At 43.8% G+C, this 143,583-nt stretch overlaps 5 protein-coding genes across 5 annotated transcripts; 3 read left to right on the top strand and 2 right to left on the bottom strand.

The window, feature by feature from the left end:
* Positions 1–28,741: 28,741 nt before the first annotated feature.
* Positions 28,742–30,141, top strand: LOC128974793 (zinc finger protein 271-like). The gene is made up of 2 exons (XM_054391552.1): positions 28,742–28,817; positions 29,231–30,141. The coding sequence occupies exons 1-2, from the start codon at positions 28,742–28,744 to the stop codon at positions 30,139–30,141; spliced, it is 987 nt and encodes a 328-aa protein (XP_054247527.1).
* A 13,312-nt stretch (positions 30,142–43,453) lies between these two features.
* ILDR2 (immunoglobulin like domain containing receptor 2) lies at positions 43,454–81,306 on the bottom strand. Its single transcript, XM_054384512.1, has 9 exons — positions 81,287–81,306; positions 71,940–72,272; positions 70,800–70,919; positions 54,983–55,129; positions 54,068–54,244; positions 47,890–48,003; positions 45,887–46,097; positions 44,328–45,009; positions 43,454–43,489 (listed from the first exon to the last, which is right to left on the bottom strand). The coding sequence occupies exons 1-9, from the start codon at positions 81,297–81,299 to the stop codon at positions 43,454–43,456; spliced, it is 1,833 nt and encodes a 610-aa protein (XP_054240487.1). The 5' UTR covers positions 81,300–81,306.
* An 8,497-nt stretch (positions 81,307–89,803) lies between these two features.
* Positions 89,804–101,080, top strand: MAEL (maelstrom spermatogenic transposon silencer). Its single transcript, XM_054388070.1, has 11 exons — positions 89,804–89,935; positions 90,639–90,731; positions 92,991–93,063; positions 94,896–95,051; positions 95,512–95,553; positions 96,459–96,586; positions 97,443–97,497; positions 98,057–98,198; positions 99,605–99,667; positions 100,505–100,637; positions 100,916–101,080. Exons 1-11 carry the CDS (start codon positions 89,804–89,806, stop codon positions 101,078–101,080), a joined length of 1,182 nt encoding a protein of 393 aa, XP_054244045.1.
* An 8,764-nt stretch (positions 101,081–109,844) lies between these two features.
* GPA33 (glycoprotein A33) lies at positions 109,845–124,217 on the bottom strand. The gene is made up of 7 exons (XM_054389671.1): positions 124,169–124,217; positions 115,440–115,591; positions 114,322–114,532; positions 113,945–114,103; positions 111,743–111,856; positions 110,596–110,719; positions 109,845–109,931 (listed from the first exon to the last, which is right to left on the bottom strand). The coding sequence occupies exons 1-7, from the start codon at positions 124,215–124,217 to the stop codon at positions 109,850–109,852; spliced, it is 891 nt and encodes a 296-aa protein (XP_054245646.1). The 3' UTR covers positions 109,845–109,849.
* A 6,946-nt stretch (positions 124,218–131,163) lies between these two features.
* Positions 131,164–140,919, top strand: STYXL2 (serine/threonine/tyrosine interacting like 2). Its single transcript, XM_054383954.1, has 5 exons — positions 131,164–131,276; positions 133,765–133,859; positions 134,704–134,935; positions 135,644–135,861; positions 138,047–140,919. The coding sequence occupies exons 1-5, from the start codon at positions 131,164–131,166 to the stop codon at positions 140,878–140,880; spliced, it is 3,492 nt and encodes a 1,163-aa protein (XP_054239929.1). The 3' UTR covers positions 140,881–140,919.
* The last annotated feature ends 2,664 nt before the right edge of the window (positions 140,920–143,583 follow it).

The following is a 143,583-nucleotide window of genomic DNA, read 5'->3' as shown; positions in this document are numbered from 1 at the left end:
GGAGCTCTGGCCAAACACAGAGCCCTAAGCACAGGACAGGTGCTGAGCAGAGCAGCCCTGCATGGACAGTGGCACTTCCCCTGCCCCAGTCTGAACTTTCCAACTCATTGCACAATTCAATGGGAAACTCTGTTAAACTTTTCTTCCTTGTTTGATGTTGCACTCTAGTTCATCTTTTGCTTCTGATTACCTTGAAATCTGGAGACAGAAAAGTACATCATCTCACCAGCTGTTGCTTCTTTAGTTTCTCGGTTGCTTCTCGGCAAGCCTTTACTCCTTTACTCAGTGGAGTTTGTACTACCTAGTTCCTGCACACTAGGATTTTCATCATTTTCTGAAAGGAGAAAAAAAAGAAATTAAATCAAACTCAGTGTGGACAACAACGAAGAGGGAGTTGAGATGTCAACTGTCAATTCCTGGGCTGACTTCTGACTGCTTTCCTTTAGACACTCTTGTTAAGACACTTCTGGGACAGGAATGGAGGGTTTCATTGTATAAAGAACACGCACTCAAGGTTTAGCGTCCAGGCAGGCAACATGGCTTTGGCAAATATGCCAGCACAGACACTTTGTGCCTATGGTTACAGCATTTTCACCTGAACATTCTTACAACTCCCTCTGCCAGGGCTTCCCACAGTAGTTCAGTGTGTCTTTCTCAAGCACCGTTTGGTGAATCCAGTGCTGAAAGTAATCAGTCTGGAGATTCACACGAGTGTAGGGACTAGTTACAGAATGTACCATACGTAATTATGAGGATTTAGGCTGAGTAACACCTTCCATGAGGAAATATCTTTAAAACAGAAAGCAAACAGAAATGTCTGTTTCACAGCTGATGCCAAGTTTCTAAAGTTATTAGATTTTTATATTTACTGAAAACTCAGAAAAAGTGTAAATTGAAACCTAAGTTTCTGCCATGCCTCTCAAGAAGAACATCTGAGTTTCACTTCACTTTACCCACTACCTCCATCACTTCCTGTAACTACAAAACATAGCAGAAAAGGAGCCAAGAAGATACATCTGCTCCCTGAATCACCCAGTGCACACATGATGCCTCTTGGGTTGCAGTGCTCAGCACTCAAATTCAGAAATCACTTTTGTACACAAGAGAAGCCACTGGACTCTTCACACACCCACCTTATGGGTGACTGCAAGGTTTGCTCCCTTTGCTGCCTGCAGATTAGATCTTGGTGTCTGCTGGGGACAGGGTCTGCAGGCTGATGAGCCCCATATGACAAACACAGCCTCGTTCTGAGCTAGGGTGAAAACTCCTATCAAGTGGGAGGAACTGCGCAAGGATCACAAAGGAGCAGGAGGAAGGGAGCATTAGGGAGGGGACAGGACAATACACATGGAAGGCCCTATCACTGCACTTAATACAGGAGAGATACTGCCTGCACTGCAGGGTTTGAACCACCTCCTCTGCCTAGAAAATGGTATGCCTAACAGATGTGCAGGGCAACTGGAAGAAGGGAAAGGACTGTCTCTTCCCAAACAGAGAGAAGCTACCAAGGACTGTAAGTCTCTGCATACACCTGAAGAGGACACAGCCCCCACTATGCTAGAGTAGGAAGAGGCTGCAAAAAAATCATTACCTAGTCCCATGCACATGTGATTACCCTGGTATTAATGGTATCAGCAGATCCAAGTACTTTGAGGAACTTAACATCTTTCAATTTTCAAGTATTTTTGTGCTAGAAAATAATCTCCTTAACTACAATATTCAGTTTAAATAAGACAATCAGGCCTCTTAGCGAGACCTCAGACAAACCACACTCCTGACTCCCTGTCTGTGACTGATAGGAAGCCACACAGTGATGGATACTCATGGGAAAAAGGACTATTTTCATTCCTTTCTTCATGATCCTCAGGATTCTCCCTCTCACAGGATCACAGGATCACAGGATGTAAGGAGTTGGAAGGGACCTCCAGAGATCATTGAGTCCAACCACCCTGCCAGAGCAGGACCATAGAATGTAGTGTAGGTCGCACAGGAATGCAGCCAGATAGGTCATAAAAGTCTCCAGAGAAGGAACCTGTCTGGGGAGCCTGTTCCAGTGCTCTGTGACCCTCACAGTGAAGTTCCTCCTCATGTTGAGGTGAACCTCCTGTGCCGTAGTTTATATCTGTTGCCCCTTGTCCTTTCAGAGGGTGCAACTGAGAAGAGCCTGTCCCCTCCCTCTTGACACCCAACCCTCAGATATTTATAAACATTTATTAAATCCCCTCTAAGTCTTCTCTTCTCCAGACTAAAATGCCTCAGGTCTCTCAGCCTCTCCTCATAGGGCACGTGCTCCAGTCCCTTAATCATTGTGTCCGTCATCAGTAAGTTTGCAGATGACACCAAATTAGGAGCAGGTGACAATCTGTGGAGGGTAGGAGGGCTCTGCAGAGGGACCTTGACAGGCTGCTGGGTGGGCAGAGGCCAATGGGATGAGATTTCACAAGGCTAAGTGCAAGGTTCTACACTGTGGCCACAGCAACCCCACGCAGTGCTACAAGCTGGGGACAGAGTGGCTGGAGAGCAGCCAGACAGAAAGGGACCTGGGAGTGCCAGTTGATAGTAGGCTGAAATGTGCCAGCAGTGTGCCCAGCTGGCCAGGAGAGCCAATGGCATCCTGGCCTGTATCAGGAATAGTGTGGCCAGCAGGACAAGGGAGGTCATTCTGCCCCTGTACTCAGCACTGGTCAGGCCACACCTTGATTAGTGTGTCCAGTTCTGGGACCCTCAATTCAAGAGAGATGTTGAGGTACTGGAATGTGTCCAGAGAAGGGCAATGAAGCTGTTGAGGGGCCTGGAACACAAGCCCTATGAGGAGAAGCTGAGGGAGCTGGGGTTGTTTAGCCTGGAGAAGAGGAGGCTCAGGGGTGACCTCATTGCTGTCTACAACTACCTGAAGGGAGATTGTAGCCAGGTGGGGGTTGGTCTCTTCTCCCAGGCAACCAGCAGCAGAACAAGCGGACACAGTCTCAAGTTGTGCCGGGGGAGGTATAGGCTGGAGATTAGGAGGAAGTTCTTCACAAAGAGAGCGAATGCCCATTGGAAGGGGCTGCCCAGGGAGGTGGTGGAGTCACCATCTCTGGAGATGTTCAAGAGAAGACTGGATGAGGCACTTAGTGCCATGGTCTAATTGATTGGATAGGGCTGGGTGATAGGTTGGACTGGATGATCTTCAAGGTCTCTTCCAACCTGGTTGATTATATGATTCTATGATCATCTTCATAGCTCATCTGCAAGTATTGAGCTTGCATACCAAATTCTTGGTACTGTGATCCAAACTTTGGCCGTGTCAAGTAAAAAACAGACAAAAACACTTGAAATATTTGCAGGAAGATATAGACACATATAGAGGAGCCTGTAACCCATGACACTGGGACGGACCTCAGCCAGCAGCCTGGCTCACTGGCTGTTGTTTCTGCCCCACACACTGAAACACCTGTAAGCTGCACTAAGAACAGCTAGTGAGGTATATTCACACACTATGCATTTTACTATCACTGCATGATACTCCAAGATACTTTTAAGTCTCTCTGTATCACACTGGTTGGGTTTCTGTATGACATTAAAAATCAAACAATTTGTCATCCTTGTTTTCCAAGGAAGCACATGCAGCACTGAGACTGCACTCATGCTATTTCATTGGGCAGCTAAGGTATCACTGCCCAGAGCTGTGCTGGACCACGAAGACAAGACTCTGTCAGCATTAGAAGAAAAGGCAAACAGGAAGTGTGGCTTTTTTTTTTACAGTACTTGTTTTTGTTTCTCAAAAGTGTCCCTTGGCCAGTAAAAAGGCTAATTTTCGTTCAAACCAAAAAGTTGTATCAGTGGAACTACAGTAGTTAAAGCTTTTACATTGTGAAATTTATAACAAAACTAGAACTGTAGGAATCATTTAGTTAAAAGTTTCCCACTTTCCCCATCACAGTAACCCTTGCAGATGTGAAAATGGTATTTTCCCAATTTGGGGGATACTCAAACTCAAATTCAACAGAAAGTTCTTCTGACACATCTAAACCACCAGTCATCTGAACAAAGGATATGGCATTTACAGACTCAAGTAATTTTTCTGCACAGCTCACAGTATTTGCAAAACATATTGGAATAACAAACTAGAAACAAAATTACACTTTCTACAGCCTAATTTTTTGGCTGGAGCAGTCCTGCTGGCAAAAGAACACACAGCTTTACCCAACAAGGCTTACCCTAGCTAGTCTTTGTTTTATCCATCTGTTAATTAGCGAATTGTTACCACATTTGGGGCAGTCTCTTACATAATCCATCTGGGTTTGTGTATTCAATATAGACTGACTAAAAAAGCCCCTGTGCTTGACTGAGAGCCAGCATTTTTAAGTGATACCGATTTTCACATAAGTGATGCTTTCATATACAGTTCTCCCATCTCTGTCATTCGCTTTCATAGAATATCTGCCAGGATCCTGTTCCTGAATCCTGTCTAGTCTGAGACTGTAATTAGACACAACCTCAGACCTGTTCATATATTCCCCATGGGACCAAAACCAAGAACCATTTGTCCAAGCAATTTTTGTGTTTTCTTTTTTCCAGACAACTTGAAGAAGTGTTTCGGCTTTGTCTCTCTTATATTTGAGAACATGGATCCACCAATAAGTGATTTCTCTAAATGTTTCCACTCCTGAGGGAAGAAAACCATATCTGCTAATTATTGGGGCACTTTACATTCCACAGGGAGTGACCACAAGCAGGAATATTCCTTGTATCTCTTGTTAAATGGAAGTGCTCTTCCTTTGCTATAGTTATTCCAAACATCAGCCTGAAACCAATACAGAGATACTCACTACATGAGTTAAAAAGTTAATGTCTTAACTTTTAATAAAATAGATTTTTTTTCCATTTTAATAACGGAAAAATCTATGTGCTTACACAGATTTTTCTTACTACAAGGTAGGCCCAGAGGTGGGTAAGTTATAGGTTAATGAGATTCCATCCAGCCTTAAAATATTCATTGGTGATGTCTGCACAAGCTGTCATGCAAAGGGAGGGCAGCCCCTCCACACTGTATATCCACTACAGTCTTACTGCAGTTCACATACATAGCATCCCCAGAATGTTGCAGCAGCAGCACAGAGCTGCAAAACTCCTTGGGTAGGTGAACACCACCCAGCTCACACTGACCTCTGGGTCTGCATGGGTAAAGGCTCACTGGTATCATCCCGTACCTGTAAGTAAATTGCTTAATGCCAGCCTGAAACTGATCCCCACATCTACCCTCAAACCACCCCCACTCCCACTCTCCTCCCAACAACAGATAAAGATGAAAAATGAAGGAGGGCACTGGGTGTGCTAAAAAGAGTAAAGGGAATTTGAGGACTGGAGCTAGAGCACTCCAAAAAAAAAACTGCTCATGCCTCTCTGTTCAGGGTTTGGTTTTACACCACATCTAAGAGCCAAGTCTTCTTGTATACCACCACACTTCAGAGAAGGCTTGAAATGCAGCAGGACTGCCCAACATTAACTTCTAAAATACTGCTTTAGCAACATGAGAACCACTCTCAAGCACACAATTGCCCCAAACAGCCAATGCAGATATCAATATCGAGTCCCTCTCCCACCCAAGGAAGCTATTACATGACATGAGAGTGACAAGGGTGGATTGAAGCCTGGTTCTTGTTACAAAGAGCAATTTGAGTTGCATTCAAGCATCAGGCGAACCACAGGAGTCTGAACCCTGGTAGGACTCTCTCCCAATTATTCTGAGTTTTCTTGGGTTTTCCCATACTTTTTTTTTTTTAGACTGTGCTGGCAAGTAAACCAGCGGAAGGCGGAAGTGGACAGCTCTCAGCAAACCATCCTGTTGGAATTCAGAAGCCAGAAATCTTCTGAGCACAGGTCCTGGAAAAGGAAACCTTCAAGAGTAGCATACACCATCTAAGTGTTGTTTTCAGGATATGCCATACAAATAAACACATGTCCTTTCTCTGCTACTCCCAACCAAAATCTAATTTATGTCTGTCAACACAGCTACACTCAGAGAATGGAAGAGAAGAAATATGGGCATGTATCTCTGAATATTTCATTCCTCTGTGAAATAAAGCATTTGGGAAAAGACCTCAAAGACAAAAGAAGGCAGGCAAGCAGAGCAAGCCCACCTACTAAAAATACATCATCACACATGCATTGCACTCTCAGACTTACTGTTCAGTTCCAGGTTAAAAGCTTCCTGATGCAGATGCACACCATCCTGACCAAACAGATCTGCCATGTACTCGCTCTCATCCCCCCATTGTGTGGGGCAAAGGCTTAAGCTGCCTTTGGGGAACACATGAGCTCTGCTACAGTACTTCGCCAGGACATTCACTGCCTGCCTTATCTTGGCCACTCGCTGGTCGTCTTTCTTCCACATGACATCAATTTATCTGTCTGACTGAAGGCAGTTCAGACCAAAAGTAACATAGTCTTCTACAAGCCCTCTGACCAGGTGCCCCACTGAAAGACAGCACATGTATATTTACTTAAGGGATGTACAGGACACCATATGCATTTCCTTTCTGAAATCTCTTACTGCCTTGGAAGGTGGCAGATAACGAACTAAGTCCCTGAACACTTTCTTGAGAACCATGAGAAGATCCATTTCCTTACCATGCTGAGGAAGAATTTATTTGGACTTGTGTCCTGAAAGGTGAAACCCCAAAACATGCCCTAGCCCAGATAATAGGCTAAGCACCTGTGAACGTGCAAGCCTGGACACTTCCTGGGGTCCATATAAACACATACCACAGGTAATTAAGTTTGTAACACAGCTGTGAACTGTGCATGCCCCTGGCCATGTTTGCATAAGCCCCATCCTATGAGTCTAGTTATCAGGGTTCCGTGTTACCAAAGGGCATTAAGTGTCATGGGGCAGTATTTAAACCAGCCAAGAAGTCAGGCAACTTGCCTTGTTCTCATCCAGACAGCAACAAGAGCCAAATGCTGCCCAAGTAGCAGCTGAGGACCTGCTAACCACAAAGAGACAAGAGCCAAATTGAACCTATAAATACATTTTGTAAATAAGTTATGGTGGTGGTTGAAGATACCACCACCCACGATATTTAGTAGTAAAATATATAAATATATATTATATATAAATTATATATATTATATATAAAATATATTAAAATATACATTTTTATTACACTTGGCTTAGGAAGGGAAAATCCTCCTGGGAGGTCACAAGATAGCATGAGTGTATTATGAATCAGCATCTCTCATATATATTAATGCCTAGGTACTCATCTAGTATATTGTCTTTGACATTGTCCAAAACCCAGATAGTAAGTTTTAAGTCTCCCTGACAAAACTGGATCCTGCCATTTGCAATAGCTTCTAAGTCAGAAGTGGAAAAAATTCTATGCCTTTTGCCGTAAGTTGGATTTGGCATGCCTGAGTTATAAAATCATTGTAGTCCAAATGAACAGAACTCCCAAACAAATGCTAATTACTTGCTTCTAAAAAGCTGATTGCTTCTGGGCAAAGATCATTTTGCCCTAACAAGCAAAGCTTCTGCCTGCATTGAATCCACCTGCCAGAACACAGTTCTGTTGCCTATCCATCTTAAAACAGGACAGGACACATCTCAAACAGCCTAATTTTGTTTGTTAATTCTTTCTATCCATCCAATGGACAAGAAGAAAAAGACCTCTCTGATTCCTCCCTACAGGAGAGAGAGGAAGGGCACTAACTAAAAGACGGGAAAAGAGAGTCACCTCAAACAGCAGTGTTACAGAACCCATTTTCTATTCCATGTTCTTGCATTGCTGGCTTGAGTCAGAGATGGAAGTTCAAGTCACTGAAGCACAAAATATTAAATTGCCTTCAATATCCAGGCTTTTGGGAGCACAAGGCAGCCAGGGTGCTTCGCTGGGTACTGACAACATCAAGGAAGAGTATAAGGAAGAAACTCATTCTCATCCTCTACTCCTGGCTGTGAAAAGCAGCAACTAGACTGAAAGGCAGCAGGACAGATAGAGGATTATTTTGAAGAGACAGCAAGTATCTATCTCAGGGTATTCAGCCTGAGATAAGGATGGACAGCAGCATCAACTCCCCATAATCCAGGAGGAAGCAGTTAATGACCTGTTATGGCACCTGGACACTCACAAGTCTATGGGGCCAGACAGGATTCGCTGAGGGAGTTGGCGGAGGAGCTTGCCAAGCCACTCTCCATCATCTATCAGCAGTCCTGGTTAACAGGGGAGCTGCCAGATGACTGGAGCCTTGCCAACACAACACCCATCTACAAAAAGGGCCGAAAGGAGGATCCAGGGAACTTCAGGCCTGTCAGCCTGATCTTGGTACTGGGGAAGATTATGGAGTGGTTCATCTTGGGTGTGCTCACATAGCAAGTGCAGGATAATGGAGGGATCAGGCTCAGCCAGCATGGGTTCATGAAAGGCAGGTCCTGCTTGACCAACCTGATCTCTTTCCATGACCAGGCGAGCCACCTAGTGGCAGCCCATGCATAGGCATGGCATAGGTAGGTGGACTCTTTGCTGGATTAAAAACTGGCTGGATGGCCAGGCCCAAGGAGCTGTGATAAATGGAGTTAAATCCAGCTGGCAGCTGGTCAAAAGTGGTGTTCCTCAGGGCTCAGTATTTGGGCCACTTCTGTTTAATATCTTTACTAATGATTTGGATGAGGGGATCAAGTCCACCATCAGCAAGTTTGCAGATGACACAAAATTGAGCAGGAGTGTTGATCTGCTCAAGGGTAGGCAGGCACTGGGGTTGATACTAAATTACCCATGGGACAGCAATTTGCCCTGATGGCCAAGAAGGCCAATAGTATACCTGGGTGCATTAAGAAGAATGTGTCCAGCAGGTTGAAAGAGAATCTCTTCACCCTCTACTCCACCCTAGTTAGACCACATCTGGAATATCATGTACAGTTCTGGGGTTCCCACTTGAAGAGCAACAGGAAACTACTGGAGACAGTTCAACAGAGAGCTACAAAGATGATTAGGGGACTGGAGCTTCTCTCTTATGAGGAAACACTGGGAAACCTGGGGCTGTTTAGTCTGGAGAAGAGAAGGCTGAAAGGGCATCTTATCAGTGTTTAAAAATATCTGTCAGGTGGCTGTCAGGAGGATGGAGCCAGTCTCTTTTCAGTGATACCCAGTGACAAGATGAGGGGCAATGGACATAAACTCAATCACATGAAATTCCATCTCAGCATGAGAAAAAACTTTTTTACTGTGAGGGTGACAGAGCACTGGAACAGGCTGCCCAGAGAGGTTGTGGAGTCTCCTTCTCTAGAGATCTTCAAAACCTGCCTGGATGCATTCCTGTATGACCTGCCCTAAGTGGTCCTGCTTTGCAGGGCAGTTGGACTCAATGATCTCTGCAGGTCCTTTCCAATCCCTAGCATTCTATGATTCTATGACTTGGATAAGCCAGGGTTTAGTGATTCTTTTGAAATCCAGTAACTGGATTTGGAAGTAGTAAATTCAAGCACTGGATAAAGAGATTAAAAAACCCCACATGATCTGAAATAGTCTAAAATTAGCACCCAACAAACAAACAAGGAAGATCAGTAAGAGCTCAACTCATTTAGGTGCTGAAATGGTTGGGTTTAAAAGTCTAGTATAGTATCTATAGATATTAAGTGTAGTATCTTGGGTTTAGACTTGTAGCACAGTGTAGATGCTAATTGCAAGTGTAACAAGCCTTTAATCAAAAATGTAACATGCAAGTGAACTTGGAAACAAAGGCAAAAGCTGATAACTATGAATACATAATCTCTACATCATAACATAATGGAAGTGTCTGATCCAGGCAGCCTGACACATGAACACAAGAACTTTAAAGTAAGAATTGACACCATGCACACATAGATGAATTTCTTTGGTAGAGACAATGACGAGAGTTATTGCACACCATAGCCATGTACCATCCTGCATCCTCTTTCCTGACTACATGGAGCCCCAATGTCCCATTAGGAAAGACATGAATGCTCTGGCCATGCCCAGTGTTGCCATGGGTCCAGCACTGCGAGGATTTATTTCCCTTGTGCCAACTGATCCAAAAAGTCTGCTCCAATTTGGGATAGTAAAGGTCAAAAATAACACAGTCACACACTCTCCCATCTATCATCACATCACTGTAAGCTGAAAACACAGCACACAGGGAAAAAAAAGTCATTACCAAGCTGTTTGAGATAATTACAGCCATCAGGCTGAAACTCTGGCAGTAACACAGGTTTGAGAACTTCATCTGGGAGCTGGGATTTAAAATTGACAACTGGGATTCACTTCCAAGTCCAGTTACTGAAATATATATTTTCAAAAGAATCACTAAACCGCGGCTTATCCGAGTGCCATAGATTATGCGCAGATGGTTTTGTACTAGTCTTCCTTCTTAGCAGTTTCATAACACTCAAGTGAGAATTTTTTTTTCTGTAGGAGATTTTTGATGAAATATAGCCACAATAGCATACTCTGATAAATGTTGAAAAGTATTCCTGGCATCTATTGAATTAACCACTTTTATTCTCTGTACATACAAAGACCCAACTTGCAACTCACACTCAATTCATAATATCTAATAAGCCAACTCTGTCAAATTATATTTGTTTTATTAGCATTATCTTGCTAGAGTTTATTACAGCACTCCTTCAAACATTAAATCTTTAAGAAGAAGCTGTACGCTTAATTAATTAATATTCTGGTTTTAATTGCTTGTTTTTTTCATATTCCAATTATACTGCCGTAATTCCTTTAGCTGAAGTCTTTTATTTCCCAGTGGAATTAATTTCAAGCAGAAGCTACTTACAATATCAAGTGCAGTAGCCAGAACACTTTGGGAACATAATTTTATTTCAACCCAGCACTCGAATGTTGTCCTGGTTCTGCAGATAATAAACCCATCAGCATAAACCTCTAAGAACACATCCACACCAAGCCAGATTTCCTATCCCCATTTAACATAAAAGCATGCTGCTACTAGGAAATTACTAAGAATTAAATAAATTTTCTTACCTTCAAGAATAATAAGCACACATAATGCAACCTGGAAGGTTAAACTGGGTCACTTCAAAAGTGACCTTTTCTTTGCTCTTATGTACACATTTCTTTATGAGCTTGTTCACTAGGAAACCTTTAAATCCCAATAGCTTAGATCCCTAGTGAATGATATGCTTGAAGGGGAGGAGAAGCAGAAGAGAAATAATTAAAAGTATTCTCACATGCCAACAATTTCCTTACTGAGCCTGACCAGAGAATGTTCAGATAGAATAGCTATTTTGCTTTCAAAAGACCATGTGGGCTCGACCACTGTTAGAGCAGCTATGACCCACAATGCCATCAGCCACAAGAACATCTGCTGAGGTGAGCTCTGCCAGACAATTTTTTTTCACAGCAAAAAGAAACCCAGAGAAAAAGCGTAGCTTCAAGTCAGAAGAAGACGACTTCTTGCTGGAGACGGACTTTCATGCGTGAACAACTGTTCCTCCTGACCACTGCAAAAGCTCTTATTCGTGTTTTGTAAGTTGTGTGGCTTTATCAGCAAAAGCAGGAGGATGTTTACAACAGAGAGCTATATTGCAGTTAGCTGCAGGATTGTAGCTTTTCCCAAAGAAACAACACTTATGTAAACCAGTGCAACAACATACAGCAATTCAAAGCAGCACCATGCACCCTGCTCAGCTTCTGGTTTTGCCAGAGTGTGTACGTGACTAACCAAACAAAGCCACTGGAAAGAGCACAAAGCACTTCTCAATCAGCTCCTTAATAAAGTAGCATTCGTGAAGAAGCCAAAATCCTACAAGTCTATAGAGAAGTCCATTGTTCTAAGACATCTCTCCCAGCAGAGCAGCCACCTCAGAAAGTAAATTTATTTCTGAAGTTCACAGAATCTGATTTCTCATCCTGACAGACAGCCCATAAATTAGGATGAAGTTTCCCTTTGCAGTACATGCACCACACCAAGACTGCAACTCGAGCAGCAAATTGTTGATTGAACCTGTCTTTGCTGCCTCCTGGTTTTCCCCAAATCAGTGTCTCTACTTCAGCAAGGACAAGGAAAACTGCATGTAGGGCAGAGCTGATACGCAAGATAAGCAACAAAATGGACAGAACTAGGAAGGAGGATAGGCTGCCTCTCTGCTTGTCAAGCACTGCCTTGGACCCAAATTCAGCGAATACAGGCTTAACAGAAGAGTATGCATCCAAGAGCCTTAACATGAAATGAATGTCAGCTGACTCACAGTGACTATCCAAAATGACTGCTTGCTGTGGTTTGCACTTATATAGAAATGAGAGAGACAACTCAAAGGTAACCATCTGACAGACCTCCACCTGACTTAAAATATATGCTGCCACACAACCAAAAAGTCAAGCACTTCTTGTGTGCAAACTTTACTGGAAAGCCTTCACAACCTTCACTGCTACCCTCACTGGATATGTTTGAAATACACAAAACACAGCATCGTGGGTCATCTAGTTGGAGGGGCCCCTGCTCACTGCAGGGGGGCTAGACAAGACAATCTTTGAGGGTCCCTTCCAACCCAGTGTAATCTGTGAATCTTTACTGCCTTGTTTTAGCAAATATGGAGATTGTGAAAAACTACAGCATTCTAAAAACAAAACCATGGTTACACATTCAAAAGGAGGAAAAACTTCAGACTAGCTTCTCTCAACACAAAAGCATTTAAATAGCAAAATACAAGCTAAAAAGCCAGCCAATATAAGAAGTCTAAACTGTGTATGGTCCTACAGCAATTCAGAAATCTAAGTGAACAGGGCAATTCAATGAAGCCAGACAAACAGCTGGTTGTCTGTCACGGCCACCAGCAGCAAACATTCAGCCTCAAAAGATCTCTGAAGGAAAGCAGCTATACAAAAAATTAATATATTTTGCATAACAAAGATGACAGCATGCTGCCTTAGATGCACCTTCCCCACTGTCAATCCTCAAATGGTAGTCAACATCAGGACTGTTTAAACAAGCTCCACAAGCAGTGCAGGTCCCCAGAAGCAGCCATTTGACTTAATGTAGATTTTTCAGTGTCGGCACAGGTCCTCTTCCTTCCTGCCTGCCACACTGAACTGGTGATATTCCTTGTTAAGTGAAGAAATGGTGGCACTTTTATTAGTACTCAGTAAGAGTCTGAATTTTTGTGAAGTCCAAAACAGCAGCAAGACTTTCTCAACAGCAGCAGTCAGCATTTTCAGCTGTCACTTTATCCTGGGTTCAAAGTGGGAAGATGTTGAATTGCGCCAACAGTCACACTGATCTTGTTAACATCAGTGTGCCCTTCGTAATTCCCACACCACAATGAAGATGTGTGGGTGTGCAGATGTACACGTGTCTGTGTACATATTTACGCACAGCTGTAGCTGAGCTTTTTGTTTGAAGCTTTGCCTTGCTTGTTTGACCCTCAGGCAGTCATTGTAACCAGAGAAGGCTCACAGGAAAACCAGCTGAGTGACTTCAGCCTCCCTTTGATTGGCTTGCTGTGCAAAACCTTCACTGGGTACCAGACTCCAGTATTCTTTTAATTACTTGAACTGTTTAAAAAGTCTCTTTTGTTAATCATTTCTTCTCAACACCTATAGACCACTGAAGCCCAAATAATTTGCATACACCAATACCTTTGGGCAGATATGGCATGTGCCCACCATTTCAGGTACAGTTTCACTTGGAACTTGTCAGAGGATCAGAATTGACATGAAGCTGCACTGGGACCCAAGGCTGCTATATTCTGCTTTACATAACACAATTATCCTGATGAGGTCAAAAAAATAATGTATTTCAATAAATAACCGTATTAATATAAGCTCAGTTCCTGGGGATCAATCTTGACTTAAAATGAAGTAATCCAACACTGCACTGCTCAAGGGAAGAAATGAGGAAAGAGTGACCCCTTCAGTACATAGACATCTTATTCCTCAGATATCCGAGAGTAAGATTGCTTTCGCAGCATACCCTGGGTGGGACATTTATCTAAATGAAAAAAAAAAATTAACAAAGGAGGTTCAGTTAAAGCTGTACAAACAACAAGCTGCAAATTCTATCTGCTGCAAAACAAGCTTTCAAATATAGATAATAAATACCTCATTCATGCTTCTCCTTCTAGTTCTCCCACAATTGGTTCAAAGCATTTGTATTAGGTTTTTGTGGCAAGATTTTGGAAGCAGTGGTGGCTTCTGTGAGAAGCTGCTAGAAGCTTCCCCTATGTCAGAGCCAATGCCAGCACCAAGATAGGCAAGGCCAAGCACATCAGTGGCAGTCATAGATCCTGAGTGTTGATGTATTTAACAAGGAGGGGGCAAAAATACAGCAATTGCAGAAGTGAGAGAGGAGTGAGAATATGTGAAACAAGGTCAGACACCAAGGTCAGTGAAGAGGAGGGGGATGAGGTGTTCCAGGTGGCAGAGCAGAGATTCCCCTGCAACCTGTGGTGAAGACCATGGTGAGGCAGGCTGTCACCCTGCAGCCCGTCAGGGTTAATAGTGCAGCAGATACCCACCTGCAGCCCATAGAGGGCCCCACACCAGAGCAGGCAGACACACTCAAAAGGAGGCTACGACTCTGTGGGAAATCCACACTGGAGCAGGTTTGCTGGTACGAGTTGTGACCTCGCTGGAGCAGTTTGGTTTTGAAGGGCTACACTGAATGGAAGATACCCACACCAGAGCAGTTCCTGAAGAACTGTAGACCATGGGAAGGAACAACATTGGAGAATGTCACACAGAACTGTCTCCCATGGGAGGAACACTGTGCTGAGCAGGGGAAGAGTGTGCATAGTCCTCCTTATGAAGAGGAAGGATTGGCAGAGACAATGTGTCATGGAACTAACCACATGCCCCCATTTCCCAGAACCACTGCAGGGAAAGAGCTAGAGAAAAGTGGGAGTAAAGTTCAATCTGGAAAGAAGACAGGGGTAGGGTAAAGGTGTTTTTAAGACTTGGGTTTACTTCTCACTAGTCTACTCTGGTTTGATTGGTAGCAAATTAAGCTAATTTCCCCAAGTTAAGTCTGTTTTGTCCATGACAGTAATTGCCAAATGATCTCTCCCTTTTCTTATCTTGTCCCATGAACTTTTCATAACGTTTCTCTCAGAGCCCTGTCCAGCTGAGGAGGGTGAGTGATAGAATGGCTTTAGTGGGCACCTGGCATCCAGCCCACCACAACATTTCATTTCACCCATTCTGGTTGGCTTCCCAAAGCTGTTAACTGCCTACTGTCCCTCCACACACAGGCCTGCATCAGCACTACCTTGCTGCTTCCCATCACCATTAGAAAAATGAATGTACACAGGCTGCTCAGTATGCTTTTTGTGTGTGAGTTTTCTAAATACCTAACCAATGCCCTGACTCTATGTCCCCAGTGTCACTGATCTCCTAGTTCACTCTAGTTGACACAAACACAGAAGAATGAGAGTACTGACTCACAAGACACCAAGTACAATGTTGAAATATATCTGTATATACTGGCAGACAATGGTGAGCTTCAGCAATGCCAGATTCAAAGCACTATTGCAGGGCATGATCTGTGACATTTGCCTTCTTCTTGAGTGTTTCATCCATGTGTGGCAGTAGATCCGAAGCCCCTCTGCACCCCACAGTGCCAGGAAGGGGGGAAGCAGAGAAGCTGGGATAGAGGGAGCTGGGAGGAGACACCTCCCCCTACCCAGGGCTGTGGGTCAGTGGACTCACATGAGCCCTACCCCCAAGCCACATGCCCTGCCAGGCGTGGTATGACACAGACCCCATGCTGGGACATGTCTAGGCAGAGGACACACCTTTGTCTGTTATGTGCCTACTTCTTTTGTCTGGGCTTTGGATGTGCTCTCCTGGTGGCATGTGACAAAAATTAAAATTGGCTTTCATAAAATGGGTGAGTTGTGGAGCAAGCAAGCTCTTTCCCTTGGGTCTTATACACACACACACGTGGACTAAGCAGCAGCAGCAGTTCAGGAGAATTCTCTGATAAAAAGGGATAAAAAGAGCAATTCCCACAACAGCATTGTAAGTATCTGATACATTCGTAAGCCCCCAGGAAGTTCCTTTCTTTTGTAAGGGGGTATTACTGCTAATTTTTGATCTAGCTTTTCCAAATACTATTCTCAAACAATCTGTAACCATTCCTATTGTGAAGATAACCCCAACCAAACTACCAATCCGTGGGAGGCGAAGCCAAATAAATAAACAAACAGTAATTTTTTACCTTATTCTCCCTTATCTGTAATGCCATGACACTTAAGGAAGCCTTTCTCCCTCCCACAGACAGAAGTGTCAATTAAGTAAGGGAGACTACATTATATTTTGAGCAGTCTGAAACAACTCAGTGTAAACCTTCTTTACCTCAGTTTTTAGTGGCAAGAGTAACCATCCTCTGGGTACCCAGCCCCCTGAGCCAGCAGACAGGGTAGGGGAGGAGAATGAAAGCCCCATGATCCAAAGAGAAATAGTTTGCAACATGTTACACCATGTAGATGCACACAGGTCTATGGGACCAGATGGGATCCACCCAATGGTGCTAAAGAAGCTGGCAGAAGAGCTCGCCAAACCACTCTCCATCACTTTTTAGCAGTCTTGGCCAACTGGTGAGGTCTAAGTGGACTGGAGGTTAGTAAATGCGATGCCCATCTACAAGAAGGGTTGGAAAAGAGGATCTGGGAAACTACGAACCAGTAAGTCTGACCATAGTGCCAGACAAAGCCATGGAGCAGATCACCATCAGTGACATCATGAGTCATGCAGAGGACAACAAAATGATTAGTCCTAGTCAACATGGGTTTATGAAGGACAAGCCTTCTTTGACCAACCAACCTTCTACAGAGTTTCCCACAACATTCTCCTGGAGAAAGTGACTGCTCATGGCTTGGACAGGCACGCACTACGTGTGAATGGCCAGGCCCAGAGAGTTGTGGTGAATGGAGTTAAATCCAGTTGGCAGCCAGTTACAAGCACTCTTCTCCAGGGCTCAGTACTGAGGCTAGTTCTGTTTAACACCTTGATTTGGATGAGAGAATCGAGTGCACCCTCAGTAAGTTTGCAGATGACACCAAGTTGGGTGGGCACATCAATCCGCTGGAGGGCAGGAAGGCTCTGCAGAGAGACCTGGACAGATTGGATGGCCTGAGGCCAACAGTATGAGATTCAACAAGATCAAATGTCAAGTGCTGCACTTGGGCCACTTACGAAACACTACAGGGGAGGAGAAAAGTGGCTGGAGAGCTGCTTGGCAGAGAAGGACCTGAGGGTGTTGATGGCAAAAAGCATGCTCAGGTGGCCAAGGCAGCCAGTGGCATCCTGACTTGTATCACAAAAAACGTGGCTAGCAGGTCAAGGCCTCTAGAGGTCTAGAGGTCACACCTCACGTATTATGTTCAGTTTTGGGCCCCTCACTACAAGAAGGATATTGAAGCGCTGGAGTGTGTGCAAAGAAGAGCAACTAAGCTGGTGAAAGGCCTTGAACACAAGTCTCACGAGGAACATCCAAGGGAACAGAGGTTTTTGTCCTCAGGATGCTGAGGGGAGACCTCATCGCCCTTTACAACTACCTCCAAGGAGGCTGGAACAAGGTCAGGGTTGGCCTCTTCTCACATGTAACAAGTGACAGGACAAAAGGAAACAGCCTCAAATTGTACTCCGTTCAGATATTAGGAAAACTTTCTTTACAGAAAGGGTTAACAGTCATTTGAACAGGCTGCCCAGGGAGGGGCATCCCTGGAAGCATTTTAATGTCATGCTTAGGGATATGGTTTAGTGGTAGTATTTCAGCAGCAATGGTGGCACTGTGAGCTGCAGGTGAGCAGGCAGATTTGATGATTTCAAACGTCTCTTCCAACCTCAACAGTTCTATGATTCTATGAGGTACAAACTATAGTGCTTTACTGCAAAACTTCCACATTTCAGAGCAACTCTCCATTATGTACGTCAGGCTCTCCACCCAGACCATTGTATTTTCAGCTTAACTAAACCAGATAAATCAACAGGTTTCTGTATCTGCCCACAGATACAGAAAACTCACAGAAGTGAGAATAAGATGCTTTACTAGAGGATCACGTTCAGACATTTGAAAGTAAAACACTATTTAAAAAATAATCTGTAAAACTGTGATGTAAATTATAACGCAAGTTACACTCCTGAGGTAAGCAGGTCAGAGTACTGCAGCTGCATCCACATGAATACAAAATTGCAAAGACAACCTTTGGGCAAGACAGGCCACAAACTGGACTTAGAAGGGTCTCACAGGAAGCATCACTCAGCACTTGTCTTTCATACATGCAGTCTTTTCAGTCTGGAACTTTAGTGCGACTCAGCATGGCAGTCCTCCAGCAGCCATGGAAACCATCGCTAACGAAACAGGCGGCGTAGGCCAAAAGGTAAGAGAGGTTCATGGCTTATGTCCTGCCTTTCCCATCAGTGCCACACGGGTACTCCACCCCTCCTCCCTTGTTGCCGCTTGAAGCCTCACACACGCAGCAAGGCCCAAGCTCATCAGGCAGCAGCCTCTTCCCAGGCCCTCTCTACCTCTCTCAACTGCTTCTCTCACACATCGTTCCCTTTTCCTCCAGATCTCTCCCGCCCTTCTCCACGCCAGCGGGAGCCACAATCCGCCACACCTGCCCCTAACTGCCTCCTACCCACCGCACCTCAGGCGAGGGAACCTCGCCAGGGCCGGCTCCCCCCCGCAGCGCCGGCACAGCACGCCGCGGACGATGCCTGGAGCCCCGCCGCCGAATCCACCAGGGCGAAGATAGAAGAACGAAGAGGCAACATCACCCAACGCCACCCAGCCGCGAGGAGTGGCAGATAAATAGCTGCTGCCACGCCGCCGTCTGCCATGTGCCTACAGCCCATGCGCAACCTCCTGGCTGCCTAGCAGCACCTGCTGACGCTCTCGGGTTGGTAACACAGCTGCCGCCCTCTGGCGGGCTCTAGGTTCTCTCGCTGCTGCGGCGGCAGGACTGCAGTACCTGTGGCGCGCAGCGAGGCGGAGGAGTGGCGGTGCAGGCGGCGTGCGCCCGGCTACCGGTTTGTGTGGCTGCAGCTGCCGTTATGCGGCGCGCCCACGCTTCGCTGTCCGACCGCCAGGAGCGGTCTGGGCTCGGCTTTCGGAACGGGAGCCGGGTGACGACACCGCAACTCAGGGGCTGGCTGTGGGAGTGCCACTCGGGAGTGCCCGAGTACGACTGCTGGTGGGGGGAAATCGCAGAATGACACAGAATGGTAGGGGTTGGAAGGGACCTCTGGAGATCACCTAGTCCAAGCCCCCTGCTAACGCAGGTATGCCTAGAGCAGGTTGCACAGGAATGTCCCCAGGCAGGTTTTGAATCGTTCCAGAGGACATTCCACAAACTCTCTGGGCAGCCTGCTCCCGTGCTGTGTCATCCTCAAAGACCTTTTAACTCATGTTCAGATGGAACTTCCTCTATCCCAGTTTGTGCCCTTTGTCCCTTGTCCTCTTGCTGGGCATCACTGAAAGGGGGATGGTCACGTCCTCTTGACACTTGTCCTTTAGATATTTATAAGCATTTATAGGATCCCCTGATCTCCATCTTCTCCAGGCTAAACAGATACAGAAATGGACATCTAAGTACTCATGTTTATGAGTAGCTAACCATGCTTTTTAAGTCCTTTGTAGCAGCTCCTTGAAAATTCTTGGCTATCCCTAAGTATGGGGGATGGGGGTGGAGGGGGGGGGGGGAAGGGAATAAGGAGGGAAAGGGGAATAAGGCAGGGGGCAGAAGGGTCATTAATTATTACTAACCCCCTCAGTTACAGGTGCATTAAGGAAAGAATAAAGTCAAGAGCACAGAACTGACATGAAATGGGAGGACCCTTTGGGTGCCACTCTACTGGCACAGAAACCCATCTACCTGCCATTATCTCATGAAAGTGAGTATCTTTTCTGCAGTATGGGGAAACAGACTGCATAGGGAAGTAAAAAGATTTAGACTGTTTAACTAACAAACTATTTAAATCATATCCATCTTCTAAACAGTCAATAAAATATAGCATCTTTTGAAAGATTGCTCAATGCATTTTTCCAGTTGTTTTTCAGTCTTTGTGGGTTCTCCAGTTTTTAGCCCTCACTTGATTTTGTAAGAGCACAGCCAAAGCAATAAATCTAGGTAACGGGTAATTAAGCAACCAGCAACTGAGATAAAGGCAGTTACTCCTTCAACTGACACGTTTTATTGAGTACATACATATGTACATAAAAAACAGCCCCAATGAGCAAGCTTGCACCACCAGTCCAATGGTCAGCTGTCTTAGGAGGTGTAGGAGCTTGAGGGTTGTCTCTGACAAATTCAGACAGAGATTTGTGCAGGTGTGCTCGGCTGTTCTTTGTTCTAGTCTTCTCTTTGATTGCTGGGAATGCCTCTGCTTACTCACTGGTTGATTTCCTCCTTACCACTTCCCCCTCTTTCCCCTCTCCCACTCCCAGCTGCTATACTCCTTTATCTTTTTTTCCTTGTGTCTTTCTATTTTATTTAGAGAGTCTTAAAAATCACACAATGACAGCTGCTGTCCATTTTGGGTGAGGGAATGGGTCCATCACAGGTTATTCACAGTAACTTTTATGTGTGCCAGCTACACACTGCTGGTCTACAATCATGTACCAAAGCAAACCCCCAGTGAATGCTGTGTTTTATAGAAAAATTAAACATCAAATTAAGTAAATCTCCTCAGCTACATGTAACTTGCCAAAGTCAGTGGTGATTCAGGTCACAAACATAATTTTGATTTTGCATCTTGTATGTAAGTGGCCAGGTCAATTTCTTCAAAAAGGGAGTATATATCATCAGTTGTAAACAAAACGACACATCAAAAATAGCAGGTCCATGGACATACACCCGTTTAATTTTTATTATTATTATTTTATTTGGAAAAACTGTCATTTGTCCAGTCTGGGTAAGCTTGACTTAAACCTAGCAAGTAGCTCTTAGCAACAAAGGGTTGCTATTATTCCTGGGCTGCCCTGATCATGTTAGCCCCAGCAACTCACAGGCATTCTTGAGTCTCCTGGCAGAAAGCTTTTCTTTCTGCATCCATTTTTAAGGCTGTTAGCAGATTTCATTCAAGGCAAGAAGCTTAAAGCAGCAGTTACTACCAAGGCATAGTATTAATACCTTAAGCTGGAATCCTCCCAGAGTATTGGCACATACTGTAGTCTGAATAATGTGCATCTTTGAAATACAATGAAGTTGCCCTGAACTACTGAAAAACAGAACATGGCACAGTGATGCTGCTAAGCTGTTTGGCAGTTCACTTTTTCATTTTTTTCTGTGAGAACATGCCTAGATTTGGGCTGTTGCGTTTCAGCATCGATACAGGAACTGCTTGCTTTCCAATTTTTCCATCAGTCTGGTCTTAGCTTGCTTCTTGTTATTTTTTTCCCTGAAATGTGATGGAGATGTAGAGATACTCAAAACCCAACTGGGCATGGTCCTAGGCAGTAGCCTACTCTGGCTGACCCTGCTCAAGCAGGGAGTTGTACTAGATGACCTTCAAGGGTCATCCTCACCCACTCCATGATTTTGCAAATCCTGTTTGAGAAATTATTTGGGGAAAAAAACAAGCAAACCAACCAAGCCCCAAAACTTTAGTAAGCCAAGGGATGTTATTATCTTCTTGGAAGTCACTGCACTTAATATTCTGCAGTGTTAACGAGCAACATTCTCTAGGCTATAGAAAACTGCATGTGTTGATGAAGCTGAAATACTTGGAGTAGTGTTTCCTTTTGAATGACACTGGAGAAGTAAGTAAGACAACAAACAACTTGACATTTATGTCTCTTTTAGCAGTTGCACAGAGTGTCAGTGATAGATGAGTGATTAATGTATCACTCCGCACCAAAAGCTCTTTCAGTGCAGGCAAAAATGGTTGATCAATACATAAGTTTAAGAAATACTCTTCAGTGGACAGCCACAATCTTTCAAATGTCTTTAGTGAACTTCCCTCCTTCTATTCAGGTGGCAGTTCTGCTGAATGTAAATGAGTTACTGTAAAAGTTGCTGGGTAGGTATGGCATTCCTTTCAGCACTACAATACCAAAGGGATGACAAAGCTGAAGGTTCGCTAGAGCTTACTGCAATAATAAAAAAGTATTACTCTCATATATAGCACTTCTCTTTATCTACTGTCATTCTCACCAGGGCTATTTCAATGCTTTTCTCCAACAAGCTCTTCATTAGATGTGGGGGTTCATGATTTTAAATATGTGAGCATGATGGGCTTTTTAAAGGCAAAATACTTTAAATTTTAAAGGCAAAGAATCTTTTAAAATTGACCTATTTGCTTTGTCAAAACAAAAGAACCAAAACAAACAAAAAAAAAAAAAAAAAAAGGAAAGATGACTTCCAAATCACTACCTAGTTGAAATTCAAAAAGTTATCAAACACTGACATTGTTCTGAAGTAAAAAAATGGAGCTAAGACTTTGCCATGGTGGTATTTCTGAACTAATACAGCTATTTTGAAATGTAATAACTTCTTTGATAGCATCTGTCTAGTAAATGCTGGCTTACCGTTTGCATCAACCTAGAGACACTTTCCTTTCTTCACTTTTCCTTAAAATGTCAGATTACTCATTTTGTGGACTTTTTTTCTTTGGGCATTTTTAAGACAGCCAAACCCTTTTCTGAAAATTTCTCCCAAATTACCAATGTTTAGTTCTTGGATTGCCTGCAGGATGCTCCATGTATGGTAACCCATAATTGCCCATATCTTGGTCACATAACCACAGAATTGTTGATCTGAAGAGACCTCTGGAGTCCAGTCTCCTGCACAGAGCAGAAATATTTATCACCAGCACCAGATCTGGTCAGCCATGGCTTCAATAACCTGCAAGAACAGCGACCCAGCAACCAGGGTCTCTCTTTCATCCTTTTGCATACATTTGTACCGTGACTGTGAATATATTGGTCTTCAACCCTCCACGTTTTTCAGCAAACATGCTACATGCTATGGGCATGACAAGGATAGATCAATTTGCCTGTCAGTTGAACTGCACTGTAAATTTATGAGGCTATGTTTTCTCTCTCATTCTATTTCAGTATTCCCATCTTATTTTGTTGACATTCATTTCTCCATCTGTCCACAGCCAGTGAAATTAGTCTTTGAGTCTAATGAGCCCATATCAGTCATCACTTCTTCAACAGAAAGAGTCTTTAATGCAAATTGATGCTTAAACCTTTGCAAACAAAGCCTCAGCATGACAACACTGATCCATGTTCATTTCTGTCTTAAGTTTAGGGCACACAATTGCTGACAAATTCAAATCACTTGTGCCCTGCTAACAACAACTTGAAGTGGAAACGGAATCAGGAGACTTTGAGAGTATTTTTCACTTTGTTAGCAGGAAGGATTTCCAGATTCCTGGAAAACCTCTCCTTTCTGTGCACTCCAAAGGGTCCTCATATCATGGCCAGACTGTTTTGTACCACTGCTAAGCACGGACTATCTATCTGGGTGGTTTAGCTCCTAGAAAGGCTGGGTAATTTTCTGTATCACCTTGGAGCGAGTGGTGGCTTGAAAAATCACCACGCAAAAAGGCAGTATATTTATCTGTTGGGATACAGGGGCCAAGGTGAAAAGCTGCTTGTTATTCATGGCCTACTGGCATGAAGTGCATCTGCTGTCTCCTGCCTATGGCCACAGGGTGGCTCTCTCTGTGTTCAAACCCACTCACGATTACCTGGTAAGGTGGCAGAGAAACCCACTTTACCGTGGCAAGAACACAGCAAGCATTCAGGTCACCACAAGGAAAGTTGTGGTCCCACAGATGGCTGGTCCCAGTCAGGCTTGAGGTGCAGCCCCCACAGAATCCGACTTCTGACTGTGCAAGGCCAAGGGACGAAACACACCCACACTGCACAAGAAAGCAGCCAGCTGGGCTAGTGCTGGAGAACTGTGCTGCAGTGGGTGTATCGAAGTGGACAGCCTGGTCTGTACTGGTAAGCAGCAACATTGTAGGGACTGCTCTAAATGCAGAGTCATGCCAGGAACTGCCCAGGGAGGGCTGTCTGGTGTACGCCAATGCAACAGCTCTTCAGCACCACCACTTGTGTTCCAATGCCATGAAGGGAGTCTCCAGGCCATGAACTTAGGTTCAGAATTGCAGAGGCCTATGTTAATCCATTCCTATGTCACCCACTGAATAGGGAGAAGTCTAATATCATTGAGGGAAGAACTGATTTATAAATCTAAGCTCTCAGACTTCCTACCCCATTTCATGAAAACATGTAGCCACCTGCTTTCACCCCTCCAGGTATAAGTTACATGGAGAAGTTAAGGAAAGGAAGCATGTTGTGGTAGAACCATGTGTACACTTCTTTGCCCTGGGGAAACTCCAAATGAAGCAGTAACTGCAGAACAAAAGGACTTTCCCCGACCTTGCATGGCACGGTGTCCTCACCAGGAGGTGCTGTGTGAGAGCTGTTCTGCGTCCTGCCTTCTACCACAGAGAAGTTCTATGGTACTCCCACCTCAGCTGCTTCATTTCTGCCCTAAAGTTAAGCTTGGCAGTTTGATGTCAAAGCACTCGACTGCTTCAAATGAACGCACTTTAGCAAATACAACAATCTGTATATGGGCCATAAAACAACAGTGGTGCTTCAAAACCCTGCAGTGTGTGAGGGCCTGCCGCCAGGCAACAGCCAATGAAGCGGTGCTGGATTCTGAAATCTTATTCTTGAGTCTTAAATAGCAGCGATAAACGCGAATAATCCACCCTTCCTCCCACCTCACCCCGGCGCATGTCCCCAGGGGAAGGACGTCAAGCCGAGACACCCTGGGCGGTGAAGCTCGCCCTGCAAGGAGCGCAGAGACCGAATCTCTATTCCGGGCGGCTCTCCTGAGTACCAGGAACATCCCCCCCACACGCGGCCGACTCCGAGTCGGACGCCGCCTGCCCCGCCCAGGAAGCGCTCTTTGCCCGCGGAGCAGGAAGCGGCTGCGGGCAGTGCGCGGCGGGGGGGGGGGTGCCGGGCGCTCTGGAGGTAGGCAGGGCGCTGCACGGCGGGGCGAGGCCTCGTCTCCCGCACTCGCTCGGCTGCGGGACGGGGCGAGCAGCGAGGGGCAGGGCCGGGGGTGCCCCCGCGTCTTCTGCGCTGGCACTCGGGGAAGGCCAGCCGCACCCAGAGCCGTTGTCTGTCGGCCCTGTGTTGGAAGGAGCTGCCCGCAGAAGAAAAAATGCAGCTTGGAGAAGGGGAAGGTCAACTTGCCCCTTTAAAGACCCCACTCTGGTGTAGCTGCCAGCCTTGTCCGCTTGCATCCCTTACCTGTTGCCATTTCTCCCTGACATCCCCTTTCACCTGCCGCAGAGCCAGTATGTATCTTCCCCCCGTACCACTAAGTGCGTTTGATCGCTGTTACAGGCAGCTTTGCATTCCTGCTCCTGCTCTGTGGAAAATCTTTGTTACAAAAAACTACACCGTACTTACTCCTTCCTGCACACACCCTGCCTTTGGGTTCTCTGACCCTGCTCTCCACAGTAGCCTCCTGTGTCTTTTTCTCAGCACCCCCTGCCAGCATTCACAGAGCTAGGCAGGAAGGCAGTCCCTGACAAGCTCCATCCGTTGTCAGCGAATCTGACGATAAAGAGAAGTGGGCTCTCAGAAGCATGTACAGCTGCATAATTAACTGTTTTCTGTGACCAAAAAAAAATGCCTTCACCTTTTGATTTTAAGGCAAGCATTACCTGTCCCAGGTAATAGTTAAGGAAAAGAAGATTTGAATACCTTCTAAATTGCAGGCTCATGCTGTCAGGCTTGGTTTGACCATGCAGAGAGTACTTCACCACTGACAGCACATCAGGAGCACAAGAAGCTGAAAGCATGCAGCTCTACAATAGGATGAGCTATAACCTCCACAGCTTGGTACAGCTGTGGGAGGAATACAGACCTGAATGGTTGGAACAGAAATAGCCAAGGTAAAGACATAAATTGTAGGATGCAGCTACAAAATCTGTATATGCTTTCACAATACGAAAGCCAAGGCCCCAGGAACAGTATGGCATGATTGCAAAGACCCTGCTGGAAGTCCAGATTAGATACCCTTCATACCTTGTTTTATCAAAGCAGCGAATGTTGCCTACGGTGACCCCATACACCCACCAACACAGGCATTCTTCCTGGTTTGGTTTCCATATAACACAGCAGTAGCATGATTAAACTCAAGGATATGCTTCTGGTAGTTACAGAGGCAATCCCTGAAGAAGGTTGCCTGCCTTCTGCTGAGTTGCCATAGCAAACCTGAGCATTTCAACGATGTGTCAGTGGCAAACCCAGATAGGAAATTTTTGCAGAATGGTTTGCTTCCAAAGGGACCTTAAGGATTATCAACCTCCCTGCCATGGGCAGGGAATCTTCCACTAGAACAAGTTGCTCAAAGACCCACCCAAACTTTGCCTTGAACACTTACAGGGATGAGGCATCGACAACTTCTCTGGGCAACTTGTTCCAATGCCTCACCAGATTCACAGTTTAGAGTTTCTTCCTTACATCTAATCTAAATTTACCCTCTTTCAGTTTAAAGTCATTACTTCTTATCACCATATTCACTGATAAGGAGTCAGGCCCCATCTTTCCTGTAGGCCCCTTTTAGGCACCAAAAGGCTGCAAGAAGGTTTCCCTGGAGACTTACCTTCTCCAGGCTGAACAAACCCAACTTTCTCAGACCTTCCTTGTAGGGGAGATGCTCCAGCCCTCTGATCACCTTCGTGGCCCTCCTCTGGATCTGCTTAAGCAGGTCCATGTCTTTCTTACACTGGGGGCTCCAGAGCTGGACACAGTACTCCAGATAGGGTCTCACTACAGCAGAGAAGAGGGGCAGAATCACCTCCCTTCACCTGCAGGTCACACTTCAATGTAGCCCACAACGTGATTTGCTTTCTGGGCTGCAAGTGCACGTCGCTCTCAATTTTTCATTCGCCAACACTCCAATGTCCTTCTCTTCAGGGCTGCTCTCAATAGAGAAGGAATTCTGCTTGCTTAGATGTTTCCCCAGGTGGTGATTGTTGGACTTTTGTTAGATGCTGTACCACCTCCGAAATGCTGAGGGATTTGCTCCTACAAAGTTCCTGTTAGACCGTTTTAGAGAGAAACCCTGCTGTTCGTGGTTAGCTGCCTGGGATAAAAGGTCTCTATGCATACATCGTTTTGACTCCACCGGCTCTCAAGTGGGGGTGGGCCATCTGATACATAATTGCCACATGCAAATACCATGGTCAGCCTGTACTGCCAAACTTGGCAGCGGAAGTTCTCCTTAGTGGCAAAATCCTGAAGGCTGTAGGGCTGCAGAAAGCAACCTCCCTTTGTATATCAGTTTTGAACTGCTGGAAATGATCCATTTGCAGGGGTGGTCCACATTCAGCAAATAACTGAAGTAGGGACTCAGATTATTAAGTTTTAAGGCTTCTTTTTTTCTCTATTTTTTTTCCCTAAGCTCCTTTTCTATGATGTTTTTTCCTTCATGGTTCTGCAGTTCAAGATTGCAGTCTTTCTCCTTTGCTTGCTTCCTTTATTTCTGTCTGACTTTACCATAGAATAAGAGACTTCAAGACTGGTGGGTTTGTAATCACTTCCCTTCATGTGAGTTGTGTCTTTGATTCTGACGCTATCTAATCCTGATACCAATTGCCACGTATCTGTTAGTGATGGATGAAGTGGTCCAGGACCAGGCACCCATCAGTTTACAGTGTTTGTTTGCACCAAAGCTTGTATGTCCAGTTAGTCAATTCCATTTGGAGCTTGAGTAGTTACCCAGAGGTATTGGTTGTCCAGAGAGATTGATAGCTTGAAGCAGAGTTCGGGGAGTATATTTTTGAAGTGATACAAACTAGTATTAAGTAACTATAAAGATTAAGGTGGGGGGAGGAGAGGAAAATTGTCTTAAGTGCCTTACACATATTCCCACAAGTGATCTCAGCTTTAGCTGTGATGCCCATGACTCTCTGGTCATAGGTTCATCCTTGTAGTACCCCTTCCCTGTCATCTTTGATTCTTACTTTTAAAAATAAAGTGGAACTTCTACCACTTCATTTTCTTTGTTGTTCCACATTTTTTCTGCAGCAACTGCTAATGCTTTCCCTCTTGATGCTGACTGGTCTTGCTTACTGTTTGTCTGGTTTGGTCCTTAAAATAGTAAATGCTAAGTAAAAGTTCTTGGTTTTGGTGTTGATTGTATTTGTAGGAGTACCCTACCCAAGAGCTGCATTCACAGTGATTGTTGGAGCTCAGTAGGGATGCCCAGCTGGGAGCTAAGAGAATCTAGCTGGAGCACACAAGACATCAAATTGCCTTTTCTGTTGGGTTCTGCTACCTTAGCCTGAGAGTCTTGGACAAGAAAGACAAGATGAAGTAGCAAGTAAGAAAATCAGGTTCTGTTTACTAAAGAGCCATTTTTCATTTTAAACAATCTTAGGAAAGTAATTAGTCTTGACTATCATTATTAAAGAAATTTAAGTACATCTGAATTTTGCTTTTTCCTTCCACCTATGATTGCAAGCCCAGCACATCTGGTGTATGTCATATTATATAACACATGTCAGAAGAGGGGCAACCCTGAATTAAGGGCAATGTCTGACACCAGATACCTCAGTAGTGCACAAGATGTCCATAAATGTTTGTTGCTCAGTTGACTTCACTCTTTCATGCAGCATCTCTGTTTGTTCCTGATATTCAGCAGGGGCAGTAGATTTTAAGACATATGACAAGATCTTGCTGAATATTAAACTAAGATTACTTTCATTTGCTTTTGTAAGAGGGACTCCTGATGGCTGAACCTGACATAGCTGCCCAGATGGACCAAGAAGAAGAAGATCATGAGCCTGTGGAGGAGATGCACACAGGTAAGGAACAAGTTAGGTAAGTTTATAAACGTAGAGCAAGGAAAATACTCTTTGAGCTGCCTCAGTGTTATTTAAGCCACTTCATGTCATGCAGCTCACACTGAGACCTGCTCTTTGTTTGCCTGCTGTTAAGAGTATGTATAAGAAGACAGAATATTAAGACAAAATGTGATGATTTCTTAGGGGCAGGAAGACACATGTAACATTGTCCTTGGCTCTGCTGTTCGCGGCATGTCTGCTCTGGGCCACATGACAAAGCCATGCAGTCTCTCCTGCAGCTAGGTTTCCATTTGCTACCAGTCTTCCTTTTACATGCACTTACATGATGCAGACCATGTTCTCTAGGATAACACCTTGCCACTCTGTTGTGCCACTTCCCAGCAACAATCACAATTAGTCAAACATTTTTCCAGGTGGTGATCTAGGTCACCTTCCAGATCACCTTGCAAGCACAGATCTGCAGGACATGTTGGCAGTGGGGTCCAGCGGAGATGAACAGTTTGGGGTCAGCCATGGAAGTCAGTACAGTTCCTCAGAAGCTCAGCAAGGTGAGGAGGAAGAAGAGACTAAGCTGCCTTGCTCTGGTATCAGCCTGGTGAAAAGACAGGAGAGAAAGATGGCAGCAGCTTTACGGCAAGCTCCTCGTATAGAGCGGCCCACCATTTGCTCTGAGTGTGGCAAGGGCTTCAGTCGGAGCATCCATCTCATCCAGCACCAGCGAATGCACACTGGAGAGCGCCCATTCCTGTGTGGGGAGTGTGGCAAGGGCTTCAGCCAGAGCTCCCATCTCATCCAGCACCAGCGGGTCCACACGGGCCAGAAACCCTACACCTGTGCTGAGTGTGGGAAGAGGTTCAGCCAGAGCTCAAATCTCCTTAAGCACCAGCTTACTCACACTGGGCTCAAACCCTATGTGTGCAGTGAGTGTGGGAAGATCTTCAGCGACAGCTCCACTTGCATCAAACACCAGCGTATGCACACAGGCGAGCGGCCCTACAAGTGCCTGGCTTGTGGGAAAAGCTTCAGCCAACACTCCCACCTCATTCAGCGCCAGCGAGCCCATGCCGGTGTCCGGCCTTATGCCTGTGGTCAGTGTGGCAAATGTTTTGGGCAGAGCTCTGACCTTATTAACCACTCTCGTACCCACACAGGTGAGAAGCCTTACAAATGCAGCCAGTGTGGCCGTGGCTTCAGTGGCAATTACAACCTCATCAAGCATACCCGCATCCACACCGGGGAGCAGCCATACCACTGCACCCAGTGTGGGGAAAGCTTTCGATTCCAGCCCCAGCTGGTACGCCACCAGAAGCACCACACACAGTAGCTGGTGGAGAGAAGGCCACATACACCATAGACAGCTTCTCCCTGGAGAGGGAGCTCTCAGTGCCCATCCCCTTTTATTCTGGGTACATCTGTTTGTGAGCACTGCCCAGACACTTGAGCAAAGAGGGAGGCCACTGCCAAATGAGATAGTGTGTGTTCACTGTGGTGCAATGGTTGTTCTGAGCCCCTCTTTTGGAGACAGGGAAAAGGAAGGTGCTTATCCATATGGTATGTTCAAGGCCAGAGAGAAGAACATAGAGATGTTCCAAGGATCAGTGCCTTTTGCTGTCATTTCTAGTGGGTAATTATTTTTATCCCAATAAAAACAGGTAAATCTGTATAAGCTGCCAGGGCTTTGCCTTGTGGTAAGGACACAGCCTGGGATGATCACTTTCCTTAGAATCCACATATCCCCCTTGCCAGTGTTTTTCTTTCAAGGTGGCGTTAGCATCTATTTATTTTAAAACCCCACAACGCTGCTGGCTGCCTCTGCATTGACATTGTGGGCCCTGATGCACTGCTGGGGCCACGTCTCCAGAACGGTGTTTTTCCTGGGTTGTATGGTTGCTAAGTTGACAGTTCCACAAATCATGCTGCTGTCTTACAGCTTAGTCTTCAGCAGCAATTAAGTAAATTAATATTCTAATAGGTATTTCTCTCAGATTCTTGTTTAGGTGCTTTTATGAGTAGCACTTTACGAATGTTTTTATAAGGCTTTTTAACATATTTAGGATGACATTTTAAATTGTGATCTTCTAATTGTCATTTGATGAATAGGAAAAGGATGACATTTGAAAAATAAGCTGTGTCAAACTTTGATTTTATATTAAATGTTAAACATTTTTTCTTGTATAAAACTTTTTAACTCAAATGTGGTTTTAAGTTGGTGATTACAAAGAAGTAATTATGACATTGATTTCTAGAATTTCTGTGATATTTTTGTGAGTGGTTTTGACATCTTTAATAATGACTTTCTAAGGAATATGAAGGTGACAGGATTCTAAGAAAGCAGAAGGAACTGTCCTCTGAAGAGGTCACTTTGAGGAGGAGAATACTACTACTGGGAGTGGGTCCTTAAAAGGAAATCCAGCTCAGGCAACCACTTGGTACAGGGGAGGAGAGAACTGGCAGTATTAACAAAGATGTTAATATCTCTAGCATAGAACTCCCTGTAATGAATGTAGCAGTGTATACCAAAATGCCTGTTCCACCCACAGAGCCAAATGGGAAGAAATCATAGTGTACTTCAGGCAAGAAAATCGAGTGATCAAATCTGCGGTGCTGTAGAATTTTTCTTTTCAGCACAGCAGATAGGCCTAACGCTAGCAATGAGCTTTCACATGGAGGTGCATTTCTAAATGGGGGCTTATCACTAATGGCAAAGAGAACACCCACCTTGAAGAGAACTGGATCTTGAGGCAAGAAGCAAGCTGTGAACAGAAGGAATGTGACTGGAATTACTGGTTGAGTAATGCAGATACACTCATATCTCCCTCCTTAATCACCAACTGCTGAGGGCACAGAGAGCACAGCTTCACACTCTATTGGCATGAAATCTGATTTAAGTCACCGGGACTCACTGTACTCCTGCCTCTGTCCATAGAGCCTGAATTAATACAGCTGTGCTGAGTAACCATTCACAGGGCTGTGCCCCAAGTCAAATCTATAAGATGATCCACACTTTTTAAATTACAGTCTTTGGAGAGTTCATTTTAAACTGCATTAGTCCAATCTAGACCACAGCCTCATGAGCAACAAGGTATCACAGTATCACAGTCTCACAGTATATCAGAGGTTGGAAGGGACTTCAAGAGATCATCAGGTCCTTTCCAACCTGCCAGAGCAGGATCACTTAGGGTAGTCTGCACAGGAATGCATCCAGGTGGGTTTTGAAAGTCTCCAGAGAAGGAGACTCCACAACCCCCCTGGGGAGCCTGTTCCAGTGCTCTGCCACCCTCACTGTAAAGAAGTTTCTCCTCAGGTTGAGGTGAAATCTTCTATGTTCTAGTTTAAAGCCATTGTTCCTTGTCTTACCACTGTGAACCACCGAAAAGAGCCTGGCCCCCTCCACTTGACACCCACCCCTCAGATATTTATACACATTGATCAGATCCCCTCTCAGTCTCCTCTTCTCAAGACTAAACAGCCCCAGGGCTCTCAGTCTCTCTTCACAGGGGAGATGGGCAAGTCCCCTATTCATCCTCATGGAACAGGTCTCTGTTGGACAGACCAAAAAGGAAATAAGTAGTGTGGCCAGCATTGCTGTTAGTTCCCAAGAAACACATAATTTAAGATGTTACTTTTGTCGCTTTGTTTTTTAATGTTTCTTAATGTTTCTTTATTGTTTCCCCATTCTCCCAGCCCACATTGCCACAATATGATGTAAACTACGATTTCTGTGGTGCCTTTGCTGCACGTTAACAAAACATGTATTTATTCTGAATGGTAGTTCTCCCTCAAAACTGGCTGAAAACACATCTTTTGCCTCAGAGCTGGAGTGTCAGCCTGTTGTGTAGATTTGTGGAAGGAGCAAAGCAAGGCAGTGAATGGGACAGTTAGATCTACACAAGTAAAAGGCGTGAGGGGCACAGAATCCAAAATAGCATTAGCCCCAGTGCACTTGGCACTCTCTTGCTCTAATGCTCCTTATGTTTATTTTTCAAACTAGGCACACAAAGAACCTGCTGATGGCCATTATCTACACTCAATGAGTCTTCATGCAGGCACCGCACACCCCTGTGCCATCACTGTTCACTCTTGCCACAAGCCAGGGCACTTCACACTCTCTCTGTTCAGTTGTTACAAACTTCCTAGATCAACACCCACAGCATACAAAACAGCTTAATATATGGTTGCCTTACCTGGCAGCAGAACTAAGAAACAACATCTGAGGACATTTTCTATCCTACACCTTTCATATTCTCTCTCTTAGTGCAGGAAGAACAGGCAGTGGGCAGTTTTGGGACCAGCCTCTTTCCAGGAAAGGCAACCAAAAATATTCTGAGAACTCACCTGTAACTGCGCTGTATGATTCTGATATTTTGGAGGTCTGACTTTCATGTTTCAAAAATGACAGGTTGATACCTAACTGGACATGGCCAAGGAATGACACGCCTCACGCAGGAACACACAAAACAGAGCTGAGAGCTGAATGCACTTATCCTGCACCCAGCTGTTGATTATGCTTAGCAGATATGGATATAAACATGAAAATGCTGCTCAGATTACATCTACAGTGTGACAGTCCGCATCCATTATTTATAACATAGAGACAGGATCTGAATGAAGTTGTTACATGACATGAAAAACACCAGTCCAGAGTATTGCAGACATAAGGACAAAGGGGTCAGACTGCCAAAAGAAAAGAACATATCTGCAGGGAAAAGATAAACTTCCCTAATAAAATCCTCAGAAAAAAGGTTTCTGGGTCTGCAAAACCAAGAGGGAGTTCATACTTTCTGTGAAGGAGTGTGGGTCCACTGGGGTACTTGTAGGGATTTCTTGTATGAAATTATACTGTGCAGGATCTACTCATGTATGTTACCCTCTGAGCTAGGTATGAAATTTATGAAGGGGTCTGCTGCTTCACAGGAAAATGCTTGGTTTATCATCCATTAATCAAAAAAGGGTTAAAAATCATTTGTGTAAACTGCTGGTTTCTTGGGAAAAAAAGCAGGCAAATTGTTTGCCTGCAGGATAATAAAAAGGCAGATTGGCAGTAGCTTTCCCTGCTTTTATTCTCCGTGGTGACAACTCAAAACAACAAATTTGAAACTGCAAGCATGGCAAGTATATAAATGCTTGTTAACTGGAGATGAGGATGTGTCCCAAAAAGCTATAAAAGTGTTGTATTTTTATTATACAGAGTATTATTATTTCCTTCTCTTCCCCATACAGAAAATAAATTTACTACAGATGAGAGGGACAATCTAACTAAAAAGAAATAAAACAACAAAACCCCCCAAACAAACAAAAAACTCCAGCAAAAATTGAAAAACTAATCAAACAAAAAACAGCCAACTACAGCAAAGCAAGCCACTCGCTCACTACATGTGTGGGAAATCACCTGTTGTGGGTGAGCAGCAGAAAAAAAAACAGTTCATTGATAAACAGCAAGAGGACTATACCCCTGGGCAGAGGCTTTCAGTGGGGTCTATGAAAAGTCAGCAGCAGTGGGCACCTAGCTCCCAGCCCAGACTATCAATTGTGTAGATTCTACAAACAAGTGGGTCTGTTGGCACACATGACAAGGGACAGTGTTGGTGCTCTGCACTCGGTCTGCCTGGGACAGGGATGCACAAGAGGCTCCTTTCACCTCTAAGTTCATTTTGGTGCTTGCAGCACAGAAGGCATGTTGTTCTCAGACCACTAGTAGAGGCTTTGTAGAATTTTTCTGTATAAAGTGAGCAGGTGGAGAGCCAGCACCAGGCATTAGAGAATAAACCCTTGGTATGTCCTTGTACTGAACTTTGCTTTTAAAATTATTTTGTCATACTTTCTTACTTTCAAACTCAAATGTAACTAATAGCATCTTGGAATCCCATTTGCTTTCTATGACGCTGGCCAAAGTGTCAGGGACAAAGCCCTAGAGGGAAGAGGGGCCCAGGACAGCTGGTCAGTATTCAAGGACCACCTCCTCTGTGTCCAGGAGCAATGTATACCAACAAAGAGAAAAGCAGGGAAGAATGCTAGGAAGCCTGCCTGGATGAGCAAAGAGCTGCTGGACACACTATCACTTAAAAGGAAACTCTACAAGGAGTGGAGGAAAGGACAGCTAGAATGGGACAGTATATAAGAAAGCTGCCAAGCAGCAAGAGCCCTGGTTAGGAAAGCCAAAGCACAGTTTGAATTGAATCTAGCCAGGGAGGTTAAAGGAAACATTAAGAATTTCTACAGGTATATTAATGGTAAAAAGAAGTCTAGGGAAGGTGTGGGCCGCCTCAGAAAGGAAACAGGTGAAATGGTCACAAGTGACCTGGAGAAGGCTGAGGTTCTCAATGACTTCTTTACCTCAGTCTTCACTGCAAGGGCCTCCAGCCACACTCCTGGAATAGTCATGGAAGCTAATGGCAAGAACCAGAAGGAAGAACTGCCCTTCATAAGTGAAGATCAGGTTCGTGATCACCTGAAGAACCTGAAAGTGTTCAAGTCCATGGGACCCTACGGGATACACCCAGGGGTACTGAGAGAACTGGCAGATGAGGTTGCTAAACCCCTCTCTATTATATTCCAAAAGTCCTGGCAGTCTGGGGAAGTCCCCACTGACTGGAAAAGGGGAAACATTACTCCCATTTTCAAAAAGGGAAAGAAGGAAGAACCAGGGAACTACAGGCCAGTCAGTCTCACCTCTGTGCCTGCTAAGATTATGGAGCAGATCCTCCTGGAGGCACTACTGAGACAGAAGAATAGTGAAGAGGTGATTGGGTACAGTCAGCATGGCTTCACCAAGGGCAAATCCTGCCTGACAAACTTGGTGGCCTTCTATGACAAGGTCACAACATTAATAGATGAGGGGAGAGCAACTGATGTCATTTACCTGGACCTGAGCAAAGCCTTCGACACTGTCCCACACCACATCCTGGTCTCCAAACTGGTGACACATGGGTTTGATGAGAGGACAACGAGATGGATAAAGAACTGGCTTGATGGCTGCACCCAAAGAGTGGCTGTCAATGGCTCCATGTCCCAGTGGAGGCCAGTGACAAGCGGAGTCCCTTAGAGATCAGTCCTGGGACCAGTCTTGTTCAACATCTTTGTTGGTGACATGGACAGTGGCATTGAGTGCACCCTCAGCAAGTTTGCTGATGACACCAAGCTGTGTGGTGCAGCAGACACGCTGGAGGGAAGGGATGGCATCCAGAGGGACCTTGACAGGCTGGAGAGGTGGGCACAAGCCAACCTCGTGAGGTTCAACAAGACCAAGTGCAGGGTCCTGCATCTGGGGCGAGGCAATCCCAAGCACAAATACAGGCTGGGCAGTGACTGGCTGGAAAGCAGCCCTGAGGAGAGGGACTTGGGGGTGCTGGTGGATGAGAAGCTCAACATGAGCTGTCAATGTGCACTTGCAGCCCAGAAAGCCAACCAGATCCTGGGCTGCATCAAGAGAAGTGTGGCCAGCAGGTCAAGGGAGGTGATTCTCCCCCTCTACTCAGCTCTGGTGAGACCCCACCTGGAGTACTGCGTCCAGTTCTGGAGCCCCTATTACAAGAGGGATATGGACATGCTGGAACGTGTCCAGAGGAGGGCCACCAGGATGATCAGAGGGCTGGAGCACCTCTCCTATGAGGACAGACTGAAAGAGTTGGGGCTGTTCAGTCTGGAGAAGAGAAGGCTCCAAGGTGACCTTTTTGTGGCCTTCCAGTATCTGAAGGGGCCCTACAAGAAAGCTGGGGAGGAACTTTTTAGGCTATCAGGTAGTGATAGGACTAGGGGGAATGGAATAAAGCTGGAAGTGGGGAGATTCAGGCTGGACGTGAGGAAGAAGTTCTTCCCCATGAGAGTGGTGAGAGCCTGGAATGGGTTGTCCAGGGAGGTGGTTGAGGCCCCATCCCTGGAGGTGTTTAAGGCCAGGCTGGATGAGGCTCTGGCCAGCCTGATGTAGTGTGAGGTGTCCCTGCCCATGGCAGGGGGGTTGGAACTAGATGATCCTTGTGGTCCCTTCCAACCCTGACTGATTCTATGATTCTATGACTCATGAAATGCTGCTTCTCTCTGCCACAGCTCTCACCAAGGACAATGAACATTGAATTTGCTTCTGTTTGCTTCAGAGCTCTGACTGCTGCCATGGGGTTGAAAACAATACTTACTCCTTTTGAAATTATGATCAGCTTTAATTTTTAAAATGTTTCCAGTAACATCTGTGCTTGGGGTTGAGAGACTATCTGAAGGACATGGGGGTTGTTTTGTGTATTACATAATTTTCACTTTTATAGGGGGTAAAAATGTCTTTCTACAAAATGCCACTCTGCATCTAGTTGACTGGAACCTATAAGCACAATGCTGACTTGTAACTGGAAATAGCCAAGGGGTCAGAGAAGGATTACAAGCATGACAAAAAATGACCAGCAGAAGAGGAGAGGAGGTGAAGGTGTCTCCTAACAAAGGCCCCATGCAGGCAGGGGTGAATGTCACAAAGCAAATATAAAGGTCACAAGAGACCTTATATGGGACTCATCACAGATTCATTCCTTTAGTACTGGCTAAATTTACTTTTAAGATTTTTCTGTTTCTAATCCAGCTGGCATGTTAAAGATCATATACAAATTATAGCTGTCCCATCACATTATGTAATTGACCTCCTGATATTCCAAGCAATGGGAAAGGGGCTTTGGGAGCCCCAAGTGACAACAAGCGTGGTTGCACAGCTGTTGCAGAAAGTACATATGGCCAGTATAACCCTATGGAGGTGCTCTACCACAGAGATTTCCAGAGTCATGGGGTCAGAACTGCAGCAGCTGGCTTATGCCAAAGGTCTCTGCTCTTGGACCTAGTCAGGAAATGAGCTAAAGCCTCGTTAACTTCTGTTTCCACATGTCCTAAACCCTGTACATAGTAACACAGATCAGATCCTTACCCACATCTTTGTGTGAAAGCTCCCTGGAGAAAAAGGAGGCTAGTTCCAAGCAGTTTCTCACAAAAACAATCACCATGACATTAAAATTATTCTCAGAATAGCCTGGACATGATAAGCATTGTGCTGTGCGCACATGGCAGGGTTTGACTTCTGAAACATTTTGTGATTGCTTCTTCTCGGGGATCTATATTGATACATCCCAGGAAGGAGCTGTCCTGCATCTCTTCAGAGAAGAAGCTTTGGGAGGGACCTTAGTTCAAAAGAGACATAGTTCTTTTCGAATATATGGAGAATTAGCAGTTACTTTGCTCAAGACAACCTGGAACTGTAGGAACAGGCCAGCAACTCAACCAAGCAAAGCTCTTCTGTGCAATCTCACATCGGTGTTATTGGAGGAAGCTGATCACAGCCCAGTGGTGGCATCCATACGTGACTAACTCTTCTGAAACTCCCTGGAAAAATTGCTCTGAAAATGTCCCTTCTTTCCTCCCTGCAAAAAGGTTCCATCTTACAACACTCAATACTTTCTTTGCTACTCCCTCCCACAAATTTCTCTGGCCAGTTTTAGGTGACTGAAGAGGGTTGGCACATAAAAGTCTCTTTGGCAATTGCAAAATCACGTCTCTCATGACAACTGTTTTGCCCACCTAGGGGAGGTTTGTTGGAAAAGGTTAGGAAAACAGCATAACTGCTAATCCAGGGGAAGCAAGTACCCAAAGTCACAAGCCAGAATGAAATCCACAATTAAGTGAGCTACAGAAGGACCCAGAGACATTAGAACAGGAGCTGGGACCTCTTGGGAAAATTCAGCACACACAGCCGCCAATGCTGGGTTCAGGGAAGGTGAGGTAGGCCTCAGGCATGCTGCCGAGGGCCATCTCTGACCTATTAACAGTAGCAAAGGCTGGGATGCTTACAGTTCCAGTCTGCATATGCTAGCACAAAGACTTGAATCAATTCTGGCTGTCTCAAGTGAGGTACATTGGAGTTTCTCATTTTTTTAAGTATTCAAAGCACTAGTTTTTTAATTTTACGTTTCCGTGGAAATGGAATGGTCTGAGGATATTCACACTGAAGCCACCCACTGCAATGTTTACAATGTACTTCAAAGGAATAAGGGGATTATGGAGAAGTCATTACCATTGGTATTTATTTTCCCATTCCATTATGTCAAAACTTTTTTCAGTAGCCCAGATCACATTTTTGACAACACAGCCTGATCGTGCTTGTTGGTCTGAGGGCTCTTTTTAATAATTTTATTTTTCAACATAATTTACTCAGCATCTTGTTGTCTTCTTAGCAAGTCACTGTTGTGATGCTTCATTTTAAAGCCACAAAACCAATGTGTCCTTGACATGACCCAGGCATCCATATCCTGTATGAAAAGGATTTTAATTTTATGCCAGTAACAAAAACTGATTACTAGAAAATTAGAACTTGAGACTCTGTAATAACCAGGCTCATTATTTTCCAGTGCCAGCATCTTCAGGTGTTCTGAGAGATGGCACAGACACAAACCATTACTTCTTTTCTGAAACAGGAGGCTCCTCTCAGCCTCTCCATCAGCTTCTGGCCCTCTCTGCCACGAGTCACACATGACATTAGGGTTGTGTAATTATAGAGATGAAATCTCTACTCTGTCACCCGTCACGTTTTGATTTGGTCCACTTGAAGAAAAACAAAACCATCCTGAAGACAGAGATTATCAGTAACTGAAGTCTTTCAGATTTGAATAGGGAGATAGGGAATCTAAATTTTAGAGTAAGGTGAAGCCAACTGACAGGTGCTGCCCAGATCCAACTTCAGGGATTTAAGTAAGACATGCTCTGTTTTTTGAGTCTGAGCTTTTTATCATCTGGTAGCACTCACAGAATCATCAATCATAAAATTTTCGGTATTTTTCCAGGTACTTGGATTCACAAGGAATGTTGGATGGTTCTTACGAACCGTTTTCTTTCTACAAGTTTTCTTAAGAGAATTAACTCTCACCTACCTATTTATAAGCTAGATACATAAAAGGCAACTTCTTGCGCGTAGCATACAAATGCCCCGAGTGACCAGCATCAAGCAAACAAAACTGATCCCAACAAGTGAGGGGAAGGTTTGTATTTTTGATGCACACAACTCATTCGTGAGGGCTCGACCAAATAAACTACAGTGACTGAGATAAGGGACAGACATAACTTAAATGAGGAAGAGATTGTGACACTCTGGCTTTCAGTATGATTTACAAGTAGCGGTCTTCAGAGACTGTTAAATCACCGGTTTGGCCCCTTTTTGACATAGTCACTGCTGCAGATGCACTTTCACATTTCTACACAAAACATTTGCTGGGTCTGCTGGATGTCTAATGGAAAAGATGGCAGGCCACACTTCCTTGAAATTCATAGCAAAGGGATTCCCAAGGTTTTCAGACGAACAAAACATCAACATTTCTTGCTGCTAATATCATTGTATGTCAGAGAATGAAGTCTTTAATTTAAAATAGCACGTAGCGTATCTCTGTAGACTTCTCAAGGCCACAGAGACCTCAGATGGCAACCACCTGCCTCCCTCTGGTTAACTGTCCTGTGATTTTCCTAGCAATGTACATTAAAGATTCAAAAAAAAAGAAAATACTTAAAATTTAGTCTCTCCAGACATAATACATGTAGTTGGCATGTAGCTGGCAAATGTGGTTGCTCAGCTGCTTTCCCTATTTGAAAAGTCATGGTGGTCAGGCAGTCAGGCCCTCAGTAACTGGGAAAATGGAAACTTCCCATTTTTTTAAAAAGGAGGACCCTGGTAACTGCTGACCAGTCAGCCTCACCTCTGTGTCCAGTTACATCATGGAAGAGATCCTTCTGGAAGCTATGCCAAGGCAGGGAGGTGATTAGAGACAGACAACATAGCTTCACAAAAGACAAATCGTGCCTGACTATCTGGAAGCCTTCTGTGACAGAGTGATTGTATTGGTGGATATGGGGAAGACTAACTGATGTCATCTACCTTGAATTCTGTAAAACCTTTGACACTCCCACACAACACCCTTGTCTCTAAACTGGAGATAGGGGTTTGATAGATGGACTGTTTGATGAAGAAGAAACTGACTGGATGGCTGCATCCAGAGTTGTAGTCAATAGCTCAGTGTCCAAATGGAAAAGTGGTGCCCCTCAAGGGTCTGTATTAAGGCTGATATTTCTTCAGTCTTTATTGACACAAAGTGGGACTGAGTGTACTCTTAGCAAATCGGTGGGTGACACTAAGCTGAACAATGCAGTTGATTTACTGGAGGGATGGAATGCCATCCAGGCCCTGAAAGGCCTGAGGAGTGGGCCTATGTGAACCTCATAAGTTCAACAAAGCCAAGTGCAAGATCCTGCACCTGAGTCAAGGCAAATCCTGTACCAATACAGGCAGGGAGATGAAGGGATTGACAATAGCCCTGTGGAGGACGACTTGAGGATAGAGATAGATGAAAATTAGCCCTGAGACAGTAATGGGCAATTGCAGCCCAGAAGGCCAACCGTATCCTGGGCTGCATCAGAAGCATGGCCAGAAGATTGAGAGAGGCAATTCTTTCCCTCTACTCTGCTGTCGTGAGACCTGACCTGAAGTACTGTGTCCAGCTCTGGAGTCCCCAGTGTCAAGAAAGACATGGACCTGCTCAAGCAGGTTCAGAGGAGGGCCATGAAGATGATCAGTGAGCTGGAGCACTATTAGAAAAGGCTGAGAAAGTTGGGGGTGTTCAGCCTGGAGAAAGCTCCAGGGAAAAATTATAGCCTTCCAGTACTTAGGAGGGAGCCCATAATAAAGATGGGGACAGTCTTTTTAGCAGGGCCTCTTGTGATAGAACAAGGAGTAATGGCTTCAAACTGAAAGAGGGTAGATTTAGATTAGACATAAGGAACAAATTATTTACTACAAGGGTGGTGAGACACTGGCACAGGTTGCCCAGAGAGGCTGTGGATGTCTGATCCCTGGAAGTGTTCACGGTCAGGCTGGCCAGGGATTTGAGTAACCTAATCCGGTACAAGATGTTCAGTGTTGGAACTAGATGACATTTAAAGGTCCCTTCCTGCACAGACTGTTCTGTGAGTCCATGACTGTATGTCTCTGCAGGCTAGCTCTTCTCTGGTCAGGAAGACCCAGGACTGGGATTTCCGTAACTAGTCACTGCTGGGAGAGCATGGAAGGAGAATCAAGACATGCATTTATCAATTCACCTGCTAGCATCAAAACTGCACTGCCATGAAATGTATGGACATTATTCTCCTCTGACCATTCCTGGTGAACTGGCAAAGGGGTGACACAGAAATGAGTCTCCATTTTCACGGAGAACTGCAGTGATGTTAATACATGTTGCGTTCAAAACGATATTGCCAGAGCGAGTACCTGAGGCCAGACAGCTCCCCAGATTTCCAGAGTAATAACAAGATGGCATTTCAGAGGGTACTAAGCTGCTTCTAGGTGCAATAGGGATCAAAATACTGGACCTTAAAATGTTCCCAGTGTCTTCCCTCATATTTAAATTTCAGCAGCTAAAAATTAAATAACTGCCTTATACCCTATGAAAACCACAATGTCAGGCTTTGAAATGGTGTGAAGCACTCACCTCTAAATTCAGCTGTTCCTGAGACAACAGCCACTAAAACCATATCATCACAGAAGTGAATTAAATGGTTTTAAGTGAGAAAGCTGACTTTCAAACCTTATGTTCAACTGCAGTGTTAATTCTTTTTTCCACTGCTGTTACTGTCCAGTGTCTGGGAACAACCACCAGAAAGGACGAACACCAGTAGCACAGAATGAAGTTCTGCAGCTGCCCTCTCACTAAGACTTTCCTCTTTTTTCCTTCTTTAAAACAAAAAGGCCACTCACTATGCAGAGATGGAAGCAGAGTGCCAGAAAGGCTAGAGCACCACTTATGATATGATGGAGTAGATATTGTAGCTTGAAGCTCTGCGGGGTCATAGCTCAGCTGCAAGGAAGTGCAACTGTATCAAAACAAATCATAGTTGGGATGGGGAAAACACATCATGCTCTCATTACAATAAAAGCTACTTGGATCCACTTTCAAAACAATACACCAACCTCACCTGCAACTCTCATCACACTATGAACAAAACTAAATATATTGAACAAACCAGCTCATAATTGTCTCTCTCTCTGTTCAGCCCTTGCCAAAGTAACACTTCATCAGTTCTTTTTGATAGTGTCTGAAAGGATGTAGATTTTCCTTCACAATTTAAGGCCCGATCAGCTGGAGGCAGTCTGCAGCTGTAAGAACAAGGCCTCCTCCCAGCATGGGTATGATACAGACAAGGCTCTAAGTATGAAGACAATTTTGATCCAAAAGAGAACAGAGAGCGAGCAAGCAGTATGCACACAGGCCTCTGCAGATGAGACAAGGCAGGAGGCACAAAGGCAGCCTTGCTTGTAACAGTTCAGGGCTGTAGGGACAGCAGGGACATGGCTGCCTTCCAGTGCAGAATGGAGGGCACTTGAAAACAAGGTGCCAGAGAGAGCCCTGGCCTCATTTTCCTGGCAAACTCCCTGATCCTCTGAGACCAAGTGCTGTTCATGGGAGTCCATCTCTTCTCAAAGCCTCTGCTCCCCTGATGAAACAAACAATTGAAACAGTCCATGGCTGATAGCTGTGAAGGTTCACGGAGGCTTGTCTTGCTTGTTGCTCTGTATCTTTTCCACTGCAGTCACCTCATGGTGTCCAGCCCATCAACATGACATGTCCACAGTAACTTCAAACCACAAGGGACATCCTTGTTGGGAAATCATTCTGAGAGGAAAGAGAGAAGATTTGAATGTCAAAAAAGCCCCCATGGAACAGACAAAGAGATAGACATAGCTTTGATAGAAACACAACCAAACAGCAACAGCTTTGTCTACTCGCACCCATTTCCTCTCACACATGCCATTGGAGCACTGGCCTAACAGCCAAGCTGCTCTAGTGACAAGGTCTGCCTTATGGAGCAGACTTCAGCCAGCTCCCTCTCCCCAACAACCATGAACTCATCAGTTCTCATTAGCCCAGACTGTGGCAGGATGCTTTGCACTTGCAGGTATCCTGTGTGAGGAATGCTTTTGGTGTGCATGGCTTTACACATGCCCATGGGAATGCACCCACTGGAGCCTGTATCTCACCCCTTTCAGAATGACAGTCTCTTACACCATACCTTGCTACTAGCCTTGCCCCAGACCAGAACAAAGCCTCTCAATCCTGCCTTAACAAGTGCCCAGGCTAAAGCAATGCCCTGTCATTTCTGTAAGCCCTGAGAAAGGTCCCTTACCTACCATGATCCTCCTAAACCCTAGATAAACTCCCAATTCCTTGGATCACCAGGCCACAGATACTAAAACCAATCCCCACCACCTCAATTGCAGGCACATCTGGCTCACCCCTCCATCATAAGTCCTCTGGAGGAGCTACTTCCCTTTCTGGTCTAAAACACCTACAGTGACGACCCTCTTCTTACAGTAGCTCCCCTTATCTGGGGTTCCCCACACACATAGCCCCTTCTGGAGAGCCCCCCTTCCCACGAACTCTGATTTGTCACCCCTGCCTGATGGCATCCCACCCAGCCTATTTGGATCAGTGGCACCAGACATGGCCTCACTGTTTTCTTGGGGTCCTTTTTCCTCTTCTTCTCAGAGGCATTGAGGTAGCCCTGCTCCCTGGACCTATACGAAGGGCCTCGGCTCAGCTCCCTTTCACTGTATGGGGGCAGAGTGTCCTCCTCTTCCTCTTGCTGAGGTGCTGGTGGTGGCTTCTGTGGCTGCTGCTGCGACTTCTCGGCTTTGTAGGTAGAGGGTGGTGACCAGGCATAGTATGTTCCCCCTCCTCTCTGTGAGCTCAGCTTTGAGGGGGTTTCACAATGGTCACTGTTCTCATCATAGCTCCGGGATTTCCTCTCCAGGACACTGCTGAGGTAGGAGTGATCATATTTCTGGCTGCCTCCGGGAGTCCGGCTCACCAGCCTGGGCAGGTGCTTCTCCTCATGGGCCCGTCTGCGGGGTGGGCTGTAAGACCAGCCCCGATCTGAGTCTGTCAGCAGCTCTCGGTTCCCTCTGCTACGCTTGGTGTAGTACTCCTCCAAGGAGCTGTCCTGATGGGGCAGCCCTCCACCACGGCCCCCGTGTGACTCTGACCGCTCGAAACGCCGAGTTTCCTGGCTGTCAGCCCGACGCATCCGCTGGCCATAAGACTCTGCAAAGGCTGCCAGTTCATCCATAGAGACGGCCGGCACTCCCACTGAGAAACTCTTACGGGACAGCATCTCAGACTTGGATCTCTCCTGGCTGGAGGAAGCAAGAGATAACATTCAGAGGGCGGGATTCAGCTGCATTCATCCCCTTGGCTGCCTTCACAAACAATGGAGGCACTCCTCAAACATGAATCATCTAACCTGTTTTCATCATCTTCCGTAGGAAGACATCTATCCAGTCCTCTAAATCCTTACTTCTCTTTACTGACTGTAAAGGCAGCTTAGCGTGGAGAGACTCTATATGTCTAATGCTACCTCAGAGTGCCTTGTCCTCCAGTATTTATGGCTGGATTTGCTTTCTCCTTGGCCTCAAAGCTGGTAGGTGTATATTCTGCTGGCAAAACCCAAGAACCTGGCTACAAAAGCTCACAGCAGGGTAATTTGAAGAAGCTTTAATGAGTGAGCTGGCACAACAGCCCTGTACAGAAGGAAGAAAGCTCTTGCCATTGCTTTTGGGAGACTGGGCTGCCGGTACGTGAGGGAATGTGCTCTTCTAGGCACCAAAAGTATGCCTGTAGTACAGGTCTTGCTGCACCAAAGATCAGGGTGTGACTCCTAATAAAGCATACCACTAGTGGGAAGTGCTGGAGAAATAGGGAACAAATCTCAAAAGAGAACTATGGGAAAGGCAGCTTGATTTCCTATTGATCTCACTTTTACAACCCACCGGGAATGGGGCCTAGTACCTAGCTTTGCCCAGTTGGGTAGGCTTCAGCAGGCTTGTGAGAATCAGATTCATTTCAACCTCATCTACAGACATCTCCAGATTTCACTTTTCTTTCTAACCCCTGTGTCCTGCTAAGCAGAATCAGAGCAGCAGAAAATGAAGTAGAGCCAGCAGTCCATCTGTCCTTTCTCCTTTCCTTACTACTCCACCAGATATAGCTGTCTCCCAGCATGGCACTCCTCACCTGTGCCGGAAACTGTCCCGCTCATCCCTGTAATCGGAGACCACCTGCGATCTTGACGTGCTGCCCCCACCAATCACCCCTGCCCAGTATTCAGCATCACCATCCAGGTCCTCTGCAGGAGGCAGAGGTTTCCTTCGTGCCTGGCGGTAGGGCTGCCGAAAATTCAAGTCCTCTTCATGCAAAGAGCTGAGTTCAGAGATGGTGTTGTTATCTGTAGGGGAGGTTGCAGGAAAGAGATGAGACAGGCACCACTAAACAGAATATGTGAAAAGGGAGAAGAGTACAGGAAAGCTGTGCTGAACCTAGCTGCAGCTTTTTCAGAAAGAGGCTGATCTGTCCTCTGCTAGAAATAAATCAAAATGGAATCCAAGGCCCCACTCCAAACCCTTGATTGATCCTGCCCAAGACTCCCTGGGCTTAGTGTGACCATAGAGCTGCTGTTAGACCTACAGGTCTTCTGAACCGCTAGCTGGCAACCAAGTGGGATATTCTAAGGGTATCACAAATGGCATCAGATGCCTGTGTGCCAGGTAACTGACTTCAGCCTTCATGAAGAAATCCCCCTTCAGTCCTGCAACAGTAACACATTTGAGCTGCCTGTCTTCAGGAGGCAGGCATTGAACTTGGTAGAACATCATCACAACAGTTGTGCTACCTCCCCCTTTCTTGGTGTGAGACAGGCTGGCTCTGGATTTGGCCTAAATTGCCCAGCTAAAACTGAACCAACCCCCTACGAAAAAAGAAAAGGTTAGTGAAAAAATAATAGACTGTCTGAATCACTGTCAGTCTCTACCCTGTCAAGCACATTGACATCTGGAGGCCTGATATACCAATGTGGAGAGGTCTTTTTATAGCAAATCTTGTGGGTGGAGAATACAGTGTGCTCAGCAATGACTATTTTAGAAGTATATATGATTTGTTAGTTATGCCTAATCTGAACAGAGCTTTGATGTAGTGTCATTCCCTAAAGCCCTTACTTTCACCCATTTGCAGGATCTCATGCATCTGTTTTAAATGAGCCTCCACCAGTGTCGAATATGGGCTAGCTCTGCATAAGTTGGGTGCTTCCTGGAGGAACTGAGCCCCCAGACCACTGCTGTTCTCGCACAGAGCAGCTAGGGGACAAGGAGCAGCACTGCAAGCCCTCCTCATGCACATACCTTGTCCCATCACTGCACCTCTGCCTCCTAATATGGATCCTCACTTAGGCTTGTATTCTGACACCCATTAAGCTCAGCTTCAGCCTTTATTTAGGGAAGTAAAGCTTGCAAGAGGCTATCTGGAGACAGTGAGGAGTTCCACATGGCAGCTCAGCTTTGAGTTTATTTGCATCATGTCCCTATTCATCACCCTCCTCACCTTCACCTACAGTCGCCTGACTGCCAAGTATTTGCGTACCACCTCTGATCTTACAGTGACCAGCATCACAATATCTCACAATGTCCTGGTTTCTTTAGTCTTTCTCGTAGTCTCCTCTCTTCTGCAGGGCAACAGCTATTCCAAACTATCTTTCTGCATTCTTCAAACCACACCGTGGTCATTGAAGCCCATAAGACACACTTTCAATAAAATCATTCCTGTCCTACTTTACCATGCTGGGAATTTACAGACATCACACTGCAAGACATAGAGAAATTGTGAAGACAAAATGCCAGCTATTATCACACCACAGGCTGTAGAAGGTAGGAGTATAGATTTGGCTTTTCAGATGGTGATGATCCAAAAGTTTAATTATCTGAGTGGACAATTTTCATGAGCATCTGATTAGCCTTCACCTTGTTATCTCTAATTAAGGATGATATAGTAAGAAGCAGGTCTTTGAAATCAGAATATGCCTGTAGATGCCCAGACTCTAGACTTTATCTGCCCCAAGTACCATATCCTGGACACCATATCCTAGCAGCTGTCTCTAAGACAAAGTTGGTGAGTTTTTAACTATGAATTTGCAGTCTTTTTCATGTCACTGTGAAAAAATAATAAATCAAACCATCCTTGTTCCTCACATCGTTCTCGCATCCTCCTGGCTGGGTCAAACTGAGCCAGTTCTTTCTCGACATAGTACAGCACCTTCATGGAGTCCCTTTCCTTGTCCGTCTGGATCCTGTACCCTTTGCGCACTGCTAGGAGGAGAAGAAAAGCATTAAAGGCAAAGTCCAAGGAGTCTTTCCAACAATATTGTTTCTATGGTTGAGCTCACATCTGCGAGCAGGTGGGCTGTGTCTGCCAAAACAGAGTGAGTCAGTCCTTGCTTCAGAAAAAATTTGTCTGTAACGTGGGATGTGAAGTTGTGAGCAGCTGCATCATTTCTAAAGTTCACAGTAGCAGCAAAAAACGGTTCGGAAATGCCCAAGCCATACAAGGGTAGTAAGTGGTGTCATTGCCACAAAGTGATTCCACCTCCCACAGAGGATGGCAGAGAGAAAAGTAGCACTCATTTCCCTTTCCACAGCAATACAGAATGAATTGGCCTGGTGTGGGAGAGGCAGCCCCAGAAGATCAGGCTTCCACTAGGCAGCAGGGTCTGTAAGCTCCCAGTCTGCAGGGGAAGCACGTGGCTGAGCACTTGGGAGCTGTCACTCCACAGGACCACTCTACCCTCCCATCCCTATGAATTCTGCTCACACAGGTTCAAGAGCATGTGGCAGGAGAACCTCCAGAGAATACAGAAGGAAAGACATAAAGTCCTATAAAGCATATCACGTTGCTTTGAGGTTTATGCCAAATCCAATTATGGGGCAAATCAGGTCACTGGGTAACTGTGAAACTGCCTACTCTGGCATTCTTTACATGCTTTACTTTACAGAAAAGATACATAAAGTGCTTGACTCCTAGGACTACTCCTTGTGCAGGCACAGTCTGAACAGCTTTTTTGGTTTGTTTTTCCACTTTCTGTGTGTAGAACAGAAGCACCTGCAGACCTGGAATCACAGCAGCTCTATCTCTGGCAGGCTGTCTCCATGCACACTCCACCTGCTAACCCTACGAACAGCCTGACTATCTCAAGGCAGGTCCACAGTCAGCAAGCACAGATCACCAACTATCAGGACTCCCAAAAAAATGAGGCTTTTATAGCAGAACATTCAAGAAAGACCTCTCCTCTGCCTGGAGTCATTTCAAGATTGACAGAAACACAGGTCTATGTCCAAAAGAGGAGTACAACCTTCAAACTTAGTTTCACTAGAGAATTGTGAGGACAATTCACTTAGTGCTACAAAATGGAACCTCTCTGCCTCATGTGTGGTTAATCTGTTCCCTTGTATGAATACTGCAGTGTTGCATGAGTGCTCCCCTTGTGGCATAATTCAAATACTTGGATGGTGGTTCTGAGCCAACATGTTCTTTCTGTTTTATCCCATACCCCGATACATCAAGCTACTAACATATGGGCTTGGTAGTACATTGCATAGTATGCATTGTGTGGGCTGAACAAGGACTTGGCAGAGGTATTCTTAGGCACCTTCTGTCCTAAACTGCTGTGCATGTGTCTGTGCGCTATTAAATAACCATGCTCTGCCTCAGAAATGGCTGTGCCATAGAAACAGGTAGAATGATTCCTGTAATAATCACACAAATTGCTTCAGGAGAAAAGTGCTTCACTGTGCCTTTGGCCATGTACATGTAAGATAAGTAACTACATCTTGAAATACTACCTTATGCATCTCTCCTTGGGGAAGTAGTAGATGTTAAAACATAGTATGCCTATCAGGCTCCTGCTTTCAACGTGTCTCCAGGTAGCTTAGCTGACAGCAATCTGGAGTTTCACTGTGTTTTCTTATGCCCATGCATGTGTGCACTATGACTACAGATGCGCACAGTGATTTACAGAGCACAAGGAAGCGGAAGGCCATCACGTCTCTTCAAGTGAAGCTGCTGCTGTGAAGAGGGCCTGGACTGACTGGCCTTGGAAGCAATGACTCCTGCTGTACTGTCTGAGCAACAGCAAGGTGAGTTCTCCACCATTGTGGCTGACCCCTATCTGGCTCCTTGTCAGAAATGAGGCCTCTCGCTGTTCTTCTAAGGTATTTACTAGGAACTCAGCTAAACTGCCAACTCATTTATATACAGGCCAGCAAACGACTATCAGCTGGAAATTACTGGGACCTACCAATAACCTTTGGGGAACTTGAACAGCAGCTTCCAGACTGGCTCCCCAGAGCCACTACTCACACAGAGCTTGTACCAAGTACCTATTTGCGCAAGATCTATAGCTCCTGGAACTGATGGAGAATTAGTGAGGCTTCCTGCTAGATTCACGATTGACTTGCTGCTGCAGCTGTGCATCAAAAGGCGAATGAACTTCTTGCTTAATTCTGTAAGCATCTAGAAAATAATTTTGAATTTATGTATGCAAAGATGACAAGTTGGAGAGATGGGGGTTTGATGGGTGGGCTGTTCAGTGGACAAGGAATTGGCTGGATGGTCGCATCCAGAGGGTAGTGGTCAATGGATCCAAGTCCAGATGGAGATCAGTGACAATGCTGTCCCTCAGGTGTCTGTACTGGGACCAGTACTGTTTAGTATTTTTATCAATGATATACAGTGGGATCAAGTGCACCATCAGCAAATTTATAGATGACACCAAGACGAGTGGTGCTGTTGATATGGGATGTCGCACAGAAGGATGTGGACAAGCTGGAGAGGTGGGTCCAGGTGAACCTTATGAGGTTCAACAAAACTAAGTTCAGGGTCCTGCATCTGAGTTGGAACAATCTTCATTATCAACACAGGCTGGGGGACCAGGTGATAGAAAGCAGCCCTGCAGAAAAGGACACGGAAGTTCTGGTGGATGAAAAGCTCAACATGAGCTAACAGTGTGCACTTGCAGCCCAGAAGGCAAATTGCATCCTAGACTGCATCAAAAGATGTGTTGCCAGCAGATCCAGAGAGGTGATTCTGCCACTTTATTCTGCTCTGGTAAGACCTCACCTGCACAACTGTGCCCAGCTCTGTGTCCAGAAAGGACATGGACCTGACAGAGTGGGTCCAGAGGAGGGCCATGAAAATGATCAGGGAACTGGAACACCTCTCCCACAAGGGTAGGCTGAGGGAGCTGAGGTTGTTCAGCCTGGAGAAGGGTATGGGGAGACCTAATAGTGACCTCCCAGTATCTGAAGGGGGCCATGGAAATGATCAGGGCCATGAAAACGATCAGGAAACTGGAACACCTCTCCTACAAGGGCAGGCTGAGGGAGCTGAGGTTGTTCAGCCTGGAGAAGGGTATGGGGAGACCTAATAGTGACCTCCCAGTATCTGAAGGGGGCCTACAAAAAGGCTGCAGAGGAACTGTTTACAAAGGCCTGTAGTGATAGAATGAGTGGCGATGGTTTTAAATTTTAGAAGAGTAGATTCAGATTGGATGCTAGGAACAACTTTACTGTGAAGGCAGTGGAACACTGGAACACATTGCCTGGGGAAGTAATTGAGGTCTCATCCCTGAAGATATTTAACATCAGGCTCAACAAGGCTCTGAGCAACCTAATCTAGCAGGGCACATCCCTGCTCACTGCAGGACTAGATGAGCATTGGAGGTCTCTTCCAATCCAAACCATTCTATGATTGCATGACTGTGAACAGCTCCTAACAAGCATTTTCCACTGCTGATGAAGCATATTTTGTCTCTACATTTATCTATTAAATACTTCTTACAGGGACTTATTAAATCTCTTCATTATTTCTTCATGTGAGAACCAAAGGTATTATTCCTTCTTCCTCATACCCATCTTCATCTGGAAATTGCCATAGCCTTTTATTAATGTCTGAATATTTTTAGGTCCATCTTAACAGGGGGAATTAAGATGAAAAAGACTTTATTCACTTGACCAGAAACATTCACTCAAGTCAAAACAAATGGAACATTCTTTTTTGCTAGACCATATTTTCTTCTCCTGAATAGTTTGTAATTTCCTAATGTTTAATTTGTGTTTAACTAGACACTTTTTGCATTCTACCATGGGTGGAACACAATCAGTCAAAACTGTATGCTGTTTCCCCTCCTCAAAAAGGACAGCACTACTATTTTTTTTCAGATAAGCGTGGTGAAGAAGTAAATGATGCACACTTTTCATATTGAAGGTCTGGAGTCCAGCTCTCAGGTCAAAACCTTCCTTGTGTTCGTGGTTTAAGGCATCTATGCAAGAGCATCCAGGTAACCACTGCCTTTAAAACGAACAGAGCGTTTGTTGGTTTTGTGAGCACATACAGCTCACACCAACACCACCACACTTTTAACTGTGCTGCCACCAATACTCTTCTAAATAAGAGAGCTGAAAGCTTACTTTTTTCCCCTGTTCAGCCCGAAGTTTAGGATGGAGTTCCTTGGCTTCACTGGAGGTTTATCACATGGCTTTTATGTATCCCTAAACAAATCCTCATGCCTGAGTTTGCCCTCTAGATCACCTCACAGCGGTCACTTATAAGCACAGAAACTATCTAGGGCAAAGGCTGTCCTTTTCAGCCTGGCAGCCAGGATTACAGAATTCTCCAGTCTCTGTCACCCAGCACTTCCGTTCCCACTTTTAAAAATTAATTTGACAGAAAGGTTGAAGTCTTAAAGATATCAAGTTTCAGATCAGACCTACTACACTGGATGTGTGGAGGACACAGAGACCATAATTAGTGCTTCTTGTGAGAAAAAAGCCTTTATTATAAACTCAACCGTTACCTGATTTCTTTAGCTCACTGTCTGGCTAACATGCAAGAAAGTAGCTTGGAACAGCAGTCTCTCTACTCTTCTACAATCTGTAATTAGTGAATATTCTAGCATTGCAGAAGAGCTTAGAAGAAAAGGGACACAGTGCAGAGCATCACCTTTTCTTAGGTCCACAATTCAAGGAACACCTTGAATGACAGGTGCATGATCCAGACTAAGGGTTTGTCTATGTTACTGCAAAAACATTATTTCAAAATTATTTGAAAAAAAAAAAAGCTTATGAACTTCTACTGTCTTGCCACACTAGTTGAACCTGTAATAATGGGTTTACTTGCAATATATAGTATTTCCTGTCAAATCCCTAGCTGAGGAAGTCCAGCCAGCTGATTTGGATCACATAATAAATCCACCTTCCTGTGTAATGAACAGGGGATGCTAAGAGCCACGGCATTTGGTTATCAAACACCTCCACAGTTTTTCATTCTGCTTTTGTGCTCTGCTGGTAACAACACAGACAAGACTGGGGCTGTGAACTGACTCTTAAAAAGTCAACACCACACTCCACATGCAGTGACATTTTTCACAGGACAAAAAATAACCCTAAGCACTGGGCTGTCATTCATCATTTTCTGACAAAGGTTTTTGAACTGGATACATTCTGCTGTGGATCTGTGATTGATTGATTGATTTCCTATTTCAAAATGTTCCATTCCAGAGCTCTGTTTGATTTCATTGGGGGGGAAGGGAAATTCAGTTGTTGAAGGAAAATACTTTTTGTAATTCCAAAAAGGTTAATATGCTGACTAGGGCAGCAGCAGGATGTGTAGGGTTGCTTCAAAAGCTTAATTATTTCATTATGGTACCTGATCTTGTCTTTTCAGAAGTGTCTTATTAATACATTGTCATGAGCAAATTTAACAACTGATAATTAGTGTGGTGCTTTAAAATCAGACATGGCTGGATCAATGTGTCTGTGTCACTGTGGTGACTCTACCATTGGTAAGAGTCACTTCTCCTGTGGCATGTTTGATTTTAGACAGCCACACTGATACTGAAATGCTAGCATGTGGCTAAATAGCTACCTGCTTTTCCCTTGATGGCAGCTTCCTGCAGCAAGAAGTGACCCGTACCAACACAGAGTCAACACGCTACTCTATGTCTGACATTGACCCACAACTGCTTTCAAGTCAGAAACCTTTTATCACTCACATTTCAGAAATGCAAAGGCTGAACAAAAAAAAAAAAGTGACCTACTGACTTCTCTAAGGTAGGGAAGAGGATCCAGCCACAAATGCTCTTGGGCAGAAATGCTGAAGGAGCATGCCCCCGTGCCCAAAATGCCATGGGGACAGTAAAACATGCTGCAACAAAAAAAACCTATCAAAGATCAAGCAATGTCACAGCCAGTATTAAAATGCAGTTTCTCTGTGTTTCTTCCATTCATAGCACTCTACCAATGACAATCATTCCTCCCTTTCCCAGCCCTGCTTCCAGTAAGAGGTCTGAATGTTGTGTTTGCCACTGCAAATTACCGTTTTGGCTTCCTCCACTGGCTTCACTTGGGGCCAAGGGAGGTGGGTGAGACTTATCCATCAACACAGCAGGAGATGGGACACCAGTTACAGGAACACTGGGGATGTAGTATGCGCCTGGCATGGAAGAGACTGCAGGAGGGTACCCAGCTTTTGCTGCTTTCCCTGCTATATACACTGAAAAAAAGAAAAGGACAGCAGTCAGCATCACACCAACCTCCTGCAGACCCACATGGCTGAAACCTGCACGTCACCAACACTGGTGACAACTCAAGGGGAGACAACTGGGCAAATGAAATGACAAGGGCCAATCTGAATTTCTCTAAGTCATAGTAGGCAGTGAGGGGAGTTTAAAAAATGTACACAGCAATCAGATGAGCACTGCGAGATGCCCAGCAACAGAAGGACATTCAGCACATTATATCTGGCTTTACCACTGCCATGATTTAGTGGCAGTTCAGCTTTAAAAACAACTGATGACTCAAGTATCAGAGTTGACATTCATGAAACGTGACTGATCTGCCTGAGCCTGACCAGGAATCTTGCTGGGTTGCAAGGATTTTGCAGTGTTGAAGAGGACAGCTGCTTTGCATTGCTTGGAAGAAACTCCCCAGGATGCTCTAGCTTTGACCGACACAATTCACTGACATGACAACTTTGGAAGGGAAGCATGACACTTTGGAGTAGAGGCACAGCTGCCAAGGCAGGGAGGGCTCAGGAAACCACATTTGTAATTAACTTTGAGCACTCAACCATTGAGCAATAGGTCAGAAGCTTTACCCCTAAAGAATTAGTTCTTAAGTGAAGCAAAGTGCTCAGGGCAAAGGAAGCAGTATTAGCAAATTCTCCTCCTGTTTCACCAGGGAGCAGAAGTGCATGACAAGATTTGCAACAGGCTTGGATAGGGTCACTCACATGCCCGGGGACAGCAGCACGACTCAGGACAGCAGGGACAGCGGACGTAACAGCAGCAGCTGTGTGGGCAGCACTGGCACCAGCAGATCCCCACCAGGAGGAAGAACAGGAATGCTCCCAGGATCACCAGGCCCACAAAGACCCATTCTGGAAAATAAGGGAAGAAAGGGAGATACTTGCACCATTGCAATCACTGTGGAAGGAAACCTCAGCAACATCCTCCCAGGGGAGAGAATAGGGCCAAATAATAAGTAGGTGAATAATAGCTATACACTCCCTGCAGATCTAGGACTACATCCTCCTCTGTGTCGAAGCAGAAATGGCCCATGACAGTGAGAAATGGAGCTACAAAGATGTAGTCCCTTCCTGGAAAGTCTCTGGCTGAGAGAGGTGAACAGCACAGAGGCAGGAGCTCTGGACCCTTCCACCCACAGAGGACCTGTATAAATGCCACAGGACATGCTCCATTAGCATTTGGATCTCATGAAAGACTCATTCTGCTGGCCAGGTTCTTGCCCTGCTTGTGTGTTTGTTCCCTCCCCACATTCTAGTTTCAATGGGACAAACGATGGTGAAAAGCAGGCTATAAATAGCATTGTAAATGTGCCAGGCCTGCCCCTTCGCAGCTAAGCCCACGCATGCAATTACTCTTTTGAGTGTGCCAAACCAGCGTCCTATTCAAGCGCTGCAGCCAGCCAGCAAATCTAACGACCGCTTCCCACCCCCACCCCCACCCCCTCCCATCAAGCCTCACATGACCTCTGTCAGGAACCCCAAAGGGAGTGGCAGAAAAACATCCTACAAGTGAACGCACAAAAAGCTGGTCCACAAAAAGTGGGGTGTAGTCTGAGTGGAAAAGGGAGCGGCAAAGTTTCTCCACCTTTGCAGCAGCAGCAGCCGCCATAGCGAGAGCAGGGGCACAGCCTGTGTTGGGGCAGCTCCCAGCTTGGCATCTGGCCACCCTTTGTGGGGGAGATTGCGTTCACAGGGCTGCATCTACTGCAACAACGGAATTTTCTGGATTAAGGGAATGGTCAGTGAACACATCTAGACCAAGAAATTTCAAGACTCTGGCTATACAGGAATCCTGGAGTTGGTTTTATGCCAGAGAGATGCATCAACCTACCCGGAAATCAGATGCCTGGTGGGCAAAGGCTCCAGGTATACCCAGGTGGTTATTCAACAACCTTGGAAAGATGGTAAGAAGACACAAGAAGAGGTGATGGGGCTGCTTTGCAGTGGGCTGGGGTTTACTCCCATCTCAGAGAGAAAAAGCAGCAGACCACTGCTTCTGAACAGAACTCCAGTGCTAAGGGTCCTGGTACGCTACTATTTAGGATGAAAAAGTACCAATACAAGGATTGCAATGTGAGTACAGATTCACACTGGAAAAATAGTGCACCTCTCATATGCATAGCTCTGCTGAAAAGTCAAAGAAAAATGTTCCACTTTGAACAATCAAAACAGAAGGGTTTTTTCTAATTCTTAAAATGCAAAACCAAGAAGTCTCAATTTTTATTATATCACAGCTTTCTGTTTGAACAAAAGTGAAATTCTTTGCTTTGTTGGAGTTTCCTTTAACTCTTTTACAAGCAATTCCCTTTTTTTTAATGCCATTTTTAAGTCAGAACTTCAAATTTAATTTAAAAAATGTCAGTAGTGAAAGATCTGGCATTTACAAATCAAACCATTTCATTTCTGAAGTGTCTAGTGAAATGCTTTCTAATTTTGGAATACTTTATTTCTTTTTTTGGCAAAAACAGATGAATTTCATTTAAATTTTAAGATAATTTTGGTCCTTGTAGATTTTTTTTTTTTTTTACAAAGTTACTATAGGCTGAGAAAAATTCAGCTAATGAATAAGAAAGTGGCTGGCGGGAAGCATTCATGAATGGAAAAGAAAGAGCTCAGAGGAGATTACTTGATACCTGGGCTGGAATAATCCTCACTATCAATACAGACTGGGGGATGAGGTGATAGAAAGCTGTCCTGTGGAAAAGGATTTGTGAGTTCTAATGGATGAGAAGCTGGACATGAGCAGGCAGTGTGCACTTGCAGCCCAGAAGGCAAATCACATCCTGGGCTGCACCAAAAGATGTGTTGCCAGCAGATCCAGAGAGGTGATTCTGCCAATTTACTCTGCTCTGGTGAGACCTCACCTGGAGTACTGTGTCCAGGTCTGGAGCCCTCAATATAGGAAGGACATGAACCTGATGGAGAGGGTCCAGAGGAGGACCATGAGATTTACCAAGGGGTTGGAGCAGCTCTGCTACAAGGACAGGCTGAGGGAGCTGGGGTTGTTCAGCCTGGGGAAGAGAAGGCTCCGGGGAGACCTAATAGCAGCCTTCCAGTACCTGAAGGGGGCCTACAGGAAGGATGAGGAGAGTCTGTTTACAAAGGCCTGCAGTGACAGGACGAGGGGCAATGGCTTTAAGCTGAAGAAGAGCAGATTTAGATTGGATATTAGGAACAAGTTCTTTACTATGAGGGTAGCGGAACACTGGAACAGGTTGCCCAGGGAGGTGGTTGAATCCCCTTCCCTGGAAATATTCAAGGTGAGCCTCAACGAGGCCCTGGGCAGCCTGATCTAGTTGTGGATGTCCCTACTGACTGCAGGGAGGTCAGACTAGATGACCTTTGGAGGTTCCTTCTGGCCTGGACCATTCTGTGATTCTATGATTCCATGATACAGCTCTTCAAGCTCCACTTCTAGGAATTATTGAATATTTTCATGAATGCCCTTGACACAGAAAGTACAAATATGTTAATGTTTCTTGAGGACAAGAGGTAGAGAAGCATTGTCACTAAATATGAAGACTGGGATATGTTATAGAAAGGTTCGGTTGTCCTTGTGCCTACAGTAAGAAAGAAAACACAGCAAAATACTGAATTTCAAGGTATGCAGCAATACTTTCAAGGTCACACATTCAAAGATTAAGAACAACTTCTGTTCTGATCAGGATTTCATTAGTTGAAAAGTACTGAAAACCAAGAGAAATGGTACAGTATACTAGTCCATTGGACATCCACAACTAGTCATAGGACAACTGTAACCATTTACACAATACAGCCACAGAAATGGCAAATGTAATGCTATGTCCAAAAGAGGAGGAATTTCCAGTAGCCATCACACAAGGCCTCCATGTTAACTTCATCAGCTCTGGTCATCTTTGTACAAGGAAAGGTTAATTCAGGTTGGAGCTGATGTGAAGCAGAGACTTGAGGGGATGAAGGGTTTCCATAGCCTTGCCTTGCATCAGGAGAGCCGAAGCTTGCTGCATTTGTCTATTAAAAAGAAGTCTGAGAGCAGACATAGCTGCTGCCTGTATGTTACGAGGAAAAGCAGCTACTGTGGTTAAAGGTCTTACATAAAAGTGCATAAAGAGGCTACAAATAATGGAGATGGAAACTAGAAGCAGCACATCAAAGAAAGTGGTCCAATAGAAGAGAGAAAGCCAAACCCAGGTTACTCTTAAGCTTGTTAAGCTTATGGAAAGGATGAAATTGCATAGTGTTTAGAATAGCAAGCAAGATGATGAGCCAGACAACCCTTTCCAGTCCTGTGCTTCCTAATCTCTGCCAATCCCAGCAAGGCAGTATCTTTTCCTTTTGTAAGGTTCTCATCTTGTTCTCTATGACCATCACTGATACAGAGGAGGTGCTGAAATAGTATCATGTGACAAAAGTGGCCAGCCACAGCTATGCAATGAAGCTCTGATGTCAGATCTCCAGTGAACAGTTCACAACCACTCCATAAAGGACAAAAGAGATGGGAAAAAAATATCAAACAGCAAGTCCATTGTAAGTGTATCTGTGGTCTCTGAAAACTTCCTAGGAGTACAAAAGGTCAGGTTACTATGTACATTGCACACTGCAAGATAATCACTCCGCGCCAGAACCGGATGTTGGAAATCAGTGTCCCAGTCATAGGGACCTATGAATCAGGGAGGATTTTACTCCACAAGAAGTTTGCTTCTCTGATGAGGTTAAGAGAATGGAAAAACAGCCTGCTGGCCCCTCCTTTATGGCCAAAGCTGGGATTGGACTTGTACTAGATACAAAAGTGTAACCCTAAAATTCAAATGACTACCACACTGAAATGCTGTGTCTTCACTGTCTGGAAGCTACTGTTTAGCGCTTGCAGGAGCATCTGCTTTTGCCTGTTCAGGTAACAGGCAATGCAAACAGCTGAAATGTGTTTTGCTGCTGCCTTTTAGACTTTCTTGTTTATATCCGTGCAGTGGGGGTACCAGAAATCTACCCAGCTAACACACAAGTATTTCATACTCATTCAATAAAATTGTAAATAATGGGGGGAAAATAGTGTTAGGCAACAGACAATCAACTTCAGTCTGCTGAAAACACCAATCCTTCTACTTCCATGATGAACTTCCAGGGCACTTTTAGTTATACTGAAGGTGGGGGAGTGTCTGCCTTCTCTCCATTTGCATCTGTGGGACAGACTTGAAAATAGCTTCACACATTTATGTGGAGTTGCATTTTTTCACAAACACGCAGAAGAAACATTCCTTGGGCACCATCAGGGGATGATCAGATGACTCAAGGGCTAAATGTTTCCACAGATTTTCCCTTTCAAGAACAATCTGTTGCACAGTCTCTGTTTCTTCTGCAAGGAGGGCCAGAACTCATGGCTCTCATTCATTTGGTTACTCATGGCTCTCATTCATTTGGTTATCAAGGGATTTATCATGGGCACAGAGCTTCCATGCCTGGTTCAACCACCTGCTGTTACCTAGATAATGCCTTGGCCATATAGCGCTAGAGGTGCTGTGCCACTGATGGATTGCTAATCAGTGCTATTTCTAGCACCTCCTGTGCCACCATCTGTGGTGATAGCTATAATGGTACCCACAAGATAGGGTCTGGGGAGTGGAAGCTACTCCCCCACAAGAGTAGCTGACATACAAAGCCATATAGTCACAAGAGACTGCCGAGGTCACACAGGCTGGAGTGGCATTACTTTTGTGCTAGCAAAGGGAGAGCAAAAAAACCTTGATATGAAACTTCCCCTGAGCAGCACTGGCATTTCTGCTTTCACACTGATTCTGGCATGGCATTGACCATCTCTGTATGTTGGCTGCCCGCATGACCGTTCTGCCACCAAGGCCCAGCATCAGCTGTCTCAGATCTCTACCCAACACACTTTCCCAGTGAGCAGTAGGTTTTTCCATTTTTCATCCCCTGATAAAACACACATTAAGAGTGAAACACACCACATAAAGATGCTGCAGAAGGATAAACAGACATGGTGGCAGAGGACTGGGTGATTGAAGGGTGAAATGACTGAATACCTGGCATAATCTCCACAGCAAAACTGGGCAAGAGATCAGCAAGCAGCCCTGTCCTGCCTAGAAAAGACAGAAGGAGGAGAACAAGGAGAGAGGTTACTGCAAGGAAAACACACTCCCCAGCCCCTGCCTTAGCCTCCAGACCCTTTCCTCATCAGCCCACTTGCACTCTGTTAAGTGAATTCCTATCAACCATAGATGCCATCCCACTCAATGCTTGGTGTTTGCCTCTGATACTTCTGCCATTTCTGTGTCCTTGCATTTTATCTTTATCAGCAGAGCTGGGGGGAAAGAATCTGGAACAGAGCTTCTCCGATCTAGACACAAAATAACAAGAAGAGGGAAGTCCCCTTAGCATGGTTACACAGTAACATCTTTCTGGAGTTATGCTCTACACATGCAATAAACTCCTGTAAATGCATGACAGCACTCCAAGGAAGGATTTAGTTTCAGACGGATGTGAAACGTCTTTAACCAAAGGCCCTCGACAAGCCATATGCAACTGACACCTGCAGGTGGTGCTCGCTGCGTGGGGGGTTCTGCAACTGCAGAGGCAGTTCCAGGAAAAGGACTCCTGAAGTCACTATGTGCTACTTATTTTAAGATGCACAAGCAGCTTGGTGAGACTGTGTAACAGAGGGCCAACTCTCAAGCAAAGCAAACCAACCAGGGAAGAATTTCTGTAAAAATTTTGTGGAATCACTTTGCAAGGGCAGGGGGGAGAGGGGGAGCAGCAAGTCAGCTTCTAATTTATAACTGAATATAAACAAAATCCAAGCCAAAAAGCAGCTTGGTTCTTCCTTGCCTTGGCACTCAGTGTCTGGGACATCTCTAACACACAGCAAACACTGCGCACAGCGTTCAGCTGTAATTGACACACACCTGCGTGTGCATCGGCAGAGCGGCCCTCCGTCCAGCTGCTGCTCTGTACTCTTTATACAGCACCCGGACCGTCCCAGGTTTTTTAAAGGCATTCATAAGGTAAGAGAGCTGCACTCTGAAGAGAGACATATATTGTGGATATAATGGAAACAACTATGGGTAAGCCTGTGCAAAAGTGGTAGAAAGCTACCTTTAACCTCCCCACATGACCTGCAGGTCCTGCACTAAGCAGCACTCAGACACAATGCTGAACTGGATCCCACGTTCCTTGGCCTCTCATCTGTCCTTGAAGTGTTACCATCAAAGTCCCACTGTCCGCTTTTCTCAGTGCTTCAGCAGAGGTTCTGTAGAGATCAAAAATCCACATAGATTCCTGGTGGAGCCATAATAAATATACTCTGAATGCTGGCAGTGTTTTGCAACCAGGTGCAACTCATCAAAGCTGTCTAGTACAAACAGTACTGCCATTATGATGAGGAGCTCCTGAAGACTTAGCAAAAGATACAATGCTGATCCCTCAGATACTTTACTACTTTGAAGGAGGGCTCTTGCCATCAGTCTACTGCAACATTTTCATCTACATATACATAGAGGTTCATGACATTCTTTGCTGTCCATTTTCTGGAAGGATCAGTTGTCTAAACTCCTCACAGCTAGCTTGTTATCAATAAAGTACTCATGTGTGCTTTCTGATGACATAATATAGGTACATACACAACATGGGCAGCTTAAGTCCTGGGTTCCACAAGTGGGCTCCAAACACATGTGCCAAACCACAGAATCCTAGAATGTTAGAGGTTGGAAGCAACCTCAAGAGATCATCAGGTCCAACCCCTGTCTCAAAAGCAGGATCACCTGGAGTAACCAACACAGGAATTCATCCAGGCAGGTTTTGAAAGCCTCCAGAGAAGGAGACTCCACAACCTCCCTGGGCAGCCTGTTCCAGTACTCCGTCACCCTAACTGTAAAGAAGTTTCTCCTCAGATTGAGGTGAAACCTTCTATGTTCAAATTTGTATCCATTGCTCCTTGTCTTATTACTGCACACCACTGAAAAGAGTTTGGGTTCCTCCACTTGACACATTGACACACACCCCTCAGATATTTATAGACATGTATGCCTTGTGTCACAGTATGCCAGATTTATATTACATCCCATGTGCACATTAAATATATTCCTTACATTCCCAGTACACACACAAAATACTCAGTTCTTCCATAGGCCTCTGTGTGCATGTGTTTATCTCTGTAAACAAAATACATGTGAACCACGTGCACACAGAACATATGGGCAGATGCACAAACACAACTTGCCTCCCACGTGTAATCTTCACACAAACTCATGTGCAGCCATAGTCTAAGAACAGACAACAAATAGCTGGAGGTATATAGGTAGTTTAAGGCTAAGATTTGTAGAACCAGAAGTAAAGGAGTGATGCTTATAAAGAGCAGAAGCCCCATCTCAGAAGTCCAAATAAAGCACCTGCTTTATATTTAACCTACCCAAAGAGCCTCAAGTCCCTGCTAGTGCTGGGTCTTACACTGCCTCCTGATTCCTGTTCAAGGTGGAAGAAGAATCCCTCAAAAATAACAGTGATGGAGAACTTGGCAACTTGTTACAAAGTCATCAAAGTAGTTCCCCTGTGCTGCCTATGGGCAGTCAAGAATTTCCCTGCTTCTGCAACCTCACTCAGTTCTGCTGAGATGCAGGGGCCCCACCCATGCCAGCCCAGCTTGCACAGCCCTGGGGGCACCACCTTAGGGGATGCACAAAGCCCAGGAGGGTCCATGGCAGCAGTGAACCCCACCACAGCTCAGCCTGAACTCTGCTGCCTTGACCAGCCCATGGAGAGCCAGCAAGCACAAAGCCCACCTCTGGACTGCTGTACCCCCAGCAGCTCTCAAAACACCACAGCTCTCCCTGTCCTGGGACTAATTAATTCATTGATAACCCTTTCCCACAACATGAGCAAGCCCTTAGCCAGTGAAGACAACAGGGGGAGGCTGCTAGCTGCAATGTCGGCCCCGCAGTTGCCATGGCAACATAAGGCTCCCTTCCACTGCCTCTCACTGAAGGCAACTTCCCTTCTGCTTGGCCAGCAACAAGTGGAGTAAAAGCTCCCAGCCCACCAGCCAAGCTGTGCAGGGACAGGGCAGGGTGGGTACAGGAAGGGGACACAAGGGCCACCACTGGCTCTTGCTCACCTGGCTGCCTTGTGCAAGCCTGGCCTGGGGAGCGGGTAGCCTGGCCCAGTTAGAGGGGAGCCCAAGAAGACACCATTGAGATGACACCATGGTGGGTCATGCAGTGCCCAAAGTTGTGGCAGAGGGCAGGGTCTCCTTCTGAAGCCTGGCTTAAGCGTCAGCCAGGAGGAGGCCACAGCACCCATAGCCTGCACCCTCCTGACCCTCTGTGCTCAGGCTGCTCCTTCCATGGGCATTAAACTCATCTCACTTCTCTCGCAGAGGGCTGAGGGGCTAGATTGCAATTGGTGAGTCCAAAACAATTTAATAAAGTGTCCTGCTGAAAGACCATCTGGCTACACCATCTCTGCCCACCTGAGAAAGAGGGCTGCAGGCACTCCAAGGCATGGCTAGGCACAGCTGCTGAGTCACAGCTCTGTGCCTGCACCTACAAGGGCTACACATCCTCTGTGCAGGTCTCACCACTGAACCCCAGCAGACAGTCCTGAGGGACAGAAGGAATAGATGGCCCCATTTACCAGGGTTCTGGAGAGCTCTGCTGGAGATAGGAGCATGTCCTCATTCCAGCGCACTTTTGGGACACACTCCAATCTCTATTTTTACCAAGATGCTGCAGGATTTTACCTGTCCACAGTGGCCTCTCTCTGGGCATTTTGCATGTCCCAAGCCCTGGCCAGTGTGAGGGAGCCTGTGAGATCTCAGACTGCACTGGCAGACACAGTGGACAAGGATGGGAGAAGGAATGGGAGAGGAAAAGCTCTGAGGAGGTGCAGAGCAGCTCCAGAACATGCAAAGATACAGAACAGGTAAGCAAGGACAGGAGTTAATACACAGGAGGGAGGCAGGTGATAGAGCAAGAGAGACAATAGTAGCACATCAGGGAGGACCTGGAGTCAAGCAGACAATTAGCAGAGAGTCTGCAAAGAAGAGACACAAAAATAATTAGGGTAAGTGGTAAAGCTGAAAAGAAATGATGCCGTGAATAAAGCAGGAGCAAGTGCAGTCAGGAACATGGCAGTTGGGTAAATATGGAAACATGGTAAATACTGGCAATTGCATAAATGTGATAAATACAGGTGAAATATGGGAATAACTGTTGAAGTGGTTGCCCTGTTGAAGGCTGCCTCCTCAGCCCCCCCATCTACCTGCGGCAGTTGACCACATGAGACAGTAGCTACAGAGGGAACTATTTCTTCTTCAGTAGCAGAAAAATTTGCCAAGTTGTGCTGTATCAAAATGCCCCTGGCATGAGACACTGCTGAGGGGAGGCTGGAAAGCACAGGAGAGGAAGTGTGGCCCTTGTAAATCAGATACTTCTCCATAGAAGCTGCTGGGAGATTTATTGGGAGACCATGGCTCTGCAGTGAGTTTCTCCATGCTCCTTCTGCTCAGAATAAACTTTATCCTTTCTTCCTATCCTTCTCTTCAATTGGAGGGAGAAACAGCAGCAGCCCTTCTTCAAGATCAAAGTTTTAACAGGCAACAAAGACCTCCAAGGAGGCTGTTGCCATAGCTACCAGAGTAACAGAGGTCTTTTAATCATGCCAGTCTCCTTTGTGAGCAGCGTGTGGCTGTCGCTGGCAAGTAAGGAGGAAAAGCGGGGTAAAATCCTTGGCAACAAGTAGCACTTCTAAATGGTGTGAAATAAATAACGAGGAGTAGGTTGGGCTAGGATGAGGTAGATTGGACCTAGATTACAGAGGCAGTAGCACAGTAGTCCAAAGCAGGGCAACAGCTGTGCCCAGCAAGGACAGGACAAGCACTTTGGAGGTGGGAGAACACCAGCAGCCTTCCTGGCCTCAAGGCCTTTCCTGGATTTTTAAGCAGAAGGCTCCTGTGCTGATCGCTTCCTTTGCCTGCTGGCACTTCCTGCCTTTGGTCACGAACACACAGGTCAAGGTTGGAGAGCCCTTGCTGCGAAGTTGCTTACAGACACCTCCCTGGCTGAGGTCTGGCCCTCTCATCCCCAACACATGGCCAATAGCACTGACATCTCTGCCAACTGCTGTGACCAAGTACCGGCTCAGATGCTACTGGCAGCTTTTCAGCACAACAGAGCAAAATACTAAAACCATCTTCTATCAAGGGAAAATTTTGCCAAGTACTTTTTTGTCTCCAAAACCACATCAGCTTTTATAATATAGTCTCCCCTGGCACACAAGAGACTCCAAACCTGACTATATTTATGCCAGCTATGAGTCACTTTGCTGAGTAAGAACTGTCTTATTAGCATTGCACACCATACACACACGTCCCACTAGAGATTTATCTTCTCTGAAAGCCAATGTATGTCTCTATTAGCACATTACTGTGCATTCTTACATTCTTTCCTACCTATGGGTGTCAGACTTGATAAATTTGGTGTTTAGCCTGTATCAATATTGGCTGGTAATACAAATTACCTAAGATACCAGTTTGCCAGTGTTGAGTGCTAGCTGACTTTGGAAATCAACAAAATCCTCAAGTACCAATTGTTGTTATTTAAAGCATAACAACAGTAGAAGCTGAAGCTTCTAAAAGATTCATTACAGAATAATATTTCACTAATATATAATTTATTCATGTAATATTAGATGCCAAACCACACGGCAATAGCTGTCTAACTAAGCACATGGATCACTAACCAAAGCATCAAACCAACAGCTGGGATTAGTGGATCATTCTCCTGCCTCTTCCAGGAACTTGACACATCCTTGGGAATGAATCCACTGTTTCATGAAGCATGTCTAAGCTATGAAAAGTCTTGTAACGCAAACATTGCTGCACTTGCACAGAAGCAGGCATTTCAAGGCAGCCAGCTGTGCCTAGCTCTAACTACGGCCATTGCTCTATAGCTGTACCAGCTTGAGAAAGGAGCAGTATAGCTGCTTTCATGGGACCCTGCACTTAATTAGTAAATTCTCACTCTCAGAAAGCCCTACTGGGTTTCATGTAGTCTCATGCAATTAAGCTAGACTGTTTCCTCATGTGAGCTGGGTCACATGAAGCTAGGATGGAGTATCCACTGACACTGCCCTGTACTTCCGATTTGAAGGTTACTCTGGGTGCCCTGCATCCATCACACTGGTACACACACCTGCAATTCTCTTCAACTGAGGCTGCAATGAACCACTTTACTGAAGGCCACTGACGTTCTCATCTAAAAAGTAGTGTGCACAAGGACTACAAATAACAATTTAATAGCACTGTCTGTGTTTCAAGAAGCAGAATACTTAGCTGCTAGAAATGTAGACTTAAATTTAGCATTCAGTCATTTTGATTCAATACACTGGTTCTAAAACAATTTTTAAAAAAATAGTAATATTGCAAATGGATTCACTAACCAGGCTGTGATGTCAATAAAGGGTTCTACATTTCTAGTAACAAACAGGAGAGCAAAGTATTACTTGACTCCTGTTGTGGAACTGTACTAGTCTAGTCCTGCTGCAGCAGAAGCAAAGCTCAAACAGTTTCCATCATGCTAGACCCTGTCTGGAGATGCCAATGCCAGCAAAATACAAATAAAAGTGTAATAGTACTTTTTTGATTTAAATTCTTCCCTTACTCTACACAAGGTTCACTACCAGCCAATCCCCTAAGTTTCTGAGACACAGACATTACTCCCCATCTTCCCTTGCCTGCACTGATTGCACTAGAGAGGATTAAAGTCCTTGATCAAGCAAAACCTGAATGGTCTTTTCAGCAAAGTACATTAAGCACATGCTTAGCACCAGGTACATGTTATAAATTCTATTAGTTTTGCTGAGCACAAATGGATATAAATAAATACTTATATGTACATAAATGCTTATATTTATGGAAATAAATGCTTATTCAGTGGCACCAACTGCACCCTCAACAAGTTTGCTGAGGACACCAAGCTCTGTGGTGTGGTGGACTCATTTGAGGGAAGGGATGCTATCCAGAAGAACCCTGACAGGCTTGAGAAGTGGGCCAGTGCCAGCTGCATGAGCTTCAACAAGTCAAAGTGCAAGGTCCTGCATCTGGGTCAAGCCAATCCCAGGCACAAATACAGGCTGGGTGCAGAGTGGGTTGAGAGTAGCTCTGAAGAAAGAGATTTGGGTGTATTAATTGATGAGAAGCTCCACACAAACCAGCAGTGCACTCATACAGCCCAGGCAAATTGTATCCTGGACTGCATCAAGAGGAACGCAGCACAAGGTCAAGAGGGGTGATTCTTCCCCTTCACTCTGCTCTTGTGAGACCCCACTTCGAATACTGTGACCAGTTCTGGTGTCTCCATCATAAGAAGGAGACACAGAGCTGTCGGAGCAAGTCCAGAGGAAGGCCACGAAGTTGCTCCAAGGGCTGGAACACCTCTGCTATCAGGATAGACTGAGGGAGCTGGGGTTGTAGGGACTGAGGGAAGGCTGGAGAGGGAGTTTTCATAAGGCCATTTAGCGATAGGACATGGGGGCATTGATTTTAATCTGAGGGAGAGTAGGTTTAGATTGGATTTTAGGAGAGGTTCTTCAGTATGAGGTCGGTGAGACTCTGGAATAGGTTGCCCAGAGAGGTAGTGGATGCCTGATCGCTGTGGGTGTTCAAGGTCAGGTTGGATGAGGCCCTGAGCAGCCAAGTCTAGTTGAGAGGCATCCCTACTCCTGGTGGGGAGGTTGGGGTAGATGATCTCTAAGGTCCCTTCCAACCTGACCCATTCTATGATTACATGTTTCCTGAAACAGGCCTGAAATGAGAGAGCAGATGGGATTCTCTGATGCTACCTAGAGTTGTTCAGCTGCTTTGTGTGTCAACACAACACATCCAGGTGACAGAACTCAACATTCAATAGCATCATGACTCAGGATGACTACTTAAGACTTTACTGGATGTCTCTGTGATTGATTCCCTAAGAAGCAATATTCTAAGAATTACAGCCAGGAATACTGTAAGTCGTTCAGGTTTTGGATTTTGCCCCAAGCTGTGATGAAGCAGCTTTTGACTGATTTTTAATGGTGCGATTCACTGTATAAAAGCAGGATTCTCCACTTTTAGCTAAGCACATTTCCATTAATTTATTAATGCTATTAGGTATTTGCCTCCCAGACCTTTCAAGGTTTCTACACAGTAGTAAACTGTCCAGCAGTAACTTTCTCTAACCTAAACATGCCTTTCATCTTTGCATTAATATGAAGCTCCTATTTCCTTTTCTGTTTTGATTTCTGTTTTCCCTACTGATAGCATGAATGGGTGGAACCTCTGCTTTATTCAAAATCTTGTTTATCCTTAAATCATACAATAACCACAAAATAAGCAATGTCAATTGTACCTGAAATGTCCACTGTTAGCAGAGAGCAAACAGCAATGTGATGCAGGAATCGTAGTGTCTCTCACAGACGCTATCCTTCCATTGCTCCCAACAGCTCTAACAGGGGATTTAGGTTCCACCCAAAGAGCAGCAAACAGCAAAACAATAATCAAAACCCTTTTACCCCATGTCTTCTATGAGTGGAATTGCTCTAACCCCTATCTTCCGAATGCAGGATGCTAAAATACTAAGAAGTATCGTTTTCACTGCTGGCTGGTTCCATTAGTGGTAAAAAAAATGAAGCAGGCAGAGGGGAGGTAGTGGGGAGCAAAGGCAGACAGAAAACAAGGGAGGAAGGAAAATGGGTAGGTAACGTGGAACTGCTCCAAAAGCTGGAATGTAATTCATATGCACTACCTAGAAAAAGAAATACACATAAACTGCACCGACAGCATGAGGCAGAACAAAGTATGCCCACGACAAGAATGCTTTCATGATGCTGCCAAACCCAGCAGAGTGCTTCACATAGTGCAAGGTCAGATTCAAAGGCTGTGGTGGACAGAAAAGCAGATGTGGTCAAGGTAATGCAGCCTACGCTATGTGTATCTGCTCAACATAACCACAATGAACTGGATCTGGGGACACCATCAATCCAACTTCAGAGGAGGCGATTTCTTTGTTTTCTCCTCATATATAGTCTTCTGTACACACTGAAAAATAGATTCTTCCTGTTACCATGGCACTGTTTCATCACTGGTGTCTGAGCACAGTTGTAGAGACACATAAGAGGAAGACATCAAATCCTGGACAGGAAGGTGAAGAAGGGACAAAATTCAGCAACCCATAACCACAGAGTCACAGACACATTCTTTGGAGAGGCTACATGACAGCTACAACTGCCACCTGGTAGAGATAACCTCAGCTGAACATGTCAGTCTTGTGCCTGTTAAAACCAACATATAATACATAGTCATACTGTGGATTTAGACAGGGGTATGACACTGTTCTCTGGAGGAACACATCCTCCAGTTGTCCATTGCTTGACTGACACCTGAAGGAGCAAGAGGAGGTGATGGCACTGTTATACTCAGTCAAGCATTCAATCTAGTTTGGTTTGTAACAACAACTACAGATTCAAATATAAATCTCAATTGAAGTCCAACCCTAGCAGGACACTTAACAGACATATTCTTTCACATGCCTCACCAATCACCCTCACTCTATAGACCCAAGCTTTTTTAAATTTCCTTCACAGGATATACAGAATCTGTACACTCAAGAATCATGTCAGTATGCTGAAAGATAAGCACTGGTGTCAGCAGGTCTTAAGGTTAGTTGGGGAAAACTCATCTCCCTCACCTGGGGCATCTAACAGTGAAGTACTACAGCTAGCTCAAGGCAGTGTCAAAAAGATGTCCCTCTTTTCTCCACTAGCTGGGGTAAGAGATTTTTTGACCTTTACAGTGAGCTGGATTATGGAAGCCATTACTGAAAGCTAACTCTGCAAACAGGAAAGAAACTGACCCTGCTCAGCACATTGCTCAAGGAGTTAAGCAGAAGCACAGCCAAGCACATACTGCAGAGAAAACAGGCCCTTTCAGAGGCAGCATGAGCCTAAGCTGATTAGGATCACTGTGAAACTGCACCTCTAACCGGACAAGTACAATCAGACGGAGAGAAAAATATCCCAAACTGACACACTCAAGCAGATAAAACACAGTGCTTCTCAACACCCTCACAGGTCAGAAGAGTAGGATACAAAGGGAGTGATAAAAGACTGCAAACAGCATATGATTTGATGTCTTGTGGGTGTCTATTTTTAAAAGACCGTCTCAAGTGAGCACTTTGCTGCAATTTCATGGTTTTATGCCTTAAGAAACAAGGGTTCTGACTTTCCACAGCCCTGCACTTTCTGTAGTCATTTATGCCTGTGCAATGTGTGAGTGGTGTGGGTGTAAACATTACTATTCTGGTTTTGTAGCATTTGCCACCCACTTTGCCTAGGTGTGAATGACTGCACAAGGTGCAAGGCAATGGTGAAGGTACTGAGGGGACTGTTTTACATAGATCTTACACCATAGTAATATGGTGCACAGAAATGGAGAGAGAGAGAGAGCAGAAGGAAAGACATATCAGCTATATGCTGAAAAAAAGAATCCAACAAAGGAGCTTACCAAGCACAAGCAGCTCCACTGATTCTTCATTCTTGCCCTCCACATCATCTGGTGTAATGATAAGGCAGTAATAGAGCCCACTGTCTCCCCACATCAACTTCCCAATCTGAAGATCTGCATCTAAAAGGCAAAAAAGAAACATCAGGTTTTCCTTCCAACATCTATAGGAGGAGTGAAGTGCTGAAGGAATTGCATCTGTCTGTGTCCCAAATCCATTTTATTTCCCTACAAAGAAGGGGGATTAACTTTATCCAGAATATCACAGTATCGAGGGAAAAGCAACAGGCTCAGGACTCTGTGGCTTTAAGTGGGAAGGCAGGCTAATGCCACAGAGGCAGCTCACTCTGCAAGTGCCACAAGAAGGGGTAACTAATGTTACCTTTCTATCACCCAAGGCCTGGGGTCCCAACAGTATCCATACTGTGTAACAAGGGCTTCAGTCAACCACCAAACACGTTACACAGATACAAAGGAAAATACTCCCCTTTGCTGAGGCTGATCACATGCCTTCCTCACCGAAGAGTCTCCATTTCTGGTGAGGTAGCCTCCAGAGTCAACCAGAAGCCTTGCACTTTTGAGGGACAAAGTTTCTCACACAGGCTTCCAGACCAAATGTTTAAGGACTCTGCCAACCCTCATCTCCACACAACTTGACCTCACCCCATGGAAATCTCTTCCCTTCACAGTGCCTAAGGCTCTGCTGGAAAATTGGTGAATCCCAGAGTTGAGCAAACATGAGATGTAGGATAATTTTAGTATTTTGGAACTAAGAAAAAAATCAGTGGAGGTTTCAAGGAAGAAAAATCTAGCCCACATCTTGCATTCCTCTTGCTGGCATCCCTTTCTTAATGAAAACCCATATGAAGAGCAATATGCAGAAGCCAGGAATAAAAACCTTCCATTTCATGAAAGGGAAAATAATACTGTATCAGAATTGGAGATCTGCATGGATGTGGACAAAGGGAAGTGCCTTTGGGTCTAGGGGATTGTTGGTTGAATCCTAAATGCCTGACACGCAACTCCCTTCCAGCAGTGATTTCTAAGGGAGTTAGCTGAACAATTACTGACAGCCTCCAGTATCCCAAACTGATAAGGGTCCATTCCAACCCCCACCAACGATCACTGGGGTAAGAGAGTTACCGTGGACAATGCTGATATCCCTTTCCTTATAGAAGTCCCCTATAGTGATGGCAGATCCTTGTTTGGAAGCCACAACACGGACTGTCCTCCTGCTGTCCACACAGTCCAAGTAGGGATCCCAGTCCAGGTTTCTCTTGCTCATCGTTTGCAAACCAGAAGTCACCATACCCAAAGCTTCTCCCATCCGGTCCTGGCAGTAAGATTTAAACCTCCACTGTACCACAGCTGGCTGGGTGGAAGAAGTAGAGAAATGGCAGCGAAGCAGAGCAGGCTGAAACAACATTGCCACCTTCTTCTTCTCAGGCACAGTGACTTGCAACCCTTCCACCTCAACTAAAAGACAAAAATATGAGTGTCATATGGCTTGGCATTGCTTAAACAGGAAGCTACTGCATTTTATTGTAGTGTCATTCTCCCCGCATACATAACATTAAAATGTATCTCTGTTTCAGGTGCTACAGTGCAATATTCCTCAACGTATGTAAGCACAGATGTTAGCAGCAGAATTTTGCTTTTTTCATAGCCTACAGCCACAAAGAAATATACAGCATGATGGGGTTGATGGCTCAAATGTAATATCCTTAGGCTCTGTAGAAGACACTAACACAATGGTGTGGCAATTCACAGATAAAGAAGAGATATTTTAGGGTTGGCCATACTCCACTTCAACATCAGGTCAGACAAGGGGACAGATCCCAAGTTCAGTGAGAATCCCAATACAGCCAACCCCCTCCCAATCTAGGTGGCACCACACCTCCACTTTAAAAGTTGGGTAGCACAGTGTCTGGCCCAGCCCATAGCACACCAGTGCCCAGTTAGTACTGACTGCTCTGCCAAACTCTAGAGATGCATGAAGAAGCAGATCCAAATTGCGGAGTTCCTGCCAGGGCTGGCATGTAGCACTGAGAGAAACTGCTCTATGTGGGAGGTGTGGAGAAAAATGGCCCAAACACTCAAGTTATTCACATTTGAGGAAGGAGATGGATCTCTACAAGCAACGATTATCTACCAGCTGACAGCAGACCTGCATCCTGGGGCTGATATATTGAGACCTCAGAGAAGATGCATGAGACTGCTACCACATCCTTATGTGGCTTAGGGAAAAGCTGAGAGTCAGTGAGCAATGCCAGCAGAGAGCCCTCAGGAGAGCAAGATGCTCCATCTACCCAGAGCAGCACGGCTGAAACATCACACACATGCCCTTCATTGCTCCCCTCCTTCTTGCACCACAGGCAGCAATGACTGAGAGCACTTACACAACACTGGAAACACATGCTGACACTTTCCTAAGCAGGGTTGTGCCAGCCTGTGGAGGAACACAATCAACCCAGAAGCAAGGAATTAAGTTTGTAACCACAGGCACACTCTGCAGCTGAGGGGCAGAAGGGCCTGACAGTGGCCAGTGGGTTTGTAAGAGAAACTAGTTCCAGTATGGGAGATGTTGATCATGGCCCTACACCCCATTAGCACACACCCCACAGCCCAGAACACCATATAGTAAAAAACAGGGCAAGACACAACAAAACATGCAAGAGATCAGAGCAGAACAGGAGAATGTTTATATAACATCAGGAGGGACTGGTGGACTAAGGGGAAATTTAGGAAGGAATAAAAGACTGAGAACAAACTAAGGCTTCATAATGTTGGAAAGCGGTAGGACAGAACGGCATATGCCAAGAAGTAACAAAACAGGCAGAGTACAGATAAAGTATAAGGGTATAGGGAGCAGAAGGATAAGCAGGATGACAATCATGGAAGCAGGAAGCTTACATTCAGCTGAAGAAGGTGTCTCAGCCTAGGTCAAAAAAATTTCAAAGGGCTGGAGCCAGGTTGCAGGCGATTAAGAAATAGTGGTGAGATGAGAGGAAATGGAGTCAGAAAAAATAAACCACCTGCTCCAGAAACTAAACATGAAAAGGAGATGGAAGCTGGCAAAACAAAGCAAAATGACAGGAGATATATTTAGGATGGGGAGTGGGGGAAGGCATAGACTAAAGCACTGGAGCTTAAAGCAGATGGAGAGCAATAAATGCAGCAACAGTATGACAACCATAGGCATGAAGGGACAAGGTTAAGTTGGAGACAGCTGCACACCTGAAGAGCAAAAATAAGCAGAGATCTCATAATCAGCAGTCAGAACCAAAAGAAAATGAAGAGGCTGGACCAACACTGAATATTCATCTCAACAAACTATCAATGTCCAAACTATAAATCTCAATGAAGTCTATAAATATCGGTCAGGGGAAAAACATATGGACAGAACCTAGGGGAAAGAGAGGCAAGGCAGCCACTGATACTAATAGAGTTACTGATCTTGGCAGGATTTGATCCTAGGGACTACTATGTGAAGGCTTGCAGTGCACAAGGGTATTATGGCACTTGCAGAGGAATGCTGTATTATGCATAGAATGAATATAGGACACTATGCACACTGTACTTGTGCCACATGGAAATTACACAGGAGATGTCATTAGTTTTGCCAGAAGAACCTGGATCCAAAGCCAAATGCTGCCATGTGGGTGTCCTCTAGAGTAGCAAAAAACACAGCAGTGGTCCCAACAAGATGCTCCCATCAGAGAGGCAGAGGCATAAGGCAGCTCCTCCACTACTCCAAGGCAAAGGCAGAAAGAGAAATCAAGAAGTGTGACATTTCTGCCAGGCCTGTTCCCATGGGGGCCATGCAGCACTGAGGACATCAACACTTGCTTCTCAAGGTGAACCAAGTGGTAACATTGTTTTACTCTCTCCTCCCCAAAGATTCTTGATTCCCCAGCTGCATCAGAATGCAAGAGACATGAGGAACACCTTGAAAAACAAATGGGTGCAGGCCAGACTTCTATCTGGCAACTCTGTATCCCACCCCATGCAGTCCATGGCTAAAGCCAGCATGTGACACAAACTGATCAAGTGACTCATCACGTTACTTTGGCTTCAGGGATAAAACAGTGACACAGTGAGTATTTAAATCTTTCCCTTGTGAACGAAGTACACTGCTTATAAACACAGTGCTTTCAGATAACCATGCACCATAGCCTTCCTTCCCTGTTAATGAGATTAATGAGTTTGGCAAGCCAGGGACTGCTTTAATAAATGATTAGCTGCACTGTAGCAAATTCTCATCTGACTAACTTCCCCCACCCTACCCACATATGAATGTCTATATCAAGAAAAGCAGCTTTTGGGAAAACACAGGAATTCTTTTTCTACTCAAAAGCATTTTGGAGATGTGCTGTAAATTATCTGGCATCTTCTATCCTATCTCAAACTCTTTATTAACTTTTGAAGTATTACTTTAGGATCCTTTCCAGAAATAGCATTTAAGAGCAACACAGTGCCTCAGAGTGAAAGACTGGAGAAGTGAAAACTCTAGATAGATCTATTTAAGTCAAATTATATACAATTATACATGGCTAAACTGGGAAATTATACACCTGTTATTTCCTCTGCCAAAAAAAACCCCAATTGGAACCCATTCATGTCACTGCTGTAACAGCGTCCATCAAAAAGGCCAACAGGATGTTCTACTGCCTGAAGATGATCAGTTACATCCATGCATGTGAATTATAGAGGGCTGCTTAGGATTTCCTCAACTTCAAGAAGAAACTACTGACCTCAAAAATCTTCAAGAAACTAGCCAAGATTATAAAAAAAGCCTCCAATGTATTCCAGGACAGAACTCTGGGCTGTTGATACAGCAGAGTTTAAAACTGAGTGAAAGATGTGAAAAAGGATGACAAGCTTAGTGACAGCACCATGGTAGCTCTTTGTCTAGTTTAATACAAGTAGGACTAAAAAAGAAACTTAATTGTGCTCTGCTGTTTTGACTAATGCAGACAAGCAAGATTAGACCTTATTTCAAAGTCATCATGGAAATATAACTCCAGCACTCCAGAGAAGTAACCTATTCATTGTAAAATTCACAATGTTTGAACTTGCACCAGAAAAATCTGCCGTGTGGGGGTTTCATGATTATGTGACAATTTTCCTCTCCTTTTTTCTTGTTCTCCTGTATCTATAGAAAGAGGTCTGCAAATATTGATCATGTGCATCTTAAAAACACAGATACCCTTACCTTCAGAAAACAAAAAGAATCTTTGGTTTTGTGTGCCTGTGCATGTGTACATATACACTCTGAGAGAGCGAGCTTAAAAACAAACACACTTCACAAACACAATTGTATGGGGATTGTCTGTTTCACATCTGCAATGTCTATTTGTCCCCCTTCTGCAATTATTTTCCTAAACTATCCTTGGATTAAGCATTCAAACTGTGCAATCGACATTACACAGAAACTATCACTAATACATTTTCATGGTGATTAAAGAAAATTCCAGTAAGTGATTATACAAGAGATATTTGTAGGGGAGCACCTGAACCTTCCACAGGTAAAGAGAGAAGGCAACCAAGAGGTGACGACTTAACTTTTCAGTTGCCCTCTGGAGGAGGCTATGCCTCCCTGAGGCTAGATGAATCCCAGGAAGATTTAGCTTCACTACTATTTAGCCTTAAGGTAGACTTTATGAATAGAATCACAGAACAGTTGGGTTGGAAGGGACTTTAAAGACATCTAGTTAGAACAAAGTTGATCTGAAGCACTAATCCCTGTAAACAATGTCAAAGCCAAACACGTAGTTCAGTGTAATAGGTCTCAGATTGCATCCTTCTAGTATGTAAGATTTGAGTCCAAAAGAAGGCAGCAAACATTATTCTTCAGATCAGCATATGTCTCCATACTTGTCTTTCTTTGCAGTTATTTGGATTTTGCTACCACTTGCCTGAGACAGTACAGCTGAAGCTACAAAATTACAAAAATTACATACTCCAGTTTTATGTACCTTTATTGATAGGAGTGGAAGTTATGCACACAGAATGGAAGGCATGTCAGAAAAACTACTCCTAGACCCAAAGGGCTTTGGAAGAAAAGTATACATTGATTGGTAAGAGACAGTGCTCCCAGGGTAGTTTATATCACTTTCCCAAACAAAGTAAACCCCTTTACAAAAGGTAAAAGAGTGCTATATCTTTCTTTTTTGTGCCTTGGCTACTATGCATCAAATAAAGTGTTCTTTCCCCTACTGCTGAATACCAGGAGACCATACACAGTCACACCATCCACACTTCCAAGCATGGATCAAGCCTGAAACAGGAAGTGCAAGACCTGAGCTTCAAGCCTGAAAGGTCAGAGATGATGAGCAGATGTGTAAACAGGTGAATAAAGAGATAGTGGGCTCCCTAAGACTGTGTTCTACAGATTCTTCCCAACTCATGCTGGACTAAATCAAATAATGCAATTTATCAGCAAAAGCCATCACCATCAGATTGTATTGAGTGGCTCATGGGAAATTAATTGGATGTCTTGCTCTGGTTCCTATCACACTTGTGTTCATAGCTCTATAGCCACCAACTGTCAACATTTTTAGACAGTAAGAAACTAGTGCCTAAATAGGTCAGCTGCATCTGAGGTGAAAGCACAGTACTTTTTACAGCTCCATAGCAAAAACGAGAATTTCAGCTTCCTAACTGCTTCATCTGGAAGGGGACAAAACCAAAGCAACTGAAGAAAGGTATGGCCTTGCACACCCATCACTCACAGCATAGAATCTCAGTACAAAAACACTCCATGTAGGACACAGTCCAGACTCTGTAAGCTGACCACAGTACACAGTCAGCTCCTTGCAATTCCCCATTCTCTGTGATGCTGTTTGCTGGACACTCCAGCTCCTAACTTCTCTAGCTAAAGTACAAAGCTCTGAAATGGCAAGGACTGTATAATGGCTTTCCACAAGAGCTCTGGACATTTCATGGGGTTTTCTAGGTATTGTTCTCTCTTCATCAGCTTACCTGTGCTCACTACACTTGTGCAGCCTGGCCCTTTCACACATTCGCAAAATTCACCCTGAATGTTTCCAGAGGAATTATCTGAATTTTGACCACCAGATCAAATCTGCCCTGAGAGCTGTCACAATTGCCAGATGGCTCCTAGTTTACAGTTTTGTTTGCTATCCCAGAAATCAGTCCCAGAACTATCACTAAGGAACTGGTCACCACCAGAAGCCCATGAATGAAGGAAAATGAATGGGAAGAGTCTCTCCAAGCCTTTTAACACTGATACATAACACCAATCCTTGGGATGGCACAGGGTTTTCCACTGGTGCCAGAATCACTCAAGGTCATCTCACAGGAATAAAAAGTGAGAAAAATGTGAGATTTCTTCCCAGTTACAGGGTGCTTACGCTGTGTGCAACCAGACAAGGCAAGTCAGATGCATACTTTAAAATAAGGCAGATAAAACATCCATTTGCCTTCCTTCCCAAGAAGTCTGCTCAGTTGGTCAGGAAACAACCATGCTCCAGCACGCCCCTCTGCCTGTTCTGATAAAGTGGGGCTTGAAAAATAGAGGTTATAAATCTACCTGCCCTTCTTTGTACTGTACCATTGCACTGCCATGACTCTTCTGCATAGGGAGAGTAAACAGGTACCAACTGCTACACTAATGGTGAAAAATTACTTAAGAGGGAGAGAAGATCACAATGCAATGTGCAGTCTTCTAACTGCAATCTTTGTAAGCTTAAGTCATGAGGTGGACAAAAACTTTGCTCTGCTTATTCTGCAGGTAAAACTGCAGTTCAGCTTCCCACACAACACTTCTATCTAGTTTTAAATGTATTAGGAATTACAGCATTAGTACAATAATGGTAACCATGAGGGGAGGATTCATTCCAGAATCAAGCTGCACTTTGAAGTTTACAAGAATCAGCTTTACAATGGGGCTTAAGGATACTTGACTAATTGTACTTTCTTTTTCTACAGTGAGAACACAGTCCCACACATTTACTAAACGGTTTCACTTTACAGGAAGGAAGAAGGATGACCTGCTCTTCATCCTTTTGCTGTTATTAGGCATGTGGGAGAGCAAGGCTGGAGGAAAACAAGACTGACCAAAGCCACTACACATCACACAGAATTTTTTTTTTAAACCACGGTAAGTCACAATGCACATAATCAAACAAAACATATATGCAAGAGCCAAAAATTAAAGACAAACAAAGCATAGACAGGAATTATTGCTGGGAGGAGAGGAACTGCTGGGAGGAAAGTGCTGATTAGAAATTTCTCAGCCCACCTCGAGGCGGGAGTGGAGGGAGAGAAGGGAGAGAAGGGGAAAGCAAAGGGGACGAGAGCCTTTCTCACTCCCGTTTGTCTCTCTATTTCCTCCCCATCTTGCACTCTCTTAACCTGGCCCCTCTACCTCCCAACCCCCACCTCTCTTTCCCAGAGTGGAGTGTACCACTCTGGCTGGATTAGGGTTCCTTACCTTGATGTAGACCTTTCATTCCTTTGCACAGCCACTGGGGACGGGAAAATCTTGAATCCATGTTTGCTAGCCTTTCTCCCTTTTCTGTGCATACACATACACACACCTTTGCTTATTTGCTTTCTCTTGGCCATGAAAAAGGACAGCAGCGCCTGATCTATCGCTAGGAAACAGCGGACGGGAGGCTGGAGAACAAGCTGATACCAGCTGCCTCCATCTCAGCACGCGGCTACAGCTAACCTGTTGCCTGCCGGAAGCCTTTGCCTGCCAGCGGTCGACAGCAGCAACAGCACAGTCCTGTCTCAAAAGCCCAGATCTAGAGGAGACTGGAAGGTTTTCCTAGTGCAGCTGTTACCTCTCTCCCTCTGCGTAGACCTTGCATGCTCCAAACAGCGGTCTCTGCCAGTAATCACGAACTACCTTTAATGGAGCATGAAAGGTGTCAACAAACCATCCTTTCAGCTTGATATTAAAGTCCTGATTTAGCTAGACTTGTCCAGATCATTAAAAAGAGGGAGGAATGCAATGTCATGTTTATCTACACCCCGTACTCCTTTAGCAGTCCCTAGATGCTATTTATCAGCATACTACCATGGCTAGTAGGAAAGGAGTGCTAGTACTTGCAGGTGCACTGGCACTCCAGATCAACTCAGTGAAGCGAGGTATGTTTGGAAGCAGCCAAAGGGCCGGGAGGCACGGAAAAAGGCAAAGAGGGTGGATGAGCTGGAAGCTGATGAAGCCCCAGCTGGGGCCATGAAACCCTGGAAGGGAGCAGTAGGCAGGCAGTAGCAGTGTTGAAGATGACTCAGAATGAAAAAGCAAGGAAAGCGGTGGGTGGGTGGTAGGAGAGAGGTGTTATGACTAAAAGCCGAATTTACTGCTCGTGAATTCTAAATCTGAACAGGAAGAGCCTGAGGTCTTTTTTGTGGGACACATTGGTTATGGTGGGAGATATATGCCACTCAATCCAAGCATGTCTGATGCTTCCTTCAGCTTGTAATCAGCCTGCCTAAGTCTGCCTGCTCCAGCTTTTCCTTAAGCTCCCGCTCCTGCCCGTGCCTGGATGTTGGACTGGCTCAGAGGAAGCAAATCCCTCCGATTCCCGGCCACTCTGCCGCTCCTATTTCGCTGTAAACCCTACCCTCTCCTTTCCTCGCTGTCCGGCCCTCAGGCCCAGATCCTTTTCAGCTTCTTCCCCCTACCCTCTTCTCACCGCGGAGTCCCCTCTACTCTCCCCTCTTCCTTGCTTAGACAGTATGCCCGACCTCTCTGGGAGCCGGCCGGGCAGGAGGACCCAGTGGGGGACCCGCACTGGGGGGCATCAGTCCCGTCCTGCCCTCACAAAGGGCTGGGCACTGCTCCACCATTACAAGGAAGGCCGGATCCTGCCCCCTGGAAGCCGGAGCAGAAGCAGAGCAGCCTTCTCTTCCCGCACTTCTGTTAGACGGCGTACGCGGCTAGGACACCGGGAAAGGTGAAGTTCCTGCAATTGTTCCCGGCGCAGCGTGGGCGGGCGGGAGAGCCGAGACTTATCACCATCCCCCCTGCACCGTGGCCAAGACCACTCAAGCACCCCCGCACTCCTTCTGTCCCCCAGCCCGGCTCTTATCTTCCCCGTCACAAACGCCCCTCTCTTTGGCTCCTCTCTCCCCTGGAGCCGCAATGACCCAAGCGGCCTCGCACCCAGAAGCGCCAAGGATCCCCGGGACGTGCCCCAACCCCGGCCTGCTTCGGCCCCACGGCCGGGCGCGTGCAAGCAGGAGGCGCTGGCCGCCTCCTTCCGTCCCCTGCGGGACTAAACCTCTCCGCGAAGTCTCCGCAAACTGCATCGCGGGACGCCCCAGAAAAGCCCTGCAACCTCACGCTGGCTCCCGCCGAAGCTGCCCTCCCGCATGCTGCCAGGGCAACTCCCCAAACAACGCCTTTTCCCCATGAAGAAAGGCGTAGAGCCCCGCCGAGCACGGCACAGGCACATCGGGGCCGCCGGGACGCCCACGTCCCCTCCGCTCAATGGGCTGCTGCCCGTTGCTACCTGTGAGCCACATGAGGACGATCCAGCCCAGGACGTGCCCATCCATCTTCCCGCTGGCCCCGGCGGGCGGCAGGAGCGAAGAGGGGGCGAGGCGGGGCGGGCGCGACCATGCCGCGGGGCGGCGGGAGGGTCTCCGGGGGGAGGTCTGGAGGCGGTCCCGCCCGGCGTGCCCCGCAGTGCGCTCCGGCAGTCGCCTCCCCGCAGAGCCGGCCGGGCTGGCTAGGAACGGTCGTGCCGTGTGGCTTCACTTCGCTCCGCTCCTCCCCCGCCGCCGGCTGCCGGTTCCCGCGGCAGCTGGGGGTTGTCCAGGCGCGGCGGCAGGCGGGGACAGCGCGGCGGCGGGGCTCGGGTGGGGGGCGCCGCCGCCGGGCGGCAAGCGGAGGACAGCAGGGGGCGGGGGGCGCCGCTTCCTGAAACTGCCTCCCTCCCTCCGATGAAGGCGCATTTCGGTTGCCAGGTGCCGCTGGGGGGTTGCTGGGGCTTTTCTCTGCCTACGGGCGCTCCGGCACGTTTCCTTGCTACTTCTTGAGCCACCGGGCACAGAGCGACGCGCAGTCCCCCATTTACCGCGGAGCGATCAGCGGCCTCCGCCCGTGCTTACAACTTCTCTAGTAATCACTTCAAAACATCCACTCGGATGATCGGTTCTCCCCCATTTAATCAAGCACATACTTCGGGAAATGAGCGTAGACTGCTCCGATTCTGAATTGCCTAGCATGGGCATGGGCACTGTAACTAATAATTTTAGAGGGAGAGGAGACGTGATTTTAGATGATAAGGAGGAGGTGTTCTCGCTGTTAATAATAGCTGCGTTGAGGGGTGGTTTCAGGCCAACATGGGAAGGGGATGAAAGTTCTTTGGGACGAAAGGGACAGCCAACTAGAAATGCAGATAAAGATTACTTTTAAAATACGGATGTTGCTCTGAAATTAGAGAGTCCTGGCCACAGCAGACCCACATGCATGCATACATACTGTACTTAAAACCTACAAACTTTCTGTAAAAGCAGAATAAGTCAGTGGGCTTATCCACAGTCCTGGAGCTAGCTAAATAGCGGCATGTTTTCTTTGGTGGCTCAGCACCAAAGAGAAGCACCTGCCTACATGACACCCACCATTCAGAGCACCCAGCATAGCTTCTGTTTTTTCTTTCACAAGCTTGGCTGGTGTTTGTAACCAAAGTTTGGATTCCACAGACTTCAGTGATCCGCATGGGAGATGGGAGTAGTCTTCAACTACTTTTCATCTGGAATCTGCCAAAGAACATAAACAATTAGGAATTTCAAATGCCAAGTTGGGCCTCAGAAGGGAGCAGTGTGAGGTGTGTCCTGCTGCTAAATACAGGGTGCACAGGGATGCCTGCTGTAAGACTCTACAATCCATTTTCATTCTAGCAGATTTTCCCCAGTTACCTGTTGATTCCTTATAGTTTTGTCTTTCAGGCTGAAGTTCTCTACAGGCAAGATAAGCTTTTTTTCAAAAGCATGAATAAAAATAGGTCAACATTTTTTAAGTGAAAAAGCAAACCAGCATGTTTGTTATAATAAAAGATAAGCTGAAATGTTTTTGTTGGTTTTGAACAGTTGTCATCCTTCTGTCAATATAGTTAAAGTGGAATTAAGCAAGGCTACAATCCCTAGGCAGCCAGTCTAGTTTTAAGCGTTTCATTTGGAGCTATTCAATGTTATTTAAAAATACTTTTCACATAGACGTTTATTTTTGTTCAAAATGTCTTAAAAATAAAATACACACCCACTCCAATCAGTGTCCTGATGTTCCTCTGACCTGATATGTCACAAATTTAACTGTTTTGCAGTACGAGCTAAAAAGCCACTATTAAGAACTAAGATCCTGTTGTGCTAAATAATGTACACATACAACAGCACACGGTGCTCTGACACCCCACTGCCTTTCTGTATATTTGCATGTGGAAGGCAAAGTAAAAACTCTTGTTAGGGCCACAGCTTCAGCCTCCAGAAATACATGTAGTTTCAGAAAACTCAGATGAAGCTACAATACTTTGCATCAGCTGAGGGCCTGACTCACCATTGTTAGGTTTCTATAGGACATAATGCATGAAAGTTTGAAATGTGAGCTGAATCAAGACATCTAAAAGGTGAACATGAAGCTATTTTTTTCTCTCCCTCCCCTAGTGTTTTTTCCTGATTAATCTCTACATTTAAAATGAAATACTAGTGCCTTGCTTTTCTGTAACTTGATTAGCAAGAAGTTTGATCCAGAGTTTCCTGAGACGATGTTGATATTATCTCATACGTTTAGCATTGGGAGCAGTACAATCCCTTATGCGTCACTATTGTTAGTCACTCCTAGCTTTTTTTTTTTTTTCCTTTTTTTTCATGTACTCCAGCTTTTGCAAATAAATTTGGCATATATATGTTTTGCTAAACTTTTGACTCACAACAAAGGAAGGAAAGATTTTCAATACAAGGAAGCACCATTGTTTTTCATTTAACTTTGGATTTATAGCTGCTTTGAAATTTTCATATGCCCAGACTCACTGTACAGATCTTTTTCAGTTAACGTGGTATGTCATTTGTGTATATGCACGTACGATAGATGCCCGAGCCCTGAATAGATGTTCCAGATCTCTGTAGACCTTTGATCCGAGTATTGCAACAGTTGAACTGGCTTAATAGTTAATGTTGGGATGTTGTCTTTCGTTTTAGCTGGTTCTTGGAGACACAAAGCTGCAGGATTGACTGCGTTAGCCCAAATCCACCTTCAAACAGTTGGTAAAATGCAATTAGCCACATCGTTCCGAGCCACAGCCTAGCAGGGATTCTCTGTCCCCTGAAAAACAGCATACTGTTAGACTTCAGCCTTCATCACCTTCAGTCACTTGACAACCTTGATACTGGATGACCAAATTGCCCATGCCTGTCCTGCATAATTTAGCTCTAGACTGAATCTGAAGAATACCGTGCTACAACTCTGTTTAATGTGAAACTGCAACTCTGTCTGGAGCAGTTCTCCTCCACCCAGTGGGATCACGAACAAATTCAGTTGAACAATAGGGAAACAAACAAACTTTTTGTTCATGCTGTAGCAGCTGTGGGCTCTTTTCTTGCCAAATACTTCGTTCCTCTCTCCTTTCACTTTCCAGTATCCTTTTTTTTTGGTGGTCATTTTCTTTGTTTGATAAGTGGAGTCAGCTTTTTTAAGTTACCAGGATCTGGAATGATATACGCCAGCACCTCACTCACGATGACCCATCTCAACAGCATCCCTGAATACCTGCTATGCTGCATGAAAATACATCCATTCAGCGTCCTGGATTTCCCTTGTAGAAATTTCCATAGAAACAGTGATTTCAACAGCTTTTGGGGAATGTCATACTAGATTCAGCCATTAGACACTGTGCTCTTAATTTAGTACTGAGACTAGCACATTACAGAAAGTATTAGGTGACACATCATCAAATCGAAGTGTTTAGTGAGCCTCTTCAGGATAGCTACACACTAAAATTTTTCCTCTATTGCTTTATTACACTGGTATCTTATTAATTGTTGATAGCTGCACAGCAAGACATCCCTGAAATATATGCACTCTCTGTGTATGTTAGGTTTTTTTCTGAGATGTCTCACTACATTTGGTAGCTTTTACTTCCCATTAATGTCAGGAGTGAGTGATATGAATGTATAAACTGCTTCTGTTCTTATCCATGATGTTTGTACCAAAAATGCTTAGACTAATGGAGAAACTGGATTTCTTAGTCAAATGAGCCTTGAGATCTGTGATATAAATTCAGCATCAGGAAAAACCCAAAGAGAACAGCATCTTTCTATAAAATTCACTCACCTGTATAAATTCTCTGTGCTGCTCCTGATTCTTTTTTAGACACCAAACATCATAGTGTACCTTTGCTGCACTTTCACTTGGAACCCAAAATTTTCCTCTAAGTAAAACACTAAGTGCATATCAGCAATTATGTCTTGTGAAGTTATTATATAGGTACATGATCATAAGTGAATCATCCCAGCTCACAATCTTTTGTGTGTCACTGCCTGCAAAAACACACAGAATAGGAGTAAGAGAAACTCTACTTGTATATCTACAGATATCCCAGGAGATAATGAGTTGTTAAACCCTCTATGGTTTTGGCCATAGAGAAGCTGTGGGCAGCACAAATCCCTTCAGGAAGCTGAAGTTCACGAATTAGACTTTGTCTGATCCAGCTTCTTTGATATAATAGGCCACATCACTTTGCCACACTACAACCTATTTGAACTACAGTGTATCTGTTAGGAAAAGAAGCACAGAGTGATATGGGTTGGAAGGGACCTCATCCTGCCCCTAATTTTATCTAACTTCACATTCTAGGATTGACAAACTAGATGGGAGGGGCTTCTTAAGGCATTTCTGAGCAGAGGTAATGACAGACTATGACTAAAGTGCCCATACTGTTATCTCTGGAAGTTCAACAGACTGTTATTTTGTTACATTCTTGAGCTAACACCAAATCTGGAGAGCGTCAACACTCCTGCTTAGTATGTCTTTGTTTATCCTTCCAGGGATCATGCTGTTAGTCCTTTTGACACAGCATCACATGGGAAGCTCCTCTTTGGTGGATATCCCCTTCTATCACCTACATCATTAACAATCCCTTACCCTTTGTATTGTTTGCAAATATCTGAGATACTTACATGTTTCCTTCAAAGGTACCAAAAAATATTTAGCAGTATGCAAGAAATGACCTAAGAAAGATCTTACTGAAAATGTGCAATTATGATTCCTTATTTAAAATTATACTTGTAAATTACGTTTTAGTTGGGGACTGGATGGTCTCTGTATCATTGCATTTCCTTGATTTGGTGTTTTGTGGTCAAGTCACATGCCTCAAGTGTCTAAATTCATTACCTTTAGCAATCACACTTAATATCTTTTTCATGCAATTACAAACCAATGTGACAGAATCTATTTTCTGCAAATCCATACCAACTGGAATTAATTACATTACTTTTCTCTAATTCATTATTGAAGCAACTCCTCTGTCAGTGATTCTATTCTTTTGCCTGTCCGGCGGACGGTTCTGTTATTACCCAGGTCATTCTACTAAGGGCCAAATCCAAAACAAGATTTTGGAAATTTTTTGGTACCTAATATTTAGAACTGCAATCCAAAAATCTCTTGTTCAGCAGCAACTCAAGGCTGAAAGCACACATATACTGTGAAGGTTGACTACATGCTTACAAATTTTCTTCTCTATATCCCAAAATAGTCCTGAGCACTTATCCCTAGATAGTCTAACAAGCACCTAAACTAAGGCTTACATATGTCTGGGTTGTGGCAGCCAGGTCCTTGTTTTCCACCTGAAAACTTAATCTTATCTAAGCATTTCCTGACATTTGCCCAGGGCACTGGAAGAATGTGATGGTTTCTCTGGAATCACAGCATTAAAGATATTTGAAATTTATGGCACAGAGGGGATGCAGATGTACCACACATACACAGCTGGTTGCCACATAACTCATTTAGCGTTTCTGGGATGTGCTGGTCAGCAGCGTTACACTACTTGCCCAGCAAATCCCATACATCCCCCCAAGTCCATGACCTGCTGCACTGCAACCCCAGCACAAATGCTGTTTCTGAATAGCAGAGAGAAGCATGGCAACTCTCACTTGAGTTCCGCCAGAAATCTGGAAGAAAAATGATGATACCACCTGTGAGGCCTGATCCAGAACATTCACAACAGGTTAAACACTCAGCAAAGCTCTGCAAAGACAGGAAAGGGAACAAGGTGGGGGAATATGTTTTATCATTTGTAATAAAGGTCTTCTGAGTCCTAGATGTTCAGTTACATCCTTAAGCACACACAGCTGAGATATAAGGCACCCTGCACTCCTTTTGCAGTTATTTAGAATGAAACCCAAGAGTCATTGGGTCAAAAGGTGTGAGACTAAGAGAAAGATGACTGCTATAGCTTACTGGTTAAATCATTTCTGTAAGAAAAGGGAAGACTGCAAGTGCTTATCCCTGAAATGTTTATGCATTACATAGGAAACGATACTAGTTACTGGACTGGAAAGGCAAGGCTTTCATTTTGTATCACTCTCCAGGAGGACAAGTTTAAAACCTCCATAACCAAGCTGAGAAAGACATCAGCTCTGAGCTGAGCTAAACAGCAAAGAATTGAAGAGTTAAAACATTACTTCCTTCAGAGGCACTGGGCTGTCCTTGGGGCTCTAGGGAAGAATACTGATGACATGGTGCTCTGAAGATATGTTCCCTGTTTTGTCTTTGCCCTCCCATCCCAAGTAGGAAAATCCTTTCTCTCTCTGCTGTTTATTAATTTTATTTTCCAACCACACCTCTATCTCTAGGAGAGCTATTAATGGAGCCTTGTATTTCTCAAACTGTCAATACACACATTATCCGAATTTCTTTAAAAGGAAGGGCTGGTAAAGGGTGGGTCCCAAAGCTGCACATGAGAGAAAACATGGTGTGAAAGAAAGTAAAACAAAGTGTACAGATGCACTCCTAACAACACCTCTTAGAGCAATATAATAGCAAATGCTTGTCTTTCTGACTGAAAAAGTAGGCTCTGTGCAGAAGTTTGTATTTACAAGATATATTTCTTGCAGTTTCTCCTCAGAGATTTTGCATTAATGTATCAGGAATTAGATCAGAATATAAATTATTTTCCACAACAGTGAAAGTGACTGTAAAAATGCTGACCTGTTCTTGAGTTTTCATTACAAAATTGTATGTTTTCAACAATGTGATTGACTTTTCCTTATGTTTAACAGCAAATTCATTAAGTGGTTCACAAACATAATACAAACTGTTTCAATGAATTTGACCAAGATAAAACAGCCTCAATAAGATTAAATTGCATGAGCATTTTTAACCCACAAAGAAATCAGCCATCAGTGAGATACAACAGCAATCTGATTTGACCTTACCTGCAAGTAGGTCCAGCACTGACAAACATAATGACTTAAGCTAAAAATGTAACCGTTACCTCCTTTGGAGCTAAACAGATTTACAGGCTGGGGGAGGAAGGGACTGAGAGCAGCCCTAAGAGGCAGGATTTGGGAGTACTGGTACATTAAAAACTGGATGTGAGTCAGCAATATACGCTTGCAGCCCAGAAGTCCATCCATGTCCTGGACCAAAGCATGACCAGCAGATCCAGGCAGGTATTCCTGCCCCTCTACTCCACTCTCATGAGACTCCACCTGCAGTACTGCATCCAGCTCTGGAATCCTTGAGCAGGTCCAGAGAAGGACCACCAAAATGATCAGGGGGCTGGAATACCTCTCATCTGGTGAAAGACTGAGAGAGTGGGGTTGTTCAGCCTGGAGAAAAGAAGGCTCTGGGAAGACCTTCTTTCAGCTTTTTGGTACTTAAAGGGAGCTGATAGGAAGATGGGGAGAGATGTTTTATCAAGGAGTGTAGGGATAGGACAACGGGTAATGGTTTTAAACTAAATTAGAGGTGAGGAAAGAATTGTTTATACAAGGGTGGTGAGACACCAGAACAGGTTGTCCAGAGAAGCCACATCTTTCCAAACATTCAAGGTTAGGTGGCTTGGGGCTCTGAGAAATCTGATCTAGTTGAAAATGTCCCTGCTCCCTGCAGAATGGTTGAACTAGATGAACTTTAAAGGTCCTTTCCAATACAGAGCATTCTATGATTCTATTGTTCTGCAAAAGCTGGGCGACAAGTGGGGCCATGAAGGATGCAGGGCAGGCACCTTGCCCACCAATGCCCAGCCCTACTGATGCCTGTTTTGGCCCCAGTGAAGTAGCTGTAGCCAGTAATAGTAACCTACAAATATTTTCAGAAGTCCCATGTACCAATAGATGTATTTTGGATATGAATTCCAATTGGTGTCTTCTTTTTCTGTTCCTTTTTTTGTTATTTATATACACACAAACACATCTATTTGCATAAATGAATGTGCTGATGCTTTGTAAGGCTTTTACTAAATTTAGCATGTAACATTATTCTATTGAGAGGATACAGGGAAGTATCAAATCATTTAGGTTGGAAAAGACCATTAAGGTCATCAAGTTCAGGTGCTGGAGATAAGGAGCATAACCCTTAAGCATAAACAAAACCAAAACAAACAAAAAATCTGTAGATTGTTATTTTGCAAGCCTGCATTTTGAATGTCTACAAGAACTTGGCACTCCGAGTCATGGAGTATTTCTTATCCTTCAGCACCCAAAGAACACTGAACAACAAAACAACAACCAAACAAACAACAAAACAAAAAGAAAAAAACCCAAAACCAACAAGCCCCAAAAAACCCGACCAAGAGCTCTCCTCCTTGAAGGGATGAGAAGTTATAAGGCGAGGTGCGGCCAGGGCAAGAAGCCCGCAGCTCTCAGCCGACACGGCCCGGCAGGAAGCCGGGCGGTGCCGAAGTGCAAGGCTGACCTTCCCCTTGCCGCCAAAAGCCGAGGGAGAGGCGGAGCTCGGCCGCCAGCCCAAGGGAGCCACGCTGCAGCGTGCTGGGCCAAGGCGAGGCGCGGCTAGGCCTGCGGCCGCCATGTCAAGGCATAGAGCGTCCCGCAGTGCTTTCTACTGCTTCGTGCGCGACCAGCTGCCTGGGCTGCGGGGACGTGGCGTGCCCGTGAACCGTGTGGTCGATGCCATCCCCTACTGCTCCCAGGCGTGGGCGGTGAGGGGGACGGCCTTTCCCGCTTGCCTCCTGCCCGGGTCTACGGCCTCCTGTGGGGGAAGGGGGGAGAACGGCTTCGTGTTAACGCAGCTTAAGGGTGGGGAGAGGAGCAGAGGCGCCTGCGGAGCCGTCTTGCTGCAGCTGCAGGGGGCTGGGGTCATGGGTTGCGTAGCAGCTCACTTGCTTTTTGCTAGTGGGAACCAGCACCCATGAGGTGCGTCTGTGTAGTACCCCTGTACAGGCTGTAGGTGGGATAGTGTCCATGTGACCTTTCTTGGAGGGTAAGCTAGGTGGTGGCTGAGCTGCTGTATGTTTGTGGCTCACCTGGGCATCTTGAGTGGCCTTGGCTGTGGCTAAGAAGCACAAGCTAGCTACGCTGCCCTCAGCTGCCGGGGAATGGCTGTAGCTTCTGCCGGATGAGTAGTAGCAGCCCTGCCTGGCAAGTGGTTTTGGTGGGACGGTGCCAGGTTGCCTTTGAAGTTCCTTCAAAAGCATGTGCTCACTAGGTGTTTTGAATCGAAGCTTATGGCTTTGTAAGGGAGAACAGATAACTGGAACTGTTTCAGTGTTAGCAGTTGGTGGTTCTAGCCAAGTGTTGGTAATATCTTTTGGAAATGCACAATTTTTTAGACAGAAGTTAGTTTATGGGACCACTAAAAGTGGTAAACTTTTTTTTTTTTTTAACAATTTGCTTTCCTTCAAGTTACTGACTAAGGAAGAAAAGATGGTGTATATGGAGAAGGCTCATAAGCAGAATGAAAGTAATTGTTCTCAGAAGACAGTGACAGAGGTAAATGCCAAGAAAGGAACACCCTTCAATGTAGCTAAATAGAGAGCAGGAGGTTGTGGGGTTTGGTCAGCTATGACCTGCATTTTATATCCTTCAACCTCTGGAGATTGTGGCTCCTGTGGCAGTCAATGCCATTATGAATGTTGCACAGATAATTGTTTGGGTTCAAGTTGAAGGTGAGAATATATAATTTTAAACCATTACAGTTTGTTCCTTTGGGCTCTTTTACCAAGTCACATGCAATTCTCTAACAACTTAGTTTTACGTTTGACAGTATTTTGCTGTGACTTACCATGTTTCTTTTTTAATTTACAATTCTGTAAATTGGTGTGACTTCTGGTCATAGGTTCATGTTGCTTTTGCTTTGTTTAAAGCCATTGATTTAGGTTATCCTTGTGTGACTGCCTGCAACTATGTCTACATGCAGCTGATGTGGCATTCTCAAATGGCTGTGTGGTGGACCAGGTCAAGGAAATCATGCAACCTTGGCACAAAAAGAGTAGTTATACCTACCTTGCCATTATTTTTAGGTTGGTTTAAATATGGGAAGGATAGAATGTTGTGATGGAGGACAGAGTCCCACAACGTTGACCTAAGCAGTTAGGTTAAGCTGAATGGGGTTGTGGGTTGTGGTCAGAAATAGTGCTCAGAAATCGTGCTACTCAGATCGCTTTTACTATTTACTGTCTTGAAAAGGAAAGAGTGAGTGTGAGTTTTAGGTTGTGGGGTGTTGGGTTTCTTTGTTTTGGTGGCATTTTTGGTTGTGTGATTTGTGGTTTTTTGTGTTGTGGTTTTTTTGTTAATTTTTATTTTGTTTTTTCGTTTCCCTTTCTGTCTCTCTCTTGCTCTTTCAGCAGTTCCCTGAAATAATTCAAACTCTGAAGTAAATTACATGTGAGGTGTTAGCTTATTTTATTCCAATGTAATAGCAGTGTAAAATTTGCATGTTAAAGCAAAGATCCTGACTGAGTAGTTGGATAATACTGCATTTACTTCTTCATTCTGTATTTACTAGGTACTGACTATGAACTACAAATGAAGGTGAGGGTAAATTTTAGGACTTCAAACCCTCTATGTGATACTAAAGAGGATGATGCAATGCTTGTACTTTGGAGTGATTAGTAAATCTGTATTAGTTAAATTAGTCACTCTAGGTTAGTAGGGAGATGTTAGGCAGTGTTTTCTACCTATATGAAAAGGGCTTTTTAAAATATGATTGTGTTACTTACCAGGCTAGGAGTATGTAATTAATGAAGATTTGTTTTTATATATAGAGGAGATATACAACAGGTGACTACTAAGTCATAAATGGAAGCCTCTATAATTCTTCCCACAAGTAGTAGCATTTTGGAAAGCTATAACGAGAGACAGGAATAACTGCTTTTCCAAAAATAAAAAATGGCATCCTTATTATCAGTTGGAAATAGACAGGCATGTATATGTGAGATTGAGAGACCTCAGTTTATGAATTGCTCTCTTGTACATAGACAACCAGAGTTATTTTGTGTGGACAAAAGGCTTAGTCATCTTTTGGAGATGGCCTGAGCTTACTTGAATGGAACTAATTCCTCATTTTATTTTAAATAGTTCAAACTGATAATCAGCAACTTCAGCTGAGATGGTCATCTGGAATTAATGTACCTAGATGTGCATGTTATTCCCAATTTGGGTCTTGAATGATTGAATTCTGTAAGCCTGCCAGGTTTTTTTTCCTGTCCTCTTAAATGCTTATTGTTCATACATGGATTTGCAATGCTTAATGGGCATGTGTGCCCTTCTTACTCACTCTGTTCCAGAGCAATCTGATGACTTCCTTGAGGCTTTATCAGCTTTTCATGAGTTTGTTTCCTACTCAAGGGCAGCTACCATGTGTCAAACATTTTCATAAAGTTTATGGAGAAAATTTTTAAATCAAATTTGAAAAGTACCTCACCTGTGACAAATGGTTTGAACCTAACAAAATTGTGTGTGTGCGTGTGTGTTTGTTTATTATATTTTGTAAGTTTAGGTGTCATTCTTTCCAGTTGTAGTAAGCTGGCCGGGGTACTAAGATACCTACCTGTTTTTGTTACAAAAGAAATCTTTCCTTCTTGTCTGCAAGTACACAGACACTTGTATATAAACTGCAGACTTTTTCTGCCTAACTGTAATTGTTAGTGGACAAGTGTTTTTCTCTAATATAAGGAAGTCAAAGACTATATATTGGGGGGGTTGAAGACTCTATTTATGTATGTATGTATTTATTAACTTTCTCATCTTTTCCAGGCTCATCCAGTTCCTGCCTGTCTGACCACAAAGATGACCACTGTTGCTCCTCTTCTAGATGTGTCTGATCCTGGTAGATAAAAAGCTTGTCCTTTATATATTCTCAATGTTACCCATACATCTTGTTTACATTTTGCTGATAGCCATCTGTACAGATGTTTGTTTTAAACTAGTGGTCTGCTGTTGTAAAAAGGCATATTGTAGCATAAAGGGAAGTCAGTGGAGGTGTCTCTCTCCCTGTGAAGTAATTCTATCCTTTATGTTTTAGCTTGATGGAAATAGAGTCAATAATAGTTTCTTTAATATTATTTCAAGATTTTAAAGAGAAAGTGAAATCTTCAACTTCTACACCTAGGTTTTACATGATTATGATATCCAAGTTCAGCATAGTTGTGCTAATTTTAAAGGATAAGGAGTTGTTGGATATCAAAGTTCAAACTTTGTATGGTATGAATGTTAAATAAAATAATCTGGCCTGTTTGGGAAAATATAAGAGGGGATATGTACTTTGTCAGTGTTTTTATAATATCCTGGCTTGTTTTTTTACTGAAAAAACTCTTGAAAACTAAAGCTTTCTTATCTGTACCCCTCTTCAAATGAATGTTTTAATTAGAATTGAGTTGTGAACATATCTGTAATATTTTCCCCAATGAATATTACATCATTCTGAAAAATGATGAATAGTGGTGCTTACAAGATAAGTCAAGTAGCAGTCAGTTAATATAAGCTGTCTGCTGTGTGGTTAAGTCTCATCTCCAGCCTTTAACCTACAAGACTCTTGACTTTCTTATTGTTGTGGTTATGGAGAGGCAGGAACAAGCAGCTCCATAATACCTGTTAGCCTCCTCCCTGCCAGATGCTCCCCTGTTACTGTCATACAAATTTTATTAGATTGATCATAGTGGCTTGAGCAGACAAGATTGATCTTTAAACTGAATGAGAGTGATAAGGATAAAGGGTAACTGAGATGCATTTTATGGTGGTGCTCCTTAAGATACCTCAGTAAAAGTCTTGTATGGTTCCCTGTAGCTATATTCATTTTTTCCTAAGGAAAGCAGTTCAGTCTCAGGTGGGAGAGGTACCTTTCCTCTGATCCTACAGCTGTAGTTTAGGACCCATGAAAGAGAGCACCAGTACTCACACTCAGGACAATTGTTGTTAAATGCCTTAAAGCCCGGCATACAGCATTGTTTCTGTGTCAAAACAGTTATGTATCTCTCTTGTTTAGTAGAACAAATAGGAGTTTTTTATCAGGGTAAGGATTAAATAGCTACCTTAAAATTCAATGAGAACATTGTGACATTCATTAAGAGAATTAAGGTGTATTGCAAAATATTTTTCCTAGCTGGATACTTTTAAAATTAGTAAACAGTGCATTTATTTTTCAATACTTGACTTGGGTATTCTTGCCAGTTTCTTTGGGAGCTCTTTTAGAAGCAATCCTTTTATTTAGTGGAGTTCTCATCTCCTGTTACCCTAGAAGATTATTACCAGCACATTTAACTTGTGTTAAGTTACTGAATGTGATTCTGCTGTGTAGTTACTATTTTTTTTGTTTTATTTTTCATTACCCTTTTTTTTCCTAATTGATGAAGAGACCTATCATAAAAAGAAATATAAGCTTCTGTTGAATTCCAGACTTTCTTATGGGTCTGGTGGTTTTTTGTCTCCTGATCTCTACGCACAGTGTGGAAAGTGTACCAGGACTACTGATACACCTGAATCTTGCATGAGTATTAGTTATCTTGTAGCCTCAGAAGCAGAGAAGTATCTCTGTGCTTTACTTGGTCATTACTCATGATAATGTGCACTGATGCTTTCACTGGGTGAGGTGAGGCAAGGCAAGGTGAGGCCAGGATGGCTTGCTGTAACCTCTGGTGGTTCTTCTGTGCTTTCTTCTTTCAGCTGTGATTGCAGACATCTTCTACTTCCTGAACATTTACAGCCATGGCAAGCTGCCATCCCACTGTGAACAGCGCTTCCTTCCTTGCGAGATTGGGTGTGTCAAGTACTCCTTACAGGATGGCATAATTGCTGATTTTCATCACTTCATAGATCCAGGTGGGTTCCACAGAAGGGAGACAGACGAAGAGTTCATCTTGCACTGGGGTGAGAGGAAAGCCTTCTAGTGCAACTCAGATCAGATTTGTTGTATTAAGATGGGTTTGTTTCTTTGACTGTAAGTGGCTGGACTTCTTACAATGTCAGAGCAGTGCTGGTTGTTTCTAAAGAGATGTGCTTAAGTGTCAGAAGTGTGTGAAGTTTGTAAGAGGTTGGAATAAAATCAGGAGGACCTTCAGGAGTTTGTGCTTTATATTCCATGTCAATGAATTTTTGTCTTGATTGTAGCTAAACATACCTAACTTTCTGAAGAACAGTTTGTGGCACTTGCACAATGCCACAATGGAAAATTAAGCTTTTCTTTCAGTACTATAGTGTGTAGTTGAGAGTTAAGGATCTGTCATTGTGGATGTTGAATGATGATTATTCTTTTTCTCCCATTTCCCCTGCCCTTCTGCAGAAGTACCACCATGTGGATTTCGGTACCACTGCCAGGCTGCTAGTGAGTATCAGTGGAGAAAAAGAATGGTATACAAAGGTGTACAGTTTTAGACTCAGCTTGTATGATCTTACCGAAATGTTTTTTTGTAAGCCTTTAATTTCTCCTTCTGGTAACTTGCCTACATTTCAAAGAGAAAGGAGTGACAGAGCAGCTTGTCACAGTCACCTTGTATGTTTCTTGTACCCACAAATATGGCAGAGCACTTCTGTCACTACCAAAACCATTTGGGGTGAATTATTTGTATTTTGTCTTCCTATTTTAATTCAATAACAGCTGCAGTGTGTTCTTAAAGGGGCAACTTTGCACAGCTTTAAATGCTTTCAAGCCTATCTGAACAGTGTCCTTCTTCTGATAGTCCTTGTGTATATCTTCACCATGAAGCCTCAGTTTATAATAGAGTAGCTGAAAGATACTAGATCATATTTAAAAGTTTTTTCTGTAGCTTTACATAGATCAATAAAGTTAAAGTACTTACACTGTTGTTGCATCTGGCCTGGACTGGCTTGCCTTGTTTCCCTTGTGGCTCTTATGTAGTGTTTATAGATTCCAGTTTGTTTCTGTTAGGACACTTCCTCCCCTTGTGTTTAGAGGGAACAAACCTGGCCCATGGTTTTCTATGACAAATACTTAGATAATGGCCTTTTAAAAGCAGTGTGTGTGTGTGTGTGTGTGTTTGCTCACATCCCAGACCTACCAGTCTTCTGCTGAGGGAAGCAAGGTTTTGATATCTTAATCACAAACACTGCCTATAGAGCAGGGGAGTGTTTATGTGTCTACATATATGTATATACGAAAGATAAAAAGGAGAGGGAAATACATCGCTTAAAGAAACAGGATTTCTCATAACTTGATTTTTTTTTTCTTTTTTTCCCTGCCCTACCAACCCCCCTTTCCCCTTTCACTAGGTGATGCCACTCATAAGATCCCTATATCTGGATTCCATCTTTCACGTGCTTGTTATGCAGTTGTCTTACAGGAACTTCTTGACTTTGTCCAGCCAGCCAGAGATGTTCAGCCTCAGTTTTACTGCAGGGTATGGTCAAAGTCAAAGTAACATGTTCTAAGTCAAAACCTCTAATATCCATTCTTTTGGATGATTAAGGAGATACTTCACTCTAAAACCTAATCAGTGTGCAAATAAGTGGGAAAAGACACTATTTTCCAAATAGAACCAAATGATTCTGTTCAAGAAGAAAAGGCCCCAGAAACTAACCTGTTCATGAAGCAGAAGCCTTCTCATTTTTAGCCTGCACTTCTGACTCTCGTCTATAGATAAACATTTCACTGATTCTCTAATGTTCTCTTGACTTAGGTTGTGGGCTTTTAAGATTGATTTAAGTTGATTGTGCTGAATGATAGTCACACGATCCTGCTTTTCTAAGGGGTGTTTTTATGTTTTTATTGCTCTTTCCCCTTGAGAATATTAAACATCTGAAGTTTTTGCTCAAGTTGCATTTGACAATGAGCAAAACAGTGTTATGATTCAGAGGGATTTAAGCTTTGAGAGCTAAGTTATGCTTTGATTCCATTCAAACCTAATGTTAATTCTTAAAAAGGTGGGGCAGGGTCAAAATTTTTGGCTCAGTCCATAAATACAGAGCTCTGAAGAAATACGCATGAAAAAAAATCTCAAAATACTTAAATGTGATTCCAGTAGTTTGGGTTAACCTTTAACATGTTTGCAAACTTTAGTCCCTGTGGTTTGATTGGAAAGACTACATGGAATTTTGTTCCTTTTCAACATAATTTTCAGGAAGACTGTACATTTAGTCCTGAAAACATTGAATATCATTTTGGGTGGGACTTTTTCAGACCTAGTCAGAAATCTTGCAGGTGTCAGAATTACATACTGTGCTTCTTCCATGTGACTGAAATTTTCTTTCCTTTAGTATGACGACAGGTTCCGAGTTAGCTGGTGTCTCAATCGAATGGCCAGTGTAACAGGTAGGAAATAGACTAATCTGGGCCTACACCTCACCCCCAAGAAGGAAGGGTTATGTAATCATGGACAGCTGTATTTACCTGAAAATCTTAGGTCTCAAAAGGTTTCATAATAGCTGACACTGATAGCCAGAAATGCTTCTCCCTCCCTATCAGTGATAGTAAACTAGCAACCTGCATAGCTACCTAAGGAGCACATCTGTAGAATAGCATACACTTTCTTGCTCAGCCAGTTAAAGGAGCACTAGAGGCAGTGAGATTACTGTGAAGGTGAGCATGTGGTAATGCTTGGGAAAACAAACAGCTTTTGAGGAGAGGGCGTGCAAGTAGGATACATATTTACTTAGGTGGAGAAAATTACGGTAATACAGGACAACTCACTTTGATAAGAAGCCAGGTTTTCTTAAAACCACTGGTGGAATAACTTGTTAAGGCTTAGAGGGGTTTTGATGCTCTGGTGAGAAGCTGGGCAGTAGACAGGGACTGACTGAGAAGTGAGCTAAACAGGAATTAACTCACTGCCTCTCTTGTTCTCCTGACTTGGATTTTCTCTGGACTACAGGCACTGAGAACCATCTGGAGCTTTTTGCTGTAGAAGACCTGGTAGTAGAACTGTACCGGAAGAAATACAAAAAGGAGCCATCCAAGACTTGGATTTGTAGAGAACTGGATGTCTTCCTGTGGGATTTCTGCAGTAATACCAGGTATTTTGGGTTCTTTGTAGAAATGTGTATTAGCCTGACACGTCTTAGTGCCCTACAGACATCTTGTATGCTGCTAGACTAAGACGTCCTGTAAGCACCAGAAAAGCTTCTTGTCACAGCATGAGTACAACTGGAAATGAAAAATGCTTTCCCAAATGAAGTGTAATCATAGATGACTTTTTAATGTTGAATATGAGGAGGGGGTGAAAAGTTGGGAATAAAATACATTGTGGTATTTAACTAGAAATCAAAGAAATGAGAGATTCGGACTGGAAGAAGTGCAATTTGGATGGGACTTGGTGGTTGTCATACATCAGAAGCCTCATTCTGCTGCTGTGATGAGGGATGAGCTATATTTGCCAGTGGTACAAATGGAGTTCTCTGGCATGAGTGTTAAGCGAGAGCCTGTGTTTTTTCTTCTGGAATAAATGTTCTTTATTACACATCTAGACCATTTTTCGCTTTGTAGGGCCTTTTGTGTGTGTTTTCCTGCTTTCAGATTCTTCACTGATTGTAAAAAGAAGTGCTAGGTAGCTTGTGGTGCTGCAGAGGAATATTTAAGTGACGCAGTTAACTTAGAAATTAACTTTTCATCTGCTGCTGTTCTAAATAAGAACCAATAATTTGGTCTTAAATTTTGGTATATCTTTAAAAGTTATTCTTGGAAGTCTGCTTATGATATGGATTTAAGATGCATTGAGATAATGTGTGGCTTTATCTTTTAATAGTCAGGCAGTTTTCTGTTTCCATTAATACCTTCATACTAGAGGGAGACCTTAACAAGAATGGAAAATGTACTTTAAACCACACTTTTGGAGATGAAAGTGGGAATATTTATTTTAAGAGGAACTATTTCATATTAATGGGAAGCTTCAGATGGTCTTTAAATTCCATTTATCTCTTAGGATTCTTTTTCACATAGTCACAGAATGTTAGGGGTTGGAAGGGACCTTGAAAGATCATCTAGTCCAGCCCCTCTGCCTCTAGGATCACCTATACCAGATCACACAGGAATGCATCCAGGCGGGTTTTAAATATCCACAATGCCCCGGGCAGCCTGTTCCAGTGTTCTGTCACCCTCACAGGAAAGAAAGTTTTCCTCATGTTTACATGGAACTCCCTATGCCTCAACTTCCACCCATTGCCCCTTGTCCTGTCATCGGGCATCACCGTTCCCCTAACCTCTGCAGGAAGCAAGTTGCATGTTGAGCATACCTTTTAATTCTGCATAAACCACTTGGAGCTTAGTTATTGAACACTGGTCCTCTGTGAAATTTTCAAGGTATCGTATGGTCACTGAGACAAAAAGTAACATGTTTAATGTTTGTTCTGGTTCCTTCTCAATTGTTCGTGATGATTGATAGTATGGATGCTTCTGAAATAAGCCAGAACTTTATTTCATGTAGGTGCAAGTGGCATGAAGAGAATGATATAATGTACTGTGCTTTGGCATCCTGTAAGAAAATTGCGTGAGTATTGCTAAGGAGTTGTCTCCAGTATGATGAATTTTTTTGTTATGATGCTTGTTTTTGGCTTTGGCTTCTCTGACTGTCTGGAGCACTGTAGCTGTAGATCCTGAGTTTTATTTGCTCCCTCCACCCACAAGATTTTGTTCTATTTGCAACTTTGATTATTGTGTTTGTGGCTTAGTAGTATGCTGTAAGTCTTAGCTGTTATAGTGAAGTCCATCACAATGTAGTCATTGTTTCAGGACTTCTACTTACTGTTGGATAACTGAAAGAAGTGTTAATTACATTAGAATTAATTTCTTCAGAAGTTTAGTATACCTGTATTTTGTGAGACATCTCAGTATATTTCTGTTTTGGAAACTTCTGTACTGCCTCACATCTAATGTAGATACATAAGGTTCTGAAATGTTTGTGGTGTGGGGAAAGAGAAAGTAAGTATTTTGGAAACGAGGAAATACCATTAGAAGATCTGTCAGTAGCAGCAGCGTTCTGAGAGATAGTAGTGAGTAGTCTTTAATTAAAAAACTTTTGTGCAATGCTATGCCTTGCAGAAAAAATGTTTCTTTTCACACTTCTAAGTGGTTGCATTTGATAATGTCGGGCAGCAGCTGTTTTAATTTCATGTGAAATTGTAGACTCGGGTGGTGATCTTGGAAGGATGCAGGGTAACTACTTAGCTGTGATAATGTCTTTTTGCCTTCTTTCGTGCTCTGTGCATTTCAGTCTGTGCTTCCTTTTGTTTGCCTGTTGAAAAACTAAAAATGCTGTGCTTCTGTATCTGAGCATTGCAGTCCCCTAAGCCAAACTGTCCTGTTTTCTTTTTTTCTCTTGGTCAAGTTACTGCATCAGCAGATCTTTGGCTAGTGTCTATGGAGTCTCACTGACAGCAGCTCACCTGCCTCCTAAAGACTCTGATTACAATGAAAGAACAAATACCAAGATGGTGATACTGGATGCTGGACGTTTTCAGGTCAGCTTGTTTAAACTGCTGTTCTGGTTTATTTCTAGTTAAATAGAGTTTTCAAACTTGCCATTTCAGGTTAGTAGCAGTCTTCATTTTGCTGTTTTTTGTGACACACATTGGACAGACTGATGAAAGAGAAATAATCGCAGGCTGGGTCATTTAATGTGATTTTATTCATTTATCTATTTATTTATTATTTCTTTTAACTGTAGGTTTTGTGGTTAGTTTTGTATATTGCATTTTAAAAGTCAAGTGTTATTTTGAATATTAATTTCTTCATACAGAAAATGAAGACTGAGAGTTCTGAATGTGACAGACATTTCACTTCTCCAAGTCAGAATCAAGAACTCATTATTTCTAATTGTGAGTTTGAAACTTTCACATTTTTAAGGGGAAAGAGGTATTTAAACTTAATCCAGTTGCTGCTTTTTCAGTTTTTCTGGGCTTAGGTGTTGCCCGTCAGTGGCATAAAGCTTAAACAGCTCTACATGAGCTGCACTTGTTCCTGCATATAGATTTAATTGAATTTCTGAAGACATAAAGAGCTGCCTGTTTCTTACTGGACACAATGTTGTGGTCAGTTTATTTATTACAAATGTTGCTCTCTGAATTATACTCCCTTATTTTTCTGCTCTTCTCATATGTGTAGGTGCTTTAAGGCAAGGCCATTAAAAAGTAGTTTCCTGGCTCTTAAGTCATTATATACGCAGACTCAGCTGGTACTCATTGCAAGTATTCTGGTAGTAGTTTTATAAAGACTGTTCATTTAAGTTGTCTTTTTGGAGATGAGATTTTAATAGAAAGCACTTGAGCTTGATTCATCTGGGCAATTGATGGCTAATTTTCGGAGAAACAATGAAGTTTGTAGGACAAAAGCTGTAAGAATTCTGAGTTTACGTTTTATTGCATATAAAACGCATGCTGAATTTGAAACTCTTGTGGTTATAAATTGTGAGATCTTACGTTTTTGGTGTTTATAGAGGGCATAACCCCTGTCTCTTGACTTTTTGTATTGGAGCTGTTTGAATGGGTTTAGCACTACATCATACAAAGAACAATTGTATTATTTTGCGCAAGCTTTTAAAGACTGATTTGATTTGCAGAATGTATTTAATCTCGTAGGTGATTCTCCACGTGGTGTAAAGAATGTCCTCTATGGAGCAAGTGCCATGCGAGGGAGAGGAATTACTCGATTGGAGAAAAGTGCATTTAATTTGTCTGGGTGTTTCAGTAACTAAATTTCTTCTTTTTACACCCAGGACAGCTGTAAATTCTAATTTTCCTTGCTTCTGCAAGATAACCAGCAGTTTCTCCAGACTGCAGTTTTTCATCTTACGTGCAACCCTTGTTAGAATTATAAAATTATTGATGACTGTATTTAAAGAAGATTAATGTCTTGTTTATTACCTGTAGGAAGATATTTTGAAGGGACTTGACAGTTGCAACTTTTCCTCAAAAATGCATGCCATATTAGTTATGTTTCTTAATGGGTGGAGTGCAAATTCAAAGTTGATTAGTCAGTATCTGTTGGATTAAAAGAATTTTTTAGTGGCAAATGTGATGTTTAACTTCCTTCTGCACGTGAAAGATTGAATTTCACTGTATTAGTTTCTCCCCAAAAATGATGGGGAGAGCATTGAAGGTATGAAGGACAGCACAAGGGAAATTAGAGGTGTAATGATCTTGAAGGTTTGCTATCATCTTGTCAGTTCTAGCCATAAGCAATTTGAGTGGTCATTCAAGGCAAAAAGACCAGACTTTCTTTGAATGTCTTGGAAGAAATGTCATGGCAGATTTATCCATCTGTTAGTGTTCTTTTAAAGGCGTAGACTTTATACATCAGGAACTACTGCGAAGTAGATAATTTGTTGGGTTTTTTTTTGTTTGGTTGGTTGTATTTTTTTCCATTTGCTTAGTTTCCTCTTTAGAAAATGCATGTGCCTCAAACCTAGAGACTGAAGAGGCATGTAGATGTTATGGTTCAGTTGGTTGTTGGTTGTTTTTTGTGGGTTTTTTGTTTGTCCTTTTTTTTTTTTAAAGGAATATCAAATTCAAACTGATAGGTTGATCAGCAGATTTCAGTTCTATTTGGGCTGAGTAGATATCAGTCATTTATTTTTGAAGGCATATACAAATTGGGAGACTGGTGTATCACTAGGAACTTAGGTGTTTTGTTTTATGGAGGTGCAAATCTTGGACTACTCCCCCAAAAGCTGTCTCTTATCTTGGACTCATCCTTAATACATGTGGCTTTAAGCAACTTACTCTCAGAATATGAGCTTATTTGTTTGAGTTGTTCTTACATTTTGTTCTAACACAGTTCCAGTTCTGAAGTCCTATTTCTGTAGCAACCAGCTGTGAGAAGATATTTCATTCCTGGTAGAAACTGAAACTTGGACAGTTCATTCTTTTGAATAGTAGAGAAAAAAATAAACAAAAACTCAACCCAAGTAAGAGATCAGTACATCTATGAATAAACCTGAGCATGCTGATCAGTGTGTGGAAAAAGGACCATTGCTGGTTTAGTTGGAAATCTGTTACAGTCACTGTAAAACCAGTTGAGGCCCTTTTTCCAGTACTATAGCATCAGTGAACCATGTCCATGCTTCTTACCTAATGGTTTCCTTATATCACAGAATTTTCTTGAATTATTCTATATGTCCTTCCTTTAAGGCTGTGTTCTACCTGTTAAATTTCACTAGATAAGGGATGATAAACATAAAATGCTGAGATTTACCAATGGTGTATCTGGGAATGTTTTAACAGTAAGAGTGTCTTTTTAGTAGTGGAGGCTTCTCTGCATTGGAATAGAGCTGTTTGACTTTCAAGTTTCTTGTCCATGTAGCAATGGCTGTCTCTTATTTCAAAACATACAGAACTGTAATCTTTGAGTTATTTTCAGATATCAGTGTTGACATAGAAGTTTTATGTTTCAGCTCTTATGAAGAGGAGAATTCGTTGTTATTGAGTATCAGTTTAAGTAACACAAACGTAAGAGTATTTGTTACCATGTTTAAGGTATTGCCTATCTTCAAGGCTGAGATAAAGAATTCAAGCAGCAATGGAGAAATACAAAGTTAGGATTCCATGGCATGCCTATATGTTCTCACTTGTAACAATATAGTATGTAAGCTGGAGAAGACGGCAGCAGCCTGTTAACTAGAGCAGTAACTGAGTGTAATAACCAGGAACCTGTGGTGTTCTTTGTAGTGAGAATCTGTATAATGCAAATGAATACACTAACTTGGTGTAGCCCATTTAATGCTATTATTTTGCATATGTTGAGGGGGCTTCCCAGCAGATGTTGGATGATAGAAAATCCTTCAATTTCGGAACTCCACTTCCTTGGCCATTTTGCAATTTGAAACTTTGTTTGATTTCTTGGAAAATAAATTCTGCTTAATAAGCACAATGTAATGCTTCTTTCGTTTAATTGAAAGATGAAGGGAAGATTTACAACCTAAGCATACCTCTTAAGTGCAAGGAGTATTACTGGTAAAGCACAAACTGCATCAAAATCAGAACAAAGTTCTCCTCACTTGCATGTCAAAGTTCTCAAGGGAAATATTACCAAGTTAAAGGCAGAATGGCTTTTGAGCAGAACTAGAGTGGTGGAGCCTGGGAGCTTTAAACATGTGCTTTCCACATAATAAGTTAGCAGTAATTTAATCCCCTTTGCATGTGGGTGCACAGATACTATACAAATTGAACTATCTAAAGGAGACATCTAACGTACTCTTTCGGTCCTGATTAGTGGTAGCTTGCTCAATCCCATGACAGAAATGGGTAAAAGCTTCCTGGCTTTGCATTCCCATTAGGAAGTTAATAGGTGGTTTTATTTCTTATATGACTAGTAAATGAATTGTTGAATTGTGTGTTGCCACTCTACTATAAAGGTTTTGATAGGAGAGCAGTTGTCTGTGTGTCATGAAAACGCAATGGACAGTGGTGACAACCTTGCTGATCTAGTCTATGACATCAATATATTAACCTGTAATCGTTCTTCTATGTTCTATTCGGAGTATACAACTGATACTGAACAAACAGAGCTGTTCCAGTGCATTCTCGGCTTGTCCACTTTGTCATTCCAGTAAGCCACAGAAACCAGATATGCAGAAGTTCCTGTTGACCACTCTCTCTGCTTCATCTAAGAATATTTTTAATAGTACCTTGTATTTTGACCAAGCAGAAATCTTCTCTTAAATATGTACTGCAGATAGAGTAATACCTGGCTTTGTCTTTAATTTGAAATTAGTTTTGGAAGGCTGAATTTACCAGTAAAGATCAGGGCAAAGAAGGCATTCAGTCCCTCAGACGCCTTCTTGTCCTTTATGACCACTTCCCCATTTGCATTCAGATGCACCAAAGAAAGCCCTTCTGTCTTTCACCAGATTTAGCTTTGAGTGGGCTTTGGCTTTCCTAACCCCACACCTACATACTCAGACAGCATCTCTGTATTTCTCTCATATCACTTGTCCTTGGTGCTACCTCTTTTGTATGTTTCCTTTTTATATATGACTTTTGTCAGGAGCTCTTTGGTCAGCCTTTGCTTGTTTTCCTGTTCATCTTGGAGGAGGTCGTACTTGGAAAATCAACAAGCTTACCTGAACCTCTCTTCTCTTCAGGACCATATGCTAAAGGATTCTTCTACACATCTCTGAACAAGGCCAAAGAGTACTCTCCTGAGGTTCAAAGTTGTGATCCTGTTTTTTGCTTTTCTCCTTCCTCTTGGGATCCCAAACTCCCCTATCTCATAATGGAAGCTAAACTGAAGCGAAGTTTGCCTTCATGTCCCTGACCAGTTATTTTTTTGTAAGTATGAGATCTAGCCTTTCCTCCCTGGCTCCTCACTCACTAGTATCAAAAGTGCCAGGCTGTGTCCAATTGGGTGAAGAAGGGCTTGTGTACTTCCCTTTGATAAGGCTGTCTGCAGTGGGCATTCCACAAGAAGGTCAGCCATGTTTGTCTGTCCTTTGTGTCTAACAGAAGAGCTCCTAGCCTGCTCATTGTCCATTCTCAGATAGAGCTCTGTGCGTTCCAGCTTCTTCTGACATAAAGAACAACTTCCTTCTCACCTTCCAAGTATCAGAAAACAAGCTGGACAGCTGGTGATGTGTGGGAAGGGAAGCCTCGGAATCTTTTTACTCGTAGGGCCTGGAGGCTCAACACTTGTGCCAGTTTCAGGATCTGCATTATAACAAATTGTCAGGGAGTGATTGCTGTGTCTAAACTAAGATTAGTCTTTGTTACATATTTAGCAATATGTGAGTCATCAGAATCTTAGAAGATATGAGGAAGGCAATAATTTGGTAGGAATTTTCTGGGTGGAGGGTCTGTGGAGTATTCATTATTGGATTGTCCTGTTCAGATGCATGTCAAAACTGGAGGAAGCAGTGCTGTGATCTGTGATCAAATGGCAAAACTGATACTTGTTCCACTGGGTGTGTTCTGTGCCATCTACCTAGAGTGAGGTCCATGCTGAGATACACCCTTATAGAAAACTTGCTTCCATTTCAGACGCTTTGGGTCTTGATCAAGCACAATTGGATGTGCTGAATATCAGATGCTTCCAAATAAAAATTTGGATTTGGTGAACAGAAACTTGTATTCAAGGAAGCCCTCTCTGTCTTTCATTGCGAAATACCTGCTGTCTTTAAATAAAAACCCTGACTACTTAACACAGAGAAGTTGTGCATTTTGACCTGCTAATCCTTTCCCCTATCAAGAATTTGAAACTTTCCCTGAATTAAGTGACTCAAGTATATGTGTAAAACTGAGTTTTTAGTTCCTGGTTGAGAGAGAGAGGTATACATGCAGCTTACTGCAAAGGCTTTAACATCTTTCCATTTTACAGGGTAAATGTACTGTAGGAAGGCAGGATAATAACATGTTTGTTAGCTATTTTCTGCCCTCTTGATATCTTCTGCAGAATTGCTACCCCTCACTTTCACCCTAGAATGAACTGCCAATTAATTATTTCAGTGATTTAGTACAATGAAGAAATTAGGAAACACTTTTAGTGGGACCTCTGTTCCCTCACTTTTCCTTGGTTCTGTCTTACAAGCTCCCTGAAGCCTCTCTTATTACCATTTTCAAATAATTCCACGCCTTCCCTATTGAACAGGTGAAATGCAGGAGAGAAGTTCCAGATTTCCCTATGTTGGGCTGTAATAGATTCAGGACTAGTTCCAACACATCCAGAATTACTCTTAACGGTTTGCTCATTGTACTGTGAATTTCTTTAGATAGAAGACTGCCTTGGTGTCTTTCCTGCAACAGATGATACAGATAAATAGAAAAGTAATGCTGTTACTCTAGCAACATGAATGGTGAGATAATTAACTCTTCTCTGTCTGATGGGTTCCAGGCTGTGTACTGTACTGAATCCTGAAATAAACGGTGGCACTGCCAGCTTTTGTGTCTGCTGAATACTGGAAATGCTTCTCAAAATCCTGAAAAGAGTGAGGAAGGCAATGAGAGCAGACCTTGGGGGGTTATGTGGGAAATAAGGTGTGATGGTTTGGCTCTGGCTGGGGGCCAGATGCCCACCAAAGCTCCTCTATCCCTCACCTCCTTAGATGGAGGGAGGAGAGATAAAAATACACCAAGAGGCCCATGGGTCGAGATAGAAGCAGTTTAGTAGGGCAGAAGTGAATGCAAAAGCTGCACAGGGACAGGAGCAGACAAAAATGTTATTCTCTGCTTCCTTTCAGCAGATGATGTTTGGCCACCCCCCAGGAACAAATGCCATTAATGAATGCCCCACACTTCCCTCTTTCTCTTAGCTTTTATATCTGAGCTGATGTCATATGGTATGGTCAATTTGGGTCAGCTGGCCTGGCTGTGTCCCCTCCCTCCCCTCAGCATGGTGTTGGGGGCAGGGAGATGTTGGAAAAACACAACCTTGATGCTATGTGAGCGCTGCTCAGCAGCAGCCAAAATAGTGGTGTGTTATCCACACCCTCCTACCACTGCAAAACACAGCACTACAAAAGATGCTAAGGGGAGAACTAACTCCATCTTGGCCAAACTCAATGCATAGGGAGAGCTGAAATCCCTGGGAATCATCTCTGAAGTAAAGAAGGGTTTCATTAGGAGGATCTTCCAGTAGGTAGATTGATTGGGGAGCTATCTTGTCTTCTCAGAGAGCTCACGGCTGCCCCCTAGCCCTAGCACAATATAAAGGAGGTAGAAGCAGGTGTGGGCTGTGCCGGCTATGTAGGAAGAAGCCACAAATACTTGCCAGGCCTGTAGGAATGATGTTTGGAAATGACTACTGTGCAAATGTTCCTTCAAGACTTAAGCTGATAAGTGACAATTAAGCTTCACATATCCCAGGAGTGAAGAGTATGGGATAAGTAACACAGTGTTAAAATGCTTTAGAGGCTAGGGCCGGTTTTTGGCCAGAAATACTTCTGATAACCATCAAGGCCTTTTGCTGGTCTGTCCAGTTAAGATCTTTGAGAATCCACAATATTATCCCTAAGCAGAAGCCCTCTTCTGCCCTAGGGTATAGGTGTTTGTGAGGGAAAGCTGAGTGCTGACTAATGTTTGCAGTATTTATAAAAGGAATAGCTTTTGTTCCACAGTAAAAACTGGTTACAATGCTAACTAGATAATTCCTGCCAGCTTGTTACAACAGAGATTGAAATGCGCCTCAACTCTGTTTCTGAACTATGCACTTAAGGTTTTATCTGCCTTCAGCTTCTGTGTGGATCCATTTTTTGCAACATTTTGTCATGCATCTAAACTAAGCATGGAAGTATGTCCTCAATGTCTTGCTGAGTTGCATTTCACGTTGTTCATTGCCAGATAGATTTGGGGTTGTATGTACTTTGTAAAGAACTCTGATGGTTGGTCATTGTGTGTTACTAGTACAAAAGAATAATTATAATTTAGGTACCAAGTACAAAACAAAGGAAGGCAGAAAGCCATCCAGAATAACTGGATCTGGAACTCTGATTTGCATAGTTCAAAATCTAGAAAGTGCTGCCTGCATGTGGGAGGATTGCAGGTTCTTCTTTAGGGTTATATTTTAGATTTTTGTTACAGATTTATAAGTAACTAGTTGGGGGTAAAGGGCATCTGGGAGGCATTGCAGTAAGTTTCTGAAACTCCTGAAGTTGAAGACACAATAGAGAGCTTTTAAAGGTTAAATATTGTGGTGCAAGTAATTTACTGAACATGTCTCTTAATTAGCTTTAATATCATATTGACACTGTTCTGGACAGACAGTCCATTCTCTTTCAAAGATAAGAAACTAATGGTGGGAGCTCTCTCCATATTTGCATTCAGTTTTGCACATACAGTGCTTCTGATTAAATTGTTACAATTTGGAATTAAAATATATGTTGTCTCCTTTTCCCTCTTCTTTTTTCTCCTTCCTTTTTATTAAAGATGTCCTTGCCACTGTCCAATGCTTTCACGTTGTCATTTTTTTAGAAGCAGGCTATTTCTGATTGTCCATGCAACAGTCAGGAGGAAAGGATAATGTAATGAAAATTAATATTTAGGAAGTCTTTGAACTGGAACTCTTTTAGTTCAAGAATCTGACAGCATATAAGCTACTAGACTGTTTCTAGATCTTACCAGCTGCCAATTACAATTCCATCTAACTTCTTAGTATGCATTGCTGTTCCAAACAGGAGACCTCATTAATTAGTTTTTTCCATACTTTATTTATATGTGCATGTATAGTGTATACAAAGAACACATTTAATAAAATATCCTTAAAAATTAACTTGCTGTGATCTGGATAAAATCACATTTATACTGGACAGTGCTGTGAGCTGTGACATTTGCGTTATACTGTAAACAAGACCACCCTTTCTCCATGACTTGAAGTTGGTGAGCTTGAAACTTTCTGTGCATCTGCAGATGCAGCAGAAACTCAGTTCTCCAAACAGACCTGACTGGTATCTCTTTTCAGAAAGTGAGAAGTCTGGAAGACTGGTTATCTTGGGGCACTGGCTGAAACAGTGTTTCACATGCATTTTTCCATGTATTAGTATTCACTGGATGTTAAGCACTTCTTTTCAGCAAAACAAGGATATTCTTTCCCAGAACTTGAAGTCAGAGCCATTAGCTTTCCTTTTGTTGTAAAAAACCCCAAACAAATAACCTTCCTTCTTGCAGTAAAAAAGGAGGGATTGATATATTTTCTATGGTAGCGTCTGTGCATCAGTAAATCCTGAAGATTGTGTTGGCCTCCTGCTTCTTCATTCATCCTCAACATTATCCTCTGCACTTTGATTGTTTCTATGTGTCTCCTTGTAGGGTTCATTTCTATCTTCTTGCTCCCTAAAGCAGTGTTCATAAGTAGAGATGTTAATTAAAATCAGGTACACATTTTACTGAAGAAACTTTGTGTTACAATAGTTTTAGATTGCAAGCTGACCTGGAAATGTACCAAACTGAACTCCATAAATTAAGTATTGCCAGTGATGGAAAAGGTCTGTGAGCTACCATTTTTCCATAATATGCATGCAGAGAAAGGGTGACTGGTTTTATCTTTTCTTATCCCACTTTTTCTACAAGTGGTCCATTTTCATTATGCAAATAAAGAAAAGGGTTTTATTTTGGAGTCATAATTCTGAGTACAAAGCCTCATGGTGATTTATGCCAGCAAGGATGGAAACAGCTGTATGGACTTGGAAAAATGAGAAACAGCCTGGGCTTTGCTTACCCAAGAAGCTTTGCACACTTGGCTGACTTGGGCTTGCTAATTCAGTTCCGAGCTTTGAATGTTTGGGTTCTATCCCAGAGACCACAAAGGTCTGGTAATATTGGGCATGTTCTGTGAGAAGATGTGGGAGCCACGAGGGTAGAAATGGAAAGGAGAAAACAATGTACGCTTTCCCTGATTTCTTTTTTCTCTTGTGCTTTTCACTGCCTGTGTTGATATCAGAGGAAGACCATGAACCCTTCATACGTACCATTCACTTCTCTAGAGAAAGGTACTTACGCCATTTCATAGTCCTCGTCCTTGTCCATTCTACAGCAGCAGCAATAGGCTAAAATACCAATAACTATAATTACAGCAACAACTCCACCGATGATGCCAGCGTAAAGAGCTATGTTCATGGATGCTATACAGGAAGAAAAGAATTTGCCATTTGCAGTGAGGATGATGTTAAATGCAACCGGCACAATCACTGGACTTCAACTCCCACCACCAGATGGCAGATTCAGACTGAGTAGAAACCACATTTATTGATAGACTTCAGCAACTGGAAATTAATTCTGTACTGGGTAGCTGGTAATTCTACAGGAGCAATTAGTTATAGATAAGAATCATAGAATGAACTGGGTTAGGAAGGGACCTCTACAGGTCAGCTAGTCTAACCCCCCTGCAGTAAACAGGGACATCCCCAGCTAAATCAGGTTGTTGAGAGTCCCATCAAGCCTGACCTTTCAGTGTCTCCAGGGATGGGGCCTCCACCACCTCTCTGGACAACCTGTTCCAGTGTTCCACCACCCTCATAGTAAATAATTTCTTCCTAATATCCAATCTAGATCTATTATTCTTTAGTTTAAAACCATTGTCCCTTGTCCAATTGAAACATTCTTTGGTAAACAGCGCCTCTCGAGCTTTCTTAGGGGCCCCCTTCGGGTATTGGAAGGCTGCTATAAGGTCTCCCTGAAGTCTTCTCTTCTCCAGGCTGAACTCCAGCTCTTTCAGCCTGTCTTCATAGGAGAGGTGCTCCAGCCCTCTGATCGTTTTTGTGGCTCACCTCTGGACCCTCTCCATCAGGGCCCCAGAGCTGGACACAAGAAGTCCCTAGATCTGAGCAACTGCTGAATTTTGTTGATGCAGTTTAGTTTCAGAATTTGAGGTCTCAGGCCTATCTGAGTCTACGCGTTTTGTCATCTGTGAACTAAGTCTGTGAGCTAGTGAGTGCTCTAGTAGCATGTAAACAAATGCAGAGAATCTGTCTTAAAGGTAAGAAAAGGAGTGTGGGTGTGTTTTTGTTGGGTTGATTTGTTGGTTGGGGTTTTTTGAGAAAGCAGAGTGTTACACTTGTGCCTGTGCTGCCTCCATTAATCCTTTGACCCTTAGCTAGGATGCTTGTTCTGGTACTACTGTTGCTGTAAGCAACCCCGCCTCTTACGTGGCACAACGCTGACTGTCATGTTGCAAAATGCTGTTCCCACAATGTTTGTTGAAGTGCAGATGTAAAAGCCAGAGGTATCCGCTGAGATGTTCTTCAGAGTTATTTGTTCCCCTGTCATGAAGCACAAATCCAGTTAAAAAAAAAAAAAAAATTAGGGAAGGAAGTGGAGGCAGCAACCCTTCAATTCCAACCCAGGGTAGTGGGAGTGAGGAGAGATGATTAAAGCTGATGGATTGCTCTGTCTTGCTTGAGCTGCCATGCTGGCCTCTAGGTGTTAATGTGATTTGTGGGAGGACAAACGGAAGTGTGCTGTTTTGGTTACAGGGAACATGGTATTTGAACATTCCTTTTAGAAAGAAAATGGTCAGCGGATAGCAAAGAAGTATGTGTGCTTAGTGAAAGCTTTTTTGCATTAGATTTTGCTGAGAAATACAAGATAGCCCAAACCAGCGTACAGTTTTCAGGACTGACCATCTGCTGAATTAACCTGTAAAACAATAAAAAAGCTCTCCAGTCCTCCAGCTCTCAGATTTCAGATCTGAATTATTTAGCAGTGGGGGAAATAGTTTTCTAGAACGGGAGAAGCTATGCACTCTGCAAAAATAAATGAAGGAAAAGAAATTCAGTGACATGGAATAGCTATGGTGCTGATGTTTTCTGTCCACCATAACAGAGCTCAGAACCACATGCTAAAGCTTAGCTCTGTCCAAGCAGTCAGGTTTTGTTTGGTATGTCTCTAGCTGGCATTTGTGTGTGTAGTCCATGCTATTTTGCTTGTGATCTACCAACACAGGTACAGATTCCTGATGTGAAAGCAAAAGTAATTTTTCAGTGACTTCACTGTTTTATTTTCTCTGTGATCACACTTCTTTCCAGCTCACTCATAGGACTGGGATTCTCTTTGGTCTCTGGTGGCACCTAGTGCTAGATAGTGTTATGGTTATAGCTGTCAAAATTGTAGTCTATAGTCAGACTGTAAAACCTCCTGTATTAAATAAAAAATAATTGACAGGTAAGTAAAATTGGCAAAAATGTAGATCAGATGACACCAGTTTTGGAGTGTCTCCTAAGGGGATTCTGCACATGCTGCAGCCCTGAGGCTTGCTTAGTACATGTACCTAGCACAGAAAGACATTGCTTGTGCAAGTAGTAGGGTGTCCAGAAGAGGACAGCCATCACAGTACTTGAACATCAGTGTTTTGATGAAAATAGAATTCAGGTGAAAATGGATCAGAAGAGACTCCTGTCTGGGGGAAGAACAGGAAGACAGCAGCTGTAAGATGACAACTCTGGTAACCGGTTCAGGCTGTGTGTGATACGTTGGCACCACTTAGTGGCCAGAATAAGGTTTGTGTCCCTGGTGGTATTTTGTTTTCTGCATAATCTATGCAAAAACAGGCTAGTGAGTGTTGAATATCCCATCAAGTCTGATTGCATTTAGTTTACCTCCATAGCAATGTTACAATAAGTTAAACCAGGAAGGGTAGGTTCAGATACTCAGTCTTCCTGGAGCAGAACATACCAGGAAGAAAAAAAGATTTTGAAAGGGATAAATCTGAGTCCTCTGTCACTACTACACTTCAAAGAATATTAAACCTCATTTCTATGTGAATAGTTATACCAAAGGTCTTCTCATGGAATTTCCGTTCCTTTTCTAGGCTCTGACTTAAAATGAAAGCAAATAAAGTACTGGGGCTTATGTGGCATAAGCCTCTTACATAGTGGTATAACTGTTTCTCATATCACTTTCCTCTATGTGAGGAGTCATCTCTGGAAGGAAAGCAGCTTCTAGAGCCAACTTTTCTTTGTCTTCACCCCAGAATGCAACCTGGTCATTATCAAGCAAGCTGGGATATAGGAACACACCAGTTAGAAAATGATGTGTTATTCCTCATGTTATGCCCTGCTTACACCCAGAAATTGAGAACTAATTACTTCTGGTTTCTTCTAGGGTGAGACAGCTTTCCTACCAGATGAGACTGAAGTGAAAATCTTACTGATCATTGTTACTTTAGGTCACAGTCTTTCCCTGCTAAGTTACTTGTGACTGTCTCATCTCTTAAGGACAATTTTTCAAAATCATGCTCAGAGAATTTCCTAGGAAAAGTCTTAAGTGTGTTTTTGTATTTGCATTTTAAAATATTTCCAACTCTGATCTACAGAGAGCTCAAAGACTTGATGTTTTTGAATTTCCCATACCTTCGGTTGTTTGTAGTACACGGGGCTCATTTTGAAAATTGAAGTTTTGCCAGGTATATCTGGGCTTTGGGGAGCCCTCATGAGAAATGCAGGTCAGATTGAGTGTCTGTCCATATTCTGCTGTCCCCAGGATCTTGCATTCTGGCTTGGATGGTGCAACTAAAAGAAGGAAAATAAGAGAAATTCCATTAATCGGAAGTGGTTTTATGTTTCAGCCCATCTCATGCACCTTTGGTTTTGGTTCTCGTTAAACAGAGGCTGGTCTTGTTCCTGTCACCACTTTCTCAAAGGAACTGCAGTGAACTTGTCTCTAACTGATTTCTCTCTTCTTGGCACTGGTCTGCCAAGAAGGAACTATAAGATACTTTCTTGCTTACCAAGGACCACAAGAGTCAAGATTGCAGCCTGCCTTGGAGGATCTTGCTTTAGCCGAACACTGCATGCATATGTCCCGTTATCTTCCATGGTCACTGCCTTGATGGTGATGCTGATGTTCCCTTCGTTTATGTCACCAGTGAACTCTATACGGTTTTCATAGCCCTCGCCATACTGTACAGTTCCATCAAAATACCTAGTGACAGCATCATTCTGATAGAGAGGGAGGGAAAACGATCAGTCTTAATTTCTTCTGTGTGAGTCTACAATCTAGCTTGATGGATTAGCCCACTCTTAAGAGCAGCTTGGAAAAGAGGGCCTTAAACTGCCCCATTTTGCCAAAAACCCAAGAAAGACTGTTCAAAACGGTCTGGGCTTCTGTCTGAAATCCACTTCTGCAACCATATGTGAAGTCAGAAACAACTGATTTCTTTTGCTAGGTCTTACTCAACTTTCTTATCCATGGCAGGAACACTTGTCTGAGATCTGTATGTCAACCAGATTCTCTTTTGATTACACAAACTCCCTTGCTTTCTTCCAGCCAGCGTCTTCAGAGAAGAAACACTTGGCATTACTGCAAGATGATCTCAAAAGCTGCTTCTCCTCTCATTAATTCCCAAAAACTCAAGGGGAACTTTATCGGTCTCTACCTTCAAATACTCAATATGAATGTAAGGAACCTGAAGAATCTCTCCAGGTACTATTATCATAAATTTAAAACTTTTAATATCATATCAAAGATATATCTCTAAAATATGTATGTAAAATATACTTTTAAAATATATATCTTTGTATAAAATATCTGAGTGTTTCACGTATCTTAATGGATGTATATAGAGTGTACATAGAGAGTGTATAGAGTGATATATCCTCAGGACACAGCTTCCAGACCAAGAGAGAGGAAAGAGAAGGGTGTGGATTTGTCTAGTACTGTGCAATAGATTTGAGATAAATTGCATCTAGAATCAGAGTTTCTGTATGCACAGTTCTGAAAATAAAGGAAGTCTTGAGGAATCTTTTTCTTCCAACAGACATTCCCACCCCCAGTCCTGCCTCTGTGTCTCTTCCCACCTCCCTCTTGAATGCCCTATCATACGTTTCTTTATGCAACTTGATGTACCGGACTATTAATTTTCTTCCAGACAACAAAGTCTCCTGAATCAATAGGTTTCTGTGTTTTAAAATGACACTGGAGAGTCACGTTGTTCCCTCGTGCCACCTTTATGTCCTTGGCAGGTGTTTCCACAGTGAGCGCATGAGCAGTTGCCAGAACTAGGAAGAGAATAAAGTCAGCAAAATTAACGACATCTTAATTCCACATTTTGTCTCTTTGGCTTTCTTACAAGCCACAACAACTTCACATCCCCTCTGTCATTCATGACATTCCCCACTGAGCAAGAGGTGATATACACTGTGGCTGATTGACTGTTGGAAGCTGCTGCACAGGGTGGCTGAGAGCTAGCTCTGCTTTCCTTTCCTTGCTTTCCACTTCTTTATCTGGACATACATGTCTATGGAGTTTGTAAAGTTTTGTTTGTTTGGTTTCCCCTGTGGTTTTGTTTATTTGTTTGTTTTGTTTTGTTTGTTTCCTGAGCCTTCTTTCAGAATGACTGACATCCTTGGACAGTTCAAAATGTATAGAGGGAGGCAGGTAAACAGATAATACAAGGTTGTCAGCAGTCTTAAGGATTCAGGCTAAACTAACAAATTGATATTGTCAAATAACTTGCCTTAATGCAAGCCCATACAGAAGTCACATTTTGTGCTAGATTAATCAAAACTTGTTCATGTAATAACCTGAATAAAGAAAAACCTAGAAAAGCAAAGAGACCTTGTTACAGTGTGGAGAGCTGGAATTCCCCTCCCACACTAACAATAACCAGGCTAACTCCCAATAGATTCTGTTATCTCTGTTATCCCTTACCTCCCTCTGGTGGAAGGCAGGGCACCCCTAATTGTGGGGATTACATCCAGATGTACAGATGTGGCACAGCTGGCACAACGTCCAGTGCCAGAGTTAGAATCACTGTTGCAACTATTAGAGTTGTCCTGGGAAACTGAGGAAGTGACAGCTACCCTTCTGGTATTGTTACCTCAGGCTCTGCCACTCTGCAGCTCCCGTAACCTCCTGAAAAGATCAGAAGTTGGTTGACCATCCCATCTGTTCATGTTCTCACCAAACTGATCACGCAGAGTTATGCAGAAACTCCCATGTGATTGCCTTTGTTGTTTGTTTTGGTTTGACCTGTTCTGAAGTGGCCTCCTTGGAGGACATCTGTTTCTGACAGCTGAAACTTGTATCCATCTGGAAGAAGAGGAATCAGCATCATCCCCCTTCATCAAGTTGGATATGGAGGTTTTAAGTTCCTCCTTCAGCTCTTTCATGCAATTCTTTATCTCTCCAGACAGAGTTTCAATGGCTGAAACCAAAGAAACACGTGTGAGACTATCTTCCAATTGCCTCATTTGGTCAGTGAAATGGCCAACAGTAGGAGGTGCTCCACCATAATTTCTTGCCACAATTCTGCTTGCCAGAATTAGGAGGAGCAAGCTTAATGAGCTTTTTGGCGAGGCCAGTTCCACAGGAATTTCATCAGGATTCAGCATATTATGATCTCCATACATTACTTCTCTCACAGCAAACTCTCTCAGACGCTTGATTCCCTCATCTATCGTGTTCCAAGGCTTAGGGTTCCATGGTAAATCATCTCTGCTAGGGTACCTCATAAGGACTGCCAGTAGGAGGTGTGCCCACAGAGAAACTTTACCAAGGCACCTGCCCAGATGCCTGTCTATGCCGGTATCTTTCAAGAGTGTCCCCAGCTGGGACGCGAACTCGTCACCTGCCACCAAGGCTGGAGCTCCCATATCAAAGCACCTTCCTAGCCAAGTCAGGATTGGATCAGTGTGTCCTCTGATGTAATCTTTCCTTACATGCCTAATTTCCTGTCTGGGTGCATTAGCTGACTGTATATCATCCTCATCATCATCATCTTCTTGAGCCCGCTGTCCCCATGCTCCTGCTGCAGGCCTCCATGCAATTTCCTTCAGTTCAGAGGCACTTCCAGCAGTTCCTAATTTACCAGGGCTCATATCCTGTCCTACATCTCCACTGGCCATGGGTGGTCTCATAAAGTCTGCTAGACTTTAAGGCTAATGTTCTCTTCCTCATCAGAAGCATCTTTCTTAACAAAGGGTCCCTGAACTGAAGGATCATGACCTCCTTCTGCACCTTCTGCACCTCCTCCTGCAGCCTCTGCACTCCATCCTGTGGCTCCATTGCGCTTTCTGGTTAAAGCAGCAATCAAATTCACTGATTTAGCTTTGACATTCACAGCAGAGTCAGCAGGAACAAAGAGATTCTGTGCAGAGACAGCAGATACTCTTCGAGACCCTGCAGCTGTTGCTGCTTCCATTTTGGCAACAGAGGGTGGAAGAGACTCCGCCTCATTAATGGTGGCTGCCTGTGTAACCACAGTATCCATCTCAGGTCCTGGCAGAGTTCCTGCAGCTTCTGGCTCAGAGCCAAAACTGCCGGTATCGGCATTCAGAGCTGCTTTCACCTGTCTGCATTTGATTGTCAGCTCCTGTACACTGTAGTCTGAATCTGAACCTGTTTCCAGATCTGTCTGAGCTTTTCTGTGTTTTCTTTTGCGTCTGTGCAGGCTGCTAGAACAAGTAGCTCCATGCCTCTCTCGACACAGTGCTATCAGCAGGCATATAATTATTACCACAAACACAAGATTCAAGCATAACATATAAATCAATTTAGGGTTCCATTTGTTCACATAACCTTCTGCAATAGGAATAGCAAATTCATATGCTTCTGCTGGTTGAATTGCCATAACTCCCTACTCCAGTAAAATCAGAACAATACTCAAAAACTTTCTGTAACTTGTCTTTACTCCAAAGAAATAGTTTATATGCCACATATCTTACAATTTTATCTATCATAGCGGAAACAGCCCATTTATAAATCACCACAGTCAGAACAGAATATATAACATGCCACAGGATCCAAAGCAGCTTCATTTTGCTTCCTAATCTGAGCAGAAATAAATCATAGAAGCAATTGCCCCACGTTGGGCACCAAAATATTGTTACAGTGTGAAGAGATGGAATTCCCCTCCCACACTAACAATAACCAGGCTAACTCAGTTCAGAAGCAAATGAAGCTGTATTTGCAGGAAAAACTACAATATGTAATGAAATGCAATGAATATGTACAAATATCACAGTATCACAGTATATCAGAGGTTGGAAGGGACCTCAAGAGATCATCAGATCCAACCCCCCTGCCAGAGCAGGATCACTTAGGGTAGTCTGCACAGGAATGCGTCCAAGTGGGTTTTGAAACTCTCTGGAGAAGGAGACTCCACAACCCCCCTGGGCAGCCTGTTCCAGTGCTCTGTCACCCTCACTGCAAAGAAGTTTCTCCTCATGTTGTGGCGAAATCTTCTGTGTTCTAGTTTGAACCTGTTGCTTCTTGTCTTATCACTGTGAACCACCGAAAAGAGCCTCGCCCCCTCCACTTGACGCTACTCACAACATTTATAAATATGTACAATTAACAGAAAAACACAATGAAGCCCCCTGACCCCAGAGGGGCGGTGCTTCTCTTCCCCCCGCCATCTCCCCCCTTCCCAGAGCCAGCATGCGAAGGGGAAGAAAGCCCAGAAGCAGAGAGGCTGTTAAACTTAGCTTGTCAAGGTCAGTATGCAGGTGTATGTGTTATCTCCCAAAGCCAGCAGACTGCCCAGGGGAGAAACACCAGACAGACAGAGAGAGACTGCCCATACTTTGTTTTACAGAGTACTGACTCTTAAACATTTCTATTTCTCCAGTGGAAGTGTTTAGCATAATCATTATTTTGCCTTCTTACACCCAATAGTGATTTATTTACATTCTTTCACTTTTCTGCTCAAACTTTGTGAGAAGAAATTAAAGACATAGTCTTAAAACTATCACAGACCTTGAAAAAAATCAAGACATGAATGCTGGTGAGGGATTTGGAGGGCGTGTTGTACAAGGAGCAGCTGAGGCAACTGAGGTTGTTTAGTCTGGAGAAGAGAAGGCTAAAGGGAGGTCTGATTGATCTCTACAACTACCCGAAAGGAGGTTGTAGTGAGGCTGGTGTTGGTCTCTTCTCCCAAGTAACTAGTGATTGGATGAGAGGAAGTGGGTTTAAGTTGTGCCAGGGGAAGTTTAGATTGGACATTAGGGAAAATAATAAGTGGTGAGGTGTTGGAACAGATTACTCAGGAGGTGGTTGAGTCACTATCCCTGGAGGTGTTCAGGAAACCTGTAGATGTGGTACTTCAGGATATACTTCAGTAGTCATTGTAGTTGGGTTACAGTTGGATTTGATGATCTTAAAGGTATTTTCCAGTCTTAAATAATTCTATGATTCTATGACCAGTTTTTAAAAATTAGTAGGGTAGTAGTCACATTTTCCCAAGATCTGTAGCTCCTGCCTGTGGAGCACAGGAATAGCTGAGACTGGAATAAACCAGAAATCCATCTGTGCTCTGGTGAAGCACACACAGTGCATGGTTGGTGTTTCTCGGACACTGTATTCTGTTTGACGTAATGCTAAATTTGTCATACTTGAGAATTAGCTAGTGGCAAGTCTTATTTTCAGAGCTGGGTTGGTGGTTTGCCTCTGCCCTTCATGCCTCTGGGAACCTATGTTTGAGAACACCTGCTTTATCCTTACAGTTTGTGTGTTGTTGTGATTTTGGGTTTTTATGGCACCAAACTGAATAATTTGAAAAAAATCTAAGTCTGAAACCTATTAGAATACAGGGAGGAAGAAAAGGGAGTGCTGCTCAGAGGCACTCCCATGGCACAGAAAAGCAAGGTCTGGTAAGGAGAAAGGTGGAGGAGGGCACAGTTTGTGTGATGGTGAAGGTTTGCTTCTGGAAGAAGCAGTCCGAGTTAGTGTTCCTGGGGAGGATTTGACTGAAAAGTTGCTGTCTAGCATGCTTTGAGTCCTGATTCTGCCCTTATCTCTGGCCAATTTAGATGCACGAGGAAGTGTAATATGTAAGGGAGAGAGCAAAGTATGTCTAGATTCCAATCTGAGTTGCAGATGGGCTGTGAATACATGCTGGTTTAGATATGCATTAGATCAGTAAGAGTAAACTACTGGCAAATGGAGCATTACCAGATCCTCGACTACATCAGCAGTGAACAATAGCATCCCTTACAGAATAGCAGCATAGGGACCCAACAGGTTTTGTTGTCACTGGGCTAGGAATCTGCTGGTAGCAGTTTAGGAACTTGCACAGGATAATAGGGCATGGTGATCTGCTCTGCCTTGGGAGAGGCAAGGCAAAAGCTTCTATAACAGGTTCCTGGATCCAGTCTGTTCTCCATAGCAAATGGTGCAAGTTTTTTCTCAGAAAGGGCCCTGTACTTCCAGAACTGCTACATCTTCCTTCTGCTGAGAGGAGTTTGACAGGAATTTTCACAGCAAACAACTCTTCTGTCCCCTGCAGCCCTCCTTCCTTTTTGCTGATAGGGGATGCCCTCCCTTGCAGAGCTGTCTTTAGACACAGCTGCAGACATTTTCAGCAGTTGTATGAAGACTGACTTCTGCTTGTTAGCATCCTGGCAAGAGAAGGCAGCTGAGTGACTAGAGCCAGGAGGCTTCTAGCTGAAGTTATGGTCTTTTTACATTCCTTGTCCCATAACTGAGTTGTTCAGTGGTCTTGCACAGCTAATTAGTTAAGCACACATTTCATTCTCTTCCTCTGTGACATGGCAGTAGTGTTTCTGTTCTCTTAGGGACTAATTCATAGAATAATTTTGACTGGAAAAGACCTTTAAGATCATTGAGTCTAACTATTATCTAACTCATGGCTAAACCCTTAGCACCACATCTGTGTATCTTTTAGACATCTCCAGGGATGGTGAGTCAACTGTCTTCCTCGGAAGCCTATTCACCTCTTCCAGTGTTTCATAATCCTTTCAGTGAGTACGTTTCTTCTAGTATCCAATCTAAACCTCCCCTGGTGCAATGTGACACCATTTCCTCTTGTCCTGTCACTTGTTACTGGGGAGAAGAGACCAACACCCACCTTGCTACAACCTCCTTTTGTGCAGTTGTAGATAGTAGTGAGGTCTCCCCTCAGCCTCCCTTTCTGCAGGCTAAACAAACCCAGTTACCTCAGCTGCTCCTCATAAGACTTGGTCTCCATACCCTTCACCACCTTCATTGCCCTTCTCTAGACCTACTGCAGGACCTCAATGTCTTTCATGTAGTGAAGGGCCCAAAACTGAACACAGTACTCAAGGTGTGACCTCACCAGTGCTGAGTACAGGGGGACAATTGCCTCTCTATTCTAGTTCAGCAGTTGCTGAAAACTGTAACTAGGAATCCAGCAGGGCAAAGTTTCTACCATAGTTTAGTTGCAGCCACTCCCATCTCTTTCCCTGCCCTTGAGCACCCGGTGCAAGGGCCATGTTTGCATAGCCCTGTGATTCTTTCTGTGTTTTCCATTTTGTCCTCTGTATGAGAAGCACCTATGAAAGCTTTCCCATTGCCTGTTGTGACTGAATAGAGATGCTTTCCTGCATTTAGGTGAAAATCGTCACCATCTGTACAAGGAGATGAAGAAAGAAACATTTCCTGTCACTTAGAAACCGGTTCCATCATGCCAGGGTTCACTGATGGGTCATTAACTTTGCCCTGAGTCAGAGATGGGACTGCCCAACCCTAAGGCTTTCCCTCAGAACTGCCTTTCCTTCTTCCTCTTGCATGACTTGGGTCCTACAATAAATCAGATCATGGTTTTTTTCCAAACAGGGAACAGCAGAACCAAACACCATGTACAAGAGACACAGCCTATAGCAAACAAGACTGCTTATTCACCTGTTGCTGTCACCCTAGTGCCCAAATTCTTTTGTTTTTCACCCACACTTCTCTTTGTCTCCCACTCCTTCCTTGTTAAAGCTCCTTCTGGCTGTTGAGGAGGCTGCACAGTTTTGTGTGGGGTGCCATTTACTTATGCTGATTCCTCCTTCGTTCTTCTCACCACAAGTCACTTTGCAAAGTCACCAACAGCCAGCTAGACAAAATCAGCATGTCTAAAAATTGAGGTTTATTCTTCAGGTCTTTTTTCCTGAGAGAAAACAGAATCTATTCAAAGTATGGCTGAAAGGACGGCAGGGACAATTCTGAAAGAACTTCAGAAAAGGAGAGTGGATAAATGGCCAATATAGCCCTAGAGGGATGGCATCACCTAGATTTAAGCCTTAGAATTACTTTTTTGGTGTTTCATCAATAAGTATGTTTATAATATTTTAAGAAACTGAGAAAAGTTTTATCTCCCTCTGCTCAACTTAAACATTGGTACCTGTACAAAGTGAGAAGAAAATCAAACTAGCATGTCTACTTTCATTTTCCTTACTAAGTGTTAATCAAAACAGAGTGAAGGCCACTTAACAGAGCTGGAAACAATTAGAGGAAAAAAAATTAAAGAGATTGTGGTCCAGCAAAATTATTATTACTGATTTGTCTTGGTAGATTTGGCTAGTGAGAAGAGTAGAAAAAGTGGAAATGTTTTATTTCACTTCTACAAGGAAGTACTCTGACTTTGAATTCCTCAATGCTTTACCTCAGAATTTAGCTGAAATTTAATTCCAAAGTGAAAGAGGGGAAATCTCTTAAATGTGAAATTTCCAGCAAAAGCAAATACTCTGCTTGATTCAGAATAAATGTTTGGGGTTTTTACTTCAGCAAGAAGTTCATGTAACTGCAGTGAAAAGCTTCACAGCAGGAGAAGTTAATCTGTGCCAGGATCCTCGTACAGCTCGTTCAGGATAGTTCTGGTATCCCAACACTGCACTACTATGTGCTCTGCAGGTTCTCCAGTTTGGTGCAATGCAGGAATCTACTATACCTTCTCTAAAAATTTTTCAGAGGCAAATATTTTAACATAGAATTATTGCCATTTTAGTCCTGCCCATGCAGGCAAGAACAGCTTCACCAACCATACATATTGCTGCTCTGAAAAGCTTCCCATCTGTAATTTGGATAGCATGAATGGTGAGAATAATGACAAAGGAAAATGAATGGCAACAGAATTACACAATTTACATCATGATCATCAAATCACCACCCCAGTCACATTCGTTGCAAATGGAGCACATCCACTTTTTCTAATTACGTTAAACTTTGCGAAGTTCTTTGTTGTGGGTCTTACTGTTGAAGTAAGATTTTCAGGATTTTTGGTAAAAACCCAAGCAATTTCCATGTGCATAGCTTTGTTTGAAGCCTGGAAGAAGGTGCAGGAGCATTGGTAACAGAAGACAAGAGAGGTCCAAAAGTAGTGGAACTGAGACTGCAGGATCTGCAAGGCAGGATGGTAGAGGGAAAGTCTATATTGAAGACCAAAGGCAAGCTGACTGATTCAAAAGTGTTAGTAGAGATTGTTGTGCATCTTCTTGATGTGAATAATATACAGAGATCACAATTTGTATTGGAGTACACATAAACAGTGGCGTTTAAACTTAACACTAGATGCAGATTTATATATAAAAGAGTAAAACCAAAGCACTTTGTCACTTCCAGCCAAGGCATTTCCTTCTTCAGACATAAGTGTTGTATTTAACAGAAGCCATTAAGATTGTTTTTAAAAATGTTTTCCATCCTCCTGTTCCTAACACTGTCTTTAGGAGATGCCCATGAGGCTGGACATTCAACAGAGAGGGTAAACACACTTGACTGATCATAAACATGAAAGAACTTTTACTAAACAAAACAGAAACAAGCAAAGTCTGCTGGTAGACTTAGACTTTGCAATGTTGTTTCCTCCTTGAGGACATAACCAAATTAGTACTCACTTGCACTGAAAATGAATGGCCAAAGCCTTTTAATTGCCATCTTCCTCATCTCTCCTTTGTTTCACCTCAGGGTGCTCTTCCTTGTAATCTCCAGGTGGCTATGCAAGTAATTAGCTTTAGCTGAAGGGCTGCTTCACAGTAGCATTGCAGGTTCAATTCCTCAGTCTTTTTTTTAAAGTGCTTCTTCCCCAGTCTGCCACTCCCCTCCCAGCTACAATGACAAGCCAGATCACCAGTAGGCTTTCACATCTGTTAGTGCTCTCTGACCCAGTTCACAATTCCTTCCCCAGTTGTAAACTTTATTCCCCAATTAAACTGCCTTTCCCAGTTTGTCCTAATGCACAGGTACACGAAACAAGAGAAGAAGCAAACTGAAGGGTGCGGTAACTGGGAGTGTGCAACAACTGAAGACATGCATGTGATAAGCTTCAGTCATCTTCACTATTTATTAAGGGAGACCACATCACAATGAAGGCAGCTGCCCACATCCATGTTTTAAGGAACCTAGGTGTCTAACTCTCCTTATTTTAAATACCTGTAAGAATATGTAATTTATGAGAATTTGAAGACTCATGGATTATCTAAATGTGAGATACATGTGAGCCAGGTTCTTATGCCCAGAGGCCTATTGTTTCAACTGTCCCAGTATGTGGCTTCCATAAGAGCTGTATGTACCAAAAGTGTATTTCCACTGAAAAGGCTGTTAGATAAACTGATAAATGGCTTGTAGCACGCTAGCTACATATCTATTGACATGTGCACAATGGAAGTCCAACCCTACTCATGTGTTCTGGATGGGCACTTGGAAAGCACAGATAGCTGCTGCTATAATTGACTGAAGAATAAAAAGAAGTGTACTGGTAGCTCAGGGAAATGGCTAGCAGGTCTTTTAAACTCTTCACTGCCAATAGGCAGCAAGGGATATCTCCATCTGAAGTAGTCATCTATGCTCCATTTCTAGCCACTTGAGAGATGAAGTAACTTTCAGGATGTGAATATCACAAGAACTTCATGTCTTCAGACATTTTCAGTTGAAATTATCTATACTCATAATGCAGTGATAACACTGATGAACTCTGTTTTGATTATTGAAGAAGCTACCTCAAAAGCTAACCTGTGTTAAGTCCAGTAAAGTGGATCTGGATCTTGATCTTGTGCTGACCCCATACTTGCGTGGTAAGCCTGACAAAAGCCAAGCTAAAGACTTTTTTGTCTGTTTGGCAGTTGTTCAAAACACCTCCAAGACAATGAAACTTAGGAGTAACCAGAAATCCAATCCCTCTGATAGAATAAGCAATATATAGTTCTGTGCTTGGTATATAAGCTCAGTTCTCTTCAAGCACACCGTTAGCACAAAGCAAATTAAAGCACATCAGAGAACAGACACTGTATTCTTTGGCAGTCTTCGAAATGAGGACAGATATTAAAAAAAACATCCTGCTCCATGTGTCTTATCTAAGATGGGCTGCAGGCATTGGGAGATGGTAAGGACCCTGCAAAGAGGGGAGAGTTTTTTCCAGAAAGGGCTGGCTAATCTCTGAATGCAAACTGCAAAGGACTTAAGATATAAACAAAACTGAATCAAGGTCAGTAGTCTCCATTGTCCTCTGTGGATGCCACAAGGATCAGGTTCATTACAAGGATGGGTTTCTTAAATTTTTACCTCCTTTGAAGATTTTAAGATCTTTGTGACTTGATCTCACAGTGTCGAGGGAGAGGCAGATAGGATCTTTAGTCTAGCTTCCACACTTTTGATTTTGCTCCCATTTAACATTTTAACTGAATCTGATGAACAGAGACGGTGATGGAAATGCCATCACTGTACAGCTTCCTCCTTTAATTCTGAGTTCTCTACATAACAGCTTTAAGAATTGAAGAACTTGGTTACAGTCCCTGGCAGGCACTGTACCAACTTGGTAAGCTTGCTGTTACTCTCTTCACAGAATAAGACTTTCACTGTCATTTATACAACCTTTTTTTCCTCTCTTCTCCCTCATAATTTCAAAACTCACTGCACAGATTTCAGCTAAATTTGATGGACAGATAGTAATCATAAAATGGGAAGTTTCTTTCAGTCTCATAAAAATCAGTGATCACATTCAGTTGGGATAAGAGATAAATGTAAATCAGTGGAACCTGATTGATCCTTGTTTTCTATTCCACCAATCTGTGGTTGCACAACCAATGCACCTAGCCATGGTCTGTCTCATCTCTTGTGCAGCTAGTGAGTAGTCACAGGGGACAAGACCTGATGTCTTCATGAGGGATGCTTATTGTGCTACTGAGCCAGGGTAGCAGGACATACATCAACTGGAAACCAGGCTTGTTAATGCCACTGCTTGTGGAAATACATGGAGTTTAGTCTGTTTCCTTTACTTCAGGAACTGGCTAGTAAAACACACCCAATAGAGAGAGCCTGAAGAGTTAGAATGAAAATGATGCCCATAACAATGGTTTCTCAAATACCTAAAGCACCTTAGCAACTTTACTGCAAAAGTACTCTACTCACTGCTTTTCTACCCTGGTCAATGAGCAACTTTACTGCAAAAGCAGTGGGTGTCATCGTGTGACTCAGAACCCTCCAGTTTTACCCCAGGTAAATAGCAATTAGGTTTTCATCTGGTTCTGCTCTGGACCAGCCTGCCTGATGTGTTGCAGCCACTGTTCAGAGGGCAGCTGCTGGATGCATGCAGAGTGCATGATTCCTTAGCTGACCAATTCCTTAGCAAGCTGCATAGAGCAAAACAATAACATTCCATGTGTGCCAAGAACAACATCCTCACGTTGGCACCCTTGGATTGGAACATGCTGCAGAAGCCACCTCCTTGACATGCTGGCACCTCTTACTGGGAAAAGATTTTGGCTTATATATGTGGTTGGATTTTACTGGTTAAAATGATTGATAAAGAATATATAAACAACCACTCTGAGCTACAGTTACTTCGGTTAGGGATTCAGCTAGGGCTTCGGTGTAGGGGTGCTGCTAGCGACTTCCGTTAGCTGCTTCGTCTGTTAAGGACTTCCAGGACTTCTTCTGTAAGTGGAACTCTGAGACTCTGTAATGCTGGGGATTTACAACGTGGTAATAAAGGACTTCAGAGAAGACTTCTGAGATTCTCTGCTCTCTGTGTTTCTAGAATCTCGTTGCTATAGGGCAACAGGGTTTGTGCCTTCATTTGTCACCCAATGGCCCCCGAATCAGGGGAAAGCAACACCAATGAGCTTTGCTGAGGAGTCAAGAGATGTGAACTGGAAGTTTTCTCTTTGAAAAGTAATTGGAGAAGACAGAGTGTACCTCAGTCCTAGTTCTTCTGAGAACAAAAATCAGCTAATCACACAGTCATAGACCCCCAGAATGGTTTGGGTTAGAAGGGACCTTTCAAGGTCATCTAGTCCAACCTCCCTGACATGAGCAGTAGGTGCTGAGCGGAGAGGATGCACAGTTGTGTGTCCCCCTATGCACCTCTTGCCAAGGATTTCCATCGTTCCTGTCCTCTACTCACTGCTTTTCTACCCTGGTCAATGAGCAAGGTACCATTTCAGAAATGCCAAACCCAAAGACCTCACTGGGAGTACTGTATCCACCTCGGGTGCCCTCAGCACAAGAATGACACGGACCTGATGGATTGGATCCAGAGGAGGGCCATGAAAATGATCAAGGGGCTGGAACAGCTCTCCTGCAAGGACAGGCTGAGGGAGCATGTGGTTATTCAGCCTGGAGAAGAGAAGGAAGACCTAATAGCAGCCTTGCAGTATCTGAAGGGGACCTATAAGAAGCATGGAGAGGGACTGTTTACAAAGGCCTGGAGTGATAGGATGAGGGGCAATGGTTTGAAATCAGGGAAGAGGAGATTTAAGTTGGATGTTAGAAGGAAGTTTTTTTTTCCTGTGAGGATGGTAGAACACTGGAACAGGTTGCCCAGGGAGGTATTTGAGGCCCTATCCTTGGAGGACCTGATCTAATGGATAATGTCCCTGCTCACTGCAGGGAGATTGGACTACATGACATTTGGCGGTTCCTTCCAACCCAAACCCTTCTATGATTTTTCACTAGATCAGTTTGTTCAAAATCCTGTCCATGCAGTGAAGGAGCATCCACAGTTTCTCTGGACAACCTGTTCCAGTGCCTCACCACCTTCATAATAAGCAGTTTCTTCCTTCAATCTAATCTAAATCTAGCCTCTTAGTTTAAAATCATTGGCTCTTGTGCTGTCACTACAGACCTTGATAAAAAGTCTGCCTTTCTTTTAAAACATCCTTTAAATACTGAAAGGCCACAAGAAGGTATCCCTAGAACCTTCTCTTCTCCAGACTCCGCAGCTCAAATTCTTGCAGCCTTTCTCCATAGAAGTGTTCAAGCCTGCCTATCATTTTGGTAGCCCTTCTCTGGACCCCCTCCCACAGGTTCATGTCTTTCTTATATTGAGAACTGTAGAGCTGGATGCAGTACTCCAGGTGGAGTCTCATGAGAATAGAGAGGCAAAATTACCTCCCCTGACCTGATTACCATACTTCAGCCCAGGATACAATTGGCCTTCTGAGCTGCTAGTGCACATTGCTGGCTCACATGCAGTTTTTAATCCACAAGTTCTGCTCTGCAGGACTGCTCTGAATCCATTCATCCCCCAGCCTGCATTGGGGATTGTCCTGACCAAGGTGCAAGATCATGTACTTGGCCTTACTGAGTTTCATTAAGTTCACAGATTCATAGAATGGTTTGGGTTGGAATGGACCATATAAAGATCATCTAGTTCCAACTCCACTGCCATGGCCAGGGACACCCTCCTCTAGACCAGGCTGCACAAGGCCCCATCCAACCTGGCCTTGAACATGTCCAGGGAGGGGACATTCATGACTACCCTGGGCAACTTGTTCCAATGTCTCACCACCCTCACTGTAAAGAATTTCTTTCTAATATCTGGTCTAAATCTACCCTCCTCAGACTTCAATCCATTCCTTCTAATTCTATCACTACAAGCCCCTGTAAAAAGTACCTTCCTGGCTTTCTTGTAGGCCCTTTTCAGGTGCTGGAAGACTGCTATTAAGGTCTCCCTGGAGCCTTCTTTTCTTCATGCTGAACAGCCCCAACTCTTGCAGCCTGTCCTCACAGGGGAGGTGCTCCTGCCCCCTGATCATCTTCATGGCCCTCCTCTGGACCTGCTCCAGCAGTTCAGTGTCCCTCATTACGCTGGGTGTACCAGAACCGCATGCCATACTCCAGGTGAGATCTCATGCGAGCAGAGCAGAGGGGAAGATTCACCTCCCTTGTCCTACTGGTCACACTTCTTTTGATGCAGCCCAGGATATAGTTTGCTTTCTGGGCTGCCAGCACACATTGTCAGCTCATGTTGAGTTTTTCATCAACTGACACCCCCAAGTCCTTCTCCTCAAGACCGTTCTTGAGCCACTCTTCACCCAGTTCATGTGGGCCTACTCCTCAAGCCTGTCAGTGTTCTTCTGGATGTTCTTCCCTCTACTGAATCAAGTGCACCACTCAGCTTGGTGTCATCTACAAAATTTCTGAGGATGAACTCAGTCCCATTGTCTATGTCATTAATAAAGGTACTAAACAGTACTGATCCAAGCACAGAACCCTGAGGGACAAAAATTGTTGCTGATCTCCATTGGGACACTGAGCTGTTGACTAACTGGGTGCAGCCATCCAGCCAATTCTGTGTACACCCATCAAATCCATCTCTCTCCAATTTAGAGGTAAAAATGTTGTGGAGGACTGTAGCAAAGACCTTACAGAAGTCCAGGTAGTTGACAGGTAGCTTGCTTTTAGTAAGCTTAGAGTGGTTTATCCTGCACTTCATTTCCCAAGGATATCAGAGGTTGTATCAGCATTTCAAGTTGCGCCTGGTGGGATCCCACTTGCCTGGAGGATCCAGCAGGTTGAGGTTCAGCCTCACTGGCTCTGATCTCTTCTCTGAGCTCCTCCTGCAACTAGGAAATACTAGAGGATCTAGCCCACAGCAGGGAAGGAGTTAAGTGCTTGACCAGCTGCCATCTATGAGGCACTGAATTCTTTCCCTGTGCAATCCAGCAGCCAGTGTTAGGACAACACTATATTTAGAAAGCTGATAAAGGTGCTGACAGTTGTCCTGCCCCTTGATGAAGAAGCCACAGAGCGAGTGAGAAGGGGCAGCTGATTTTTCTCCCTTCAGTACCATTCCCTGCCGGTTTTCCGGCCCTCTTCACTGGACTCCTTTGTTGTGCCTCCAGCAGGAATCCCTGGTGGAGTCGTCCAGGCACAGAGGGTAAGTGCTCTTTCATTATTCCCCTGCCTCTCTGCTTGGTGCCCTGTGAGTAGCAGCTGCTTCTCAGCGCCATTGGTGAGGCTTCGGTAATCCCCCCCACACCCACCCGAGGCCGACTGCTGGGGCCCTTCTGAGTTGCCACTGGCTGTTGTGGCATGGCAAGGCAGGAGTGGCTCTGGCTGTATCTGGGGAAGCATTGGCTGCTATGTTTTCTTGCTCCTAATTACGCTATGTCCCCCTTGCTCTCTTCCACCCAGGGCAGGCATGGCAGCCTCCCTACAAAAGATTACAAGGACAGGGGCCCAAGGCTTAAAGCACCTTCAGCCTTGAGCTTTAGCAGTGTTTCATTTTGGGGACGAGGTCTCATGTTTCTTGCCTCTGACACTCCTTTCAGTCCAGCCACTACATGCAGATAGAGTTTCTGCCCCACCACCCTTTCCTTCTTGGCCTTCCTGCATGCTTACTCACTGGCAAGAAGGGCATTGGCACTCACGGGGCAGCAGCCAGGGAGCTGCATGAGGCCTCAGGGACAGCAGGCACCCTGGCAGAGGAGCCATTACAGCTGGCTTGCAGCAAGAGTTTCTTTCAGGGTTGTGAAAGAAAGATGTGGGATCCCCCTTCATACCCTCCCTGCCACTACTGCCCTATAGCTGGGAGATGGTCTCCTGGTGGACCTTTGTAATGGCACTCTCTCCTGCTCTGCTTCTGTTTTCAGAGAATCCACTTGCAGCTGCCATGGCTAGCAGCAGAGATTCAGATAGCGAACAGGCAGTGCCAGACAAGGAGGGTGAGGGACCAGATGTGAAGGCTGTGCAGGCCCACTATCTGCGCAGCCCCTCACCCAGCCGGTGAGTATGCTTGCCGCAGGCACTGCCATGGTCTCCTCACAGCATGTGGTAGATCAGTTTGCCTTCCACCTTCTGCCACCTCCTCTCCGCAGAGGCACTTGGATTAACCGTGGAGCCCAGGGCTTCCCTCCTCTCCCTGAGGCTGGGGTTAGTGTGCCAGCAGGGAGAGAGACTGCAGAGACAGGACTCCTGCACTGATTAGTTGATCCTGCTGAGAGTGTGCACATACAGTGGGGATAAATTGGAGAATGAGGTGGTATTGTTGCTCTTCCCTCATTCTCTCGTGGCTACCCCCACACTGAAACTTCCGATCTGGATGTCAGCTCTTCCCAAATTCATCCCTGTTCTGTCTAAGGTCCTGTGAAGTTTTTAATGTTTATATTAGCCTTTTTCAGTCCCAAAAAGACTGAGGGTCTTTGGATTTGGGGTTGACTCAATACCATCTTTGGCTATAGGCTTCAGGCACGGAACATGAGGCTGTCACAGTGCAAGAAGAAATTGAGTTACCTCAAGCAAAACAAGCATGGCTAGATGTGGTTTTTTTCTAATACAAGGGAAATACATCCCTTTGTACCTTTTTCCTAAAGCAAAATGCTGCACAGGGCTTTCTGTACACTTTGAGATGCTTTAGCTGAAGGCAGAGAGCAGGGATTGAGTTTGAAAAGAACCAGTCTATGTGGCCTTCAGTAAGTTGGAGGTTATGAAATGTGGGGCATTGCAAAAGAATGAAGACAGTGCTTATTTCATGCACATGTTTAAAAATTATTTAGGAAGGTTACTAGTAGAGCTCACACACAGTAAAAATATGCATTGAACTTGATCAATCACTCTCCTGCTACTAATCAGTCACTCAAAATGAACTGAAGCAACTCTCCATTTTATTCCCTTTTACCTTTTCCCTTCCACCTTCCCCTTCTCCCTTCCCCCTCACTTACCCATTTCCTTTCTCCTTTTGTTTTTCTCTCTCTCCTTTTTCTCTTGCTGTCAATGGCAAAAGTAAGGATGACAATGGCAAGGTCCTTCCCAACCAGAATGAGGCCCTTGAAGCATCCAGGCTTGGGCAGTTCTACACCTGTGTCTTTCGTGGATGCTTGGGGCAGCCACAGATAAAATGTGCTGAAGCTATGGTGGCAGATTAGTAACAACTGTTATCTTTGTACTCAGCTTGGAGTCAGCCTTTACAGCAAAAGGAATTGAAGGGAGGGCATAGCTGCAAATTTGTGTCAGCTCCTGTAGATGAGACTGAGACTCCCCTTGCTCATCTCATAAACTCCTTTAAAGAGCTAGAAAAGGATTGCTTTCAGTCATGGTTGACAAGTGCTGGAACCCAACTAAATGACTTAGATGAGGCCATTAAGTGGTTTCCAGTGTCTGTGGTTTCTGTTTTGATTCTGGAGAATGAAAGCAGTTTAGCTCTCCAGACACTTTGCTGTACCCTGACTGCACGTTAATCACCCTCCCTCTTCCACTTTAAACAAAAACAGTGTCTTGCAAGTAAAGCAAGCCTGCATTAGTAGATAGCTTCTGTGATGGCAGCAAATGTCCTAAGGGTCTGTAGCATCTCTTTGGAAGGAAATGTAAAGGATGTGCACCAGGGAAAAAGCTCTGTAAAATACTTTGTTAAGGTGTTCTAAATAAGAGAAGATTTCCTTGGACTGTACAGGTGGACCTAAATAGAAATACCTTTGTTTCAAGATTGTGGCCCTTTTCTGCTCCACAAAAGCTTAAGTAAATCATGCTGTGTGTCGAAGAACTCCCTCCAAAGGTGTTGGTGGGTTTCATAGTTGTTTCTGACCTGCAGTTAGGCAACATTGAGTGGACTGACTGACCACAGACTCATGCTATGAAGGGACCAGTGTACTGAGTACTGAGAGGTTTATGGGCTTCAGTCTTAATGCTTTCATTGCTGCTTGTGATAACTCAAAGGATGCTTGTAGGTAATGAGCTAACAGAAAAAAAACCAAAACAGAACAAACCAAACAAAACCCCAAACAAAAAAAAACCCAACCAAATAAAGCTCCCAACCACCACAACAGTTTTCTAGAATAATCTGTTTTGAATTGCTCAATAAATTCTAGTTAGGACAATATTGATGTCTGTCTGTCTAAGTGAGAGCTTCTTGGAGACTATACCTTGTGATCCATCCCCCTCTCAGTCTCAAGCCAGCCACTGATCTCTACCCAAAACCTCCTCCACCAGTCCATTCTCTTACACCTTCAGCCCAATATAGCTTCTTCCCATGGGAGCTGTCTGTATGCTGCAAAAACTGGACACCATGTGCATATCTGAAGCCTGTAATGCCATGCTAGAGAGCAAGGTTGGAGTCAGGATTGGGGGAAGAGCTGGAGCTTCCCTTCTACCACCAAAGGACCTTCACTGCTCCAGTTCCCTGCTTCTCTCTTCTGGAACGGGTGAAAAGAGCTCAAGTCCTGGAGATGGGATCTCTGTGGAGAGCATTTGCCTAATAGGCAGTGTGGTTGCTTGGCAGGTATTCAGTGATATCAGACACTGATACAGAGAGCATCTTCATGGAGCCAATCCATCTGTCATCTGCTGTGGCTGCCAAACAAATAATCAATGAAGGTAAGAGGAGGAAGGATAAAAGAGCTATGTAAGTAATAGAGACTTGAGTTGCACTTATTTTGCCTTGCTAATTCAGATATCCTAAAATGATAAAAACACCTTTATGAGAAACCCCCACCTGAAGCAGAGGTGAAAAACATAAAGAAATAATAATTCACAGAAAATTTTGGTGACTTCTTTTAAGTTATGCACAGAATGTGTGGCAGAATAATGGACTGCAGTGTTGACTACAATTTGATTTCTGGTTGCTCGCTGCATCAAAATAGACTAATTTCAGTTAGAAGGGACTTAAAACAATCATCTAGTCTGACTGCCTGACCTCTTCAGGGCTGACCAAATATTAAAGCACATTAACAGCATTGTCCAAACACCTCTTAAAAACTGGCAGGCTTGGGGCATCAACCACCTTTCTAGGAAGCCTGTTCCAGTGTTTGACCACCCTTTTGGTAAATAAATATTTCCTGATGGTCTGTCTGTACCTCCACTGGTGCAGCTTTGAACTATTCCCATGTGTTCTGTCACTGTGTCCTAAGAAGAAGATGTCAGCACCTCCCTCTGCACCTCCTCAGGAAGCTGTAGGGAATGACTGCGTTCTGCTGGAGCTAGAATGAGTATGACCTTAACTTCCAGGGCTTTGGCCAGTAGGGATCTCTGGACTGAGAGGACAGTGCCATATGCTCTTCCCCTTACTAACTACCTTGAGACTACTGTGTACATGCAGACAGGACAGTGTGATGTCACTGGGGAAAAAAAAAAGCCACAAGGCTTGTCTGAGGAGCAAATGACAGGTTGTATATTTGTATTGTTTTTATGTGCCTTTAGTTACAATATCAGTTTATTCCAGAACTGAAGACAAAGGACACCAAGGTAGAGTCAATATGTCCCAGGATGTTAGAGTCTGCACAGCAACTGATGGTGGAAGACCTGTACAACCGAGTTAAGGAAAAGATTGATGACACCAGCTTGTTTAACACGCCATGTGTGATGGACTTGCAGAGGGCACTTGTGAAGGACAGGCTGGAGACTCCCAGGGATGCTGTGGATGAAGTCTGGCCTAATGTCTTCATAGCAGAAAAGTGAGTGTCAGCTTTTGTCATCAAGTTGCAGAAGATTTCCCAGTGAAGGGTTGGATGGAACCACTGAAGGCACAAAATGTGTTACATGTATCTAGCTCACAAAGATCTCTGCACGCTGAAAAGGAAATACTTCTTCAATAGAATGAGCAGCTTTCCTATGCTAGTTTGATGCTTTGACAGGAGAGGGAAAGGCAAATGAGCCCAAATTACACTGTTCTGGACTTTGCCCTGAAATTGGGACTGAGTTTTTGTAATGCAAAACAGTTAAAAAAGAAATGGTATAGCAAATACCAAATGGAAAGGATTAGGTCTCTTGTACAATGGCTCAGCTGTCTCAGATACTGGTGCAGGTGACCAGACAGAATTAGCTGAGGATATAGTGTAAAGCATCAATTACAGAGTGATGGAAATTGAGAAATAAGTAAACAGCCTGAACCTAGAGTGGGGAGGATGAGTTTAAAATTAAGCTGGAGAGAAAACTCAGTATGCAGGTCTACTGGTGAGTGTAGGTTTCTCATTTTCTTTTCCCAGTGAGTATTGGAAAGAAAATACCTATAGACCTCTGAGAGGACATTAAAGTCTGAGTGGAGTGGTATGCTGGATGAGTAATGCAGACTGGGAGCTCTATAGACCTTGCAGCAGACAGCCTATTTCCTCCCCAAAATAGGAACACTGATATCTAACATCTTTTTTTTTTCTGTTCTGAAGAAGTGTTGCAGTGAACAAAAGCCGTTTGAAGAGACTGGGGATCACACATGTCTTGAATGCAGCTCACGGTACAGGTGTATACACAGGACCAGGCTTCTATAATGGTCTGAATATCCAATACCTGGGCATTGAAGTGGATGATTTTCCAGATATGGATATCTCCAAACACTTCCGCCCAGCTGCAGAGTTCCTTGATGAAGCACTGCTGACTTACAGGGGTAAGAGGAAAAGACTACAGGTGGTTCTAGAAAGCCTTGGGAATTAATGGGTGAAAGAGTTACTCTGATAAGCAGCAGATGCCACATTCGTAACTAGGTAGAAGGCAGATACTTTGTTCTCTGCATTCAGTTATGGTGAACACTTCTTGCCGAGTTCTGCCATGCCTAATTCAAAACAGGAGCAGGCAAACTAGTGAGAAGAGGCAGCCCAGCAGTCCCTGCTACAAGCCCCATGTCCTCAGACTCAAACTGGCTGTGAGCCACTTCTCAGCTGCTTTGAAAGTACCCTATACTGCAAAAGAGGTGAGCTGCTTTGAAAGTACCCTATACTGCAAAAGAGGTGAAGCCCTGCTCCAATAAATAGATGCTTAAAATATTGATATTATATAATACTATAGATATATTTCTCTGTACACAGTACACTGTGAGTTCGTTTTGCCAGGATGCTTAGTAACAAAAGAACAGGCTGATGTACTAGAACAATGCAAACAGCTGGGTTGAGCCCCTGGATGGCTACACTCAGGCTACTGTATAATTTGCTGGGCTGGCAGCTGTTGTTCTGCACATCTCCAGTGCGTACTGGTCATTTTGTTTCAGCTTCAATAGGTAGTTAGAAATATCTTTGTGGAATTCAATATAAACATGAACACTGCAATCAGTGATATCACTGATAATTCTTCAAATATATGCATTTAGTGCATTTAACTTTTGTAGGGAGGCAAGTTACTGCCTAGTAGAAGTTACAGGAAGAAAAGTGAGAAGGTTTTTTTTTTCAAGTTGAGCCAGTTTTAATGGCATCGCAACATCACAAGAAGGAAGACTCTACCTATCTGTGCTCTTCCCTTGTAACTCCATTGCTACCCTTGCCATAGTACAGATGCTTATTGCTGCTGCCATTTGTCAACCCTTCAAGTCACTAACCCAGCAAAAATGACAGCCCAGAAGAGAAGTAGTAGTTTTCCACTGGGTTAGTGAGCTGAACTGGCTCATAAAGGGCCCAGGTTAGTACCAGAGGCAGAGGAGCCTTCAAAAAAAAGCAGAGGAATGAGATCTCCCCCTTCTGGTGAGCTGCTAAATATGCTTTACTGACTCTTGAAACACTTGGAAGGCAGCTGAGACTTTGGATAGTAAGAAAGGTGTAAAAGACATTTTGGGATTGTAGGAGTATCTATTACATTAGGTAAATACTGGCAGTAACATCAGCAGTTATAAAGGTGGTGATTATACTGGCTTCATTAAGTTTCAGTGCAAACAGCTTGATTAAACTTGGATTTATCTTACATTTAGAAACAGTAATTTCAGTTATTTGAAAGCTTGCAAAGCCTCATTTGTTGTCTCTTCCTATTTACAAGCTTTTCTTTAACTGTAATTTGCTCTAAAAGTAACTTTAAAAAACTATTTTGTGCTAAATCTTACTTTTTTTGCAAGAGATGGTTTCTGTGTAAATCCTACCATGAAATAATAGAGATCCTCAGCTTTGATTCTAGCTCTTGCAATCACTGTTTACAGAACAGTGAGTCCCACTAGTGAAGCAGCTGTGCATCTATTTGTCAGTCAAAATCAGCTCTCTTCTGCTAGCTGCTTGCTTCTACTGTTCTGAGATACACTGTGACTCCAGCCAGTCTGTATGTAACCGTTTGAGTGTGCCTTGCAAAACAGCAGATCTGGATTCTGGCAAAAATTAAATCAGATTAACAGAAAATTGTCCTATAATGTGCCTCATGAAAAATTAAGTTTTTTGTTTATCCTCCCAATACCTTCCTGGAGGCTAATGCTACGATTGCCTTTTCCACCTGTAGGGATACTGAAACCTAAAAGCTTAAATGCCTTACCCTAAGTCAGCCAGCAAGTCAAGAATAGTGTATCACTTATCTTTCCAATAGCTATTATAAGTTTGTTGATTATTTGGGGAAGTTAAGAGAATAGGTGAAAATATACATATTGTTTAGATGGTTTATTATTTGTGCCTGCCCACAGCTTTTGAAAGTAATGTGCTTTTTATTCATATGTATCTAGAGTTTTATTATGATAAATCCAACAAATATCTAGTGTTTATTTCAGTCACTGAAACATGTAATCTGCCTAATTCTTAACATTATTCAGAGAATGCTTTTGTGCTACATACCAGAGAAACCTCTCTCTGTCATTTGAAAGAGCTAATTACTTTTGTATTCAATATCTGTAGGCAAAATCCTTGTCAGCAGTGAAATGGGAATCAGTCGTTCAGCTGTGCTGGTGGCTGCTTACCTGATGATCTACCACCATATGACCATTCTGGAGGCTCTGATGACTCTGAGAAAGAAGCGTGCCATTTACCCCAATGATGGCTTTCTGAAACAGCTAAGAGAGCTCAATGAGCAGTTGTTGGAGGAACGAGAGTTGGACCGTACTGGAGATGATGAAGTCACTCCTACTCAGAGTCCTGTTGTCTGCGCAGGGCCTTCTTCCCAGCTGTCTGGAGCTGGTGACTCAGAAAGCATTATAGGAGCCAAAGCCCACTCCATTATAGTAGAAGAAGAGGATGCTAGCAGCCTGCTGGGTAGTTTCAGAAGCTCTTCATCAATGCGAAAAAGTAGCTGGGTTTCCAAACACTCCACCCTTATCAGTGAGGAGGAAGAGGAACAGATATATGAGGAATGGAGGAAGAAACAAGGCCTGCCTGCAAAGGAAACAGGAGTTAATCACAGAAGAATATCTCCAAAGATTCTGGATCAGGAAGGGGAACAATATGAGGAGGATGTGGAACAGAGGATCCATGACTGGCAGTGCAGAAATGAGAAGTACCAAATGGAGGGTCTACCCAGGGAGGATGACTCAGATTGCAGCATGGGAGGAAGACCTTACCCATCAGGTGAATTCAGTGATGTTGAGAGTGTGAGCAGTTTTGAGATCCGAACCCTAAAAAAACAGCTGGAAGCCAGTAGCTTTAGCAGGATGAGGAGGAGCCGTGCAGGCTCTATGTCTTCAGAGAGCACTTGGGACATGTGGAACCAGAGGCTTCTGGAGATTGAGAAGGAGGCTGCTCAGAGGTATCATTCTAAGAATAAAAATTGTGAGGAGAGACAATCCCCAGAAACAGGAAGAAAGGAGAGGGATGTGGATGAGGAGAGTGTGTTTTCAGACAGTAGCTCCTTTTACAATTTCTGCCAAAAGAACAAAGACAAGTTGACTCCTCTAGAAAGGTGGAAGGTCAAAAGGATCCAGTTTGGCTTTCACAAAAAAGATTTGGAATCATCATCATCTTTGGCACCATCTCCAGCAGAAGATGGCAGCCAGGCAGGTGGGGAGGAGGCAGAAGGGAAGAGTTTGTCAGATATTAACCTGACTGCTTACCAGGCTTGGAAAATGAAGCGGCAGAAGAAGGTCGGCACTGAAAGCAAGGAGGAATTTATGGAGTTTGCCAAAACTGAGGATTCTGCTTCAGCTAAAAAGAAGCAGAGACGTGTAGAGCTCCTTGAACGTTCAAAGAAAATTTTAGAAGAAAGCCAGTCCATGTGCAGCTGGGAGACAGACAGTACTATGAGTGGGAGTATCCCACTCTCAGTTTTCTGGCCCTCAGCGGCTTCTGCAGGCGGTGCCGAGGATGCAGCTTCTTCACTGAGCATGCAGACAAATCATTCATCTTTATCACAGACCAGGAGCAGTATGGGGGAAATGCAGCCTCAGGTGCCAAGTATATCACTTCCCAATCTCCCAGTTGGCCCAGGTGACACAATATCCATGGCAAGCATTCAGAATTGGATTGCCAGTGTGGTCAGTGAAACCATTGCTCAAAAGCAAAATGAGATCATGATGCTGTCCCGTCCATCATCTGCAATGGCCTCCAGTGTAATGTCAGGAGACCCTGGCAGGCGTGTAGATGATGACAAGGTTTCTCTTCTCAGTGCTCAGAGTGGCTCATCTCTTGCTTCCTCTCAGCTTTGCCGACAGGATGTGCACAGGATTGAGTCTCAATCTGTCCTGTCTTGCTCAATGAGCACAAGGACAGAAAGGACTGGTTCAAACGCAAAGACAACACAGACAAGCAAGCCGCTTCACAGCCTCTTTGCTGATGAGGTTGACCTAAAGAAACTCAGGAGGAAGGAGAAGGAGATGCAAATGGAAATGAGAGAGAAAATGACAGATTATCAAGTTGAGAAGGTGATCAGAGACAATAAACGTAGCACTTTATTTAAAAAAAAGATGACCAAAGGAGAGGAAAATGAAATCGAAGATGACAGCGAGAGTACAACAAACAGCCACAGGTGCCCCTTGCAAGGAGATCTTGACAGAACTGATGTAGTTTTTGATCTGTCCAGTCAGCCTGCAAACACAGGTGCACTGAAGTCAGACAAAGAGACTGATATTACCAAGTGGCTCAGTGACCTGAAAGCAGAAAGAGAACCACTCTTATATTATGATCAAAGTGAGCAGGCTAGAAAGAAATATAGTAGATCATCCAAAGTTAGAGAGATGGATTCTGAAACATCCAGTTACAGATTCTCCAGAACCCAGAGAGAAGAGCTAGACAGGTGTTCTTCCTATGAATCAAAAGGAGATTCACTGAGAACCATGTCAAGATTTTCCTCTGCTTCTGCAAAAGAAGACAAAAAGATGTATAAGTTCACAAGGTCAAGGGTTAGTGAGACAACAAGTTCCAGAGAAAAGAGCCCAGAGATGAATGTTTTCAGCCAAACACCTGAACCATCCTTTGACTCTGAATCCCATGAACCAGCTACGCAGAGTCGAGTTAGATCTCATCATGTGGAGGCATGTAAAGAGGAAGTCAGGTCAGATATGTCAGAATTTGGAGCTAAGAGAAAGTTTACCCAGAGCTTTTCAAAGTCTGAAGAGGATGGAAAGAAGGAGGCAAAAGTGGAACAAAGTGAAGAAAGATTTGCATCTAGACAGCTCTTTCAGTACAGGCGAAGCATGCGTAAAGAAGAGGAGGAAGAGAAGGACGATGATGCCATTATCGCTGCTTGGAGGAGCCGACTAGAAGAAACTACGGAAAAGCTTCGGCGGAAAAGGGAAGAGTGACCAAGATCAGATTATAGGAACGCAAGCAGAGCCACAGAGTTCCTGAATCACTCATCGTTATATTTCTGATAATCCTTTGTGGTTTGTAGGGCATTTCCTGCAGATAGTTCTTTTCTTAATCAAAAGCGATAAAGGGAAGAGGTCAAGTTCTGGAAGTGTTTGTGGTTTGTCAGAAAGAAGATGCTAGTATTAAATGATCAATGCATGTAGGAACACAATGTTAGAAGTCATTAGGAGCCAGATGATGTTTCAGCAGCAAAGGCAAGTAATGGTGGCACTTCAGTTCAAAAGACCAATCACATCCCATCTTGGTTATTTCCATCTTGTAGTCTCATTAAAGACTGGACATATTTTTTCTAGGATCTTTTTGATCATAAATGGAAGAAGCCAGCTGCCTTCTCTAAGAACTCGAAGAATGTGCTTCTTCTAATCAGTTTTATTTTGTACCACTGAGAAGATATTACCAGGTAGGCTTCATTTTCTGCACAAGTCTTATGAATGTCTACAGAAATAAGAGAGTTCAAGGGAATACCTGTACTATTTCACTTCACTAAGTAGCAGAAACAAAGCGAAATACTAGAAAAAAAGATGATGCCTCTGTTTAGGAGTTCAATGCAGTAACAAATGCATTCCTATGGTATCGTTGCTTTCTATTAGATGGAGTCATCTCTGCTCCAGTTTGGTTGGTTCCTGCTAATAACTCTGGGTCAAAAAGGAAAAATGAAGTAATATTAAGAGCCATCTAAAAATCAGGTTGTGGTGTAGTCATAGAAATGGAGTTATGGGTAGGGTTAGGATTAGCATTAAATTATGCTGGGTTTCTGAAGTTTGTTTTATGTATACAGCTCAGCTAAGTCTGCTTCTATGTCTATAGTCAGATTGCCGTATATTACTTTTCAACATGATTAACTTAAAGGAGTGATACACAAACTGACCTCATAATAAAATGATGTATAACTAAAGCATTGGTACAAGGCACCATGCACCTAAGAACAAATTATACACCAGCTGAATATGGTACTTGGAAGCTTGTTTTTAGAATATGGTAGGTTTAGTTGTGTGTTACATTTAACGTGTTTTTTGTATCATGAGCTACAAAGCCCACTTTTCAGAAAGACTGGAAGGAGCACAGTCTCCATCTTAACTAAGTACACCAAGTTAAGAGCCTGGGGTCTTTCCATGCCCTGCAGAGCCTCGTGAGCTTGTGTGATGTGATGTGCCAGGCCTGCCACAGCACGACTTCTGTGGCTTATATGATACTGTCTTTGGGGCATCAAAAGCACCAACTCTTTGTCACCAGTCAACATGCTCCAACTCTCTTATAAACACCTACATCAGGGTCTTACCCTTAACATGACAGCCAGTGTCTCCTGATTTCTACTCTGAAATTCTGTGTTCCCTCTTCTGTACAGACTATATTTTGAAAGATCAAAATGCTCTGGCATAGCTGAGTATAAAACAGCAATGAAGGGATGATGCAGTATTGCTGTCTCACCGAAATTTTGTCTTTTTTGGGTTTTTTTGTCTTCTTTTCTCCCTCCCACTGTGATGCTTAGAGCTCATTGCTATTATGCTAGCACCTCTCCCTGTGTCAGTTGTGTAGTATAGATAGCAAGCTCCACATGGCAAGGGACTGGACTTTGTCCTTGTCTGTATGATGCCATGCACATCAGCAATGCTATCTAAATAATGGTTACCGATAACAAAATGCAGCTGCCAATTTTCCTAAGCTTGGAATAATTTCTCTCAACTATAACTCACTGATTAGACATTATCCCTGATTCTCTAAGGATAAAGATGACTCTTTCCAATAGGCAGGACTAGAGTAAATGATAGATACTTATTGTCAGGTAAATGGAGTCTCAAAGCTGAGTGATTGAAAAATAACAGGTAGAAAAATAAAAGAACATATTTTACTTGTGTGTTTTTTTTTTTAAGTAAACTCAGATTACATTTTTGAAATGCATAAGGAACATGGTCTTGTTAATGTTCCAGGTATCCAGAGATGCTGTAAGGCTTGTAATCACTACCATGGCAATGTAATGCATGTTACAATGCATCTCTTGTTTCTGCATACTTCTCTGAGTTGTATTTTTTAAAGTTGTGGACTGCCAGGCTTTGATCCACATTCTGATATTTTTATATTGATTTCTGCATTGCATGTTAGGATAGGCATTTTCCTCTTTTCTTCATGCCTGGTGAAGTTGCTCTGTAGAAAGTAACTCTGCGTGTCTTTGGGGCTTGCTTCAGTTTCAGTCTAGAAAAGGTCTTAAGTTTTGATGGATCAAAGCAGAAGTGTGCAATACCTTCTGGCACTGAATTTACCTTTTTTTTTTTTTAATCAAAGGCTGGTTCCCTTTGAAAAATCTCTCTCTGAGTTCCTATGGCTGGTTACTATTCTCAACAGAAATGTCTGTTCTCTACAGTACTGTAGGGGGCATCTTACACTGTAAAAGATGAGCATCATATGATGGTAGTAATTGGTTTCATTTTGCACTGTATAGCACAGCCTTTGTTTGGGTAGCATTTTGATTTAAACAGTCATCTAGGTTTGCTGCACAAATAAATTATTCAAGACCGAGGGGCAGAATATGGTTCTATAACAAGCCTGAGCCAAACAACCCTGATAGCCATTTTTGACCCTTCTGGGAAAGGGTTAAGTGGGTTCTGCTGACTCACTGAGGTAGGTGGCTTATTAGTTCA

This window comes from Indicator indicator, chromosome 1 (genome assembly GCF_027791375.1).
Source record: "Indicator indicator isolate 239-I01 chromosome 1, UM_Iind_1.1, whole genome shotgun sequence".
NCBI lineage: Eukaryota > Metazoa > Chordata > Aves > Piciformes > Indicatoridae > Indicator > Indicator indicator.
Note: the sequence above shows the minus strand (reverse complement) of the source record. Positions and strands in the feature narration are given on the sequence as shown.

Excerpts from the sequence above, each read along its gene's own strand:
- ILDR2 (XM_054384512.1), bottom strand. Across the intron at positions 55,130-70,799 it reads AGTGGAGCTGCTTGTGCTTG|AATGGGTCTTTGTGGGCCTG; the intron begins GTAAGCTCCTTT and ends CTTATTTTCCAG. Across the intron at positions 46,098-47,889 it reads CAGGAGGATGCGAGAACGAT|ATAACAACACCATCTCTGAA; the intron begins GTGAGGAACAAG and ends CCTCCCCTACAG.
- MAEL (XM_054388070.1), top strand. The coding sequence starts at position 89,804 with ATGTCAAGGCATAGAGCGTCCCGCAGTGCTTTCTACTGCTTCGTGCGC. Across the intron at positions 95,052-95,511 it reads TCATCACTTCATAGATCCAG|AAGTACCACCATGTGGATTT; the intron begins GTGGGTTCCACA and ends GCCCTTCTGCAG. Across the intron at positions 98,199-99,604 it reads GATTTCTGCAGTAATACCAG|GTGCAAGTGGCATGAAGAGA; the intron begins GTATTTTGGGTT and ends TATTTCATGTAG.
- GPA33 (XM_054389671.1), bottom strand. The coding sequence starts at position 124,217 with ATGAGGAAGATGGCAATTAAAAGGCTTTGGCCATTCATTTTCAGTGCA. Across the intron at positions 114,533-115,439 it reads GGAAGAAAATTAATAGTCCG|AATGATGCTGTCACTAGGTA; the intron begins GTACATCAAGTT and ends CCTCTCTATCAG. Across the intron at positions 114,104-114,321 it reads CTTGACTCTTGTGGTCCTTG|TTGCACCATCCAAGCCAGAA; the intron begins GTAAGCAAGAAA and ends TCCTTCTTTTAG.
- STYXL2 (XM_054383954.1), top strand. The coding sequence starts at position 131,164 with ATGGCTAGCAGCAGAGATTCAGATAGCGAACAGGCAGTGCCAGACAAG. Across the intron at positions 133,860-134,703 it reads CAAACAAATAATCAATGAAG|AACTGAAGACAAAGGACACC; the intron begins GTAAGAGGAGGA and ends AGTTTATTCCAG. Across the intron at positions 134,936-135,643 it reads AATGTCTTCATAGCAGAAAA|AAGTGTTGCAGTGAACAAAA; the intron begins GTGAGTGTCAGC and ends TCTGTTCTGAAG.
- LOC128974793 (XM_054391552.1), top strand. The coding sequence starts at position 28,742 with ATGGCTGAACCTGACATAGCTGCCCAGATGGACCAAGAAGAAGAAGAT. Across the intron at positions 28,818-29,230 it reads TGTGGAGGAGATGCACACAG|GTGGTGATCTAGGTCACCTT; the intron begins GTAAGGAACAAG and ends ACATTTTTCCAG.